General features: G+C 59.1%; 5 protein-coding genes across 11 annotated transcripts; 1 reads left to right on the plus strand and 4 right to left on the minus strand.

The window, feature by feature from the left end:
- Nucleotides 1–1255: 1255 nt before the first annotated feature.
- On the plus strand, nt 1256–53328 carry FRMD5 (FERM domain containing 5). Of its 2 annotated transcripts, XM_058033370.1 has the most exons (15): nt 1256–1408; nt 37669–37773; nt 38402–38444; nt 38861–38939; nt 40730–40827; nt 41288–41411; nt 42099–42186; nt 45618–45706; nt 45854–45917; nt 46467–46558; nt 47513–47587; nt 48364–48432; nt 48575–48681; nt 51327–51667; nt 51847–53328. In XM_058033370.1, exons 1-15 carry the CDS (start codon nt 1307–1309, stop codon nt 51892–51894), a joined length of 1524 nt encoding a protein of 507 aa, XP_057889353.1. In that variant the 5' UTR covers nt 1256–1306; the 3' UTR covers nt 51895–53328. The 2 variants fall into 2 exon arrangements, with proteins under 2 accessions (XP_057889353.1, XP_057889352.1); XM_058033369.1 differs by having other exon boundaries at nt 51327–53328.
- Nucleotides 53329–54418: 1090 nt separating this feature from the next.
- Nucleotides 54419–62090, minus strand: WDR76 (WD repeat domain 76). The gene is made up of 14 exons (XM_058033371.1): nt 62016–62090; nt 61344–61824; nt 60991–61238; nt 60477–60569; nt 60032–60087; nt 59468–59588; nt 58662–58763; nt 58532–58575; nt 58279–58432; nt 57439–57591; nt 56637–56851; nt 56095–56250; nt 55222–55275; nt 54419–54806 (listed from the first exon to the last, which is right to left on the minus strand). Exons 1-14 carry the CDS (start codon nt 62082–62084, stop codon nt 54554–54556), a joined length of 2199 nt encoding a protein of 732 aa, XP_057889354.1. The 5' UTR covers nt 62085–62090; the 3' UTR covers nt 54419–54553.
- Nucleotides 62091–62906: 816 nt separating this feature from the next.
- Nucleotides 62907–77415, minus strand: BLM (BLM RecQ like helicase). 2 transcript variants are annotated; one of them, XM_058033598.1, is made up of 20 exons: nt 77298–77415; nt 75484–75652; nt 74962–75074; nt 74480–74612; nt 72903–73591; nt 72032–72208; nt 71596–71714; nt 70836–70949; nt 70016–70114; nt 69780–69928; nt 69377–69483; nt 68461–68621; nt 67788–67983; nt 66824–67014; nt 66135–66282; nt 65604–65803; nt 64802–64994; nt 64539–64661; nt 64027–64228; nt 62907–63232 (listed from the first exon to the last, which is right to left on the minus strand). In XM_058033598.1, the coding sequence occupies exons 4-20, from the start codon at nt 74572–74574 to the stop codon at nt 63049–63051; spliced, it is 3147 nt and encodes a 1048-aa protein (XP_057889581.1). In that variant the 5' UTR covers nt 74575–74612; nt 74962–75074; nt 75484–75652; nt 77298–77415; the 3' UTR covers nt 62907–63048. The 2 variants fall into 2 exon arrangements, with proteins under 2 accessions (XP_057889581.1, XP_057889580.1); XM_058033597.1 differs by lacking the exon at nt 77298–77415 and having other exon boundaries at nt 75484–76759.
- A 1518-nt stretch (nt 77416–78933) lies between these two features.
- CTSH (cathepsin H) lies at nt 78934–85428 on the minus strand. Its single transcript, XM_058033201.1, has 12 exons — nt 85356–85428; nt 85194–85225; nt 85020–85125; nt 84858–84928; nt 84279–84383; nt 83935–84021; nt 83329–83384; nt 82232–82313; nt 82081–82149; nt 81592–81698; nt 80472–80597; nt 78934–79695 (listed from the first exon to the last, which is right to left on the minus strand). The coding sequence occupies exons 1-12, from the start codon at nt 85426–85428 to the stop codon at nt 79620–79622; spliced, it is 990 nt and encodes a 329-aa protein (XP_057889184.1). The 3' UTR covers nt 78934–79619.
- Nucleotides 85429–85671: 243 nt separating this feature from the next.
- Nucleotides 85672–116424, minus strand: RASGRF1 (Ras protein specific guanine nucleotide releasing factor 1). Of its 5 annotated transcripts, none has more exons than XM_058033200.1 (28): nt 116083–116424; nt 107782–107888; nt 106841–106988; nt 103742–103834; nt 102794–103047; nt 101817–101896; nt 101249–101442; nt 99958–100067; nt 99236–99354; nt 98144–98157; nt 97880–98026; nt 97039–97102; nt 96649–96785; nt 96312–96394; nt 95444–95653; nt 94737–95107; nt 94305–94430; nt 94027–94197; nt 93655–93767; nt 92892–93004; nt 92313–92373; nt 90529–90632; nt 90085–90169; nt 89061–89258; nt 88235–88314; nt 87462–87579; nt 87142–87210; nt 85672–86714 (listed from the first exon to the last, which is right to left on the minus strand). In XM_058033200.1, the coding sequence occupies exons 1-28, from the start codon at nt 116356–116358 to the stop codon at nt 86622–86624; spliced, it is 3738 nt and encodes a 1245-aa protein (XP_057889183.1). In that variant the 5' UTR covers nt 116359–116424; the 3' UTR covers nt 85672–86621. The 5 variants fall into 5 exon arrangements, with proteins under 5 accessions (XP_057889183.1, XP_057889180.1, XP_057889181.1 ...); XM_058033197.1 differs by having other exon boundaries at nt 95444–95692; XM_058033198.1 differs by lacking the exon at nt 98144–98157 and adding an exon at nt 98703–98716 and having other exon boundaries at nt 95444–95692.
- Between the last annotated feature and the right edge of the window lie 15355 nt (nt 116425–131779).

Here is a 131779-nt window from a genome sequence, read left to right on the forward strand (position 1 = left end):
ACACTGCCCTGCAGGCAGCAGTGACCTGGGAGGGCTGCTGGGAGCAGCTGGGGAAGGTGAGGGGTTTGGCTCTGGCTGGGAGTGCAGGGAAGAGGCAAAGCTGGGGCACAGGAGTGTGGGGAGAGGCTCACAGCTGTGGTCCGTGGAGGCTGGTGCTCCTGGGGGAGACTGGGAGCTGCCCTGCAGCCTGGGAATGCAGCAGGAGGACAAAGGTGGTGCTCGAGGCAAAGGGGAGCTGAGCCAGGAAGGCGCAGAGGGAGCAGGGCCTGTGGTGCAGGGAGAGCTTAACAAGGGTTCTCACTGTGGCCCGTTTGATCTGGGTGTTTGTGGGTGCTGTGGGGAGCACTGCTGAACCTCTCCGTGGGGCCCTGGGGAGTGTGACGCCCAGGCAGGGGCACGGCTGGGGACACAGGATGCCCATCCTCCCTGGGTGATGCTGATGCTGCCACCAGGTATTGACTGCTCCAGGACAGCACCAGCTGCTTCCCAGCAGCACTGATGGCTCTTGGAGTCCATTTTGTCTAAAAGCCAGAGATTTAAAGGTTCCCTTCCATGACAAATGAGCACCAAGGGACAAGCTCACGTCCTGGGGGCCACGTTGGCACTTTGGCTGGCTCTGCTGGAAGGACCAGGGCAGCTGCCAGCCCTCCAAGGGGATTCCAACCGAGTAATGAAATTGGGCTCTGACAGGAGAGCTGGGCACAGGTTGGTCCTTTGTCGGGGACCGGCTGGGTCACGCCCAGTCCCCTGCTGTCCTTGGGGAGCCCCTGGGGCAGCCCCTGCCCCTCCGCCCGGGGCTCTGGGCTGCGGGTACCCCCTGCCCCGTGCCCGACCCCGCTGGCCATCGCGGCAACGCTCGGTGCCACCGCGCTGGGGGCACCCCGCTCCGTCCCGACCCGCTGCCCCGCGGCGGGGGAGCCCTCGGTGGGCGCCAGGCTGCGGGCAGCGGTGCGGAGCCCCCGGGGCCGCGTTCCCCCCGCGCGGGGCTCCGGCGGAGGCGGCGGGGCCGCGCCGCCCGTGCCGCATTGGTTTGCGGCGGAGCCCGTCACGGCCGCCGCGCCGAGATTGGCCCCGCAGCGGCGCCGGGCGACCCCCGGGCCCGGCCCGCTCCGCCCGCCGAGCGCCGCGGCCCGGGCAGGGCACGGGCACCGCGCTCCGCTCGCTCCCTCCGCGCCGCCCGCAGCGGGGGCCGGGCCGGGCCGGGCCGAGCCGGGCGGGGGGCGCGGCCACAGCCCCGCCCCGCGCCGCCCCGCAGCGCGATGTGAGCCCGGGCTCGGCAGCGCCCGCCGCCCCGCGCCCCGGGAAGATGCTGAGCAGGTGGATGAGTGGCAGCAGCAGGAACCTGGACCGCGAGTACAACTGCACCGTGCGGCTGCTGGACGACAGCGAGTACACCTGCACCATCCAGGTCAGCCCCGGCGCCGGCGCCGCCACCGCGCCCGCGCTGCCCCCGCAGCCGCCGCCGCCGCCGCCGGCCCCGGCAGACAAAAGGAGCGGAGCGGAGCGGAGCGGAGCGGCGGGGGCGGCCGGTGCTGCCCCGCGCCGCCAACAAAGGCGCCCCCCCGCTCCCGCCGCCCGCCTCCCCCCGGCCCTCGGCGGCCACCGGAGCCGCGGCTGCCGGCGGCGGGAGAGCCCCGGGGCTGAGCCCCAACGCACGGGCAGCGGTGCGGGGATGGCGCGGAGAGCCGCCCGCTGCCCCCGGCGCGGGGATGCCCGCAGCACCGGAGCGGAGAGGGGCAGGGGCAGCCCGGCACGGCCGCCCCGGGGCCGGGGAGCCGCGGCCGTGCCCGCCGAGCCGCTCGGGGCGAGCCCTCCGTGCCGGGCGCGGGGGCTGCGCGCAGCGCGGGGAGGACGTGGGTGCCGAGCGGAGTACGGGGGATGCAGCGGGGCAGGGATGCTGCGGGGCAGGGATGCAGCGGGGCACGGATGCAGCGGGGCTGGGATGCAGCGGGGCAGGGATGCAGCGGGGCACGGATGCTGCGGGGCAGGGATGCAGCGGGGCACGGATGCTGCGGGGCACGGATGCTGCGGGGCACGGATGCGCGGGGTGCTGCTGCCGGCGGGGGGAACAGACCCTGCCGGCCCCGCCGCGGCCGGGGGCCCGCTCTGCCTCCCCCGTTAGCGCCCGGCTCGCCGTGATGAGCGCTCGGGTTTTGTAATCGTCCGGAGCGGCGGGGACGGGCGCACATCCGCGCCCCCGTGCCGGGAGGGACCGGGACAGGGACAAGGACCGGGACCCGTGGTCGGGGCCGTCGCCCCCTCAGCCGGTCGGTCTCCCTGTGCTGCCAGGGCTGCGAGATTTGTGTCGTATTGCTGAAAACTAGGGAAATGCACTCCCGGGCTCCGCTGGAGCGAGTCCGGTACCGGGACCGTGTGACCGGGGGCTGAGAGAGGCGTCCCTGGCTCCGGCTGCTCCTGCGCTCCGCTCCTGCCGTCAGCATCATCCTCGCAAGGGAGCTCACGAAAACCTGAGCGGAGCCGCACGCGCGGGGATTGCTGCTGGAGGCGGCTGGCCCCGGCCCAGCCCGTGGGCGATGGAAAATTCGGGGCAGAGTTTTGAGTAAAGGTGACTCAACGCGTCAATGGCAACGGCTCCCCCCGCCCAGCCTCGGGGGCCCCCAGCTCTCCCCGGCCTGTGATGCCAAGGAGGGGCGAACATCCTTTCATTTCCAGGCACCAACCTGCTCCTGGTGATAATGCCAAAGGACGGTTACCAAGGGTGCTGCAGGCTGTGACAGGCACCGTCATTTTGGCTTAAGGAGCCTAAAATCGATAAATAGGGTGATTTGTGCAAATACCACTGAAGAATGGTGGTAGTGCTGCCGGTCCCCGACCACCTCCCCCGCCGAGGTTGTAAAGTGTGACCCAGTAAACGGCTGGAGCAGCAGCCCAGTTTATTTTGCATAAGCCAAACTAATTCGTCTCTCAGAGGTTGTTTTTAATACTAATGAAACGGGGAACTGTAGTTTGGGAGAGAAAGTGTGGGCAGAGCAGTTCAGAAAAATCTGGATTTTCTGCCCTTAAGACAATTTGACAAGGTGTCGTCATTTCGCATGTCAGTTTTTTTTTAAGGAGAAAATATGACTCGGTCCCATATTCCGGTTTATTTTACGTGTAGCATAGTAAACAGGGATTCCTGGCATTTAGCATGCGCGACCTGAGGGATGGAGAATTTGCTCCTGCTACCCTGACAAGCAAGGTTACCCCACTTAAATGTTTGCTCTCGCTCGCTTTCGTGCTGCCTTATGAGCCAAGTATTTATAGTCCATGCGAAATTAGGGAGAACATAGCAGGAATGTGTAATGTCTCGCAAGTGAGGAGCCGTCACCGCGCAGGCTGCGAGCGCTGAATGAGTTTTGAAGGTCATTCCCTCACGAGCACGGAGATTTCACATCTCGCCCGGATCCACGGTGTCTCCTCACCCCGGCTGGTTCTGCGCCTGTTGGATGGAATTTATGTCTTTCTATTTTTGCTGGGATCCGGGGAACCTGGCCGGAGCGGCTCTCGGCAGTGCCGGGTGCGTCTGGGGCTGGAGTTTGTGCCTGTGCCTGCTCTGCTGCTGTGCCCGCGTGTCCTCCCTGGCAGCAGGGATGGGGAGGGCTCGCTGCCCTCCTGGAGCCTGGCCTGTCTGCTGGGCAGGAGGGAGCAGCGCTGCAGGCAGGGCTGCTTTTGGAGAAGGTTTATTTACATTTCTGATAATGGCACCGGTTAAATCTGTCATGAAATTAACCTCTGGCTGTGCCTGATGAAGGTGTGTGAGTAGGGGTTTGCTGCTGCCAGATAATACCTGAGCGCTCTGCTTCTAAATAAAGCCTTTTTTTATTTGATTTTCCAAGGTTTGCTTTGTTCATATTCCCATGCAGAACGAGCAGCTCATTGTCTGAGCTGGGATGAATCCTTCCTCTTTTTTTCCCCCGAATTTTCACTCCTGAACAGCCCATCCAAGCAGGCAGAGGAGCCTGGAGGACTCATCCCTGCAGCTGTTGGGGGGACAGAGATGCCACGGGCACAGTGAGTGGGGCGCCATGAGTTGGGATAGCAGGGTTGGCACCTCCATGAACCTTTTGTCATGAGGTTTTTTGGTGAATTTCAGTGTTTGCTGGTTTGGGGAAGCTGCTGTCACAGCATCTGTCAGGGTTGGTCCGTGTCTGCCAGCAGCAGGGCCGGGCCCTCAGGGACTCACAGCAGCTGCCTGAGCAGGGAGATGTTGGGCTCCTGCCTGGGAAGAGCTGATGTCTGACAGTGCCACAGGGCCCCTCCTCAGGCAGCAGAGGGGTGATTTGTGCGTGGGGCCCATCAGGTGTGGGAAGGCAGCGATGCCATCCCTGCCCCGTGCCCTGGCAGGTGCTGGCTGCCACCTGTGGGCGTGGGCACCCTGCTCACGGGTGTTGCTGTCCCCAGACGTGTCCCCGAGGAGAGGGGGCTCCCAGAGAGGGGCAGCCATTCCTGAAGGCGTCTGGCTGGTCTCCCTGGTGAGGGGCCGGCGCAGCCGAGTGTTTAATTGGAGTTTCACCCTCGTGCTCCGCGGTGCAGGCTGCTGGCCAGGCTCCTCGGCATGAAAAGGGCTCTGAGACTCCCAGCAAGGCTGTGGTTTGCTGTCAGTGAGTTGCTTGTCTGAGGAAATGTTTTAAATTCTTCGCTGTGGTGTCAGTGGTGGCATAAAAGGCTCGAAATAATTAATGATTTGCCGTTGCTCGATGCATCAAGCGTTTTCCTGAAAAGACAGTGGTGTTTTGTTTCAAACCCCAGTAGAACGACAGGAACGCGGAGATGTGAGAAAATAAATACATGGTTTCTTAGATGCAGAATGTAAGAACTTTCTTGCCCGAGATTGGGAAGAAATGAAAGCGAGCTCCTGGCTGCACTGTGGGACAAACCCCCTGCTCGCCACTTGGAGCACGGAGTTCTTTGGGAGCCCTGACAGGATCATTAATATCAGGCAGCAGCACAAAGGGGAGCTGGGGGTTTGTGGCAGTGAAGGTTATTTGTTCATTATCTTTTTATCTGCTGAGAGTTTCCAATTGCCTTTCCCGGGAAGTGGGTTAGGAGACCGCAGCTTCTGCAGGGGCGGCTCTGCCCGGAGCCCCGAGCACAGGGGGACAGCTGAGGGGATAGGGCCACAGCCAGGGCTCTGCGCCCAGCTGGCTGTCTGTCTGTCTGTCTGTCTGTCCCAGAGCCCTCCCTGCCCTCCACAGCTGGAGCCCGAGTGCGGGGACAGGGACCGGGGCCAAAGCCGCTGACAGAAATGCGGCGTGTGGTGGGCTGGGGGTCCTGGGCTGGGGATCCCTGGCTGGGGATTCCAGGCTGAGAGTCCCTGGCTGAGGGTCTCAGGATGAGGGTCCCAAGCTGAGGGTCCCGGGCTGGGGGTCTCAGGATGAGGGTCCCTGGGCTGGGGGTCCCTGGCTGAGAGTCCTGGGCTGAGGGTCCCAGGCTGGGGGTCCCAAGCTGAGGGTTCGAGGCTGAGGGCCAGCACCAGGATGGGTGCCCCGAGCATCCCCTGCTCTCCTGATCCTCCAGAGCCCCCGAGCAGCCCCAGCACAGAGCAGGGAGGGACCCCCAGGCTGGGGCAGCGGGCACGGGGTGCTCGGGCCTGCGGCTCCCAGGGAGGGTGAAGGCGTCAGCACGGCGTTGCTGCTGGCTGCTCAAAGCCATGTTTTTATTCATAGGAAGCGTGTTTGCAGCAGAAAGCCGTCGCTGTGGCTCAGCTGTGGCTCTGTGAGTGGTGCTGGCGGGGCAGCTCCTTTGCCCCTGGCTCCAGCATTTGCATACACTCGGTTTTGCAGGCTCGGGAGGGAACTGCCTGAAATGCACAATGAGTTTGAAGGGAAAGCAGCAGAAGCTGCTGAGATGAAAGAAGCATTTCATCTCCTTTTCGTCTCCAATTTATGTCCAAAAGATACAGAAGGCAGCTGAGGAAAACATCCACTAAATGTCCACTGAAAATGAGGGACAATATTCACCCACAATTCAGTGGGAGCAAAACCCCAAGTTGTTTTGCAGACGCGTGGAAAACATTTCTGTTGTTGCTCTTTCCCTGTGAGCCGAAATGTCTGTTTTCTGTTCACTTTTCATACCTGTTTTACAACGTTACCTGCTGTGAACCCGCCGGCTATTCCCCTCTCAGGAGCCAATTTCCTGACAGAACTACTTTGCTTATCACTTTCCCGTGGAAGATGCTGAGGGCAAATATAGACACAGAGGCAGATAGAGATGTAGATGTCCACACGCACAGAGGTGCCACTGCAGAGGGATGTGCGGCACAGCACCAGCAGAAAGGGATTTGCTCCCTCTGTCGTGTCAGGATTAGGTAATGTGCAGCAGGAGGCTTTTGCTGAGGCGTCTGGGGAATGCTGAGAGTGCCGTGAGCAGCCCGCTTATTTCTGGTTTTTGAGCCAGCCTGGGAGCCCGGCGGGGCCGTGGGGATGATGTTGGTGGCCACGCGCTGGCAGTGCCAGGACTCACTCCGTGCTGGGTGTGCCCTGCACAGCCCAGGGGCACTGGCAGCCCCTGAGAGCCCTCTGTGACCTGGCACAGTGCTGGCACCTCCGAGCTGGCTGCTCTGGGGGCGTGTGTGGGGGGGACAGGGACGGTGGGGATGAGACCCTCCCGAGGTGCCACCAGGGCGGTGGGCAGGCCCTGCTGGAGGTGCCCCCCGCCTGTGGAAACTCCCCCCAGCCATGCAGGGGTGGGGGCCCTGCAGCGTGGGTGGCATCACGGGATCCTGGAGTGCTGTGGGCAGGGAGGGACCCCAAATCCCATCAGTGCCACCCCTGCCATGGCAGGGACACCTCACGCTGTCCCCAGCCCCAGGGTCCAGCCTGGCCTGGGCACTTCCAGGGCTCCAGGGGCAGCTTCTCTGGGCATCTGTGCCCGGGTTTTGCCCCTTGGCTCGGGGGGTGGCTCCTTGATGGGCCCTTGCTGTTCCAGGATGGCTTGTGCTCATTTTTGTCTCGAGTCATGTGCCACTGAGAACGCCGGGAAGGAGCCAGACCAGGGTTTGCTGTGGGGAAGTGCTGGGGTTTATTTGCCATCAGTTCTGTGAGAGCAGACAATCCCTCCTTAGCCTGGGGTCAGGCTGGGGACTGTGGCAGAGCCCTGAATGCTGCCACTGCCATCAGCCACTTGTTAGTGGGCAGAAAACCCAATTATTGTTTGGTTACAGCAAGCTCTGGACTTGTTTCCGCAAATAAGGAGGTTTCAGGTCAAATTCTTCTCTTTGAAATGTTTCCAGGGTAAATGATTCCAGCAGTAGGGGAGCACTGATGATCTGGAATTGCTGTGAGGCTGGTGTGTCTGCAGGGACTGTGGCTCCTGCACAGCACAGGAGATGGCAGCAGGTTCTGATGGACACTGGGCTGCCCTGGGCCACAGTTTGTCATGCCAGGGCTGGGGCTGGCTGCAAGGGATCACTCAATCACAGAATCATTAAATGCTTTGGGTTGGAAGGGACCTGAAAGCTCATCTTGTTCCAAGCCCTTGCCATGGGCTGGGACATCTCCCACTAGAGCAGGTGGCTCCAAGGGTTGGGCTAAGTACCCTCCTCTGACAGGGTCAGTGGTTACTGAGTTTTGGCTATTCCTACTTCAGAACTCAGGAGAATAAATCCTATCCTGATTTGTGGGCTCTCCCCTTGTATTGCCATCAGTGCTGCACCCACTGTGGCATTTGGTCCCTCCGTAAAATCTGATTTATGTGGCACCTTTGTCACCACAAGAGGCGTCTCCCTTGTGCTCAGCCCACGCCAGCGGAGCTCTGCCAGCTGCTGCCCAGCCCCAGCACAAAGGCAGACACACTGCCTGGTCACAGAGGCAGGAGCACATTCTGGAGCGTTTCTGGGGCTGCCACCAGAGGCAGGAACACACAGTGACACAGTGCAGCGTTTCTGGGGTCACAGAGGCAGGAATCCACTCTGGAGCGTTTCTGGGCTGCCATCCCTGGTCACAGAGGCAGGAACACACAGTGACACAGTGCAGCGTTTCGGGGCTCACAGATGCAGGAACACACAGTGCAGCGTTTTGGGGCTCACAGGGACAGGAACACACAGTGCAGCGTTTCTGGGGTCAGCAGATGCAGGAACACACAGTGCAGCGTTTCTGGGCTGCCATCCCTGGTCACAGAGGCAGGGACACACAGTGCAGCGTTTCTGGGGTCAGCAGATGCAGGAACACACAGTGCAGCGTTTCGGGGATGCCATCCCTGATCACAGAGGCAGGGACACACAGTGCAGCGTTTCGGGGCTCACAGGGACAGGAACACACAGTGCAGCGTTTCGGGGATGCCATCCCTGGTCACAGAGGCAGGAACACACAGTGCAGCGTTTCGGGGCTGCCAGGCAGCAGCAGCAGCACCTGGGGCGGGCAGGCTCCGTGCCCAGGGCAGGAGCAGCAGGAGCAGCTCGGCCCTGCAGAGCCCTGCGCTGCCACAGCTCCTCTGCTCCGTGAGGAAGAGGAGCGTGAAGGGCAGCGGGCCGGGAGCACGCGAGCTCCGTGAGGGAACCCCGTGTTCGCTGGGGCTCAGGGACACCAAATGTGTGTGTCACCGTGCTGGGCTGGGCCCTGGGCAGGGACGGGCACAGGGAACGTCCCCCCCGAGCTCCGTCAGCGTGTGCAGCACGGGCACTCCTGGCAAACAGAAATAAAAACTGAAAATGAGATGAAACCGTATGAAATGCGTCACCCAGCAGCGTGTGTGTGCCTGCATGGTTTGTGTCAGGGTGCCACGGGGTGCTGGGGCAGAGATGCGCCCGCTCTTCTGCCCAGATCCTGGAGACCGGCTCCTTTCTCCCCAAAATAAATCCTTTGGAAGGGTGTTTCCTTCCAGAGGGCAGGGATAGGTGAGATATTGGGCAGGAATTTTCCCTGGGAGGTTGCTGTGAATGGAAACAGCTCTGTGCAGCCTGCAAACCTCCCTGTTCTTTGTCATGTGCCTCGTGCTGGGACAATGGAGAGGTTGGGGAGCTCCTCCTGGGGAGGTGCAGGCATTGCTGGCTCTGATGGTTTTATCAGGATAATTTTGCCATGATAATTTTACCATCCTTTCTTAGGCTGTTTGAGCTGGGAGCCTTCCTCCATTCCCCCAGTCCCACCACAGCCAAGCCAAGGCTGGGTCACATTCTCCTGTCCTGGCAGTGCCAGGTCTCTGCACTGGGCAGCTCACTGGAAACTCAGGGCTCACACATGTTTTAACCTTTATTTTAATCTTACACATATTTCAATCACATATTTTAATCTTTCCTACCTCACAAAGCACACGAGCCCTGGGCTGCTGAGCAGGGACAAACCCTTGGGCTGGCTCAGGGGGGATGCAGGTGGGCCTGGCAGGTACTGGTGTCTCACCACGCAGTCCAGGTGGTTTTTCTCCACGTTGATTAACAGCAGCTTGCACAGCCAGCAAGGCCCCAGCTCATTAATGTGTGATGTCAGGATCTGATCAATGCTGCAGCCCAAAATAGAATATTTTGGCTGCATAATGGCTGTTGCCAAAGACGTTGATTCTAGTGGCATATCTGTCACATCGATGAGGGGCTTGTGTTTTTCAGAGGGTTTACAGCGGCTGTTTCGTGCTGGCTCTCACCCTGGAACACAGGCTGGGGTCCCAAAGGAAATATCCATCCAGCTGCCTGTGGGGGATTTTTCTTTAATAAAAAAATGACAGAAATTGAGTCAGCCATTCTGGAGCTGGAAAGAGGCTTTAAGAATACATGGATCAGGTAGCAATTGCAGCCATCCCTTATACACTTAACTCATGGAATGGGCAGTGTTTTGGGACTGGGGGGAAAAAGCTGGAATCCAATAGACTTATGTTTGGAAAATAATAAATTTGCTGAGCAGGTAGTTTTCACGAATCGATCTAGTTCTCATTAGCCTTGCACTGTACAGTTTGCTGACTAATATTTCTGGCTTGCAAGTAAAAATGGCTTTCCAAAGGAAATGTGGACTGAGAACAGAGTGTTTTTGGGACCTGAAAGCCTGGAGCTCCTGGGGAAGGGAAGGGAAGAGCTGTGGGGCAGCAGAGGAGAGGCTGGGCTGCAGCGGGGCAGCAGAGGGCACGGAGGTGTGGAGGGCACCGGGGCCATTCCTGCCGTGCCAGCCCGTGCTCCTCCACCCGCACAGGGACACTGGGGCCCCCTGGCACTGTGGCACTGAGCCTTGGCTCTGGCCCTCGCCCTGGTCCTGTCAGAGCTCCCTCCTGTCCAGAGCTCTCCTGGGCCAAGATCCTGCTGAGATCTCGCTGATCCTGGGCTCCTTCTCACCATTCAGGCTCTTCTCCTAACCCCAAGCGGACTTTTCTCCCTGTGGCCATTGTCACTGCTGTCCCTCCTTTCTCCCCAGCATTTATTGCCTGTGTGGTCTCAGGCTGGCCCTGTTCCCGTGTGCAGGTTGGTACAAACCCCAAAGCAGCAGGGGATGATTCCCCAGCCTGCTGAGACTCCTGGAGCACATGATGGGGCTTTTGTCTGCCCGTGATTTCTGCTTTGCTGACAGATTTCTGCACTTCCAGGCCGAATCTGCACATCCAGGCAGGAGCAAACCCCTCCGTGGAGCCCCAGCTCCACGCCTGGGCATTGTTCTGGGCAGGAGCAAGGTGCTGACACAAAATTGATCCAGTGGGGCAATAATGGAGCTGTGCCATCCCCAGGGTGTGCTCTGGGGGTGCTGGGCTCTCAGAGCCCCCACAGGAGCTGTGCCATCCCCACTCCCATTCCCAGGGTGTGGTCTTGGGGTGCTGGGGACCCACAGGAGCTGTTCCCATCCCCAGGCTGTGCTCTGGGGTGCAGCAGAGGAATTACAGCCCTCTGGCTGCTGCACTCTTCCAGGTGAGCAGCCTGGCAGCGCAGGAGCCTGGCACAGAGCAGGCATGGCAGGGCTGAGTGCTGCTGGCTCCTTTCAGGTGTGCTCGGGAATGAAATCCCTCTGATAAACTGCAGAGGCCCCGCCACAGCCCTCCTGTAAGTGCTGCAATTACCCTGGTCTTTATTTGGACACCAGGGAGCCACAGGGATTGGCATCCTGGCCAAGGGAAGGGCCGAGGGGCACTGGAGCTTGCACAGCGCTAGAACAGACTCACTCAGCCCCTTCAAATATTTATGGCCTTGCAATCCATACACATTCCCAGCGTGTTTGACATCCTCCTGCTCTGCTCCTGCTGCTGGGGAGGCTCTGGGAGCATCTGCCCGGCCATGGGGGTGCCCAGGGGCCATGGGGAGCACGTTTATGGCTGGGATTTGGGAAGAGCCCATGGGATCTGTTCCTGGAGGCTCTGCACAGCAGCCAGGAGCTGCAGCCCAGGGCTGGGATGCAGGATCCCCGTGGATGCAGGGTCACCCTGTGCTCGCCCACACAGCTGGAATTGTGGCAGGATGCCCCAAGGCACCGCTGGACCCGCGGCCAGGCTGGCAGGGGTGTCCCACCCACTCAGAAAGGACAGGAACGGCTTTTTTAGCAATAAAAAAGTCATTTATAGCGAGCCCGTTGCCTTCCTGCCGGAGGGACAGCTCTTGTCAATCTGCCCCGTTTTACTCTGAGGGATAAAAATAGAGGCTGGTTCCAGGCAGCACCGCACATCCTGCGGCCCTAATGAGCTCTTAAGGTAATTACCTCTGGTGGGAAGGGCTGGAGAGGGCGTGCTGGGCTGACAGGGAGCACAGCTGAGAAACGGCTCTGTGCCCTGGCAGAGGGCTGAGGGACCCCTGAGAAACAGCTCTGTGCACCCTCCTTGGTGCCCATCCTCAGCCCATCCTCTCCTTGGAGCCCATCCTGTGCCCATCCTGTGCCCACCCTGTGCCCACCCTGTGCCCACCCTGTGCCCACCCTCTCCCTGGTGCTGGGGCTGCTGGGGCAGGCTGCACCCACCTTTCCCCCCCTGTGTCTTTGCCCTCTCTGTGGTCCATAAATAATCTCTGGGAGCACTGCGTTGCCTCCCTGCTCCATAAATCAATTTGCCCTGTTGCAGAATATCCAGGGTTTGTATGGAATAGGTAAATTGCATCTCCTGCTGTTCCGTCTTCCTAACGAACTCGATACCATCTTAAGAATATAAACCAGGAGAGCGCTTTCGTCTGGCTCAATTTGCCTTTGTGCAGCAGAGGGCTGATCTCCTGAGCTGGGCCTTTCCCCTCTGGTCCTGGGGCTCCTCCTTATCACAGCCTGAAAAGTGTCCCCAAAACTACAGCCAGGTGTGTGCACCTGTACCCAGGTGTGTGTACCTGCAGCCAGGTGTGTGCACCTACAGCCAGGTGTGTGCCCCTGTACCCAGGTGTGTGCACCTACAGCCAGGTGTGTGCACCTGCAGCCAGGTATTTACCTGAACCCAGGTGTGCCCCTGCAGCCAGGCACTGCTGCTCTCAAGGTGAAGAAAAGGGAAGTTTATTTTCTGACTCCAAAATTTATTGATTTCCAAGAGTGACAGTGGATCGGAGGGTGACAGTGCCACCTCTCCAATGTCACTGCACAAACCAACAGCCCATCAAATTTCTCCTCCTCCATAAAAGAATGCAAAACAATAAGTTATTTACAGAAAGCGTGTGAGAAAGTTCACTACAAGAATGCCAACATCAGAAGGGTTAGAAAATCTTAAATGATCAGGGTGACAGTGTGCAATGGCAGTGCCAGGGGTGCAGGTGCACCAGAGCCTGGTGTCCCTGTGCTGTGGGACCTGGGATCTGTGTTCCCTCTGCCCGTTCCACACACGGGTCTGAGCCCCTTCGTGGTTTTGGTAGGACAAATAACACATCAGAGTGTTCATTTGGGGTTAAAATAATCAGAGAATCATGGAATGGCTGGAGTTGGGAGGGTCCTTGAAGCTCACCCCATCCCACCCGTGCCATGGCAGGGACACCTTCCACCATCCCACGTTGCTCCTGGTTCAGCCTGGCCTGGGGCACGGCCGGGGATGGAAGGGGCAGCCACAAACCTGTGCAGCCACAAGCCTGTGCTACAAACCAGTGTGCACACAGACCCGTGCCAGTTGCACAGCTTTCCCTGGGCCCACAGGTGTCCCAGAGGTTTAATTCCATGTGTGTTCCTGCAGCTCTCCTGGAGCATCCCTTTCCTTTAGCAGGGCTGCACTAATCCCTGGTGAAACCCACTGGGATGTGAGTAACTGGAACAGACAGGCAGAACCTTTCCTGCACTCAGCTGGAGACAGGGAAACTTGTGCACGCACAGGGTGTGATCCCTGACATGGTCTGGTTACACACACAGGGTGTGGTCCCTGACATGATCCTGGTTACACACACAGGGTGTGATCCCTGACATGATCCTGGTTACACACACACAGGGTGTGATCCCTGACATGATCCTGGTTACACGCACACAGGGTGTGATCCCTGACATGATCCTGGTTACACACACACAGGGTGTGATCCCTGACATGATCCTGGTTACACACACACAGGGTGTGATCCCTGACATGATCCTGGTTACACACACAGGGTGTGGTCCCTGACATGATCCTGGTTACACACACAGGGTGTGGTCCCTGACATGATCCTGGTTACACACACAGGGTGTGATCCCTGACATGATCCTGGTTACACACACACAGGGTGTGATCCCTGACATGATCCTGGTTACACACACAGGGTGTGATCCCTGACATGATCCCTGTGGCACCCCCAGTGTGGTCCCTGACATGATCCTGGTTACACACACAGGGTGTGATCCCTGACATGATCCTGGTTACACACACACAGGGTGTGATCCCTGACATGATCCTGGTTACACACACAGGGTGTGATCCCTGACATGATCCTGGTTACACACACACACAGGGTGTGATCCCTGACATGGTCTGGTTACACGCACAGGGTGTGATCCCTGACATGATCCTGGCTGCACGCACAGGGTGTGATCCCTGACATGATCCTGGTTACACACACAGGGTGTGATCCCTGACATGATCCCTGTCACCCCCAGTGTGATCCCAGACCTGCTCCCTGGGTGTTGCACACCTGGAGCTCCATCCCTGCCCTCTCTGGCTGCCTTCAGAGGGGCAGCATGAGACGAGGAGCTCACACAGCAGCAACTTCTCCATCACCGGCAGCAGCTTGGATCATTAGGCCTGAAATAGTTTTAATTGGATGCAGAACTTGCAAGAGATTTTTTTGTGCAGTTCCTCATCCACCACCAGGCGTGAGAGCAGGGGAGAGGGGAGAGGCCCTGCTTGGCTTCAGGTGCCTCTGGATCGGGGGCTGTTGGGTCTGTCTCAGCACCAAACTGGGTTTAAGATGGAGAGATAAATATTTTCTTTGCCTTGGCATGGATTACCCCCCTGGGAAAGCCCAGAGTGGTTGATTGAAGTCCTCGACAGGAATTCTCCAGCTCATTGCAGTGACAAGCTGCTGACTCCTGCTGCCGTGGGTGGGGATGTGGGGAGGAGCACCCCCAGCTCCGTGGGTGCTTTGGGGGCCAGAATGCAGTTAACCATTCTGTGTGCCCATTAAAAACGAGGTGCTTGTCAGTGCAAATGGGTGCTGGGTCTGTGCCCCTCGCCCACACGGGCTTTCCAAGCGATGTGGACAGCAACAACACATGGGCTCCTCCAAACGAGCCAGGAATTAATCACACTGAGGTGATTCAGTGCAGCCACTGCGCAGAGAGGCGAGCTGAAACATAAACATCAAAAATTCAGATTAAATAGAGAGCCCTGGTGGCATTTGCAGCCCATTCCCATCCCCTGGCTGAGGAGAGGCAGGAGGAGGCTGCAGAATTCCTGGGGATTACAGCAGGACAGGGAATTCCTCTGGGGATGGTTGGCTGCCAGCACAGGAGTAACCAGGGCGTGTTTTAAAACGTGGACAGAAGAGTCCCAGAGGGCACCAGAGATTTAACTGTGTTTGAGGAGGATTCAGGTGCACAAACAGCCCTTGGTATTTGCTCCATGGTCTGAATTCCTTGCTGAGATTGGATGGTGGTTATAGAGCCCTGGAAGGGTTTGGGTTGGAAGGGATTTAAATCCCACCCAGTGCCATGGCAGGGACCCTTCCCCTGTCCCAGGTGCTCCAAGCTCCGCCCTGGGCACTGCCAGGGATCCAGAGCAGCCCCAGCTGTGCCAGGGCTGCCCACCCTGCCAGGGCAGGATCCATGTCCTGACACAGGCACAGGTACAGGCAGTGCCCTGCAAGGTGGAACCGAGGTGCTCTGTGCCGTGTGAGGTTTGGAGCTGTGCAGGGAGGGAGCCAGGAGTGATTCCAGAGGGGCACAGGGGCTGCAGGAGGGGCAGGAGGGCTGGGCTGGCACAGAGACAGGCTGGAGCTGCTGGCACAGGAGCGGGCATGCAGTGCCAGGCTGAGCGTGGTGCCAGCCCCAGCCCTGCCCTCGGTGCCAGGCCCTCTCTGTGGGCGCGTGGCGAGCGGCTTTCGAGGAATCGCTGCCACACCTGCAGTGCCACACCTGCAGTGCCACACCTGCAGTGCCACACCTGCAGTGCCACACCTGCGCTGCCACACCTGCAGTGTCACACCTGTGCTCCCACACCTGTGCTGCCACACCTGCGCTGCCACACCTGCAGTGTCACACCTGCAGTGCCACACCTGTGCTGCCACACCTGCAGTGCCACACCTGCAGTGCCACACCTGCAGTGCCACACCTGTGCTGCCACACCTGCAGTGCCACACCTGCAGTGCCGCACCTGCACAAGGGACAGTGCCCGGTGTGGCAATGGTGCCATTTGTCCCCAAGAGCCCCAGTGCCCCCAGCCAGCCCTGCCAGCCTGCCCTGCCCTCGGGAGGGCTCTGTCTGTGCTGCTGCATGCCCAGCCTGCCTGGGCACTGGGGTGTGAGGGTGTTCACAGGAGTCCTTGGGCTGGGGAAGAGACGAGCATCTGACTCCATGTTTCAGAATAAATTTATTCTCATTAGATTTATTATTTTATGATCTATATTACATTAAAGTTATACTAAAAGAGTAGAAGAAAAGGCTTCATCAGAAGGCTAAGAAGGCTAAGAACAGAATAGCAAAGAGTGATAACAAAGGTTTGTGTCGCAGACAGAGTCCAAGCCAGCTGACTGTGATTGGTCATTAATTGCAAACAGCCAATCCCAGATGCACCTGTTGCATCCCACAGCAGCAGATAACCATTGTTTGCATTCTGCTCCTGAGGCCTCCCAGCTTCTCAGGAGGAGAAAGCCCAAGGAAAGGATCTCCATGAGCGATGCCTGTGCCACGGGGGGAGCTGGGGTCCCCTGGCACTGGGAGCAAGGCCGGGCTCAGGCAGCTGTGCAGCTGCAGAGCTGCTGCTGACGTCGCTGTCCCGCACCATGAGCTCAATGCTTAACGAGATGCTTCAATAATTAACGCACGCTGCTCTGGGGCTGAGTGCCTCGGGGATGGGCACTGCTGGCACGGGGAGGCAGGGATTGTTCTGCTCCAGGAGGGACCCGAGGGGGCACAGAGCCCTGGCAGAGCTCACCAAGGGAGCCAAGGCTGCTCCTCCACGGGAGTGCCCCTGCTGCCAGGCCCCCGTGCCACGGAGCCCTGCAGGGGCTGTGCCAGGCCCTGCCCTGCTGCGGGATGAGGGCTGGCACTGCTGGGCAGCTCCCCAGGCTGTTTGTCCCCATGTAAGCCAGACCCCTTCATGCACTGGGGCCGGGGTTTGCTGTGCGAGCTGTCACCACAGCTGGGCTGGCAGCTGATCCCAAAAACAGGGCAGAAACAGGGCAAAAACAGGGCAAAAACAGCGACCACATCCAGAAAGTTACAGATGGCCTGGGTGGGGAGTGCTGGAGAGAGGAGCTGCTCCCTGCTGGCGTCCAGCTGCAGAGAGCTCCGGGCTCCCAGCACAGCTCCGAGCACAGCCTGTCCTGCCCGGGATGGGCATGGAGGCACCTCGGGAGGGGGCACCCCTGGGGGCACGGAATGGCACTCGGGGCATGGAGGGAATGGGGAGCACCACAGGACTCAGGGAAGAGAAGCTAAAGGGGCTTCGCAAACCAGGCCAGCAAAGGGAAATGATGTGGGTAAATGGAAATGGGGGTCTGGGTTCGCAGGGTCCCATTGCTGGGGATGAGGGTGGTGAGTGTGTGGAGAAGAAGGAGAAGGAGGAGGAAGCATTCCTGGGTTTGCATGCTGGACCCCGTCCCAGTGCCCCGGGGTGCTGGACGTGAGCAGGCTCTGCTCAGCTGCCAAGCAGCAGTGCCAGCCCCCAGGCCAGGCCGGGCTGCTGTGAGCCCAGATCAGAGCAGGAGGGCCCTTCAGCTGCTTTATTTTCCTAGGATTAGTAATCACCATCTTCATTATGAAATACTAACACTCACAAAATAAAAACTCCCAAGGCTGGGCTCCTCCGTGCCAATCCCATCGGTGCCAGTGCTCCCGGCTGGCAGCTCCTGCAGAGCCTTATCTCCAGGAGCAATCGTTACACAATCCTCATTCTCATGCTGCAAACGGCTCCTGTGGAACCCGCACTTCAAAGCAGACCCAGAAACAGCCAAGTTTCTGTTCAGAATCCAGGATGTTCGGGGAGGATCGGGATTTAGGCTTTGCAAGCTGCTCCGGACGGCAGGTTGGGCTCCATCCTGAGCATGGCAGGCGCCTCTTGTGTTTGTGAGGGGAGAGGAATGTGAAAATCCTTTAGTGACCCATCAGGTGCAGGGGATTAACCAGGAGTGAAGGTGAATGGTGTGGAACAAGTGAGCAAAGAGTCTCCATTCTGCTGCCTGGGCAGTGGGGAGGAGCTGGGCTGGCAGAGTGGGTACTGGAGTGGGATGCGAGATTGGGGTATAGGAGTGGGATTCTGGAGTGGGTACTGAGCAGGATGCTGGGGCAGGATGCTGGAGTGGGATTCTGGAGTGGGATTTCAGAGCAGGATGCTGGAGCGGGATGCTGGATTGAGATACTGGATTTTGGAGTATCTGGATTTTGGGATTTTGGAGTGGGCACTGGAGCAGGATGCGGGAGCGGGATGCTGGATTGAGATACTGGAGTGGGTACTGGAGCAGGTTGCTGGAGCAGGATGCGGGAGTGGGATTCTGGAGTGGGATTTCAGAGCAGGATGCTGGAGCAGGATGCTGGAGCAGGATACTGGAGCAGGATTTCAGAGCAGGATGCTGGAGCAGGATGCTGGAGTGGGAAGAGCACTCCCTTTGTGTCTCTCTGCCCGCATTCCTCCCTCCAATGCCCAGAGGGCTGTCCCAGGGCCAGAGAGCCCCACAGCTGAGATCCGTGGGAGGCTGCAGGGTGCAGTGGTGCCGTGCCAGGGGGAGGCTTTGCCAGGCTGCCCCAGGGCTGCCCAGGGCTGTGCCTCAGGAGGTGTCTCCGTGCTCCAGCACCCACCCTGCATCACCCTGCTGTAAGGAGCTGCTCCCCCAGTGCATGCACAGACTGATTTGGCTCTGTCTCCCGGGAATGAACGGGGAATGAGGCTGTGGCTCGTGACCCTGCTGGCTCCTGAGCTGCTGGGAGGCCGCTGTGGCTCGGCCAGGGTGACCACATCGTTATCCCTGCCGTGCCATTAGCCCTGATGGGAGGGAATGGCTCTGTAGCTTCCCATTAGAGCTAATGGGCATCGGCAGAGTGCCTGGCTGGCACAGGGAAGCTGTGCCTGGCACGGGGAAGCCGTGCCCAGCACACAGAGGCCGTGCCATGCCGTGCTGTGCCGTGCCGTGCCGTGCCATGGGGAGCAGGAGCAGGGATAGCCCTGCAGGGACCTGCCACACGTGGGCAGGGGTTGATCCCCACTGAGGGGGATGAGGAAGGGACACAGATTCCCTGAGATGCAGCTCCTGGGCAGTGGGGCTGCACCAGACCCTGCAGGAATGGGTCACAGCCATCAGATCCCCACAGTGACCACAACCATTCCAGAATTGTCAAAGCAGCTTTTCATTTCGGGGATCCATGACAGAAGAGCCAAGCCCACAGGTCCTGCCAGGCCTGTAATCTTCACACCAGCATCAGCACCTCAGCTGCTGGATTAACCTTTGTTTCCTGCTTGTCCCTGAGCAGCAGGCAGGGATGCAGTGCAAGCACAAAATACAGCTACCTGCTCTCTTTTCCTCCAAAATTCAGCATTTTTGATGAAGCAGGAGCCCAATCAAGGTCAGCCTTGACTGGTTTTAGCAAAATAATTTCCTTCAGATTTGGATGAGGCTCAGAATTTTGGAATTGCACAGTGGATCCAACATAAGTACTAATGATTTGATGTGTGCTCCCTGGCAGAGGGTGTGCTTAGGTGGGATACTGGGAAGAAATTGTTCCTTGTGAGGGGGGTAAGGCCCTGGCACAGGTGCCCAGAGCAGCTGTGGCTATCCCTGGCAGTGTCCAAAGCCCGGCTTTGGATGAGACTTGGAGCAGCTTGGGATGGTGAGAGGTGGGGTGGGAGCTCAGGGCTGGGATGAGAGGGGCTTTGAGGCCCCTTCCAACCCAAATCTGTGGATACTCAGTCTCCATCATTTCTTCTGTTGCCCAGTGGGGCTGGTGAGGTGAGCAGGGCTGAGGGCATTGGCAGGGTGAGCCTGGCTGTGTTGCTGGCACAGCAGCCCATGCCCAGCCGGGCAGATCTCCCGGGCACGGCTGCGGACAATGCCCACGGTGTGCCCGCCACAAAGGGGCTGTTCTTGCCCAGAGCACACCTGGGCACTCGGTTCAGCTCCTCCTGCACCCAGACAGCGGCAGGGCACCCTTCCCTCGGGCTGGAATTCCCTCAGCTGCCTGGGGCTGTGCTGAGCTCACACCCGGGGGCTCAAACCCTCTAAACCCCACCGCGTGCTGGTGGCTTTCCCACCATTGCACGTGTAATGACAGCAATTAACAAAACCTTTCCATGGTAAAGCCACCACTGTTCCCTCCCTGAGCCCCTCGTGGCCCAGCCCATCCCCAGCACAGGGAGCTGGGCTGGTGTCCCACAGCTGCTTCTCCTGCTTGGTCATTCTGCTCAGGAGCTCGGCACCGCAGCCTTTGACAGTCTCCATCTTTATGGCTTATTTCATGTTTTGAAAGATTTATTTGAATAAATTGCCAGATGAAATACTGCTTTCAGCTGGCTGACCTGCTGGGCTGCTGTAGCCTCCCAGCAGTGCCATCAGGGAAAATTCCAGCCTCAGAAGTTCTCCCGGTGTAAACGAATTGCCTCGGAGGTGTTTTGATGCAGAGCTGTATTAAGCAGAAAGGGGGTTTAGTGACGGTGCTTGTTGGTTAAAGAAGAAAAGAGAACTTCTGTGTGTGTTTGAAGGGCCGGGTTGTTTGCCGTGGCTGGCACGGGCCCCTCAGGGATGGGGAGCTGGGAATGCTGAGCAGGGATGGCACTCAATGGAAACTGCATGGAAACCAGGGCTGCTGCCTGGCTCCTGTGCCGGGAGAGTCACACTGCAGTGTGTCATGGCTGGGATGGGGAGCTGCTCTGAACACGATGAAATCTGACAGAACAAGAGGACGCAGCCTGAGGCTGTGCCAGGGGAGATCCAGGAGGAATTTCTTCCTGGAGAGGGCAGCTCTGCCCTGGCAGAGGGGCAAACCCCAGATTTGGGAGCAGCTGGGCTGCACAGAGGGCGAGAGGCTGCAGAGCTGGGCCTGGCAGCCCCTGCTCCCTGCGGGTGTGGATGGCTGATCCCTCATCCTCAGGGATGCAGCAGCCTCCGGGGTCTAAAGCGGCAGCACAGAGACCTCAGCTCAGCCAGGACGGGGTGGCAGGGAGGGAAGGGGGTGAAAGCGCCTCCAGGTCAGCAGCAGCACAGACCTGAGGATGCTTTCACCCCAGTTCGCTCCCTCCCATCTCCCCACGCACTGGGAGATGCTGTGAGCGCAGATCTGCAGGGAAAAGTGACACAGGGAAAAATGACACAGGGAAAATGGACATGGAGAAAATGGACATGGGGAAAATGGACATGGGGAAAACTGACCCAGGGAAAACTGACACCCATCCAGGAACAGCTTCCTCCTCTGAACAGGGCTGGGCACCTTCCCCGCTGCACGGTGACAGTTGTGCTCCTGCCCAAGCACTGAAGACAAGGCCCTGGCCACGTCCATCCAACAGAATGAGCTCTGGAACAGCCCAGGACCACAGCAAACACCATCCAGTGTTGCTGCTGTGCTCAGACACTCAGAGCTGCCCAAGTGCTGCTGAATCCTCACCTTTGCCTGCGTGGGGCTGTTCTGGGCTCCCAGGCACCTTGGAGCTCCCTGGTGTCACGGCAGATTTCAGCAGCTGTAGGAGCACAGGGATGCTGAGGGGACAAGGGATTGGATTCCCTGGAGCCAGACCTTGCTGGGGAAAGGTTTCCTTCTATGCAGGAAATAATTTAACAGCTCGGTAATAATATCAAGGTGTTTCACAGAATCACGGGATTGTTTCTGTGGGAATAGACCTCCAAGATCATTGAGCCCAACCCTCTGTAAGCAGGAAGGCAATTCCAGGCTTTACTCACGTGGCTGTGGCATTACCCTGGGGGGCACTGGGCAGATTTGTGTGCACACACAGCCATGCCCTGTCATCCATCATCATCATCATCATCATCATCCACCTCAGGTGATCCTCCCCCAGACCGCAGCCCTGTGCAGCTCCAGGGCAGCAGGCAGTGCCAGGACAGGGCACAGAGGGCAGGCTGGGGGTGCCCATGGCGTGTCCCACCCTGGCAGGGTGAGGAGCATCCCCGCAGGCACAGCGAGAGCTCCGGGGGCGCCAGTGGCACAAAGTGGGGCAGAAGGTGTGGTTTCAGTGCCCTGTTGTTAATAGTTAATCAGGCTGCCGTGCGTTTCAGGGCGTGTGGGCATGGCAGGGAATTGCCGGCGAAGCAAACCACTCCGCTCGGAGTCGCGTTTCTGGCGCGGCGCCTCCGAGGAAACGCTCTCCAGGAAAACCTGGAGAGCTCAGGGCGGGCACCACGAGGGCCCGGGATAGACGGGATGCCGCCGTCATTAACCGCAGTCCCCGGGATCGGGGCTGTGCAATCCCGGGCATTTGGACAATGGAATCCGTCCCCGATCCGCGGGGCGTGCTCTCCCGTTGCCATGGCAGTGGCATCCTCCAGCGATGCTCCGGCTGCTCCTCAGGCCTGGGCTGGCCCTTTGCATGCGACACCATCGGCCTCGCTGCCACAGGGTCCCCACTCATCCCTGCCGCCTTTCCCACACGGCGGGATCCGGGAGCGGAGCGCCCTGCCCCAAGGCAAACCCATGGAGAGCTGGCTGCGGAGGGAGAATTTACCTGCAAATTGCGTCCTTCGGCTTTGTTTAGAAGTGTGTGCCTGTGGAAATCAGTGGTGGAGAGGGCTGGGTGCCGTGGGCCACCTCCCCAGCTTTTCACCTCTCCCCCTTTGCCAGGTGTGTCACCGCCTGTGCTCATGGAATCCTGGAATGGTCTGGGCTGGAAGGGACTCTAAAGCTCATCCAGTTCCACGAGGGAGCCTCATGGGGGCAGGGACACCTTGCACTGTCCCGGGGTGCTCCAGGTCCAGCCTGGCCCGGGACACTGCCAGGGAAGGGGCAGTGGGTGACAATGGCAGCTCGCTCAGAGTCTGCTGCAGATCAGGACGCTGAGCCCGGCGCCGGGCACAGGGAGGTATCCTGGGTCTGTGCTGTGCCAGGGACCATCCTGGTGGTGCCTGGGCTCCCGGAGCCCTCGCAGGAGCTGGCAGTGCTGCGGAGGCACCCCGGGCTGTGAGCAGAGCTCCTCTCCATGGCACTGCCAGCTGTGGGATCCACCACCCCAGGGCAGTTTATTCCGCCACTTAATCGCTCTTGTTGTTAAAAACTGCATCTTGTTCCTCATCCAGGCGCGGCTGCTGCAGCCCCCGGGGGCTGGCTCTGCGCTGCCTCTCTCCACCTGATTGAAGAGCCCTGTAGCAGCTGATGTTTTCTCTCTGTGAAGGCATTTGGGGATGATGGCCGTGTCACCTCTCACTGCTCTCTGAGGGATGAGAGGCTGAGCTCCTGGCACGCCCTGGCAGGTGTCTGCTCCCATCCCATCCCATCCCCTCCCATCCCATCCCATCCCATCCCATCCCATCCCATCCCATCCCATCCCATCCCATCCCATCCCATCCCATCCCATCCCATCCCATTATCCCATTATCCCATCCCATTATCCCATCCCATCCCATTATCCCATCCCATCCTGCAGATTTCCTGACTGCCTGAGCCCTTTGGTGCCCGAGGGAGCTGCCCAGAGCCTGCCTTGAGCCTTGAATCAATCCCCTTTATTACCTGAGTGCCAGAGCTCAGTGTAAAGCACAACCTGGTGTCAACATTTCCTCTGTGCTGGAGAACAGAGAGGAGCTCACAGACCCAGCTCCTTCAGCACAGCCCACAAAGATTTACCTTCAAACCATGAGGAGAAAATAGCAATGGGGTAAATTGAATAAATGAGGAGTGAAAAAGGGGGGAGAGCATCGTTGCTGTGGGTGCTTCCACAGCAGAAGTGACCTTAAAGCCCATCTCACCCACCCCTTCCATGGGCAGGGACACCTTGGAGCCAGAGCAGGGCTCCAAGCCCCATCCAGCCCACCTGGAGCTCTTCCCTGGGGCAGGGAGGAGGTGCCCTGGGTGCTGGGGGGCTTCTGCAGTCAGCAAGGAGGTGTCAGGGCTGGGAGCAGCACTGTGCATCCAGCCCCTGGGGCCCTGCAGGATTTCTCAGCTCCTTGCTCACCCGATGGGTTTTGGCTGGGGAAATCAGTGGAGGTGAAAATTTAAATGCAAACACGAAGGAAGGCTTTGGAGTGAGCAAATTGGAAACCCAAGGCAGTGGAAGAAGGGGAAGAGGCCGTGACATGAAAGAGATTTTGTGGTCAGAAGCAGCTCAGCCAAAAATGAGCTCGTTGTGGTTTTTTGCCTCAGGACAATTAATGGATGGTTAATTCCCCTGTTTTTGTGGGATTTCTGGGTTACTCTGCCCATGCTGCTCCCTCTGAATCTGATTTTGGGGTTTTGATTTTAGCAGGGCTGCCCTGGCAGGTCTGGGCTGGGGCTGTGCCCGGATCCCTGCGGTGTCCCAGGCCAGGCTGGACAGGGAATAGAGCACCTGGGACAGTGGAGGTGTCCCTGCCCTGGCAGGGGTGGCACTGGGTGGGCTCCAGTGTCCCTTCCCACCCGGCCCAAGCCATCCTGTGATTCTGTGACTGTGACATCCCCGTCCCATCCCACCCCTGGAGCCAAACCCTCCTCTGGGCCTCCTGCTGCCCAGCCTGTCCTGCACCTTCCCCCTGCTTTCCCCTGCCCCTGGGGCATTTTGGGACGGGTGCAGTAAATGATGTCGCTGGTGGGCGCTGCAGGGGCTGAGTTAGTCCTTGCAGGCACCGCTGGAGTCTGAAGGGGCACCATTTCCTCTCAGACGTGTCTCTGTTTCACTCTTGCAGAGGCTGAATAATTCCCTCTGACAGCTTTTTGCTTTTTATAGCAGCAATTAGTCAAAAGGCATTGGTGTGATGAGCGCTGCCCTGGCGCTGCTGCTGCAGGCACGGGCTGGGGAGGGCACTGCTGCAGAGCCGGGGCTGGGACGGGCCGGGGGCGAGCTCTGATGCTAAAATGGGCAAACCTTGGCCCTTTCTCCTGCCGAAATTTGCGCTTGTGCTCCAAGGCACCTGGAGGGATCCGGGACGGCGGCTGGGGCCGGGCTGCCCATCCAGCCTGGAGTGGCTGCTGCACAGAACAACAGAAAGTGCAAAACAGAGGACTAGGAACTGGGATTTCACGAGTTCAGTCGAGGTGGAAGGAGGCAGAGGGATCTGGGGGAGAAACCAGGCGCTCACTGTGGTTTGATCCCAGCTGTGCCCTAAATGCCACCAGGTCTGGTCACGGGGGTGACGTTGGTGTAACGCTGGCGGGACTCAGTGTCACCTCAGCAGCGAGTGTTGGAGGTGTGGGAAGCATTTACTGAGGGAAGGGATGGAGTTTGTGTGTCTGTGTCTCACTGAGGCTCCCAGAGCCACGGGCCTGCTTTATCACACGCTGTGGTAGTGCACGGTGTCATTTGGTGGGGCTCCTTGCCCTGTTCTATTCTAAAGATAAAACTGGAAGTCAGAGTTATCTGGTGGCTTCAAAATAGCAGAGTCTGGGTGGAACTGGCGTGGTCTGTGGCTCTCTGCAGAAAGCCAGGATGGAAATAATCAGCTGAATGCTGCTTGTGCAGCGTGGAGCTCTGGAAGGGGCAGCCACCACAACATTCCCGTACAATATTCCCACACAATACTCCCAGAGACAATATTTCCATACAGTATTCCCATACAACATTTCCATACAATATTCCAGAGACATCATTCCCATACAATACTCCCAGAGACAACATTCCCATGCAACATTCCCATGCAACATTCCCATACAATACTCCCAGAGACAATATTTCCATACAATATTCCCATACAATACTGCCATACAACATTTCCATACAATAATCCAGAGACAGTATTCCCATACAATACTCCCAGAGACAACATTCCCATGCAATATTCCCATGCAACGTTCCCATGTAACATTCCCATGCAATATTCCCATGCAACATTCCCATACAGTATTCCCATATAATGTTCCAGAGAGGTGAAAGGCAGGAGCAGAGCAGGCCCCTGGCTGTCCCCACAGTCCTACAGCTGTGCCACAGAGGGGTTTGAAGCCATGGGGCTGTGGCACCTGGGGACACTTGGGGCTGGTGGTGGCACCTGGGGACGCCTGGGGCTGGTGGTGGCACCTGGGGACGCCTGGGGCTGGTGGTGGCCCTGGCATTGCTGGGGGAGCACTGGGACAGGAGGATCTCAGAGGGCATCTCAAGCATAAACCATTCTGTGATCCCATGTCCAGCCTGGCCTGGAACACTCCAGGAGATGCTGATTAACATTCCAGCTTGGACACTGATTTTTAACCTGCATTTAGTTCACAATTCCAGTTGCTCTGTACCAGTCACCTGGCACCTCCCTGCTCTCTGCCAACTGCACAGCACTGCCTTGGCTTCTTGTGGCTTTTTGCTCAAAACCTTGGGAGCTGGAGCTGTTTTCCCTGTTGAGGATGCCTGTTAAACCACCCAGCATTGCAGCATCCTAATTGTGCTGCAGCCAGCCTTTAATCCTGTTAGCGCGTGTCATGTTGCTCTTGTATCACTCTAATTTTTAATCAAAATGTCATGCCATACCAGGTTAAGTGTCTGCCAGAGTCTAAATCTATTACATTGGCACGGTTGCCTTTATTAACCAATTTTTAAACTCATCAAAAGCTCAAACAGATTTGACAGGGTTCATTTTTCACCAATTTTGGTGCCTGCTCTCTGCTATCAGTGGATCGGGGTCAGAGGATGAGTTTGCCCATGAAGACACTCATCCTTTTTATTTATTGCCAGAATCCTGTTTTCTATCAGATTTTGGAGCCCTTTCCTGTAGAGGTGTAAAATAAAATCAGTTTCTGCATAACCCTGAAGTGCCAAAGTCCCTGTCCCAAAGAAATTCTCATTCAAATGCTCAAACCTGGACTTTGCCAAGAGTTTTGTCTTCCTGAATGCAAATATCTGAATCCTGCCTTTGGATGCTGACTGGGAGCTGGGTCCTTGCTCCACAGGGCAGGGGAAAGCTAATTAGGCACTGACTAATTATTGCAGGTTTGGCCACATTGAGATCCAAAACTGAGAGTGGGATTGGGAGGCAGAGAGGTGTTTATTGTTATTTATTGTTATTTATTGTTATTTATTGTTATTTATTGTTATTTATTGTGATGGAAGGGGTGCCAGTGCTGGGCTCTCCTGTCAGATGAAGCAGATATAAGCCAGGTTTGTGGCTTTTCCTGCAGAACCTGTGGGAAAGCTCCTTCCCCCCATCCAGAGCCTTCCAATCTAGCCGGGCCTAATTCATGATAATTATTTTTCATATTGCTTTTATGTGGCCGTACATTGTCTGAATTCCACAACAATGCAGCAGCAGAGTTTCCAGGCTGGCTCTGGGCTCCCCGAGGCAGCATTTATTAAAACCTCCTTTTGTCCATATTTCATGTTTATTGCTGCCATCTTTAATTAAGGGAGGTAAATATTGCCGAGGGGGGCTGAGGGCCCTTTTTAGCGTGAATAATCAGAAATAATCCGTGGCACAGGATGGTGAGGGAGGGGGAAGGAGCTCCGGGGTGCCCCTGCTGCTCTGGGATGGGGCAGCTGGGCAGGGTCTCTGCCCCAGGGACCGGTGATGTTTACGGTGAGCAATGGGGGAGGAGCTGAATTCAGCTGGAATTGGAATTTTTGCAGATGCACAAAGGACATTGCGGCAGCAGGGGCTGGGCTGGGCTGGGAGCAGGGGGCTGCACAAAGGACATTTCTGCTGGGAGAAGGTGGCTGCCCCTGGGGGCACAGGGAGCAAAGGGATGTCCCAGTGGAACGGCGAGCCCAGCAGTGCCCAGGCTGTCCTGGCAGCGATGGTGATGGGCACTGCTGGCCCTGGCAGTGATGGTGAGGGGCTCTGCTGGCCCTGGCAGTGATGGTGATGGGCACTGCTGGCCCTGGCAGTGATGGTGGTGAGGGGCTCTGCTAACCCTGGCAGTGATGGTGATGGGCACTGCTAGCCCTGGCAGCGATGGTGATGGGCACTGCTCGCCCTGGCAGTGATGGTGATGGGCACTGCTGGCCCTGGCAGTGATGGTGGTGAGGGGCTCTGCTAACCCTGGCAGTGATGGTGATGGGCTCTGCTGGCCCTGGCAGTGATGGTGGTGAGGGGCTCTGCTAACCCTGGCAGTGATGGTGAGGGGCTCTGCTAACCCTGGCAGTGATGGTGGTGAGGGGCTCTGCTAACCCTGGCAGTGATGGTGAGGGGCACTGCTGGCCCTGGCAGTGATGGTGGTGAGGGGCTCTGCTGGCCCTGGCAGTGATGGTGGTGAGGGGCTCTGCTAACCCTGGCAGTGATGGTGGTGGGCACTGCTGGCCCTGGCAGTGATGGTGGTGAGGGGCTCTGCTAACCCTGGCAGTGATGGTGATGGGCTCTGCTGGCCCTGGCAGTGATGGTGATGGGCACTGCTGGCCCTGGCAGTGATGGTGGTGATGGGCACTACTGGCCCTGGCACTGCCCAGGCTGTCCTGGCAGCACTCCTGACTCGCTGAGCAAAGGGAGACTTTTCCTCGGGGACTCATCTTCTGTCAGCCCTGAGATAATCTGATGTGATAGTGCAGGCACGATGACTTCATTACTGTAATTATTTTTATTGCCTCTGCAGGCCTCTGCTTTAAAATAAACTCAGGAGCCAGAGCATTCAGTTCCATCCCAGTGCTGGGGGCAGGCTTGGATGCTCGTGGAGGGCATTTCCAATGTAAATGTTTGCATGGTTCTACCACCTTCACCTCCTTCCTTTCGCTGTACTGAGGGCCTGAGTGCTCAGTTTTGCCCAGGGCACCCAGTTTTGCTGCTCCTTGCCCTCTCCAGGTGCCTGGGTGGGCCCAGGTGCTGCCACACAGGGCACGCCCAAACCAGGGGTTCAGATTGGGGTACAGGGTGGGGAATGTCCCCTGTGGCCCTGCAGGATGGGCAGCACCCGTGGCTGGGTCACCTCAGGCCTGGCACCAGCCCTGGCTTCTCCTGATCCCAGCTGCCCCCCTGGCTCTGCAGGGCTCACCTCAGCTGGGCTCCAGCTCATCCCAGAGCGTCTGTAGGGAATGTTGGGCTCACAGACGGCGGAGCTGGCTCCTCAGAGCGTGCCCTGCTGCAGGGAGCTGCTCTGGGCGCAGGGCAGGAGGAGCTATGGGGTGTGCAGAGTGTGTGAGCGGTGTTTGTGCAGGTGTGTGCAGTGTGTGTGCAGGTGTGCAGTGTGTGTGTGCAGTGTGTGTGTGCAGTGTGTGTGCAGGTGTGCAGTGTGTGTGCAGGTGTGCAGTGTGTGTGTGCAATGTGCAGTGTGTGTGCAGGTGTGCAGGTGTGCAGTGTGTGTGCACGTGTGCCGTGTGTGTGCCGTGTGTGTGCAGGTGTGCAGTGTGTGTGTGCGGGTGTGCAGTGTTTGTGCAGTGTGTGTGTGCAATGTGCAGGTGTGTGCTGTGTGTGTGCAGGTGTGCAGTGTGTGTGTGTGCAGGTGTGCCGTGTGTGTGCAGTGTGTGTGTGTGCAGGTGTGCTCCCTTTGGGATGCTCAGCCCCATCAGCTCAGCCCATGCCCAGCACAGCCTCTGCCCAATATCCCATCCATGCCTGTGCCCTTTCCAGCCTGGCACAGCCCCTGCCCCGTTCCCAGCCCAGCCTGGCACAGCCCCTGCCCTGTTCCCAGCCCAGCCCCTGCCCTGTGCCCAGCCCAGCCTGGCACAGCCCCTGCCCTGTGCCCTTTCCAGGCTGGCATAGCCCCTGCCCTGTGCCCAGCCCAGCCTGGCACAGGCTCGGGGAGCTTAGGGCCCATCTGGGCAGGGAACAGAGGCTTTGCCCATCAACACGAGTAATCCCTGCCTGTAATCCAGGCTGCTCTGCGCTGCTGCCCAGCGGCTCCTGGTGCCAAGGGACAGCCCGTGGGGCTGTGGGGGCGCTGGGCACAGCCCCTGCCCCGCTCTGGGCTCACGGGATGGGGCTGGGGGCTGCCCTGCCCTGCCCTGGGGGCTGCCCTGGCTGGGGGCTGCTGCTGTCAGCGCAGATCTGTCCTGGAACTCAGGCTGTGAGCGAGCTCAGCCGCTCCTGGGCCCCTGGGAGAGCCCTGGGCCGTGATTCTGGGGATTATTTTTATCTCTAAATATGAAATTCTCTCGGAGCAGCATTTAGAGCCGTGTCACTGCCCTGGCTGGGGTGGCTGTCTGGGACACTGACACAGACGGGGAATTCAGACAGTTCCCTCTCATGCCTCTGATTTTAGCGTTGCCAGGAGCTGGTTCTCAGCAGTGATGAAGGAATTTGAGCTGGCTGGGGTCTGTCTGATGAGCTGGCAGAGCTGGTGGCGCTCTGTCCTCTGCAACCCCACATTCTTTCCAGGAGCAGAAACGCTCCAAGGCTTTGGGGCCCTGGAGCACTCCCTGCCTGCCACCCACAGTCTGGGCAGTGGGAATGGTTTGGATTGCGTGTGGAACGGAGCCCAGTGGGAGCTGCGTGTGCTGTGCCCATTGGCAGCATCCCCTGGCTGCCCTGGGGAGAGCAAGGGAGGCTTTGGGGTGAGCCACAGCTGCAGGGCAAGGGCTGAGCCCTGGGATGTGCCCAGGTGGGGCAGAGAGGGCAGGTTTAAACTGAATAGAAAGGGATGGGGATGGGCACGGAGATGGGCATGGGGATGGGCATGGGGATGGGCACGGGCACGGGCATGGGCAGGCGCTGTGCTGGTCAGGGGGCAGCTGCTGCCCTGCAGGGACCCTGCCCTGCCTCGCCCACCACCCTCGCTTTGGGGAGGGGTCACAATGGGCTGCCCGGGCCTCCGGAGCTCCTGGACCTGCTGCCTTTGCCCTGTGTGCCACCGGAGCGTGGCATTGCCCCCGGTTCCTGTGTGTGTGGCAGGGGATGGGTTTGGCACGCGTGTGTGATGTCTACGGGGGCTCTGGTGATGGCTGTCCCTTGGGGACACCCCTGGCTCCGTCCCCTGCCCGGGACACCCCCGGCCCCTCTCCGGGTGCCCGCCCAGCCCCAGCCGCGGTGCTCTGTCAAACACGCTCCCGTGGAGAGGAGCCGCGATCCTTTATTCTGCCGGGTTTGATGTGCAAAGCAAACACGTTAACATCAAGGCAGCTTCCCCGCGGCGCCGGGGATTTGGGATTTGGGATTTGGCTCCTGCTCCGCGTTGGGGGGGCTGCTCCTGGGGAATGGGGGTGCTCAGAGTGATGGAGGGGCTTTTGGGGGCTTTTCTGTGAAAACTGAGCTGAGCAAAGCCCATCCCATGGCCCTGCTGGGGCTGTCCTGGGCTCTCTGCCCCTGCACACCCTGCCCTGCCAGGGCTGCCCATCCTCGGGAAGGACACGGGGCAGCAGGAGTGTGACAGTGCCACAGGGGCCTCAGGGTGAGGGAGGAGACGAGGGTCTGACTCCATGTTTCAGAAGGATGATTTATTATTTTATGGTATATATTACATTAAAACTATACTAAAAGAGTAGGAAAAAAGATTTCATCAGAAGGCTGGCTAAGAATAGAATAGGAAAGAATGATAACAAAAGTCTGTAACTCCGGCTCTCTGTCTGAGCCAGCTGACTGTGATTGGCCATTAATTAGAAATCCCAGATCCACCTGTTGCATTCCACAGCAGCAGATAATCACTGTTTACATTTTGTTCCTGAGGCCTCCCAGCTTCTCAGGAGGAACAATCCTAAGGAAAGGGTTTTTAATGAACAGATATCCGTGGCAGCATTCCGTGCCCAGCGCTGTTGGGTCCGTGCTGCTGCTCAGGGTGTGTCCCATTCATTGGGAGGGTTGTGCTCCCTGCCCCTGTGTCAGCGAGCATCATCCCCACCTGGCCGGGCTCTCCTGGCAATCGCCCCTGTGGCAGGAGCCCTCTCCCTGGCTGCCCCAGCCCAGCGCTGCTGTTAATATTCAGGGAGCAGCGCCGCCTCTCCCAGGACAGAGATCCTGCCGTGGCTGGGCAAATCAGAGTTCATTATCGTGTTAATCTGACTGATTGCGGCCTCCCAGAAGGGTTCCACATATGGTCATTGCTGCAGCGCAGATGAAGCTGCTGTGCCTCGCTCACAGGCTCCAGCTCTGCTCTCGGTGCTCTTTATCCTTGAGGTGCGGTTCTGGGAAATGGAAATGTGAATTACTTTTTAACCTGCACTTAGTTTTGAGTCAGAATTGGGGGTTTGAGCATCTGCCCTTTGTTTGCAGTCAGGTTTTTCCCTTATTTTGTTGTCTTATTTTGGCTCTTTTGGTTTTTCCCTTATTTTGTTGTCTTATTTTGGCTCTGGTTTTAAACGTGAAGCACGAACTGAGCGCCCTGCACAATCTCTTGCAGGGATCCACATCTTTCCTGGGAAATCATTTGGGGCAAGCTGTAACCCTCGGCACTGGCTCTGGTGGAGCCATGGCGTGCAGGGCACCCCTCACATGGGATTGACCTGCTTGACCGACACTGCCGGCCCGGGGCTTCAGTCTGGCAGCTCATACTGAGTTATTCCACTGGCTTTTGTCATTCAGGAACAAGGCTGGGGTTGCTCCAGTGTGGCCTGGGGACCCTGGGGCTCTTTGAGGACCCTGGGGCTCTTTGGGGACAGTTTGAGGACCCTGGGGCTCTTTGGGGACAGTTTGGGGACCCTGGGGCTCTTTGGGGACAGTTTGTTGCAGCAGCTTCGGGACCCTGGGGCTGTTTGGGGACCCTGGGGCTGTTTGGGGACAGTTTGGTGCAGCAGCCTCGGGACCCTGGTGCTGTTTGGGGACCCTGGTGCTGTTTGGGGACCCTGGGGCTGTTTGGGGACAGTTTTGGGACCCTGGGACGGTTTGGGGACAGTTTGGGGCAGCAGCCTCGGGACTCTGGTGCTGTATGGGGACTCTGGTGCTGTTTGGGGGACCCTGGGGCTGTTTGGGGACAGTTTGGGGACAGTTTGTGAGAGCAGCCTTGGGACCCTGGGGCTGTTTGGGGACAGTCTGTGACAGCAGCCTTGGGACCCTGGTGCTGTTTGGGGACCCTGGGGCTGTTTGGGGACAGTTTGGGGACAGTTTGGTGCAGCAGCCTCGGGACTCTGGTGCTGTTTGGGGACCCTGGGGCTGTTTGGGGACAGTCTGTGACAGCAGCCTCCAGACTGAGCCCCTTCCCAGCTCCCCCAGCCCCTCCTGGGCTCCGTTCCTGTCCCAGCCCCCTGGCAAAGCGTTCCAGGTTCCCAGCCCAGGCTGAGGGAACAGAGGTAGGGTAGCCCCAGCAGGCAGGGCTGGCTCCCGAGGAGAGCCATTCATTATTGGCCTCCGAACAATTCACGCCGCCTGAGCCCTGAGCCTTTCACTGCTGATGGCAGGGGAGCGCCAAATTCAACAAGAGCCACATGGAGCCACTCCAGGCTGCACGAATGAAAAAAAAGGGAGTTTGAGTTATTGGAAAAACCAATTTGGCTTTATGGAGAGAGGTTTCCTGTGCCTCTCAATTATAGAGTTATAAATTCTAAGTGTGATTCATAAAAGCTGCGCGGCAGCAGAGTGAAGGTGGCGTGTCATCAGTCACTGGGAGGGAAGGGCTGGAGAATATTCAGAATATTCCCTGCATCCTCTGTGAGTCCGTGCAGGATCCAGGCTGGGGCCAGCCCTGTCCAGCTTCCCTTGGTTGAAACCATAAATCCTTGAGGTGACATTCATCTTCCCTTCTCAAGCTGTTTTTCTCTGTTTTGCTAAGGTGTGAGAGAAGCATATTTCCTTTATATATATCCCAAAGGTATAGTTTCAAGAATACAAGCAATATTCTAAAATTATCCTTCAAAAGGTTATTATTGCAGAGCTCTTTATGGATTAAATACAAGCGAAAAGCAACATCCTTAACACTTTAATTCCAACGCTCCTAAACCAACCAGGGTTAATTGCAAAGAAAGGATAGGTGCAAAGGCCTTTTTCCATGCTTTATTTTCCTCAGTTATGATTAGAATTCGCAACTGTCCCACTGTTGGTCTCCACACATATCACAAATACACCTGTTTGCACCTGACACGAAACACGGCTTTGTATTTCACATGGGCAAGCCCTGGGGAAAGCACAGAGTAAGTTTTGCAAAGCCCCTGGAAAGCTCAAGACAAACCCTCTGCAGGTGCTGTGGGAGCTGTGAAATGCTCCTGGCACAAGTTCCTGATTATTAACGGGTTTAAAAGTGCTCAACTGCTGTCCCACTGCAGACTTTGCTAAATGAGGACATCGGGGGCTGAAATCCCATGATGGAGAGCGTGTGGATCCGTCTGCATAGCCAGCACAAAGGGCTGGAGACCTGCTGGGCATTAAGGGGAGAATCGATAATCTGGGGTTTGAGGCTCCGTGGGGCCCTTCATTAGGAACTTTCCTCCTCAGGAGCTTTACAAACTTCCACGTCCAGCCGCCCAGATAAGTCTGGAAGGCAGAAATTACTGTGTCAGCGAGGAGGAAGGATTAGAGATAACAGGGAATTAATACTGAAATGCATATGCTATAAATATAACAGGATTACACTGGAGTTATGTAAAAGCCCTTTTCCTTCCCCGAGTCTCCTTGGGTGGGCAGGTGGGCAGCCCCCTGAGCTTCTGCCCTCGCCTGGGGCTGCCAGGGCATCTTTCCCTAACAGGACACAGGGGATGGCGTCAAACGGGCAGTGTTCAGTGGGATTTGGGGCAGGGATTGCTCCCTGGCACAGGTGCCCAGAGCAGCTGGGGCTGCCCCTGCATCCCTGGCAGTGCCAGGGCCGGGTTGGACACTGGGGCTGGAGCACCTGGGCAGGGGAAGGTGTCCCTGCCGTGGCTCTGCTCTTTGCAGTGTGTGTTTATTTTGCAGGTTATTGTTTGACTGTTGTTTGGTAGGTTTTGGGGCTTTTTTCCCCCTGCTTTTGGAGTGACACAGACTTGTCTTTGTTATTCAGCTGAGCCAGGTGTGGGTTTATCTCTTTGCTATTTAGCTACTTTTCTGCCAGGTTCCAAACCCCTTCCTCCCACATCCAGCTGCTAACCCCTCCTGTCCCGAGCAGTTTTCCTCCCTTGTATCCCCTGCCCTTGTTCCACCCCCAGTTCTCCCGATTAGACTGGGGAGTGTAACAACAAATAAAGTAACCCAGTTATTCCCTGCCTGCAAATGAATATTCTCAGGCCCATTTTTGCCCATTTCCTCCTCATTCCAGGGCTTAGCAGAGGCTGAGAGCTGTCAGTGAGGACTCGGCCCTGCCTGCAGAGCCAACATTAACTTTGTCTGAGGGATGATAAATCCCGGGCTCCTGCAGCACGGTGCTGAACTTGGAAAATGAAGCATTTAAACCACAATATTGCAGTCAAATTGCTGGTGAAAATCTCTTCATGTTGGCAGTGGAGCTGGAGGGCCTTTGATCTCTCCCAGCTCAGATGTTGCTGCCAAAGAGACTTAAGCCTAAACTTCACTTTGTAAAATAGACTTTTTTTGACACTTTCCTTTAAAAAAATAATCTCCTCCTAAGCTCAGGAAGCAGGGACGAGTGGGCAGCCCACAAGGAGATTTCAAACCCAAATAACGCAGGAAGGAGCCACTTTCAGCTGCTTCCATTGCTTCTGTAAATCCTGGGCTTAATCCCTGGAGCAGCTGGGGGGGAACGTGGCATTTGAGCCTGGGAGCCGGAGTGAAACAGCCCCCAGCCCCTCGTGGGGCAGGCAGGGATCCCCTGGAGCACTTGGAGCTTAAATGGTCCATGGTGTTACACCTGCCATGGCATGGGGTAAATGGTCAGGGGAAAGCTGTGCCTCCCCTCCCTGCAGCCAGGACTTGGGGACAGGGCTCATCCTCGGTCACTGGGGTGGGACTGAAGGCTCCTGCCTGAACTGAGCCCTCTGCTCATTTGCAGATCAGCTGCTATTTTTAAATATCCCTTTTTTTTTTGTTGGTTTGTTTATTTTTCTATCTGGATGACCCTAATTTTGGCTGAGGAGCTTAGGAAAGCAAAGAATGCAAGGTTGCTTTAATCTTCTTAAAGTTTGGCACCCTGCTCCAGGCGCCCTGTGCCAGGGCCTGACCACCAGGGAACAGTTCCTAATTGCCAATATTGCACCTGTCCCTGCCCCGTGGCAGTGGGCAGCCTTTCCCCTGGTCTGTCACCGATGCAGTTCGTGATGGAGAGTCCCTCCTGGCTCCCTCGGAGGCACCTCCAGACACTGAGAGCCCTTGGCAGGTGCTGGCACTGGGAGCAGGCCCTGGCGCCAGCCTGGCACGGGGCACCCCAGCGTGTGCCAGCGCCTGCCCGAGGTGTCCCTTCAGCCTGGGCACCCCAAGGGCTGCCCTCAAATGCTGCGGGCAGACAGCAGTCTCATTTTATGGGAACATGTAAAGATCCAAACATGGACTATTTAAGCCGGTGTTATGCAATGGGAGCTCTTTTAAGTCGTGATTTGTAAAGGCAGTTCAGATAATTTCCTGAAAGACATTCTGCTAATGATTAATTTAGAATATGTTTAATTCAAGTTAGAGAGATCAAAGAGGGAGCATTTTCCCTGTAATGCCATGCATGGTTTCACACTTTCACCAGATCCCAGGCACTGGGGGTGTCTGCTTTGTCCTTCCCTGCAATTCCTCTGTGGAGATGGCAGAGGAGAGCATTCTGTGCTGGTTTGGGGCAGGGAAGGGAGAGCAGCCTCGAGCACATCCCTGTGAGTTCTGTTCAGAGGAGGGACGGGATGCTGGGGATGCTGGGGATGTGCAGTCAGCCCCCGGGATGCTGGGGATGCTGGGGATGCTGGGGATGTGCAATCCCCCCTCAGGATGCTGGGGATGTGCAATCCACGCTCCCCTCCCGCGGCACCGGCCCCAGGTGGGGCTGGCACTCCTTCCTTGAGGTCCAGCTGGGAATTGTTATAAATTATCGAATCGTGAGCCAAAACCATCAAAAATTTAGCAAAGATTTAATAATTTGTCTGCGAGACCGAAGTTCGGTCTTCCAAACCACCACAGCCAAAGATCCAGCGTCGAGGCCGGGATCGGAGCCGGGTGAGGTCGGATCTGGCCTCCGGGTGCCAGAGTCTCCCCCTCGGTTCCCGCCCGCTGCTTCTTGCGGCGGGGTTTTATCCCGCAGTTTATTCTGCCCGAGGCAGAGGTGACCGAATGTTCTTTGTGTCTCTTCACAGAATGATTCAGGAGTTTGAGCTCCCGCATCCTGTGCGGGGCTTGGCTGCAGCAGCAGCAGCTCCTGCTCCTTGCAGGGCGTGCGGCCGCTGCCCCGGGCCCTTTTCCCCCCCCCGGTAACGGGGCCCGGCTCCGGGCTGGGGCTGGGTGGGCTCGGTGCTCCCGGGGCCCTTTCCCACCCCCGGTAACGGGGCCCGGCTCCGGGCTGGGTGGGCTCATCCCGCGGGCGCACCGTGCGAGGCGTGGACCCCTCGTTATTTCCAACACAAACGCATTGCTGCGCGGCACCGAGCCCCGGGCACGGGCTCCCGTGGGCTTCCCCCGCCGCAGCGCGCGGCTGCCGATGGCCCGTTTGATGCGATAAGGCGCCCGTTTGATGCGATAAGGCGCCCGTTTGATCCGATAGCGCGGGTGCCGTGTATGTGTCAGCGAGCCGTGCGCTCGGGGAGGCGGGGAGGCAGGCAGGCAGGCAGGCAGGCAGGCGGCGGCTGTCGGGAGCAGCCTTTGATCGGCGGGGATGCGGCGGCTCCGCGCACCGGGGCTGCCGGAGCGGGAGTGAATCACCGGGGGAGCGGGATGGGAGGCGGTGATGGCACAAACCGCGGGCACTGGCACAGCTGCGGCATCTGCAGCCCCCGGCAGAAGGCAGGAGGAGAAGGAGGGGAATTTTGGGGTTGTGGTGGCCAAATCTCTGCACGGAGCGGCCCAGGGCAGAGGGGGCTGAGCACACAAACACACCTTTGTTTGACAGCGGGCTGGGTGTGGAGACAGGTGAGGAGAGGCCGACGCGGAGCAGATCCTGCAGGGGGATAATGCTTGTTATCAGGGCGATAATGCTTGTTATCAGGGCGATGATCTCCCCTACAGCCGGCTCAGGTGTGGAACTGCCTCCCCGGGATGGTATCGGGACATTCCCGCCTGGGCCCGGGGGTTTTCATCGCTTCTTGTGGGGCATGACCGGCTCAGCTGCCCCTCCGGTGGGATGGCAGGAGGGTCCGGAGCCGAAAATGTCCCACCGGGAGCTGTGCGGGGTCTGGGCTGCCCGCGGTGTCACCTCACCAGCTCCGGAGCCCTCGCACCCATCCCCCGGGCTGCCACCGACCCTCTTTGTCCTGCAGAGAGATGCCAAGGGCCAGTACCTGTTCGACCTGCTGTGCCACCACCTGAACCTGCTGGAGAAGGATTACTTCGGCATCCGCTTTGTGGACCCCGACAAGCAAAGGGTGAGAGAGAGAGAGACAGAGAGCCCCCACAGCGGGCAGGGCTGGTGCAGAACGAGCTCCGGGGCCCTCCAGTCCCTCCTTGCCCTTGGAGCCCCGGGGCCGTGCACGGGAATGGCGGTGCGGGCACAGCTGTGGGTAACAGCTGTGGATAGCAGTTATTGATAACTATCGAAACAGCTATTGATAACAGCTATCGATAACAGCTATTGATAACAGCAATCGGTAACAGCTGTGGATAGCAGCTATCGATAACAGCTATGGCTAACAGCTAGGGATAACAGTTATCAATAACAGCTGTGGACAACAGCTATCGATAATACCTATTGATAATAGCTATCGATAACAGCCCGTGCTGCGCTCCTCACAAGGCTCAGGACAGCCGATTGCTGCTCCTGGGGCTCCTCTGCTGTCACAGGGGGCCCCGGTGCTGGGCCAGGAGCTGGCACGGAGCTGTTCCCTCACTGTGGATGGGGCCCTCTGAGCCTCCTGCTGCCCCAGCTCCCTTCCAGAGCCGCTCACCCACACTCGGGGGGCTTTTCTCGCCCGGAGCAGGACCCTCCTCTCCCTCGTCCTGCCCGCCTTGCCGAGTCACGGCTGTCAGGCGCTAATTGCCTTCTTTTCCTTGCAGCACTGGCTGGAGTTCACCAAGTCGGTTGTGAAGCAGATGCGGGGTGAGTGCTGCTGGAGGTCTGGGCAGCCTCTGCTCATTCCACCCTACATTTATTCCCGTTTTCTCGTGCCTGTCCCCTCGGGGGTCAGTTCCCAGCCCCCGGCCAGGAGCAGCTCCCCCAGGAGCTGTTGTGGTGGGTTGGAGCAGGGTTATCCCCACCAGCCCCACAGCCAGCACGGGGCAGCAGCTCCAGGAGAGCGGGACAGGAGGGATGGGGAGAGGGGCTGACACCGGGTGGTGGGCACAGAGCCACTGGCACTTCCCCAGAGCTCTGTCGGGACCCGCCCTCGCCACGGCCCTGCAGCGAGGAGTGCCTGCCCCTCCTTACCTGGGGGAACAGGGCAGGTGGGACCCGGTGTGACGGGGCTGCAGGGGACAGCCCTGGCCGCTGGTGACACGTGTCCCTGCTCTCTGCAGCCCAGCCCCCCTTCACCATGTGCTTCCGAGTCAAGTTCTACCCCACGGACCCCGCGGCGCTGAAGGAGGAGATCACCAGGTGAGGATGGCACTGCCAGGGGCACACGGGTGGGAGCCCTTTGTAGAGCCACTGGGATTTCCCGGTGCTTTGGGATTGTTCCTGCTGAGGGGGAAAAGCACAGGAGTGCCCACCTGAGCTGGTGAGCACCTGGAGCTGCTGTGCCTGGTGGGGAGCCCAGGCTGAGGGTGGGCACAGGGTGCCCAGAGCAGCTGTGGCTGCCCCTGGAGCCCTGGCAGTGCCCAAGGCCAGGCTGGACAGGGCTGGGAGCAGCCTGGGATGGTGGAAGGTGTCCCTGCCATGGCAGGGGTGGGATGGGATGTGATTTAAGGTCCTTTCCAGCCTGAGCCATCCCTGGGCTCTGTGACTAAAGCCCCTGGCTTGGTCTTTGGGTGCAGTCAGTTCCAGACCCACAGTGCAGGCAGAGCACAGCCCCAGCTCGGGCACAATCCCTGCTGCTCAGGCTGCTCCAGTGCAGGGCAGGCACTGTGCCCTGCCCCAGCTCAGTGTCCTTGCCGTGCTGGGCAGGGCTGGAGCGCCTGCAGCCCCCTGGGATCCTGCAGCAGCCAGGCTGGAGCGCCTGCAGCCCCTGGCATCCTGCAGCAGCAGCAGCAGCAGCAGCAGCATGTCCCTGTGACGTGGGCAGCACCGCACTGGGCTGGCAGCACGGCAGGGCTGGCACAGCACAGCACGGCACGGCACAGCCTCTCCTCAGCTCTATCTTTAGGGGCTCTTCGTGCTGCTCTTCCTGCTGGCAGGAAGGGCACCAGGACCCCACGGAGCAGCTCTGGAGACTGAGCTGAGGGTCCTCAGCAGCCCTGGGCACTGGGCACTGCCTGGAGCCTGCAGGGAAGGGCTCTGAGCTGGCACCTTTGGTGGGGAGCCCTGAGAGCCCCCAGGGCCAAAGGGTCCCTCCCACGGCACCCGAGGGGCTGCAGTGCCAGCCAGGGGCATGGCTGCCCAGTGCCAGGGCCAGGCTGAGGGGGTATGGGGAGAAATCCTTCTCTGCCAGGGTGGTGGGGCCCTGCCCGTGCAGGGGTGCAATGCAGAGAAGGATTTCCCCCAGACCCTGGTCTAGCTCTGCCTTCTGCCGCCCGCACAGGTCCAGGGGAGCTGCCCCTGCCTGCTGCCCTCTGAGGTGCGCCTGCAGCTGGAACCTGGGCTTAAATTCACCTTTCCCTGGACTGACCGCACTCTAATAGCAAGATTTCTCTTTAATGTACTTTATCTGTGAAAATTAATGGTTCACCTCATCATAAACTCAGATTTGAGCAATGAGGCGTGACCGAGGACTGCAGAGTGCAAGTCTGGTTATTTAAATTCATTTCTGAGCGCAGCTCCATTTTGGTGCTTCCCTCATGACTTATGTTTTTACCAGCTAAAGGTTTTCCCAAGCGCCACATGACGCAGCCCAAAATGTTACTTAGCTTTAAATTTACTGGAATGTGTAAATTTTTCCGAGATGGTTTGTCCTTTAGCTGGGCCCAGAGACAGGGATGGGGAGCACAGGAGGCAGCGGGCCCTGGGTGGTGCAGCGAGCACGGAGGAGGATGTGGGTGCATACACCGAGACCCAGAAGGACACAGAAAGTTGGGGAAGGAGGAAATCACATTTTGAGGAAGCTGAACACCCAGGGGGAATGCAGCAGGCACTGCTGGGCTCCAGATCAGGAGACCTGGCCAGGGTCAGCCCAGCAGTGCCACGTTGGGCTGCTGGGAGAGAGCGGGTGCCTGGGGGCAGGTATTCCATGTCCAGATGGGCTGTTTGGTAATCTGAAGTGTGCCTAACGACGGGCTCTCCCCTGTGCCCAGGTACCTGGTGTTCCTGCAGATCAAGCGGGATCTGTACCACGGCCGGCTGCTGTGCAAGACGTCGGACGCGGCGCTGCTGGCTGCCTACATCCTGCAGGGTGAGGCTCTGGGGCTGCAGGACTGCCTTGTCCTGCCTTGTCCTGCCAGGCCCTGCCAGCATCCTGCACTGGCAGCAGCTCCCTGACCTGCCCTGACCGGGGCACCCACCTGGCCTGGGCTGGGCTGGGTGGGGATGGGTGCTGGGCGCTCACCTGTCAGGCCACACCTGCACGGGCTGTCCCCAAGAGCAGCCCTGGGCTCATCCAGCCCCTGGGCTCCTGCCTGCCCTCCTGCCTGCTCCTGCAGCTTGAGCAATTCATGAATTTGGGATGGTGACCCTCTGCTGCCGGGTGACAGCCACACAAACAGCAAAATGAATGGGATGCAGTTAAACCTGGCAAAGGATGCCTCCAGTGGGGAGCAGAGGGGTGGGAGGGCGTTCCTGGCGGGGATGGGGATGGGGATGCACGCTGTGCTCTGGTCCTGCCGCTCTCGCCCACTGGATCTGTCTGCCACCAGCTGAGATCGGGGACTACGACCCGGGGAAGCACCCAGAGGGCTACAGCTCCAAGTTCCAGTTCTTCCCCAAGCACTCGGAGAAGCTGGAGAGGAAAATCGCAGAGATCCACAAGTCAGAGCTGAGGTAGGGGAGCTGCGGGGTCAGCGGCACCCAGAGCACCTCTGTGCCCCTTTGGGATTGTCACTCGTGTGTCACATCCAGCTGGGACCTGCTCCTGCCTCAGCCAGAATGGGGACAGGGACCCCTCACAAACCCTGCTGCCCTCACCCCTCTCCAGGGACGTGAGGTGTACAGACCATCAGCCATCCCCATTATCCCATGGCTCTGCTGATGCCTCTGCAGCTGTGTCCTGAGGGGTTCCCAGGGAGGGAGGTGGGTTTATCTTCCCAAAAACCCACCAGAGCTGTGTCCTGAAGGGTTCCCAGGGAGGGAGGTGGGTTTAAGTTCCCATAAAACCCACCAGAGCTGTGTCCTGAGGGGTTCCCAGGGAGGGAGGTGGGTTTATCTTCCCAAAAACCCACCAGAGCTGTGTCCTGACGTGCCAGGGCTGCTGCCCTCTGCCACCAAGCTCCCCGCAGTGTTTGTGCTGCAAGCAGGGAATCCATCCCCGAGTTTGGCGGCTGCCTTTTGACCTTGCCTGGGCTGCCAGCTCAGCGCGGCTGCTGTGGACGCAGCTGGCAGAGAGGCTGGGCCAGGCTGATCCTGTGAAAATGCAGAGGGAGCGTGCTGTGGCGATGCTCCCTCGCTACCAGAGCGCCCGCCCTGCCTCTCACCGCCCTGCCTGCCATGGAATGTCCTTTTCCCCTGCAGTGGGCAGACACCGGCCACTTCGGAGCTGAACTTCCTCAGGAAAGCCCAGACTCTGGAGACCTACGGGGTCGACCCACACCCGTGCAAGGTAAAGCAGCTCCTGAACCCCTTCCTGAGGCTGTTGCTGGGCTTGGGCTCCTCTCTCGCGACCGCTGAGGGGCTGGGCACTGTCCCCAGTGCGTTTGCCACCCACCAGCAGCTCTGGGGCTGTGCCCAGGGGCCGTGCTGGGGCCATCAGCCCTGCTCAGCCTCAGCCCATCCCTGGCCAGGGTGGGAGCACGAGGGACAGGGGGTGAGTGCTCTGGAACCCCCAGGGCAGCTCCAGGAGAGTGTTTCCAGCACACACAGCCGTGGCAGGGTGGTCGATGCCCTCTGCAGAAGCAGGAATGGAGGCAAGAACGAGGTCAGGGACGTGGCTGAGGAGCCAGCAGGCACTAATCTGGCTGGGACAGCCCATCCCTCTGCCCTGCCCAGCCCACAATCCAGTTTGCTGCTGGAAATGCTCTTTATTGACTGAGGATGTGGCTCTCTGCTCCCTGGTAATCCCATCACATGCAGATGGACGTGGGATACAGAGCAAACAGAAAATTCTGCGCTGGGCTCTTCCCTGGGGCTTTTCCCTGGATTGTGCCACATAAACACACATTTGCAGTAAATTGGGGGGGGTTTCCCTGTTTATGGGCAGTTTCTGAGTACCCAAGAGGTTGCTTTGCTCTGAATTCCCTCTGAAGCACTGGTCCTGCCAGCAGCCACCCACCTGTGACCTTTGCTGCTAGATCAAGTAATTGCCATCCTTTACTTCAAGAACCTTTTGAACATATTTGAGCTACGCTAATTAATGTTCCTATGAGGACAAACATACACTCCTGTATGTCTATCAGCAGAATTTGCCTAATTCATCAAGAGCTGCTGTTAATGTGCTTAAAGGACCTGGAAACCAAAGCTAAATGAAGCTAAATTCCTCTGTTCTCTTTTGCCCAGTGGACAAGTTTGGATGAGGGGTTTTTCCCTCAGCAGCCATCCTCAGTTCAGTGTCCCTTGACTCAATCCTGTCTGAGGTTTTCATGGTACTCTCATCGTAGATTTCTCCCCCGAAAAACAAACACAGAGGAAGATCTTCCTCTCTTAAGCAGGGCTGACTGAGTCCTGGGCTGTCCTTGGCGCTTGTTTTGTATGTAAATCCCTGTAGGAATGTGGGATTTGTGTGTTTGTGTGTGAGAGAATAGCAGGGGTCCCTCTGTTTCTCTGTTTCTTGTGATGGACAGAGCTTCTGGCCTGGCCAAAGAGAACCATGGAATGGTTTTGCTTGGGAAAGCCCTCAGAGGCCACAGAATGCAGCCATCCCCCAAAGCCACCGCTATCCGTGTCCCTGAGTGCCACATCCACACATCTTTTTGAGCCCATGTGGGGGCCTGTGCCCATCTGACACCCCCAGGAGGATAAACCCTTCTGCCAAGGCTCTGCTTCCTTCCCTGGAGCTTTTCCCACATTTGGGGGTGAGCCCAAGCCCTTTGGGCAGCCAGGCCTGAGCTGGGGCTGGCTGGGGCACAGGCACTCAGGAATGTCCCCGCTGTGCCAGGCTGGCATGTCCCCGCTGTGCCAGCTGGGCATGAGTTTGGGCTGCCCCCTGGGTGTGCAGGTGTGGGGCTGAGGCTCAGCACTCTCTGCCTTCCTTTGGCCATTCAGCCCTGCCAGCTGAGATGGATTTTGCTCCTGAGCACCCTCAAAAGCCCTCTGGGATCTGCTGGCCAAACCCCCCGGGATGGATCCAGCAGTGCTGCTGACCCACAGCTTCTGGGGGTGTCACAGCCCAGCCTGTCCCTGTGCCCCTCCCTGGGAGTCCCTGCCACTGGGCTGAGGGCTGGCACTGACTGCTGGCTTTGGACTGGCACTGGGACTGGGCTAAGGGCTGGCACTGATTGCTGGCTTTGGACTGGGACTGGGCTGAGGGCTGGCACTGATTGCTGGCTTTGGACTGGCACTGGGACTGGGCTGAGGGCTGGCACTGATTGCTGGCTTGGGACTGGCACTGGGACTGGGCTGAGGGCTGGCACTGATTGCTGGCTTGGGACTGGCACTGGGACTGGGCTGAGGGCTGGCACTGATTGCTGCCTTTGGACTGGGCTGAGGGCTGGCACTGATTGCTGGCTTTGGACTGGGACTGGGCTGAGGGCTGGCACTGATTGCTGGCTTTGGACTGGCACTGGGCTAAGGGCTGGCACTGATTGCTGGCTTTGGACTGGCACTGGGACTGGGCTAAGGGCTGGCACTGATTGCTGGCTTGGGACTGGGCTAAGGGCTGGCACTGATTGCTGGCTTGGGACTGGGACTGGGCTGAGGGCTGGCACGGATTGCTGGCTTTGGACTGGCACTGGGCTGAAGGCTGGCACTGATTGCTGGCTTGGGACTGGCACTGGGACTGGGCTGAGGGCTGGCACTGATTGCTGGCTTTGGACTGGCACTGGGCTAAGGGCTGGCTCTGATTGCTGGCTTTGGACTGGGCTGAGGGCTGGCACTGATTGCTGCCTTTGGACTGGCACTGGGCTGAGGGCTGGCATTGATTGCTGGCTTTGGACTGGGACTGGGCTGAGGGCTGGCACTGATTGCTGGCTTTGGACTGGGACTGGGCTAAGGGCTGGCACTGATTGCTGGCTTGGGACTGGCTCGGTGCCACCTGGGCACTGGCTGGGCAGGGCTCCCAGGGAGCCGAGTACAGCTGGGGGTTATCGTGTTCTGGGCTAATTGCTATATATAATATATATATATTTAGGACTTGGACGTCAGCGATCCTTGTGAGTCCCTTCCGACACGGGATATTCTGTGATAATATAAAAAATAACAAAATTAGACTATATATATTATAGTAATTATAGATACCGAATAAATAGCATATATCTATATAATAATTATATATACTTATATATAATAATTAGATATAGTTACAATATATATAGATATATAAACATGGACATTAATTGCATCAATTATAACATGCTATTATATTAATAGCAGGAATTCTATAAATGTCAATATGACATTTAATGTAGACAATTGCGGATAACTGTGACTCGGGATATTCTGTGATAATATGAATAAATAACCATATTAAACTATAAATATGGTAGCAATTATATGTACCAAATAAATAGCATATATCTACATAATAATTATATGTATCTACCCAGAGTAATATAGTTACAATATATATATACATAAATAGATACATATACATATATATGTATATAAATATATAATATATAAAATATAAAATATCTATGAATAAAAAATAATTATGTTATATAATATATATGAAAATACACACTAATTGCACCAATTATAACATGATACTATATTAATAGCAGGGATTCTATAAATGCCAACATGACATTTAACGTAGACAATCACAGATAGCGGTGGCGCCCAGGGCAGTGCAGCGCCCGGCTGTGGGGCAGAGGGGACGGTGGTGTGCCAGCTGTGCTGGTGGCAGCAGCTGCTCGAGCCCTGGCTGTTGCCTTGCAGGACGTGTCCGGCAACGCCGCCTTCCTGGCCTTCACCCCCTTCGGCTTCGTCGTGCTGCAGGGCAACAAGAGGGTGCACTTCATCAAGTGGTGAGTTCACTTCCCCAGGTGGTGAGCTCATTTCCCCGGGTGGTGAGCTCGCTCCCAGTGTGAGTTCACTTCCTCAGGCTCTGGGGGTGCTGGTGGGCTCCGGGCTGGGCTGGCACAGCTCCCACCTGCCTGTCCTTGTCCCTCCAGGAACGAGGTGACCAAGATGAAATTCGAGGGGAAGACTTTCTATCTGTACGTAAGCCAGAAGGAGGTGAGTGCTGCCCCTCCCCAGGACACCCTGGGCACGGTGGGCTCTCCAGAATGGGACAGCAGCACCCCCTGGCCCTGCAGGGCAGGGACGTGGGGACAGCAGCTGCAGCCCTGTGCCCCTGCTGGGGTCAGCTCCTGCTGCTGCTGCTGCCCCAGTGTGGGCACTGGAGCCCACAGCCCCCTGGCCAGGCCACGCAGGGCCCCTCAGCTCCGGGCCGTGCCCTCCCTCGGGTTATTCCCGAGGTGCTCCTTCATTGCCACCATCCCTCATTCAGCCAGAGCTCCTCTGGCTGGGGTTGGCTCCACAGGAGCAGGAATCTTTACTCTCCCCCGTGTTTCTGGCTGTTCCCAAAGGCTGGGAGCAGAGTGGGCACATCTGCCCATCCCTCACGCCAGGCGCTGCACCAGGCTGATCCCTGCACCCCAAGTGGCTCCAGAGCAGGATCTGTCCGTGCCAGTGCCACTCCCCAGCTCTGTCTGCTCCACTCTTTGTCTGTGGGATGAGCACCACTCCCTGCTCTCCCCCTGACTCCCTGTCTGTCCCCTTTAGGAGAAGAAAATTGTTCTCACCTATTTTGCCCCGACACCAGAAGCCTGCAAACACCTCTGGAAGTGTGGGATCGAGAACCAGGCTTTCTACAAGTACGTGCTGCTTGCTTTGTGGGGTGTGCTGCAGCCCCGTGGGTTGGTGCCCACTGTGGGCTCCATCCAGGCACCAGGGTTGGTCACAGGTCGTGTGGCACCTTGTCCCAATGGTCACTCACTGCCCCTTGGCCCAGTGGTCACTCACTGGCCGTGTGGCACCCTGTCCCAGTGGCCCTGGCAGAGCCACCAAAAGCCCTGGTGCCCTGATGGGCTCTCTGCCCTCCTTTCCCAGCCCCTCTGTGCTCATCCCTCCCCAGCAAACTCCCATCAGGAAATTATAACTAATTATCTGGGACGAAGCTGGGAATGCCAAGCAGCAGCATCCTGTTGATGCCATCCTTAACCCAGGCCACTTTGTGCCTGGTAATGAGTTTTATTTTAATCAGCAAGCTGCGAGACAGAGCATGCGATGCATTCCCACCGGGAATTCTGCAATCAGCAGCTGCAATCAGCAGGTTTCACTCCTCATTACATGAACATGAAATGAAATTGCAATATTGCTTTACAAATCTCTCTGTGATTAATGGTGGCAGTGGATCGCTGCTGGCTCCTGCACCCTGCTGCTGGACCCTGGGCTGGCCTGAGGGGCTGCTGGGCACTGCTGGGGAGAGGGAGCAGCTCCTGTGGGATGGGGAGATGGGATGGTCCCTGTGGGCAGGCTCACCCACCCTGGTGAGGGCCCACCTGCCCAGGTGGGGCCGAGTCTGTCACCCTGCAGGTCCCAGGCCATGGGGGGCTTTCAGATCCTGGAGAGTGCCAGTCCCTGCTGTGGGTGTCACTGCTGGCCCCAGAGTGCCACGGGTGCACATGGGTGTCACTGCTGGCCTTGCAGAGTGCCAGTCCCTGCTGTGGGTGTCACTGCTGGCCCCAGACAGTGCCAGTCCCTGCACATGGGTGTTCAATGCTCCCAGAGCTCAGCAGGTCTCTCACAGAGCTCCTGGGCTGTTGCAGGTTGGAGAAGTCGAGCCAGGTGAGGACGGTGTCCAGCAGCAACCTGTTCTTCAAGGGGAGCCGCTTCCGCTACAGGTAAATCCTGGTGAGGTAAATCCTGGCACAGGTAAATCCCAGCACAAGGTGAATCCTGGCACAGGGAATTTCTGGCGCAGGTGAATCCTGGTGCAGGGAATTTCTGGTGCAGGTAAATCCCGGCACAGGTAAATCCTGGCACAGGTAAATCCTGGCAGGAGCAGATGCTGGGTGTGCTGCTGTGTGCTCCTTCGGGAGCAGCTTGGGGCTGCAGTGCCCCAGGGACATCTCAGGGTCTTCCAGAGACCCCCCATTGCAGCACTGACCCCACCAGGCCACCTCTGCCACTGTCTCTGTGTGACAGAGGCCACCCCTGAGCCCAGGTCACAGGAGAGGGTTTGGAGGGACAGGAGTGGAGGATGGGAGGGTTGAGAACAAGGAGGTGTGAAACAAATCACCACTATCCCTAAATTCCTGTGCTGAGCTGCTGGAGTGAGAGCTTGGACTGGGTGCATCCTGTCTGCAGGATGGGACACCCCAGTGTGTCCCCTCACCCAGGTGCACAGGGCTGGCACCCTCCTCGCTGGCATCGCAGGACCTGGCTGCCCGTGTTGTGTCCATCCCAGCTGAGGGGAGGTGACCCCTGGTGTCCAGTTCGCCATGCCAGAGGAAACAGCAAAATATGGAGGCAGAGGTGCCAGCCCAGCCTTCCCCACCGCTGCCATTCCCCTGAGAAAACATTTCTGCTTTCCCTGGGGCTGTGTGGGGAGGGGCCCGGGCCGTGCCCGGGGTGCTGTGCTCCTCTCCTCACTCCGCTGCTCTTCACCCACCTGCAGCGGCCGCGTCGCCAAGGAGGTGATGGAGTCCAGCGCCAAGATCAAGAGGGAGCCCCCCGAGATCCACCGGTGAGAGCCTGGTGGGAGCCCGGGCTGGGAGCGTGGCCAGGGCACTGCCGTGTGCCCAGGCTGGCAGCGTGGCCAGGGCACTGCCGCGTGCCCGCAGCGCTGGCTCTGTCCTGGCACTGACCCTGTCCCCTGCCGTCCCCAGGGCCGGGCTGGTGCCCAGCAGGAGCTGCCCCTCCATCACACACGGCCCCAGGCTGAGCAGCGTGCCCCGCACCCGGCGGAGAGCCGTCCACATCTCCATCATGGAAGGTAGGACACGGGGCAGCCCTGCCCGGCATGCTGGGCACGGGGACACACGGACAGGGGCACACGGACAGGAGTGCATGGACAGGGCGCATGGACAGGGGCACACGGACAGGGGCACACGGACAGGGGCACACAGGGGCACACAGACAGGGGCACAGGGACACAGTGTGCACAGAAACACAGGTACACAGATGCATGTACACACAATGTGCACGAGGATACACACACGTGCACACACACACAAGTGCACAATGTCCAGCTGAGGCTGCAGCCCTGGCAGCTTGCTGTCAGCAAAGCCAGTGTTCCACCAGGCTGGAGCAGGGAGGCTGCTCCTGCCCGTGCTGGGGCTGTGTCAGAGGAGGATGCACTGGGAGGAAGGTGTGGCTGTGTTACCTGCTGGTGGTGGCTGTGTTACCTGCTGGTGACAGCAGTCTCCAGCTCCCAGTGACTTGGCTGCTCCCTGCCCCTGGATGGGGCATTCCCTGCCCCAGCACAGCCACCCCGATCCTGGTCCTGGTCCCGGAACGCAGCCAGGGACAGGGACTGTCTGCCCCGTGGGCAGGATTTCATTCCAGCAAGGGATCCCTGGGTCGTGGCCGTGCCAGTTCTGGGGATGGACGCAGACGGGGTCACCTCTGCCACCCAGCTCCATGTGACAGCCTGTGCCCCAGATGCCGCTGGGAAGCAGCCAGTGCATTCAATCACCTCCCACCATAAATCACCCCGGGCTGGTTCCACCCCTTTGCTTCTCCTCACTCTCACCTCAGCTGGGTCCCGTGGGAATGCGGGTGCCCAAAATAGTGCTGAGCCCAGGCAGGGCCGGCGCAGTGCCGCTCCCAGAGCCGTCCCCACGGTCCCGGTGTCCCTGTGCCACCATGGTGAAGTGCCTGGTGAGGATCAGGACGCGGGTCAGTGTGCACCTGTGGCTCATCAACCACTGCTGCCGCGCCGTGCGGGTGCGGGTGCTGGCGCTGGGGCCGCGGCTGCTGTCCCGGGCCCTGGGCATCCTGCCCCTGCTGCCCGCTGCCCCCGGGCACGGCGATCCCTGCGGCCCTGGGCACCCACCTGAGCCAGGTAACGCCGCGCCGCGGGCTCGGGGGCTCCTGGGGCTCCACGGGGTTCCATGGTCTTGGTGCCGTGGTCAGCTGGGGAGCTGGTGGGGGCAGGAACGTGGGGCGCAGGGTATGCGTGGCAGGGAGTGGGCCGGGGCCTCCTGGACTCCGGTTTGTTGTTGTTGTTACCACAGAGCAGCTCTGGTGGTGGGGCTGGACTCGGATTTCCAGGATTTTCCAGCTTCTGCTGCCAGTCCCATGGGAGCAGGTGGCAGGAGGGTTTGGGTCTGGGGCCCAGCCCTGCTGTCACCGTGCTGATGGGCAGTGGCTCCCCCTCAGGGGCTGTCCCCCGTGTCGGGGACACAGTGGGTGCCGTGGGGAGCGTTCCCATGAGAGGGGAGGGCGCAGAGCTGGCAGGGTGAGAGCACGTTCTCCCCTCACTGCCCGGGAGCACAGCGTTGCTGTGGCACTCACCCGGGCAGCGCTCACGAAGGAGAGGCTGCAAATCCCCGGGAATGCGGCCGGATGAGCTCCGGGTGTTCCCCCTCACCCTCTGGCAGCCAGGCCGTGGTGACAGCATGTCGAGGTGCTTTAGTGCACCGTGCTCTTCCCGGTGACAGCTCCAGCCCTGTCCCTCTCCAGCCGCCCACGGGGTGGCCCTGGGGACCAGCTGGTCCCCACCATGACCTTCAGACACCCTCCCTGGAGCTGGGGCCCCTGCAATGGCAGAGTTCCTTCCTGCCAGAACTACCTGAAACAAGTCCCTTATGTGTGTGGTTTCTCGCAATTTGGCCATTTGGAGGAGATGTTGGTAGGGGCAGGAGTTCCTTGGCACAAAGGACCAAAGCTCAGCCTGGTACAGGGCTGGAAGCAGGCACAGGGGCTGGCACAGAGCTCCTGCCACGGCTCCTGCCTGGGTGTGAGCGATGTAAAACATTTGGGTTTTGGTTTGTGGTGAGCTCAGAGCAGCCTGTGTGTGCTGCAGGGGCTCCTGCTTGTGATGGGGACACCTCCCCTGTGTGCTGGGGGACACCCACTCCCAGCAGCCCAGCACGACCTCTGTTCATGCAGCTCTCACCCGGGGCTCTCATCACTGCCACCCTTCCCTGCCCCATCCCACGATGGCTGAGCCCCCAGCCCGTTCCTGTCTGTGTCACCTGTCCCGGGCAGGTGCCCGTGGTGCCACAGTGCCACGGCTGGCAGTGCCAGCGGCAGAGGGGCCCCAAGCACTGTGGGCAGCTGCAGGGGGACTGTCACTGTCACTGTCACCTCAGGGCAGCTACAGCCCACACGTGCATGTGATTGCCTGTGGAACAGCCTGGACCCTGCTGCGGTCCCGGCTGGCAGCCAGGGGCTGGTGGTGCCAGTGACAAACGAGGCGGGTGTCGAGGCGTCACCACCGCAGTCACAGGTCGCGTTGAAGGGGCCGCAGGTCCCGAAGGGCCAACAATAACCACAACGAGCAGCAGCAAGCCAGGGCAGCCGCCGCGCTCTGTCCCGGGGGCACACCGCTGTGGGGCAGCGAGGGCAGCTCCCGGCCGTGGAGAGGAACCCCTGCGCCCCGCTGAGCGTCCCTCGCCCTCCCTGTCTCCCCAGGCCTGGAGTCGCTCCGTGACAGCGCCCACTCGACCCCGGTGCGCTCGGCTTCCCACGGCGACGCCTTCGCGGGCCCGGGGCGCAGCGGCCGCGCCGAGAGCAGCGAGCGGGTGGCCGTGATCGCGGACGAGAGCTACAGCCCCGCCGACAGCGTGCTGCCCACGCCCGTGGCCGAGCACAGCCTGGAGCTGATGCTGCTGTCGCGCCAGGCCAACGGCGCCCCGTGCAGCATCGAGGAGGAGAAGGAGTCGGAGGCGGGCACGCCGGCGGCAGAGGCGGAGGGCGAGCTGCGGGCGCTGTGCCCGGGCGCCGCCGGCCTGGGGCCCGCGCAGGCCCAACAGGTGAATAAGTTTCTTTTAAGTGTCCTCCGTTTGCTCCTTGTGACAGTTGGACTCCTCTTTGTTTTGCTCCTCCTCCTGATCGTCCTTACCGAGTCCGACCTTGACACTGCCTTTTTCCGTGATATCCGCCAGACCCCAGAGTTCGAGCAGTTCCATTACCAATACTTTTGTCCCCTCAGGCGATGGTTTGCCTGCAAGCTCCGCGCCGTGGTAAACCTGCTCATTGACACCTGAAGGCAGGAGCCGCCGCGGGGGCCTGGACCTGCCGCCGGCACTCACTAACCCTCCCCTCCCGACCCGGGCCCGGCCGGCCGAGGAGGCGGCTTTCCGGGAGGAAGAGGAGGGTGGGCGCAGCCCCCGGAGCCCCCTCCTCCCCGTGCTCCCAGCCCCGGAGCCCGCACGGCACCTCCCGTCCCGACCCCACGCTCACGACTGGGGAAGCACCGAGCAGAGGGGAATTCTTTGCTCTGCCAGCCCGGCCGGGGCTGGCGGGGCCGTTCCGCAGGAGCTTTAGCAATGGTGCTACTGAGGTTTCATTTAACACTCGTGTACTGTTTCGGTATTCAATCCGCACTGTGCCCGCCGCCCCCGCCCTCCACGAAGCGCTTGGCAGAGCCCTCCCTGCCCACCGGAGCCTCCCAGGAGGTGCCCGAGCTCTCGGGGCGCCCCGCGCCCTCTCCCCGCAGCGCAGCGCAGCGCAGCCATCCGGAGCCCTCGCCCTGCTGCGGACTCGGCCCTTCGCCACTCTTTCAGGCCTTGAAGCATCGGTGCTCCCGAGGGCAGGGGAGCATGGAAGCCAGGGGACGCAAACCTGGCGTGGAGCTGAAGTGACTGTGTCAGATTTATTGGGATGACCTTTACCCTCCGCCAGTTGTACCTGTTTTGTAAAAAAACCAAGCAAAAAGAACAAAACAAAAAAACAAAAAAACAAAAAAAAAAAAAAAAAAAAAAAAGAGAGACATTTCAAGGTCTATTTTAACAAGGAAATGCTATTTTGTTATCAGATCTAATCCAGTCTTTTTTTACTTTACGGACGGGGTGACCGTGGGTGCCGGTACCGAGCGGTTCCCTGTGAGCAATGGTTTAAGAGCAAATGCCGGGAGCCCAAGGCCGGCCGAGCCCTGCTGGGTTTGGGACACAGAAGGAGCTCTGCTTTTGGGACTCTTCCCAAGAGGACACGAGTTCAGAAGCGCAGGTGACACTGAAGAAGCCAACGGACACCTTTAGCCCCGACCATCGTTGATTGCAAGTCAATAAACCCAACTCATCGTGAGGACCCCCGGACTGGAGCAGCAGCCCATCCACAGGGAGCAATAACAGCCAGTTCTGGTTAGGTTGGGGTGACAAGTTGGACACATCAGCAAAAAAAAAAAAAAAAAAAAAAAAAAAAAAAAAAAAAAAAAAAAAAAAAAGAAGGGTAGAAACAGCTGAGCAAGTTTAATTTCATCTCAGGGAGAGATTTTTCCGTAAGCTGGGGCCATAACTGCAGTTTTACAAAGCCTGATGTCCGTGTTGTCTTTGAGCATCCAGCAGCCACCGCCGGGCGGGACGGTGACCTTGGGCCACTCCTTGTCACTGCAATAAGGGGAGAGGTCCCGTGGGGGGCACAGTCCCCCTGCCCGGGTCACAGCCTGCTCACAGCACGAGGCCCGGGGAGGGTGGGGCCCGGGGAAGTTCCAGGAGCCCCGGGGAAGGCTCCAGGAGGCGGAGGAGCAGTATTTTTACATGATAATCCTGTTTTATGCAACATAGCAGAATTAACTCTTAGTGTAGTGTTCCTACCTCAGCCCATAGCGCTGATGTTTCTATGCAGTTGTGCTCGTCCCGACGCTGACGTTTTTTACCCCGGGGTAACGCTGCAGTGTCGTCCTTCCTCCTCCTCCTCCTCCTCTCCTCACTGCAATGTTCTGTGTGACGTGTGACAGCACAGCTCCATCCTTTTCGGACACGTCCTCCGAGCCCCAGCTGGGCCCCTCCACCTTGGCTTTCCTCGGGTGACGCTCTGTGCCAGCCCCAGGTCACCTCTGCTGTTGTCCCCCAGCGTTTTACTGCAGAACCACGAGAACTGGTGATTTTCCGTTGTACGTTTCTCCCGTCGGTCCCAGATCCCGTCGTGTGTTTCAGGCCCTGTTAGTTCTGCCCGTCTTTCTATCAAAATGTTGTTTCCATAGGTTCTGAGAGCAGAAACCCATGAATCTCGTCCTAGCATACTGCATCTTTCAGCAGTAGACAGTAAAATACCTGAAAATGTGAATTTCTTAGTTTTCATAAAGAAAACCTAGAGATTAACCTTTCATGTGCCAAATACTGTAAGTTACATTCTTTTTTCCTTCAAAATGTACCTTTTTCTACATATCCAATACCTTAGTTAGCATAAAATCATTGGTGCCATGAAAAGTATTTTTAAATTTAAATAAATATTTAAATATCATGAAAAGCAGAGTTGGGATGAGCTTTGTTCAGCGATTCTGATTTTTCTTATGAAAACGGCTCAAAGTGTGAGAAATTTGGTCTTTTAGCAGCTTCTCACTGAAGTGAGAGTTCCAGAGCTGCAGGTGAGTCCCTCGCACGTCTCTGCACTCCAGGAGCACAATTTCACAAATTCACCCGGGAGTTTTGGACCCCACACCACAAGGAAGGCACTGAGGGGCTGCAGAATGTCCAGGGAAGGGGCTGGAACCCCAGGAGTGGCTGAGGGAGCTGGGGGCTCAAGGGCCACTTTTATTTCCATGGAAGACAGGGGTGCCAAAGGCAGTTTAAACTATTTATTTTAAGACTTTCAAAGTACATTTCTGTCCTGAGAAACAACAGTCAGCTTTGGAACTGCTTAATACAGAATGAACAAAGTCAGTGCAGGGAGGCAAAAAATAAAGACCTAAGGCACTTCTATTTGAACACGTGGAGGCGGCCACTGGAGTTGCCTCCCACCAGGATGCTCTGGCTGGGGTGCACGACGTTGATGGAGCACACGGAGCCGAGGCAGTCCACGTTGTAGAAGGAGTGCAGCAACTTCCCGGTGTCCTGGAACACCTCGATCTGCCTGGGCTGTGCCATGCTGCCCACCACGAAGCAGTGCTCCTGCTTGGGGTCCCAGATGGCCCTGAAGCGGGTCAGCCAGCGGCCTGTGTTGTTGTTGTGCCTGCAGGGCAAGAGGAACGTTACTCCTTGTGAATACAGCATTTAAAATCATCATTTATGTCCCATCTGCTCCCTTGCCTTCTAAACCTTCAGCACTCACACTGCTGTGCTCAGATCCCTGCAGCAGATCCCTGTCCTGGGATGGGCAGGATGGGGCAATACCAGAATGATTTGGGCTGGGAGAGACCATAGAGATGACCCAGCGCCACCCCTGCCATGGGCAGGTACACCTTCCTCTATCCCAGGGTGCTCCAAGCCCTGTTCAGCCTGGCCTGGGACACTGCCAGGGGTCAATTCCTTCCCCAAATCCCACCCATCCCTGCCCTGTGGCAGCGGGAGCCACTCCCTGTGTCCTGTCCCTCCGGGCCCACAGGAGCAGCCACGGCGCTGCCCTGGCCCAGGTGTGCTGTCCTTACCTGATGGAGCTGAGCAGTGTGACAGTGGATGACAAGGACGTGGTGTCGTAGACCCTGGGCACAGAAGAGCACATTAACACCAAGAACCTGTGCTAGAAAGGCAGCCCTTCCCTCACAGAGCTCCAGCTCCTGGGGCCCAGGAGTGTGCACAGCCAGCCAGCCTGGCCACGGGCACCAGCACCCCAGCTGGAGCCATCCCAGCTGGAACCACTGCATGTGCTCAGAACTGGACCTGCAGCCCACCTGGCTGGCAGCTCTGCCGGAGGGGCTGCAGGGCCCAAAGGCCAGCCCAGCATCCCACCTGCTCCTCCACCTCATGAACCTGCGGGTCTCACGCCCCGGGGCAAAAACTGCCCGGCCCACACTAAATCAGGTAATCATCTAAATTACAGCCACAAAGTAACCAGGAGAAAAAGAACCTCTAACACAAGCAACTCACAGCAGCTTAAATGATGAAATGGTAGGCTATTTACAGAAGAGCTGATATCATCATTATTTCAAGTACCAGCTACAAAGAAATTTCATTTCTGAGCATTTTGTGTTTGTGTTCACCAGCCAGGTTTTGGCTGGCTGTTTTTGTGGGCTTTCATTTTGTTTGTTTTTAAAGATAACAAGTACCTGTATGTTTTTACTTTTAAATATCCTGAGGGAAAACGAGAATTAGGAAAAAAAACAACCAAAGCAAAAATTCATTAAAAACTACATTAAAAATGTTAATGCAAGTAAATCATTATCATTTTTTTAAAGTGATAAAGACAGAAGCTGCTCAGTGATGGGTCATGTGGAGAAGTAATAATAGTAATAATAATAATGACAATAAATGACCCAAACAGTTGGTATTTTCCATGAGGATTCTTCCTTCCACAGCCTTACCTCAGTCGGTCATCAGCACACACTGTCACCACCCTGCTGCCAGTGACAGGTGAGAAATAGGCCGAGGCCACACTTTTGGTGTGTCCTGCCAGAGAGCTCAGGGGCTTGTTCTCCTTGGTGTTCCGAAGGTACCGAACATCAAAAACACAAACATTCCTGCAAGGTACCACAAACACTTCAGTAATTTTCCTTCATTCACCAAAAAAGCTCCAGAGCAGGGCAGGCTGTGTAGGAGTGGGTTCAGAGCTTCAATATCCACTCAAATGGTGGCTCTGAGGGATTTTGGAAGCACCAAAACCACCCTCCCCAACCAGCCCTCCACAGTCCCTCTGTGCCAAAACCCACCAGGGCCCATCTGATTCCCATTTGATCTGGGAAATCAAACCAAATCCCACCTTAAATCCTGCTAAGGACTGAAAAGTTGTTTTCTAAAAGGACCAAGACAGCTCTGACTGTAAATGGAGGCTGAGCAACTCCTCAGCCCCAGCTGTCCCCAGCACAGAGAGCACTGAAAATCCAGCCTGTTCAGGCTGGGTACGTACAGGGAGCCAGCAGCCAGGAAATACTGTTTGTTCACAGGGTGCACGTGGACTGTCCGTGTCTTCCTGAAGCCAATGTCCACAGAGAGCTCTGGGGACACCCCCGGCGTCCGTCTGTCCACAACAGCCACGGGCCCGTCCCAGCAACTCACTATGGCAGTGCAGGCGTTCTCTTCCAGGAAGTCAAAGCAGGAGAAGTCTTCCTCACTCCTGCAGATCTGAGCCCAGGGAAGGTTAAATGTCACCAGAACTAAAGGGAACAGGCAGTTGTTCCAACACCCAAACACTCCCTGGGCTGTGGGTTCCATCCTTTCCCTCTTTAACTCACTAAAAACCAAGCAGCCCATGTGACAGCTTCATCCAGCTGTGCAGGTAACCCTTCTGTGAAACAAGGATGCTTTCCACAGGGGAAATAATTAGGAAATAATTAACCACTCAAACCAGACCAGCGACAGCACACTCCAAATTCCCTGTCAGAGCTCCTACAAGGCACTATCACCTCTGTGTTCCAGCAATCAAAGCGCTGCTGGCCTTGAGCACACACTGAGCAAGGATTAAGGATATCTTTCCCTTCTCCAGTGCTCCAAAAGCTTTTAATCATGTGCAGAAATGTAAACTTGGAAAGTGGGAGAACGCAGGCTGTCTCTGGGTTTTGGTGAGGAGGAAACATCTCCCTATTTATGTGATGTTAATTAAATGTTGATCCATATGTCCTTGTGGAACTAGAACCTGAACTTTCCTGTTAATAAAACAGCCAAAGAATGAGTTGGTACAAGCAGACCCAACCTTCCCAGCAGCGCCTCACCTCATCAAAGACAGCCCTGGTGACATCGCCACAGCGCAGCGTGTCATTGCTGAGGGACAGCAGGTGAGCAGGGTTGCAGGGGGAGAAGTGCATGCAGCTGACATGGAAGTTGTGAGGGATGAAGGTGTGGGCTCCTTCCTCCGTCCCGCAGCTCTGCAAAACGACAGATCCCACAGACACGGGTGCTGATCACTGCAGTTATCTCTGTTAATGACTACAACTCTTAGAGCCAAATCTCTGGCGTTTGAATGTTTTTTGGAGGAGGCAGAGGGTGCTGGGTGAGAGGAGACAACAGCACAGGCGATATGAACAGCGAGACTGCTTCTGGTCCCTAATTATGGAAAGCTACAACTTCCTGCTGCAATTAGTGCCACTGTAGGCACCACCAGCCCTGGGCCTGGACAGCAGCACTGGCACACCCGCACAGCTGGTTTCTGCTACCACATCAAAATATGGACACACTGGGCTACTGAGAGCTCAGGCTGAATTAGCGACCCAAACTGCATGAACACGGGATCTCCTGTGTCTTCTCTTCTAACTTTTGCATCATTTTGTTATCTTAAAAGAAACTGAACAGGTCATTTTGGACCAAGTTCTGGTTCAACCCACAAAGATGATTCTGCTTTCAAACTTCAGAAAAATCCAAGGGAGAGCAAAAGGGAAAGCCGCTCTGGCAACTCTGACAATCACTCTTGACAACCACCGAGGATTATCCCTAAGAATGGAAAAAAACCTAGAACACTCTCAAGAGCCTGACAAAATGCCACCCCAGGCTGTGCCCCACCTGCAGCTGTCCTGAACCACACACCTGTTCAGGTGAGGAGCACATGAAGCACTCACCACATTCCAGAGGCCAACGTGCCCCCACTTGTCTCCAGCTGCCACAAGGATGGTGCTCTCGGAAGGGTGGATGGCCATGGAACACACCCGGGACTTCACCACCTTCCTGATGTTCTCCTCTCTCAGCACCATGCTGCTCAGGCTCTCCTGGTACCTGGAAAACCAAAATGACAACCATCACCAAAACATTCATTAGGGAAGGAAGGAAGGGGGGCCAGACAATCCCCAGTTTTGGCGGCTGTTTTCACATTACCTCTTTATGTCAGGTGTGTCCCGCTCAGCATCTTCTGCTTTCATCTACACACAGAAAGGAGATATCTAATCAAAATCAGAGCCCAAGTGAAATTACATTATTCAAAAATAATAAATAAAACCAGTAATACCTCACTTATCCTCATCCACGTGCTCAGTAAGGCCTCTGTCCATTTACTGCTCTCTGTCTGGTACTCTGGAACCATGGGCAAAGGTCCGCCTGGAACCTGAGGCTGGGAGGACATTGGCAATTTTTGTAACTCAAACCAACTAAACCACAAACAAGGTGAATTGGTACGTTCCCCACCAGACATTCTGAGAACACACCTACACTAGGACAGGAAATAAACAGTAAAAACAGAAGGTGAGATCATAACCTTATTAAAAAATAAAGAGAATTTCACTGGCAGCACAGAACAACTGCCTCCCTGGATTTCTTCCTCTCCTGATACTGCAGCAAGACCTTTACTACAGATTCAAATCTATTCTACAGCTCCATGGAAGATTTAAATTCCCATTTCTCAGAACAGCATGCCTTTTACTTGTTGCTCAATCACTGCTCCAAAGAGATGGTAAATATTACCCAGGAAAATAAAACCAGTTCAGAAGTTACACCGAAATAAAAACTAGAGTAATAAACCTTTGGATTTAAGGCTGCTCAGCTCCACGGGCTGTTGATGTGGAACATTCTACATCAGGACCCTTCTGCGGATCCCAACTGCACCATGCCATCAGCCTGGGCCACAGAGCACTGCCTGGCTCACGGTGAGACCACGGCACCTGCTCAGGGTGACAGAACTGAGCCTTCCTTCCCGTCCCTGTGTCACAGCTCCCAAACGCCTCAGTGCAGTGCCCAGTGCCAACCATCAGTGTCACCAGCGGTGGCTTCAGAAAGCTGCTGTGCACCCACCCCTCCTGCAGCCCCTCCCCAGCTCACATATTCCTCTGCCTCTGGCCGGGCAAACGTGTCCAGCAAGGGAACGTCCAGCGGCGGCTCCCTGAGCAGGCGCATGGATCGCCGCCGCGCCGGCTCATCCTCCGCCTTCTTAGGCTTGGCCCTGCAACAACCACAGCATCTCAGGCACAGAGCAGAGCTGGGGACAGACCCACGGGCACAGCTGGCGGACACCAGCCCCTCCTGGCCCTGCTCTTCCGTCCATGACACTGAGACAAACCACGAGCACTCTGCACTGCACAGCAGGTGCCGCCCCTGCTTCCCCGGGATGCATCCCTTCCCAGCTCTCCTCATTCCTTACCCACACAGCCATTCCCACCTTCTCCCATCACACAGCTGACTGCTTACTTGGGCTTCAGCTCATTTTCTGCTCCACCTGGCACTGTTCTGGCATGGCCAATGTCTTCTCCTCCACATTTACTGGTTACCCTCTCCCTGGCACCTTGTCCACGCCCTCTCTTTTTTTCCCCCTCACCTTTTCCCAATATTTTTTTTCCTCCCACAATGAAGAATCAAGGATATAAATCTCATCTACTGGTACTGTACCTTTTAGTGACCCGAGATTGCCTTTTAGTGGTAAGTTGGTTAAGCCTTGCAGCTGACTTAAAGAGAAAAAAAGAGACTAATTATACATAATGAGCATAAAGCATTAACCAGTATAAAATACAATTATCTCACGGCAGTGATAAACTTACTGCCATTATTTATAATAATAAGAAAGGAACTGTGGTTGCCCCATCCCTGTAAGTGTTCCAGGCCAGGTTTGGGGTTTGGAGCACCCTAGTCTATGGAAGGTGTCCCTGCCCGCAGCTGGAGGTGGAATGAGAAGGGCTTTAAGGTCCTTTCCAAACATTCCAGGATTCTGTGATTTTCATGGCTTTCCTCATATACAGCTGCCCCAGTGAGGAAAGGGTTTCACACCAGTACGGATGACAGTGCAATTATGACACTTGGAAAGAGTATTTTGATGCTATTTAGACCAAATACAAACCTCATGCAGCTTTAGAGCAGCAAAGAATTTAGCATTTTCTGTGATGTTCTTTAGTCTTTTCCTTTCATAGGCTGATAGGTGGGAGTGTCCATCCTACAGAACGAGAAGACAGTCACTCTTCATCATACAGTTACATGGCTGCAAGAGTGGTCCCGGGCTCAGAGAAGTGAGTCCTGAACTGATTAAATTATTTTTAACAAATGTAGTAACAAATGTAAGACCATACAAATTGGGGTGGTCACGTATCAACAACAAAACTGTCCATACGGGTCCAGTTTGCTTTACAAAACTTACTCTGGCATAAACTCTATGAAGTGAACCGTAACAAAACTTTTAATAATGAAAGCAATAATGAAGAGACTCAATAAAGAATTTAAAACTTCAGTGAAAGGGTAAAATGAAGTGGGACACTGCTAGCCAGAGGTTAAAAAGGGGGAATAAAACCCACTTACAGAAGAAAAACACTTAAAAGCTTTATTTCTGTAAATATAATAACCGGGGGCCGGGCACTCACCGGAGCCGCGTCTCCCCCGTCGCTGCCGTCGCTGTCCACATCCCGCAGCCCGTCCTGGCCGCGGGCAGCCGAGCTGGGCCCGGGCGGGGAGCCGGGGGCGGCTCCGGGGCCGCTCTCGGGCTCCCGGCACAGCCTCTTGCGGGCCGGGGAGCGGGCCCTCCGCAGCCGCTTCTGGGGCCAGGCCGCCGCGGGCAGCGGCGTCAGCACCACCCGCAGCTGCCGGCCCAGGCCCGCGGCCGCGCTCGGCCCCAGCTCGGCGGGACCCGCCGGGGGCGACTCCTGAGGGGAAGACTCCTGAGGGGAAGACTCCTGAGGGGAAGACTCCTGAGGGGAAGACTCCTGAGGGGGCGAACGGGGCTCGGCGGGGCCCGCCGGGGGCGGCTCCTGCGGGGGCGAACGGGGCTCGGCGGGACCCTCCGGGAGGGACTCCTGCGGAGGCGAACGGGGCTCGGCGGGACCCTCCGGGAGGGACTCCTGCGGGGGCGAACGGGGCTCGGCGGGACCCTCCGGGAGGGACTCCTGAGGGGGCGAACGAGGCTCGGCGGGGCCCGCCGGGGGCGGCTCCTGCGGGGGCGAACGAGGCTCGGAAGGGCCCGCCGGGGGCGGCTCCTGCGGGGGCGAACGGGGCTCGGTGGGACCCTCCGGGAGGGACTCCTGCGGGGGCGAACGGGGCTCGCAAGGGCCCGCCGGGGGCGACTCCTGATGGGGCGAACGCGGCTCGGCGGGGCCCGGAGAGGACGACTCCTGATGGGGTGAACAGGGCTCGACGGGGCCCGGAGGGGAGGACTCCTGATGGGGGGAACGGAGCTCGGCAGGGCCCGGCGAGGAGGACTCCTGCAGAGACGAACGGGAGTCGGCGGGGACCCGCGGGCGGACCCCCGGCACCGGCGGGCCCTGAACCCGGCCCGCCCCGCTCCTCACCTCCCCCGCTTTCTCCCCTCACAGCCCAGCTCCTCTCGTGTCCCCTCTCCCGGCAGCCCCCGGTCCCCTCCCATGCCAGCGCCTCTCCTCCCGCGTTCCCGGACCTGCAGCTGCTGCCGGCGGTGCGCTGCCGGCTCCTCGGGCTGCCGCGGCCCGGGCTGGGACAGCGCCATGGCGCGCGCGGGGCGGAGCGGCGCTTCCCGCCCGCGCAGGGCCGGCCGGGCCCGCCCTCAGCGCCCTCAGCGCCGGCACCGCCCGGCTCCCGCTGGGCACGGAGCGCTGGGCAGTGCGAAATTCCTCCCTGTGGAATGAGGGCGGGCAGGCCCTGGCACAGCGTGCCCAGAGGAGCTGGGACTGCCCCTGGAGCCCTGGCAGTGCCCAAGGCCAGGTTGCACACTGGGGCTGGGAGCAGCCTGGGACAGTGGAAGGTGTCCCTGCCGTGGCAGGGATGAGCTTTAGGGTCCCTCCCAAGCCCAGGCGTGCGGACTCGGTGCCCAGGCAGAGCGGATGCAATGCTGGGCTCCAGGCACGCAGGGGCGGCCCGTCCTGCCCTGCCCTGCCCGGGGCACAGCAGCCCTCACACCCACACCGCCGTGCCCGGCCAAGGGCAGGCCCGCGCCCTGCGCCACGGCACCGACAAGATCTTGGCTAAAAAAGAAAGCAGTAACTGAAAAAACGCACACCCAGGGCAGGGTTAGACACTCCCAGTTCCAGGATGTGGGGAATCAAATAGATAACTTAAAACCATTCATTACCTTTCTCCTTCCCAACCTGTTCTTTCCAGAGGAGCAGCCCAGCTCCCAGCTCCGGAGCACTGAGACAGGAGCAAACGAGGATAGAGGCAGCCGCAGCCTTGGGGACATGCAGCCCCCAGCATCTGTGGTCATGATCATGTCCCTGAGGGGGCTGTACAGCAGCAGAACAGGCAGGAGTCACCAGCAGGGGAGAGTTTCTAGAACCACTCACAAGCAGAAAGGCCCAAATAAACTGACAAGTTAAAAAATACTTATTTAATGTGAGCTTTTGTACTCAACAAATACACAAGTCCCAAAAGGTTTAGCAGCAGCAAACGAAACAAAAATTTAATAAACAGTGATTCCATCTTCAGGAAATTCATCCAGTAATTGCATTTCCCAGCTAAAATATGGAATACGAAGGCTGAAGGAAGCTCCTGGATTTGGGTTTGGGCAGTGCCATCATGGCCAACTTCCCAGCAGCTCCCTGTGTGCCACCAACGCTGTAGGACCCAGAGCTGGCACCGGAGGAGGCTGAAGCCTTCGAACTGGGCAGCTTCTTGGTCCTTCTGTACCTGCTGTAGCCACTGCAAAAATCAGAGAAGGCGTGTGTGAGACACCTGTGGCACCTGCCCTGGCCCCTGCTCACACAGGCACCACCACTGCATTTTCTGGAGGACTACACACTCATTTTGTGATTTTTTTTTTTTTAACACACATGGCTGCAAAACGACCTCTGAAATGCAAACAGTACAGCTGTTGCTCTGGGATGTACCCAAGGGTCAGCAGCAACCACAAGTCACACTTCCAAGGCAGCAGAGCTAATGACAGATATTCCAGTAGATGGGAAAGTGCCAAGGGTGGGACAAAACCTGCTGGGCTGGGAAAACCATTTGCTACAAAAAACAGGGAGCAGAATTATGAGAATTCGGGGACGGAAGGGGAAATCCTTGGGAAGTGGGAGATCTGCCTGAGAAGCTCAAGACCAACCAACAGCAGATGCAGGTGTTGCTTTGCATGATACAATCAGAAGGAGAATCTGAATTAACAAGGGGCTGAAGTTCAAATATTCCATCAAGTGTTCAAAGTTTTAAGACCTGTTTGTGATTTCAAGCAAGGAACCTGGTGAGCTGCTAATGCTAGCTATGGCAGAACACTGAAATGGAGTGTTCCCTGCTTAGCCTGCAACAGTCAAGTGTGAGGACAACTGTTAAATATCCTTCCTCACCAGCTTTCAAAAGCAAACATGCAGAAAAGCAGAGCGGAGCAGCTCTGACCAGGCACCTGGATAATTTTAATACCATTATTTAAGCCCATGCAGTGGGGTAACTGCAGTTCTGGGACCATCACTGTGCAGAGAGAAGTGACCCCAGGCACGTACCCTCTGGGGTGGAACTGCTGGCTGCCACCACCACCCGTCCTTTTCCTCTTGGAGTCCCTGGACGTGGGCGCCCGCTTCCTCTTCCTCCTCTGGTTTGTGTTATTGCCAAAATAGCTGGAGGTTGTGCCTGCATCCTCTGCTTCCCCATCGCTCCCCAGCGAGCCCGTGCTCCCCGTGTCCCCGCCCGGGCGGGCGGCATCTTCTACACAGGCAGGGAGGGAAAACCAACTCAGTCAGGGAGCACCCAGGCCAGTCAGGACACTCTGCTGGTGTCAGAACATCTGTCCTGGCCGTTCCTCACCTCCTCTGCACTGCCCCACCCCCGAATTTATCTCTAGTGGGAAGGCAGAAAGACTTGGGTGTGTTCCGAAAGTGATTGCTCCCTTTTGGAATTATTGAACTGCAAAAATTAGTTATTTGTGATTAAATCATGGTAATTTTTGAATCAACCATCTGCTAGAGGAGGAGAGAAAGGCACTGAACAGAAGTACACATTGAGGTACAAAGCACACCTGGGATGGAGCATTCTGAGTACTTATCCATCACTTTAATTATTTCTGCACCATACTTCTCCAGTTTGTCTTCTGTGACACCATCGATCTGCAGCAACACCTCCACATCTGAGGACAAGGTTTCTGCAGCACAAAAGTAACCCTCAGACATGTCAAACAAATAACTTTTTATAAAGATACCTCTTTATAAAGAAGGAAATAAATTCCTTTCCATGCCCTTCCATGCAGAAGCCCCAAAGGACTTCTGAGAAACCTGGCCTTACCTGCTATTTTCTTTAGGGTGGAAGTACTGAAGATATTGAAGTAATGCACGTCAAAGACTTTGCCCAGGGTTTTGCAGGTGTCTGTAAGTTCACCGAGGCACTGTTTCACCATCTCTTCCCGCTGGGACATCTTTGCCATGGAAGCCCTTTGCCTTCTGATGGCACTGGCACTCTCTGTCTCATGGAACTCCACCTGTTAAAATGAGCCATCTGTAACTGCTACCAGGGAGTTCCTGCACACCCTGACTGATAACACAGGGACACAGCACAGGAAACTGAGATATCCTCTGATGGACCAAAAAAAGCTGTTCACCCAGCATACATTTTTAAAGTAAGTTTTTACAGGTTACTCAGCCCCACCCCAGTTTCCTCAACAAAGGGCTGGAAGAGTTTAGAGAGAAGGAAAACCTCCAAGAGCCCAGTTCCCAGCTGGCTTCAAACAGAGGTCACTGGGGTAATGCTCAGGGCTCTGTCCTCCTCCAAACACAGCAGAGGAGGTGTTGCCTCAAGAAACCTGGGACTGTTCCACGACCTTCATGAAGTGCCTATTCCACCAGATCCCACCAATGACTAGGAAAAAATAGAGTAGAAAACAAAGAAGGGAGTGCTGGTTCTTCTTCTTTCTCTTCTTAGTCATCTTTCTGTGGAGGTCAGAACTTTCCTTCACTGTCCAGCAGGAATTAGATGGGTGGGGAAGAAGAGAAAGATTTAGACCTCTCCAAGCCTCTCAAACTCACTTTTTGCCCCACAATATTATTACTGAAATACTGGGCTAGGAATCACACGTGTTGGATTTACACACCTGGAGTGACCCATCCAACACAGCCTGAGCTCTCTCTCCCAGAATGACATATGCCACTGCCTGGTCATTAGCTGTGATGTACAAATCCTCATCCAGGATCTTGTCCAGGACCAGTTTTCTGAACAGCCTCTCAGCATTGTGCCTGGAATAGGCAGCTCCCTTCCCAAATATTCCAGACTGAATCTTGGCACTCGTTGAACCTGTGCAACAGAAAGCATAGGATGAGCCTGTACTCACAAAGCCCATGTACACGCATTTACAGATGTGTGGGAGATTCCCAAGGCAGTCTGTTCACATTCAAAAAAGCCTTTAAACACTGGAAAACCAATATTATCACTATAGCAACCTGAAATGGATTAAATCCTCAGTTTCATTTATTTTGGATCACTTACCACCAAGAGATTCCTGGGAAAATTAACTTTGCGAAATACACGTTTTTTTTAAACACCTGCTGGCACTGCACAACCCTCTTGATTCCTGGTCAGGGATTTGTGCAGCAGGTCATTGAGGAGTTTCTGGGAGAACACTCACCTAGGAAAATGTCCACCATCATGTTGAGGGTGTACCTGCCAGAGCCTGGGTTCCTGCTGCCGTTCACCCGCCCCGCCTGCGCGCAGTGCTCGCGCACAAACCGCACGATGCTCTTCACATCCTCGGTCACATTCCGTGATTTATAATCCTGTGAAGTCACATCCCATCAGGACATGCCATTACGTGTTCCTGCCCTAATCCAGGCTGTTACTGACAACCTCAGTTTCCATGATTGAGCTTTTCTCAGCTGTGAATTGAGTTTGCTCCAAATAAAGAAACCGTGACTTCCTAGTTAGAAACCTTCAGTGATACAGTCACAGAGATTCTGGATGTGATAACACAAAACCAGTCCAACTGACTGTATATAATCCTCCCAGGGTTATTTGTGTAGAGTGAGGTGCAAGATTGCTGGGTAAATACTGGCAATCAAGGTAAATCATTTGGGAAGCATTCCTGTAATTATCCTGCTGCGCTCTAGAACATTAGAATGAGACTAAATAGGCATTATCCTCATCAAATTTGGTTCCAATCACAGCTGTATAAGGAAATGTTTCAAACACAGAGCTGAGACACAATATCCACAGGTACAAAACTGATCAGGATCCCTTCCCTGTCGTGTAACCGCTTATAGATGCAACTAAATACAAATTCAGTTTAACACCACTAGAAATAAAACCTTTGGGGTTTACCTTCTTTCTACTGCAGTTGTCACAAATCACCTCTGGGTGATCTTTGCAGAAGGTGGGGTTGAAGTTGGTCTCCCCGAAGTAGGCGAGCAGCTGTACGCGGCGGCACTCGACCACGTTCTCGCAGTAGTGCACCATGCTGTACAGGTTGTTGAAGTGGGTCTGCCTCGTGTGGCTGTTCCCATCCTTCTCCACTGAAACACAGCAGATTCAGTGGTGTTTGTTAAAGCTGCACCTCTGCCCTTTCATGGAATGCGAATAAAAACTGGCTTTGCTTAAAAAACCTTTAAGTTTTAAGTGCTTTAAGTGCTTTAAGTGACTAAAGTGAAACCTTTGTTTAAAACGCAATATTGGCTTTGCTCAAGAAAAGATGAGTGGGTTAGTACAGAACAGATGTAGGACAGATTTTATCTCTCAAGTTTTAGAGAACTGGAGAAGGAAAATAAGGCTAGAATGACAAAAATCAAGAGAAGGGTAAGCATGACAGCATGAGAGAAAGTGGCCTCAAGTTGTGTCAGGAGAGATTTAGATAAGATATCAAGAACAGTTTCTACATAGAAAGGGTAGCAAAGCCCTGGCACAGGATGCCCTAAATGGAGTCAGTATGTTTGGAAGTGCTCAAAAAGTATCTGGATGTGTCACTTGAGGACATGTTTTAGTGGTGAACAGGGGGGGTGGAGCTGGTCTGACAGTTGGATTTGATGATATTAAAGGTTTTTCCACCCTTAACAATTCCATGATTCTGTGAAGCAAAATGGTTTTAACTAAAATTAAGTACAAGTGACAAAAATCCTGCTCCTGGCACCTGAATGAAAACCATCCAGGTAAGGATTCCCAGTTCTTCCCTCCCTGCAATACTGAACTATCCATGGCATTTGTAAAAGGAAAGTAACACAGGCTAAACTGAGACCAGCAACAACAATGTGATGCTGTAATGTCATCTCCAAGTCCCCAGAGGAGAACTCACTCAGGATGAGCCTTCTCAGCCTGGTGACATCACTGTAGCTGTAGAAGAGCAGGCAGTGGGACATCTCTCCATCCCTGCCAGCTCTGCCAGACTCCTGGTAGTAGCCCTCGATGGATTTGGGAAGGGACGCGTGGATAACGTAGCGCACGTCGGGCTTGTCGATGCCCATTCCAAAGGCAATTGTTGCACATATCACCTGGGAAGGAGATCATAATGCTCTAGACACACATTATGGAAATCACTCCTGCAGCACTGCACGGAAAGCAGACCTTTCCATGAGGGACCTGGATTGGCAAACCTGGAGGACTCAGAATTTCAGCTGTAACAGTGCAGAACAAGCACAAAACAGCAACAACCTCCCCTCCTGTTGGAGGAGCCACTCCAGACACAGGAAAAGCCAAACCCCAGGCTCTGCACAGCAGTGTGCCAGGAGCTGTTTCTGAAGCCCTGCCCTGCTCAGGTCCTCCCTGTTGGAGTAGCACACCTCGGTGCAGTGCCACAACCTTTCAATCACAGAATTCCCAGTGGAAGGTGGGAGCTGTGGCCCAGCAGGTCTGCTGGGATCAGCTATTCAATACTGCATTCGGTGATAACAACTTCCCTATTATTTCCCAGGCCAAGAGGGATAAAAGTGCCCGGATTTTCTTCCCTTTTCCTCCCAATTTTTCTTCACCTGGCATCCCTCCTGATTAACCCACTTCTGCTGCACCAGATCCCTGTTGGAATCGGTGAGGCCGGCGTGGTAGGCCAGGGCAGCCAGCCCCTCCTTCTGCAGGATGGCTGCTGTGGTGTCACACTCGTGCCGGGAAAGGCAATAGATTATCCCAGAGTCATCTGCAAAGAGATGGGAAAAGAAATCTGAACTACAGTACAGTTTTAGTTGCTTTCCCTGCTCAGCCTGCCAAGCAGACACCGACCTCTCCCCAGAGGAATAAAGATAAGAGTAAAGATATAACTGCTTCACTATAGAACTTATTTTATTAGTACAGATAGTCTTGACAGTCTTTCCTACACAGTCTTTTTGGGCTTTTGATGAAGTTGAATGAAGAAATGTTTTCCTCATCAGTATTTCACAATCTCAGGATTTAGCATATGTGAACGAAACCTATATAATTCAAGAGTTAGAAAAGTCCAGTAAATGCTCTCTCTGAGGGTACAGCATGGGACAAGCTCTGAGGGAGCTTGGTGTAATCCAGTTCCAGCAGCAGGAGCTGCAGGACTCCAAAGTGAGCCTAGAAAGATCGGAATCTCTGAAGATAGCTTCAAGGGGAATTACAGATAAGCAGACCAATGCAATTAAACAATTAAGACATTGGGTGACCTTTATTCTGTGAAGACATGATCCTAAAAGCTCTGGCAGGCTCCAGAAGGGTCATTCAAGAGCATCACCATAATTGACTTTTCCATCTTAACTTAAATTCTCAACTTTAGAATGCACAAAAATCTGATTCCCATTTTCAGTAACATCACTTTACCCCCATCTTGCTTTTCTGGTAAATATATCACTATTATAGCATTATAAAAGCTTTTACTGCCTTGAGAAGTGGTTCATGAAAAGGCCTGTGGGCATCATGCTGCTGAATACTCACGGGGGTGATATTTTTTAATCCATTCCAAGCAATCCATCGCCACCTTCTTTGGCTTCTTGGGCAACACATCATATTTCAAGTTATGCCTGTTGAAGCTCATTGTAAACCTGAAATGTGACAGTTCATGGTGCTCGTCAGCCTTATGGATACAGCTATGTTGTGTTAAACAGCTTCCTTCATCATGCAAGGAGGGACTTGGTGAGTTTTTTGCTTCTTATGTTAATATTTTAAATCTACCTCCTATTAAATTCCATGCATGCATTTAATTTAATTTAATTTCATCAGATACAGCCACGTAAGGATTTTAGATGGACCTGTGAGGCTTTTTTTACTTCACTAAGTTTTCCACTCAGAAATTGTGTGGCACACACAAAGGGTTCCAGAAGCCTGCTGAGCAACTCACACTTGTGGCTTGAGCATCTCGAGCTGGTTGAGGATGTCCTTCTGCACGCGGGGGTTGGCGGTGGCAGTCAGGGCCATCATGGGCACGGAGCGGAACTTCCTGCGCAGCGTGTTCAGCCGCTTGTAGTCCTGGCGGAAGTCGTGGCCCCACTGGGTGGAAAACACAATTTCAGTGCAACTCAGCACAGCGCTCCAGCTGAGTCCTCTGGCATTCCTGAAAACAAGGGGAGGTTTTACCTGGCTGACACAGTGAGCCTCGTCAATGACAAAACGTGCCAGGAGTTGCCTGTCGTAGAGGTTCTCCAGGGCAGACATCAGGCGGCTGCTGGCACACACCTGGGACACGCCACCAGTGGCAATGGAAAGCAAAATACCTGGGCTACAAGTGTCAGCTGGGCTGGCTGAGAGCACACAAAGCACTGTCCTGCGCTGCAGAATCACCCTGCACTGCCCAGCTGAGTGCTCAAGGCACAGAGATGATCCCAGCCAGCTGCTGTGGGAATTCCCACCAGGTTCTGGGATCACCCACCCCAAGGCCCCTTATTCTGAGGAAATTTCAGTAAATTTAAATTACTTATGTCAGGAAACAGGTAAAAATAATGCTGAAGAGAAAAACACAATTAGCACACTAACCAGCTCCCTCTTACAAAGCTTTTGTGCAATAACATATTTTTAAGGAGGCATATAATGGCAGCCCAAGGTAAGCTCTGACAATTCCCTATCACCCTGACAATGCTGCATTTTCCCTGTATCACCCTATTCAGAGCAGTCTGGATTTAGTAGCTACAGGACAGTGATTAACACTAATGTGCATCAAGATAGATTGAAACAGCTGGGCATGGGAGCTTGTTGCAGGAATTTACATTTTACAGACATACTCAGTTCTTATTCTTGGCTAATTACTGACTGAAATTAGCAACATCCATATAGATTCCTAATGAGTTACCCAAAACCTAGCATTTTTTCCCCAGAAGCCTACTCTGAGTGCAGATTTTCAGCACCTCACATCTCCCCCTTGTAGCCCCTATGGTTTTACAACTGAAGATGAAGTACAGACCTTCTCAGGGGTGACATACAGCAGCTTTATCACAGGGTCTTTCTTTGACAACTGCATGTAGATTTTTGAGGCATCAGCATCTGTTCTGTCACCAGTCAGGTATGTTGCAGCAATCTATATTAAAAAAAATTTATAAATACATATATTGAGCTTTATTACATGCAAAACAGAACCTCCAAATGAAGAAGCTCCCAACCTCTCATTACAAACCATTTCCTAAGCAGTCAGCCTTGGGAACACACATTTGGAACACACATCTGAGCAGCCTGGGCCAGGGGAAGGTGTCCCTGCCCATGGTGAGGGGTGAAACAAGGTGAACTTTAAGATCCCTTCCAACCCAAGCCATCCTGGGATCCTGTGATCTCCTGCACATGCATTTCTGCCCTGTATATCATGTTTGCAAAGACGTTTGGCACCTCCAGAATCCCCCCAGCTCAGGAGCCCCTGGGGCTCATTCCCACTGCAGGGCCAGGCTGCTCCTGTGTAGGCGAGTGATCACAAATCTCAGAACCAGCCCCTGCTCTGCAAAACGCAGCTGCAACACCCAACACCAGGAGCAGCAATAAATCCAGCGGTCACACTGCCAAGATATTCGAGTTCATCCAATTTAGCTGTTCCCAGGCAACTTCCCGTGCCGTTCACAGTGTCCACCTAATCTATTTATGCAGTCTATATCCGGGAGACACAAGATTTGCTGTAAAATTTCAGATTTCTAATCCAGTTACCTGCAGCTTCACTCAATAAAGCTGCTGGAACTTACATCTAAAGTCTTGAGCTTCTGAACCTGATCGATGATGAGCGACCTGAGCGGGGAAATAACGATGGTGACCCCGGCAGAGACACAGGCTGGTAACTGGTAGCACAGGCTCTTCCCACCTCCTGTGAGGATGAGACAACACAGCAAGGGTTGGCTATCGAGAAAAGGGATGGACACCTACTCCTTATTTCCCATTTTACAGCACCTCTGGAAACAGCACATTTCGACCAATGCCTGCCACTAAGTGACACCTGTAGGATAAGGAAGAGTTACTGTGTGAATTACTAAGGAAAGCAGAAATTCAATCCCCTCACTCAAAATACCCCAGTGCAACAATAGTCCTGAAATCCTACAGTCACAGAATTCCAGCAGCTCAAAGGCACGGAGGAAAAGCTTGTCCCAAAGCTTGCAAAAGGAGCTGCAGGTTGGTACCCTGTACCTGTGGGCATGAGGATGAAACAATCCTCCCCCAGCAGAGCAGCATTGATGGCCTCCAGCTGGTTTGTCCGGAAACAGTGCAACCCAAACTTCTTGTGGAATATATTCATCATTTCTGCAGAATGGGGAAATTTCATGCCCCTGAAACGCTCCAGTGCAGGGTTATGAACCACTGGATCTGGAAGACAAAAAAATGTAATTAGAGCAAGTTATGACATGAAGTTACAGAAGGAATTGTTCCCTGTGAGGGTGGCCAGGCCCTGGCACAGGGTGCCCGGAGCAGCTGGGGCTGCCCCTGGATCCCTGGCAGTGCCCAAGGCCAGGCTGGACAGGCTTGGAGCACCCTGGGATAGTGGAAGCTGTCCCTGCCATGGCAGGGGTGGCACTGGATGGGTTTTAAGGTCTCGTCCACCCCAAACCATTCTGTGACTCTGATTTTCACCTCCCCTTTTGCCAGCTTGTCCCTACATTAACCTGAAATGACACTGACCAACCCTGGGCCCTGAAGGGACTGAGTTTGCTTCCACAAACCCATTCTGGAACATCTTGCAGTGAAAACCATTGTACAGCTTTGAATCAAAAGCTGCAGAATCATTATTTAACTAAAACATAGAAATACCCTCATTTCCAATTTTAGCAGCTTCATCTTCCAGCAGCCTGAAACCAGCACAGGAAGGGAATATTCAAGATTAGCATCATTTAGAGGAAAAAAAACCCCAAGATGACTTTGCAAAAAAGGAACCAAAAGAAACTTCCACAGAAACAAAAGGCATGGATGTGATCTGTAGTAGTTACTTGGTATTAGATTCAAAAAGAAATAAATAAGAATTTAAAACTGGAAAACCCCAATAACCCTCGGGAGTGCAGTTCACCTGGATGGTTCTTTGCTGCCATGGGGAGGGCTGGCTTTGGAGCAGCAGGAGTGGAGCCCACAGCCGACCCTTTGGCCCTGGACATGATCTTGGACAGGAGGGACCGGGCAGGCGGCGCCTGCGGGCAGGGCGGGCACGGCGGCGTGGGTGGCACCGCGGGGGCGGGCACGGGCACCGCGCTGTCCCAGTCCTCCTCCTCCAGGTCATCGATGTCAAACGCATCCAGCTCCAGATCGTCGGTGCCCAGGCTGTGCCCTGCAGCGGGGGCTGTGCTCTGGGCTCTCGGGGCCGTGCTGGTCAGGGGCTGCACCCCGCTCCTCGGCCCAGGACTGCTGTCGCAGGACTGCAGGCTCAGCCTGAGGGAAGCTCCCTCCCTGGCACCTGCCCTGGCACCAGGCAGCTCTGCAGGGCCCGGGCAGGGCCCCTCCTCAGCACCCTGCCTTGAAGCACAAGAGCTGTCCAGGGTTTGGTTGGCTTTGGCAGAAGAGCTGCTGGAATGAACAGAAAGCACCGACGGGAGGTTTGTGGATTTGGGGGAGTTTCTGTCAGAACTGAAGCTCCAGCTTGGGCCAGAGCCTGCACCAGGACACACACGAGGGCTCTGCTCCATGGGAGACTTCCAGCTTCTAGGAACAGTGGTGTTGATGCCATTCTGTTTCAAACTGACAGAACTAGCCAGCAGTTTTCTCCTGGGAGAGACAGCAAGGGAAGGAGGAATGAAAAAAACATATATTTAGTCACAAGCGATAATTTACCAAGTTCTACAACATTCATTAAACAGTTTTGTCTCACTGCTATTAAACATATAACATATGGTTCTGAGTCACCCTGTTTGAAAATGATTTCAAACAAATCTAGGGAAGAGAAAATACCACCAGAAGAAACTAATGACAAAACTGTGATATCATCTCTACAGACACAATATAAAATAATTTTTAAAAGCAAGGAACAGATCCAGGCAAGGTAGAATATAAAAAATAAATCCTTAAGAAGCAAAACCTAAAGTTAAATGTATGCCTGAACTAAATCATGTTTTTAGGTACTTTCTAAAGACTATGTCTGACTACAGCAATGAGAAATAAAACAAGTTGTTGTACTGAGAACATTTACAGAAGCTCAATGATTCCAGTCCAGGAAGAATCTAACCAAAATCCCAAATCCCAATACTTTGTCCATGCATTGTGCCTCAGGTGAGGCAGCAGACAGAGCAGCAGGTTGTGGCAGCAATAATTCTACTGGAAGATGACACATTCAGGGGTATTAAGAGAAATCCCCATCCCTGCAGTCAGCGAGGAAGGCGACAACACTGAGCTGAATGCCATGGCAGGAGAACTGAGGAGGACACATGGCAGGTTACAGCACATCCCCTGTGGGTGCAGAAGCACCTGGTGCCAGGCAGCTCCTCAGGCTGCCCGTGGAGCTGGTTCCTCCCTCTGGCAGCACACGGGGACCCCAACGCTTGCAGCACTTTGGGGTACTCTGTTCCCAGCTTCCCAAAGCCCTCCGGGCTCGTTCTCCAGAGTGCTGGGGACACCTGCAGGCAGCTCCCTGCTCCACACGGAGCTGCTCGCGCCTACCTGAGGTCCCGGTGCTGCAGCAGGGCGCGGGCACAGCGCAGGGCCTGCAGCTCCTGCAGGGGGATGGCATCCACCAGCTCGCAGATGGCCTCCATGACCGCCAGCAGCCGCGGCGCCACCGGCACGGCCTCACCTGCCACGGGGAGGGAGCTCAGCACAGGCATTTCCATCACAACGGGTGCCCACGGGATACCACCCTCCAGAGGACAGTGATTGCAGTCTATCAGTCTGAACAATTTACTTCCAACATACTTTGAGTCCATGTGCACAAAGAAACTGTTTCTGTGTGCAGGAACTCCATGAATCTACATATTTTTGCCCTTGTCTTTCATTATCTGTCTATAATCCAACCATTTATGTCAACTCTCCATCTACAGATGTTCATTCTCCATCTGTTAATGTTCTTGGATTACACAGGATAATAAAGAGTTACAAACTATCCCCAAAATCAGAGATATGAATTTCCAAAGCATTTTGTGTACCTGAATCTCCTGCATTGGCATCACCAGGATGTGCTGAGGGAACTTTCTCCTGCCTGGCCTCGGAGCTGCCAGGTGTGCACCTTCCTCCAGTGGGAGAGTCTCTGAAAACGCTGCTAACACCAAAAGGAAAAGCCACGAAAATACACATCTCTGTAAACTGGGGCACTTCCACAGAACAGTGGGATTTAAGATGTGTGAAAATGATGAATTCCTGAAGGCCCAGGCAGAACCCAAGAGCTGAGCAGTCACTCATCCTGGGTGCCAACATGTGGAATTTTCTCCCATCCCACTACAGAAGTCACTCTGCTTTTGTTTGAAGTGAAAGCCAGCTAAAACTAATTTTATCAGCCATAAAATTAGTATTTGATAAAGCATGAATTGCAGCCGCCAGCCATCAACCTGGCAAGCAGCAAAGAGACAGAGCTCAATCTGTGGCTCGTTAACAAGCAGGAGTTTGGGCTGGTTTTGGTACTTTTGTGCTCCTGCACCAGACAGATGGTTTCAGCAGCGAGCTCTGGTTACCTGGCACTCTGTGCAGAGGGGGAGAAGGGCGGCAGCTCCTCCTCCTCAGGGGAGGGAGGGATGATGTCCGGGTCATCCTCCTCGATGTCAGCACCTGCCCACGGCCAGGCGGCCTCATCCAGTGCTGGGGAGCTGCTCCCAGCCCGCTGTGGCTCCTGGCCCCCCTCAGCTGCAGGAGAAGGGCATTGGTACTGCTGGGCAGCACTGCACACTGAGTCAGCCTGCCACAGACAGAGGGGAAAGCAGCAGCCAGATTCCAAAACACTCGTTTGATCCAGCTTCTGACTTCCAGAGGATAAAACCTGCTGCTCCCTTGTCTCCCCAGTAAAACAGACAGACAAATCCCCACAAACCCTCATTGAAGTGGGAAAGTGATACAAATAAACCTACAGTCACCTGTCCCTGGCAGAAGTGAAACACTGAAGAGATCTATTTTTCTGCAATACTTTCCTATAAAAATGATTTATATAAAAACCTGTTTCTATTAAAAGCTCCTATTATATGAAATCCTAGCCTTAAAAGAGTGCAGACTCATTAGCTGGCACAATCCCTGTACTGGAACTGGAAGGTAAATGTATATGTATTGTGTCTTAAAAGACAAATCCTACAAAGAGAGGTCAATATCATTAACTTATTGAAATTAACTTCACAGAGAAAGGAAAAGACAAGAAAATATTAAAAACAGAAATGCAGTTCACAAATGTTTTCACCACTCAGTGTAAGGGCAGCATCCCAGAACATTCTTTGATGTTTTCAGTGGCATAAACATGTTAATTTCCCAAATAAAGGTCCAAAGTTTCAAAACACAGGAGGTAAGGAATCTAAAATAAAGCAGTTCTGTGGGACAGAGCTGCCAAAGCAATGACAGGCAGGAATTTTGTGATCGTAACTGAGAGTTGGAGTTCTTTTGTGTTTATACTTGTGTTAAAAATGGAGAGCAACCACTTTTTCTGGTTTATTTCATTCAGGTCTGTTCAGGTCTCTTCTGCATGAAATTTCTGAGTGTTTTTCTCTCCATAGCATCCCTATAGATTATCGATCATTTCAGGAATGCCATACATTTGTAACTGCAGCACACGAGCAGCTGCTGCTCCTGCACGGGCAGGACGCTGCCCCGCTTCCAGGCTGGGGGTACCGAGCACACAGCACCCCGTGACTCCTGAGCAGCCACGCCAAGCCAAGCCCCGGGGTGCACACCCAGCGGTTCCTCCAGCCCGGTGCCCGCACACCCAGCTGTTCCTCCAGCCCGGTACCCGCACACCCAGCTGTTCCTCCAGCCCGGTACCCGCACACCCAGCTGTTCCTCCAGCCCGGTACCCGCACACCCAACAGTTCCTCCAGCCCAGTGCCTGCACACCCAGCTGTTCTTCCAGCCCGGTACCCGCACACCCAGCGGTTCCTCCAGCCCGGTACCCGCACACCCAGCTGTTCCTCCAGCCCGGTGCCCGCACACCCAGCTGTTCCTCCAGCCCGGTACCCGCACACCCAGCTGTTCTTCCAGCCCAGTGCCTGCACACCCAGCTGTTCCTCCAGCCCGGTGCCCGCACACCCAGCTGTTCTTCCAGCCCGGTACCCGCACACCCAGCTGTTCTTCCAGCCCGGTACCCGCACACCCAGCTGTTCCTCCAGCCCGGTACCCGCACACCCAGCTGTTCCTCCAGCCCAGTGCCTGCACACCCAGCTGTTCCTCCAGCACAGTGCCCACACACCCAGCGGTTCCTCCAGCCCGGTACCCGCACACCCAGCTGTTCCTCCAGCCCGGTGCCCGCACACCCAGCGGTTCCTCCAGCCCGGTACCTGCGCACAGCCCTTACCTGGGCGAGCCCCGGCGCTGCCCGCATCCCGGCGGGGCTCAGCAGCATCCCGCTCCCCGCAGGCGGGCCCCGCAGCCGAGTCCTCCAGGCAGATCACGGAGCGCTGCGAGCAGGGCCGCGGCTCGGCCTCCGCCGCTGCCTCCCCGCCGCCGCCGGGCCCCGGGGTCCCGGGAGAGCCGCGCGGGGCCGGGCCGGGGCCGGGCCGCGGGGGCTCCTTAACGGGGGCTCGCAGCCCCTTGGGGGACACCAGCGGCGGCCGACAGAACTTCTTTTCGATTCCCGACAGGTCGAAGTCATCGATGTCATCCCACTCATCGCCGATGGTGATAACGGGGCCCGCAGCGGAGCCGGGGCCGGGGCCGGGAGCGGAGCCGGCCTTCCCGGCGGGAGCGGGCCCGGCTTTCCCGGCAGGAGCGGCGCTGGCCGGCCCGGCCGCGGGAGCCGCGGGGGAGGCACAGGCCGGAACACAGCCCCGCGGCGGCGCCTTGGCGTGCGGCGGAGCCGAGGCGGGCAGGGCCAGCGAGATGTTCACGTCCTTGTCCCTCAGCACGGCGGCGGCGCCGAGGCCCCGCGGCGCCTTCTTGAAGGTGAAGCCCCTGCAAGGAGAGGAGCCCCGGTGACTCCCCGGCCGCGGCGGCCGCCCCGCCCCGCCGCCCCGGGCCCCGGTACTCACGGCGGGCGGTCCCGCGCCGGCGGCGGCGCGGCGCGCAGGGCCCCGCGGGCCGAGTGCCGCTGCAGCTGCTCCCGCAGGTTGTTCTGCGGCACGGCCGCCATCGCGGCACCGCCCCGCCGCCAGGGGGCGCCCGCCGCGGCCTCCCGCCCGCGCTTCGCATTCGCCGCCAAAACCGCCCCCGGCTCCTCATTGGCCGGAGGCGACGGGACGGAAGTGACGCACGGCGGCGGGGAGCATGGCGGCGGAAATGGAAGTGTTTCCGGAAATGGCGGCGCCGCCCTCAGGCCCGGCCCGCTCCCTCCCGGCTCGGACCCGCCTTGGACCCGCCTCAGCCCCGCTCCCTCCCGCCTTGGACCCGCCTCAGCCCCGCCTTAGTCCCGCTCCCTCCCGGCGCGGACTCGCCTTGGACCCGCCTCAGCCCCGCTCCCTCCCGGCTCGGACCCGCCTTGGACCCGCCTTGGACCCGCCTTAGCCCCGCTCCCTCCCGCCTTGGACCCGCCTTAGCCCCGCTCCCTCCCGGCTCGGACCCACCTTGGGCCCGCCTCAGCCCCGCTCCCTCCCGGCTCGGACCCGCCTTGGGCCCGCCTCAGCCCCGCTCCCTCCCGGCTCGGACCCGCCTTGGGCCCGCCTCAGCCCCGCTCCCTCCCGGCTCGGACCCGCCTTGGGCCCGCCTTAGCCCCGCTCCCTCCCGGCTCGGACCCGCCTTGGGCCCGCCTCAGCCCCGCTCCCTCCCGGCTCGGACCCGCCTTGGGCCCGCCTTAGCCCCGCTCCCTCCCGGCTCGGACCCGCCTTAGCCCCGCTCCCTCCCGGCGCGGACCCGCCTCAGCCCCGCTCCCTCCCGCCTTGGACCCGCCTCAGCCCCGCTCCCTCCCGGCGCGGACCCGCCTCAGCCCCGCACGGCCTTGGCCCGCGCCGGGAGGCCGGAGCCCCTCAGCCCCCCGCTCAGAGCTCACAGCACAGCGCTCGGGTGACGAGGCAGCTTTATTGTCAGTGAGAGATTTCATTGTGAAACAACATAGACGTGCCCCTGCTCATACGCGGCTTCATTTCCTCGGCACCGAGGTTCTGGGCTCTTCGCTGGTGGGTTAAAGAAAAATCACCCGTTTCTTCTCTATGTGCATCAAAATACCCTGGTTTTTAATACAAAATATAGCAAGCATTTCATCAAAATTGGTAAAAGTGTACAAATCACAGCACTCATTCATCCTTCCTATAAAGAACAGGGAAATTGCCTTCAAGGAAAATTTTAAAATCCCTACAATTTACACCTGGTGATTGCAGGAAAGCCACCCGAGGGGCTGGGGGAACTCTGTGTGCCCTCAATCTGTTCCTGTGGGGTTTCCCTGCACCCTGGCGGGCCCTGCTGCCCGCGGGGTGGATGGAGGCACACCTGGGCACACCTGGGCACGGCAGGAGGAGGGAACCTGGCAGGGACAGGGCAGGCTCAGCTCGGGCTGCTGCTGCAGGAGAACCCGGCTGCTGTGTGTGACAGCCAGGCTGCCTGCAGGTGACACTCCAGCAGGTGACACTGCCAGCAGGTGATACTGCCAGCAGGCAGGCCTGGCACCGGTTCTGCCCCTCTGGTGCCAGCCTCAGCCCTGGAGCACATCAGGCACTGCAGCCCCGTGCCCCGGGCCAGCCTGCCCCTGCTACACCCGAGGAACGGGGTAGGAGGCACAGGCAGCCAGCCCACACATGTTCTTGCCTCGCTCGATAAGGAAATACCTGAAAGAGACAGAAATGGCTGTGAGTGAGCGTTCCCTCCTGTGGCAGGTGAGCGTGGGCAGGCCCTGGCACAGGTGCCCAGAGCTGCTGTGGCTGCCCCTGCTCCCTGGCCAGGCTGGATGGCGTTGGGAGTACCCAGGGCAGTGGCAGGTGTCCCTGCCATGGCAGGGGTGGCACTGGACAGGCTGTGAGGTCCCTTCCCCCTCAGCTCTCCAGGCAATGCCATCCCCTGCCCCTTACACCCTGAATGAACCAGAATTTGCATCTCACTCCCAAGAATCCCACTGGTGAAGCTGGGATCTCACTCCTGGCACAAGCTGCTCTCACTGGCTGTGTGACCAGCGGGGAGAAGCCACGGAACCAGCAGCTCTGGCAGCCTGGCTGAGCCCTGGGCACTATGAGGAACCAGCAGCTCTGGCAGCCTGGCTGTGCCCTGGGCACTGTGGGGAACCAGCGGCTCTGGCAGCCTGGCTGTGCCCTAGGCACTATGAGGAACCAGCAGCTCTGGCAGCCTGGCTGTGCCCTGGGCACTGTGGGGAACCAGTGGCTCTGGCAGCCTGGCTGAGCCCTGGGCACCTCAGCAGCTCCACTGGGCCAAGGCTGTGCTGGGCAGGGAGCCCAGGCCAGGCTTGGTGAGCCGTGCCACCGCCCAGCCTGGCACCATTGCCCGCGCCCTCCCAGCTGCCAGAGCTCAGTGCAGGGCTCAGGGCGGGCAGGGGCTGAGGCGGGTGCCACCCCAGCAGGCAGGGTGCGTGCCCAGCTGCAGGCAGCCTTACCCCTGCATGCCCCAGAGGCGGCCCCAGGAGTTCTTGACGATCCAGTAGGGAGTGCCGTCCTCCTCCCCGTAGCCCACGGCCAGCACGGCGTGGTTCACCTTGTCAGGGGTGTGCTCGCAGCGGGGGCTGCGGGGAGACAACAGGGGGGCTCTGAGCAGCAGCCTGCAATCGGCCAGGGACTGCTCAGGCAGCAGTGCTGGCCACACTGCACACACAGCTGGGCATGCTGTGTTTTGCATAGGAACAGCAAACTCTTGGGTCTAAATATGTGTTTCCTCTAAATTTTCAACCTTTAAACTACACTTGTTGAAAGCTGCTGCCTGTGGTGTGAAACAAGACAGCTCATGCTACATGCTCCCATCTCAAGAGCATCTATTTTTAAACATTTTCAAACTGCATCACAGGAAAAGATCAATAATCCACCTCAGATTTTCTTTTCTTTTTTGATCTGTTAACAGCTGCTCTGTGCTGAAAGCACTGGAGCATCAATTATTCCATGCACTCTGACTTCAAATCCACCTTATACTGTAAATCCACAGGATAACTGCTGCTGGTGTGCTCCTCTGACCATGTCCCTGTCCTCCCAGCTCACACCTGCCCAGGGCTGGCACTGAGCTGTGGCATCACTGGCTCTTGGCCCAGCAAAGCCTCTGGAATCACCACCCGCTCCTCCCTGAGAGCCCCCTGGGGCAGATCCCCCAGGCTCAGCCTCTCCCTCGCACTTTCCCTGCAGTTCTGCGTGACTGAGGGTTCATTACTCCCAAATATTTTTCTGTTTCTCCAAACACACACTTTCCCCTGCTGGGACAGCCCCAGCCCCGTGGGGAGCTGCAGAGTCCCCCAAGCTGCCCGACTCGCTGACCTTCATTCCACCACAACCTGGTCTCCAGGCTGGACAGGTTCCTAGCCTGTAGCCCTCCTCCCTGTGCTGCACCCTCATCCCCTCAGGGACCAGTACATCAAGGCTCTCTTTACTCTTTTTTTCCCTATTTTCTACTTAAAAGAAGTGTGAGAACGCAGTGCAGTGTTCCTGCATGCAGCAGGATAAACAGGGATGCACGTGACTCCAGCCCTACACGCTCCCCTTGCCCTCGCCTCACCAAACGAGGGTCACACTCACTTGGAATACACTCCTTTCCTGTAGTGCATGAAGTCACTCGTCACCTCAAAGGCAAAGCTCACTGGGTTGTGCTTCCCCACAGCCTCCACCATGCCGTCCTCGTCATACTGCAAGAGAGGATCCGGGGTCATCATCTCATCATCCTCATCATCTCCTGGCTGTGCTGGCCAGGGCACGGGGCATGGATAACCCTGCTGTCCTGCAGGACAAGCAATCCAGTGCTGAGCTGTAACAGGAGAACCGGGACTCTGTGCCAGCCTGGAGGGGCACCCCAGGGAAGCAGGCAGGAACCCAGGGCCTGTGTTTTGGCTCCAGCACCTCCTTGGTGCCACTTCCAGAAGGTGTGCAGGACAGCAGGAGTGTGCCCTGCAGCTCTGTCTCTCCAGGAGCACACAGGCTGCAGCTGTGAGCCCAGCACACCTTGGGCACCCCAGTTCCTCCCCTTGGCACAGCCCTGGCAGTCTGGAATGTCAGCCCTCGGGGCCTCACCTGTGTGATATTGATCACGTCCTTGACAAAGGCGATGGCTTTCTCGGGCTGGAACTTGCAGGTGCCGTTCTGTGGGGACAGAGAGGCGCTGTGGGGGCTGTGCCAGCCCTGCTGTGCCCCCACGGTGGTGGCCGGGGCCATGCTGCAGTACCTTGGCCCGGTAGGGGTAGCTGTCCTCCCCCATGAGCCCCTTGTTGTACAGGATGTACTCGAAGGCTTGGCTGGGCAGGCCCCTGCAAGACAACAGGGCTCCGTTAGGATGCTAACAGCTAATTAGGATGGTAATGATGAACTCCTAATGCTGCAGCCTCTGCAGAGCAAAGCCATCGACATTCCCCACTGTGCAGCCCAATCCCACCAGCCAGGGAGGGGCAGTGTCTATCCCAGAGCCTCAGAAACTCCAGTCTGTGCCTGCAGCACCTCCCTGCCTGGACTGCCTGGCATGGTCATTCTCCAGCTGCCAGATCCCTGGAGAGCACCAGGAGCCCTGAGGGTGTGAGGCCAGCTGCCCACACAGCACTAGCCTCACATACTGAATGAAAGGTGTGTTTTGGTGCCCTCTGCCCAGCCTGGCTGGGGGACATTGAGACACCCACAGCTCCAGCAAGCAGCTGCTCCCTTCCCTGGCCACCTTCCAGAAGCACATCTCAGGAGGGAAGAAAAGAGAGATGATCAGAGAGCGCCGATGTGGAAACGCCTAAGGAGGAGTCACAAGAGAGATAAAAAGCACCAAGAGTGGCTTTGCTCAGCTCTGAGCGTCCATCTAGGACCGCTTATCTCACAGAAAACAGAAACTGTCAGAAAGCTCTACTCTCTGCCTTCTCTAGCAAGGCCAGGAGGAACTTCCCAAAGAGGAAGTTAAAGTTTCTGTGGGTTCCTCAGGGTGCCAAGAGACGCGCGAGACTCGGGGCAGAACAACAGCCAGAAGTCCCCTTGCTGTCCCAGGGCCCACCAGAGCCCAGCCTCCAGCTGCTGTGTGAAAACACCTCAGATAAAAACCAACAAAAGAGGAACAGCAGAGGTTGGGAAATGCTGGAGGATTTAGTGAAACATCCTAACCTCTACAGAGGGTGAAATTAAAACAAGCAACCAAATCCAAAGTTGCTTCCCCTGACACATTGCAGCCGTGGGAAGACAAAAGCCATTCCGTAATGTGGAAGGAGCCTGACAGTAGATCTGGAGGAAGGCTGTCCATCACAGGATGTAAGAGCCTCTAATTTTTGCTCTTTCTGACCCTCTGTGACTTACCCACTGCAGCCGTGGTTGTTGAAGGCCTGGGCGCAATCAACCAACTGCTGCTCTGCCTGCAGAGAAGGGTTTTGAGTCAGTGCTTGACAGTTTTGAGTCAGTGATTGTCCCACACCTGTGCTCAGAGCTAGTGACTCAAAAAGCACCTGCACAGCAGGAACTGAGAGCTGGTTTATCCGTGCAGCTGGCTGCAACCACCACCACAGCACTGCTCTACCCCTGGGAGTCCCCTGGAAATGGCTCCATGTCCCAGGGAGGCAGACAAGGAACACCTGGAGCAGCAGCCTGGGGTGCCCTGGCTGCCAGAGGCATTCCTCCTCACGCCTGCCAGGAATCCATCCCCCCCAGAAGCACTGGCTGAGATCTTTTCCAAAGGTCAGGTTTGTTTTTAACACGCCCAGCCCTCAGTTATTCTGCTAAGTTGTGTAAGCAGCTACTGTCTTTCTAGTTCTTCAGGAATATAAATCCTCCGGGAGCTGAAAAACCAACATGTCCCAATGTGCTGCCTGCAGTGAGGCTGGCAGGCAGGGCCAGGCACAGCTTCTGTCCCCACACCTCTGGCTGCATCCTGCTCCCCAAAGGGCTCTGAGCCAGAACACCTCTCACCAGAGAGAGCAGCTTTCCCGTGGCAATGGCAATAGCAGACTCCAAACAGCCCGTGGTGGAAAAGGTCCAGCAGCTCCCACAGGGACCCTACACGAGGAACAGGAGAGGAACTGCTCCAGGAGGTGCTGCAGGCTCACCAGCCTCCCCAAAACACGGGCAGGGGGGCATGGCAGCAGTGCAGAGCCTGCACTCCGTGCTGGCAGCTGGGCCTGGCCTTCAGCTCAGCCCCAGGCATGGCACAGCTCTGGGGGAGCTCCCCTGGCACAGGCACCCAGCCCTGCTCCTCGGGCATGGCGCCTGCCCGCAGCCATCAGCCCCCTCTGGCCGTGTCACACACCCCTCACCTGGTTTTTCACGGGTGTCACGAAATTCCCCTTCTTCCTCCAGTCGATGGAGTCGGGATGTGGCCCAGAGCTGCGCAGGAGGTTCCCCTTGGTGGCTGAGCAGTTCTGCAGGTGGGGCAGGAGGGCTGTGGTGTGCCACCAGGCCAGTGGGGCACGACAGCCACCCTGCCCGGGTGACCAGCCCACACACAGGCCACTGCAGCAGGGAGCTCTGCCAGCCTGCACCCCTGCCAGCCTGCACCCCTACAGCCCTGGCTGCAGTGCCCCGGCTGCTCAGGGAGCTGCCAGCAGAACAGACAGCTGGGCTGGAGTCAGGGCCGAGGCACTGAAAGCCATGAAGGTGGGGAACAGGGCTCACCTGGCTCTTGCCCTGGTGCTGGGGGCACAGGATGTGACCTGAGCACAGGGGACTGCAGGCAGCACAGCGAGGGGTGCTGGCCCTGCAGTGGGCGTGGGTCATGCAGAACCCCCTCATGGGGATGCAGGTCACGCAGAACCCCTCACAGGGGTGCAGATCACTACAGAACCCTCTCACAGGTGCACTGGACCCCCTCCTTCTCTTACCCAGCCAGCATTTACCTGCGGCTCGCTCCACAGGTAGAGCTTTTTGAACTCCGCGAAGGTCAGATCCGAGAACTGGTTGAGGCCCACTAGAGGGAGGAAAAAGGGGACACTGTGCTCAGCGATGGGTGCTGCCCAGGGCCGGCCGCGGCCGGGCGGGCTCGGGGCTCGGGCTCCTACTCTGGAAGCTGTGGTTGCCGGCGTTGTGCTCCTCCACGCGCCGTTTGTTGCCCAGGAAGATGCGCAGCCGCCGCGGGTACTCCTCGGGGCCGTAGCGCCGCTCGTTCTGCGGGGAACCGGCACGTCAGGGCCCCGAACCCGGCCCGGCTCGGCCCGGCCCGGCCCCGAGCTCACCTGCAGCATCCAGGCCTTGAACAGCTGCTCCTCTGCGGGAGAGAACGGGCCCGTCAGCGGCACCGCCACGGCTCTGCCGCACCGGGGGCCGGCCCGAGCCGAGCCGAGCCGAGCCGGGCCGAGCGTGCCAAGCCGCCTCCTGCCCTCCCGGTGCCCCCGTACCTTCGGCCGAGGGCTCCCAGGCGGCGGCGGCGGCCAACAGCGCGGCCGCGCTCAGCAGTGCGGGCCAGCCCATGGCCGAACCGCGCCGGGCCGAACCGGGACGGGCGGGACGCAGCGGAGCCGAACCGCGCCGAGCCGAGCCGAGCGCGGCCGAATCGGGTCGAGCCGCTGCCAGGGGGCGGGACAAGGGGCGGGACATTGGGTGGGCGTGGCACCGGCCCTGGGCGGGGCACTGGGCGGGGCACCGGCTCTGGGCGTGGCCTGCGGCCCGGCGGGTCCGGCGTTATCCCGCCCGTAAAACTATCACAAACCCCGGTTCACCCTGAGATAGAATAGATTTATTAGCAAGAGGTAATCAGGAAACATATATTTTTACAAAAAAAATGGAAATATCTTTTTTTTTCCCAAACAAGCTGTAAGTTGAAATAGTTTTAGGGCTTGAAAGAGAATTCCCATACCACGAGGTATTGCTTACAGCAAGTGTTGTGTGAGTGGAGCATGCCTGCCACTGCCGGGGAACCGTGTCAGGGACTGTACAATGTAAAAAACCCAGGTACTATTCACAGAATAAGCACTACATTACTATATCCTGCTAGCGGGTGGTTAGCCAGGATTACAGTAGATGTAATAAAAACACTCGTCATCTCTAACTCTACGTCATGGTACTCAGAGTGGGCACAAGGGCACGAATCTACAGCATATCAACAGGAGCCGGATGCAGCGAGGAGAGGAGAGGCGAGGGGATGCTTCCATCTTCCCAGCTTCGGGGGCACCAGGGCAGCAGCCAGGGCCCCCCGTGCCCGGCCAGCACCAGGGCGGCACACACACAGAGGGCAGCTCACACCGAGGGACAACCTTTAATGCGCTCCCTTCTGCCACCTTACAGAGTTGGGATGTAACCGCCAGCACTGCCCGAGGGAGAGCTGCTCTGTGCCGCCCCAGAGCCCCGCGGGGACACGGAGCTCACCTGCCCCAGGGGGACTCGCCTGCCCCAGGTGGACTCACCTGCCCCACAGGGACCCACCTGCCCGACCACCAGCCCCCCAAGAGGAACAAATGACAAAAGTAACATCATGGAAAAGAGCCCGGGACTCCAGCGAAGTGTCGGCGCGTTAAACCGAGACGGGGCGGGGAATCCTACACGAGCGCGGCGGGGCCGGGCCGGGCCGGGCCGGGCCGGGGGAAGCACGGACGGGGGTCGCTCCAGGGCGCCCGTGGAGCGGGGCTATGTACAGGGGTACAGCGAGAGTCCGGCGGCCGCGCCGCTCACGAAGGCAGCTTGGGCTCTATCCGCAGAGAAGCTTCGTACAGGGACTCCTCGTCCATCACGCCCGACTGGTCCAGCAGGTACTGCGTCACCTGGGGACGGAGCGGGCCGTGAGGGCACAGCCCGACAGCGGGGGCACCAGCCCTGCCGCAGCGGAGGGTGAGAGCCGCCAGCCCGTCTCGGGTGGGGCCAGCACGGGCAGAGGGGCGGCTGCTGCTGGCAGGGGACGCTGCTCCCTGCGCAGGGCGGGCTGCCCCCACACCGCCTCTCCTCAGCGTGTCCGGGTGCCCCCCTGAGCACCCCGGGGCTGTCCATCGATGCTGCCCTCTGCAGCAACGTCTCTGCTGCAGCTGCCTGGGGCCCGCGGGGGAGCCTGCTGAGCCCCCACAGCCTCCCTCCATCCCCCGATCCCCCCGACAGACTCCAGCAGGGAGCTGCCAGCTTAGAAGGCTTAGATGCTGTGATGGAAGAGGGAGATGAGGGGCAGAGCCTGCCCGAGGCTCTGGGACAGGGCTGTACCTTGGGCTGGTGCTCGATCTTGTAGGAGGTTTGCTGGAACTGGCGGATCTCCCTTATGATGTGTGAGATCTGTACAGGGGTAAAACACAGGAGGCGCTCATGGCTCAGCCATCCCCCAGAGAACCCGTCCCAGTGCCCAGGAGGGCAGGGGCACCCAGCACAGCACAATGCAGATGCCTTTTGTCCCTTCCAGACACTGGGAACAGCCCCAGGTGTGTGCAGGGGACACGTGTGGCCTCCTGGTGCTGTGCAGGTGGAGGCTGAGGGCACACAGACCTGGCCACAGCCACGTCACCCCAGCCCAGCCCTGGAGCACTCACCATCCTCATTTTGGAGAAGTTCACCAGGCCATCCTCGGTGTAGTTGGGGGTGCCCTCTTCGATGAAGGCCAGGTCCGTCAGGTACATGCCCAGGTAGGGGACACACGGGGGGTCACAACTTCAGGAGTGCACCGGAAAGGAATGAGGAGCAAAACTCCCTCACTTTGGAGCTTGGGGCAGGGCAGGGGAGAAGGGGACAGCTCTGCAGTTATGCAGCAGAGGTGGAAGGGTTCTCTCTGATATAGGAGGGCTCTCCCAGGGAAGGCTCCTGGTGTCCTGGGCCTCATCCCCACCAGCACAGCAGGACAGGCAGGAGCCGTGGCTGCGCCCCTCACAAAGCCATGGGATACAGGAGATGGGCTGGGGCAGCTTAGACAGCACAGAGGGTCAGGAAGACCTTTAGAAGCTCCCATGGGCAACCTGGTCTAGTGGAAGGGGGCCCTGCCCACAGAGAGGAATGGAACAGGATGAGCTTTAAGGTCCCTTCCAACCTAAACCATTCTGGGATTTGATGATTCTGTGACAGTGATGGGGAAAATTGTTGTCTGGTGCCTGGCAGTGATTTTCCTCTTTGCAGTCCCTTTTATTCCCATCTTTCCCCATGCTGCCCAAAGGAGCAGCTCAGTCCTGGGGATCGCTGCCAGGCACTGTGCTGGCTCCACAGGGCAGCCTTCAGTCAGGCTCTGAGTGATCCTGGGAGCAGAGCTCAGCTCCCCCCGCCCTGCAGGCCCCAGAGCAGCCCTGGGGCAGGAGGAGAAGCACCACTCACTCACTTTTTCAGTGCCTCCCTCAGGTTCTTGAACCTGCCCTCCGACGACACCAGCTTCTGGAGCTTATCAATCAGAGCCTTGGTCTGCAAGAAACCAGAGTGCTGCTGGCAGGGCCCCTGGGAGACCCCCCGCTCCCTGTGGCTGGGGGGCAGCCTGCAGAGCCACGGGGGCACTTCCAGCCCACCCCAGCAGCTGTTCCTGCACCTCCGCAGTGCAGCGTGCCCTGGCTGTCACACCTGGCTGCAGGTGAGCAGGCTGTGCACTCACTGCCTCCCCTGCTCCCACCTCTGCCCTCGCCTGTTTTCATTCACAGGTTTCTCATTTTATAGCAAAAACGACTGCTCCTGGCTGCTGGGAGCCCACAGTGGTGCCAGCTCAGAGAGGTTTAACTGCACCTCTGCCTTGCAGGTGGGGACAATGTCTTCTCACAGGTAATTAGTGACGAGACAAGGGGAGAGGAGTTGTGTCAGGAGACGTTTAGATTTAATACTAGGAAAATTTCGTAATGGCTGCCCAGCCCTGGCACAGCTGCCCCGGGCAGTGGTGGAGTCAGTGGAGGGATTTAACAGCTACGTGGATGTGGCACTTGGGGCCAGGGGTTAGTGGTGGTCTTGGCAGTGCTGAAGAAACAGCTGGACTTGCACAGTCTCAGAGAGCTTTTCTAACCCAAACAGTCCTGTGATTCCATGAATAACCCGACTCCAAGGCAGGCTCTGCCTGTCCACCCAGCACCTCCCTCCTGAGAACAACCTGAAACCCCTTTCCCCATTTCCTAACTCCTGCCCCAACGCCCCGCAGCAAGCCCAGCTCCCCGGCAGGGCCGGCCTACCTGCTTGGAGACCTTGAGCCACGTTTTCTTGAGGCGGAAGATGGCACTGCGGTTGAGGGAGGAGGTGATCTCCAGCACGGCGTTGTAGTTGTGCAGGCAGCGGCAGATGTCGGCCACCGCCACCCACTTCTCGATGGCGCTGGCGCGCGCCGCGATGTCCTCGTTGCGGATGATCTCCGAGGCGATCAGGTTGCTGACCTTGGGGAGACACAGCCCCAGCCCGGCCCTCAGCGTGGCTCTGGGCTCCCCAGCCCGGCCCTCAGCGTGGCTCTGGGCACCCCAGCCCGGCCCTCAGCGTGGCTCTGGGCACCCCATCCCAGCCCGGCCCTCAGCGTGGCTCTGGGCACCCCAGCCTGGCCCTCAGCGTGGCTCTGGGCACCCCAGCCCAGCCCGGCCCTCAGCATGGCTCTGGGCTCCCCAGCCCAGCCCTCAGCGTGGCTCTGGGCACCCCATCCCAGCCCTCAGCGTGGCTCTGGGCACCCCATCCCAGCCCTCAGCATGGCTCTGGGCACCCCAGCCTGGCCCTCAGCGTGGCTCTGGGCACCCCACCCCATCCCGGCCCTCAGCGTGGCTCTGGGCACCCCACCCCATCCCGGCCCTCAGCGTGGCTCTGGGCACCCCAGCCCAGCCCTCAGCGTGGCTCTGGGCACCCCAGCCCGGCCCTCAGCGTGGCTCTGGGCACCCCAGCCCGGCCCTCAGCGTGGCTCTGGGCACCCCAGCCCTCAGTGTGGCTCTGGGCACCCCAGCCCTCAGCAGGGTGAGATCTCCCCGTGCTGCTGCAGCCCCACCAGCAGCACAGCAGCTGCACCAGGACTGGCTCCCCCTGCACTGGCTGCCCGTGGGGCACGCAGGGCCATGGGGCAGGTGTAGCATTGCGTGTTCAGGCAGGCAGGCCCATGGGGCAGGGACAGCCTGTGGGACAGGCAGGGCCATGGGGCAGGTGACCCTCCCTCACCCAGCCCTGGGCAGGGGGCTGAGCTGCCTCCCCCGTGCCCACCCGCCTGTGCCCTGCAGCTGCACCTACATCATTGAAGTGCTTTGTGTTCTTCATGATGTATGGAGTCCTCTCGTTCTTCTCCAGCTTCATCCAGCCTTGCCCAAAGAATTCCCTGCAAACCACAGTGCTCAGGTCAACTTTCATTCCCCAGTTTTGTGGGATGTCCAAGCCCTGCAAGCTCCACTGCATCCGCACAGGATGGAGATCCCGGGGTCTGCCCCACACTGCTGGAAAGGAACCTTGGATGTGGCTGGAGGTGTGCTGGTTGTGGGAGGGTGTCCCTGAGCCGATTACCTTGGGACATCCCACAAAAGCAGAGAAGCCACAGAGCTCCAAATCTGCCCTTGAGCCAAGGCTGGGCTACTGGCAAAGCCCAGGAAGGCTCTGGACTCTCTGGGGTCAGCCCAGCCAGGCTGCCCATGGCGCCCTCCGTGACCAGAGCCGCCTTTCCTGACCCACAGGATCACTCACTCATAGGGGATCTTCTTGAAGACCAGGTGGTCCAGCAGCGTCAGCTGTTCTGCGATCTCCAGGGCTGAATGGTTCTCAAAGGGCTCTGCTTTGACCCCCTCGGCCTGTGGGACAGAGAACAGTGGGGCTCAGCAGGCAGGAGAGCAGTGAGGATCCCTCACACCATGGACACGGACCCAGAGCCAAGCCAGGCTGCCAGGCCAAAGGCTTTCCCCAGCAGAGCTGGGTGTGATGCTCCAGAGGCACCCCAGCCCACACTGTGCTCCTGCCAGCCTCGAGAACCCTGGGGGTTTAATCATGCAGCCTTTGGCTGTTTAATTAGCAGAGCAGCCAGGGATCCCAGCTGGAGCACAGCTGCTCCTGCCCAGGAGGGCACGGTGGGCCTGCCAAGGGATTTGCAGGAAAGCAGGGGAGCAGGGATGGGCCTGTCCCACTGCCTGCTCTGGCCAAGCAGCACTGCAGGGCTCAGAGTGCCCCCACACGGAGCCAAGGCCTGAGGTTCCGACTGCATGGAGCCACTGGTGACTGTCCTAAACCATCACAGAGACATGGTCACTGAGACCAGTCCTTGGGCACAGCTCAGGGCCACCCAACATCCCCCACAACACCGCCACAAACAGGGCTTGGATGGGGCTGGTGCCACTCCGGCAGCACCACCAGGGGCTGGTGCCACCAGGGACTGGTGCACTCCCTGCAACACCACCAGGGGCTGGTGCCACCAGGGGCTGGTGCCACTCCTGCAGCACCACCAGGGACTGGTGCCACCAGGGGCTGGTGCATTCCCTGCAACACCACCAGGGGCTGGTGCCACTCCCTGCGACAGCTCCACCCTGCTGCCTTCAGGGAGAAGATCAGCCACCAAACACAACAAACCCCAGCGGCATCCCGCCCAAATAAACCCCAAACTGCCCTGGTGACACAGGAGAACCCCCAAGGATCAACACACACACACACAAGGGCACAGCACAGGGCAAGAGCCCCTCGCACAACCCCTTGGGACAGGGCTTGGGAAAGCTCCAGCAAACAACGCAGCCCCCTGCTCGTGATGTGCACCCCAAATCCCAGGGCACCCTCACATGCCAGCACCCTTGGACTGCAGGTGCTGCTGCCCAGCCTGAGGGGCAGGGCAAAGCCTCAGGGCTCTTATGTCCTCTCCTCCTCAGAGGAAGTTTCCAGAACACGCAGCTATGGGAACAGCTCAGACAAAGCCCAGGAGGGAGTGCCCCTTCCAGAAGGCACCAGCAGAGCCAGGGGACAGAGTCATGGGTGTTTCAGGTGCTCCAGGCCGGTTTCAAGTGGCTCTTGTGTTCTTCTGGGAACAGGTTTGGTTGGGTTTTTTCAGTGCAGAAGGGCAGCAAGCACTCTGCAGCCGCCCTGGGGGCTCTAAATCCATGCACATTCCCAGGGCTCCTGTTCAGGGAGCAGCAGTGATGCTGGCTGAGCCAGAGCCCCTCACTTGGAACTGGAACGGCTTTGGGGGCACGATGGGAGCCCCTGGGGCACAGGCAGCAGCAGGCAGGTGTCTCTGTGCCCTCTGCAGCCATTCTGCTGACTGCAGGGGGAATGATGTGCCTGTGGGCTGGCTGGTGCTGCCTCTGCCCTAGCAGATCCAGCTGTGCTCACAGCTGGCCCCTCCCAGAAAGCCTTTCCTGCTGTGCAGCTGCACCCCTGGCACTGCCCCTGGGGCTGGCTCTGCCCTGAGTGAGCACCAGCACCTTTGGCTGCTCCCCTTCCACCACCCCAAGGCACCAGGGCAGGCAGGGAGAGAAGGAAGGAGCATTCACCATCTGCACCACCTCCTCCAGGGTTATCTGGTTGTCTCCTGGATCCTCCTGCGTCAAGGTCCTGTGGCACAGAAAGAGAGGATTACTGCAGCTGGGAGAGCAGCAGACCCACACAGCTCCACAGGACAGCACAGCCCTGAGGAACACTCAGCCTGTGTGTCAGGAGACCCCCTCGGTGCCATTCCTCATTTTACAGAGAAAAACACTCCTTAGCCGTGGCCAGTGTCCCCACAAGCGTCAGCCCTGCTGCAAGACAAGAGTCGTGCCCTCAGTGAGGGGTGGGCACAGCCTGAGTGCCAGCACAGCCCGGCCCAGCACAGCCTGGGAGCCACGGTGCCACACCAGCACCGGGCAGCAGCAGGGCTGGCACCCTCTGGGCTCAGCACTGAACCTCAGCAGGGCACCAAGGGGCTCACACCCCCCCTGCCCTGCGGCTGAGCACCGCCCAGCCTCCTCCTCACCTTCCTCCCTGGCTGCTCCCAGCCCCTGCTGAGCCTGCTGTGCTCCCGGGGGAGAGCAGGAGCAGCCAGCAGCTGGCAGTGCCAGGGCAAGCCTGGCACAAAACCTGCAGCCCCTCACCTGATGATGTTGGCAGCTGCCTTCCTCTCCTGCGTCAGGAGCTCGGGGTCGTGGATCACCTCCTCCAGGAAGCCAATCACCCGGAACTTCAGCTCCTCGTTGGTCTCAAAGTCCTGCCAAGGCCAGCACAGCCTGGGGTTACTGTGCTGGAGTGACCCTGATCCAGCAGAGCTGCTTCCTTTCCGGCTGGGCAAGGGGCTGCCTCCTCCAGCACAATCCCAGCACGGGAGGGCAGCAGGCTCGCTCAGTCCCATTGCATCAGCATCCCCAGCCTGGGAGAGCTGTGTGCTCCCAGTGACAACCAGTATGGCACTGGGCCACTGCCCCGTCACCAGCGCAGGAGGGACAGCACAGCAGGGACAGCTCCCAGTGCCCTGACCCCATCCTGGGCATCCCAACAGGCACCAAACCCAGAGACTCCCTTTGCTCTGCACCAGCCAGGGGTGCCCTGACCCCATCCTGGGCATCCCAACAGGCACCAAACCCAGAGACTCTCCTTGCCCTGCACCCCTGACCCCATCCTGGGCATCCCAACAGGCACCAAACCCAGACTCCCCCTGCTCTGCACCAGCCAGGGGTGCTGGCAGGCCCAGCTCCCCTCCCCTGCACCCCAGCTGTGCAAACCCTGATGTGCCCCCTGTTCCCTGCCCCAGCCCCCTGCCCCTCACCATCTGCCCTGCCCCATCAGGCCCTCAGTGCCAGGCTGCCCTCTCAGCAGTGCTGGCTGAGCTGCCCAGCACGCGGGGAAGGCGGCGCTGCCCACCTGGGAGTGCTTGGACACCCAGTGCCGCAGCACGTTCAGCACGCGGTTGGTGGCGGCTCTGCGGATCACAAACTCCTTGTCCCCGTTCCGCTGGTCCGTCGGGAACCCTGAAACTGCCAGGAGCCCTCAGCGCAGCACAGCCCCTCGGGAAGGGCTCACAGCCCCTCTGGGGCTGCCAGAGGAGCACCCCCTTCCCTGAGCTGCTGTGTCAGCAGGCAGGGGGACACCTGAGGACCTGCACAGCCCTTGGGCAGTGCCATGCCCAGAGCCCAGGGCACAGCTGGAGCAGGCTCTGGGGGCTTTGGGGGCTCTGGGCTCCCCCAGCCCACAGTGTGCCTGCAGGGTGGCAGTGGGTGCCCCTGGGGCAGGTACCTGCGCTGGCCAGGGACATCCTGCGGTACTTCTCCTTGGTGGGGGTGCCCTCGTTGGCCCCTGCCGTGGCGATGGCGAAGGCGGAGGTGGCAGACAGGGCGCTGCGGGTGCTGTCCAGGTCCCGGCAGGACGTCATCACCATGCCATTGTTGTAGGAAAACAGCGAGAAATCTGCGGGAGAGGAAACCCAGCACCCCTGTGGGCACCGCTGCTGCCAGACAGGGCCCCACATGTGCCAGCCCCCCGAGACACGGGCATCCCCAGACCTCACTCGTTACCTGATGAATTTTTGCACTTGACGGACTTGGGAGTCGTTGGAGATTTTGTTGGGGAAGCTTCAGCTTCTGCCTCATCGCTGTGGTTGGGATCTGTGTCCGACTCTTCCCTGACAGACACCTCTGAGCCTGGGAGGACAGGGAACCCCTTTACACCCGCTGCACACAAACACAGCCACCTTTTAGTTCTTCCCCATTTTCCTCAAGTCTGCCCCATTCCAGCTGGCGACAAAGCTACCATGTGTGGGAAAGGTACAGAGCTCTGCCGTTTCTGTGGGATACTTTGGAACAGGTTTTTTCCTTGAGGTGGAGGGATTTGGGTGGATTTTTTTGCTTTGTTATTAAAAATTACTGAGTTTTCAGGAGGCAGGAGCTCTCTGTGCATGCACCTAAACCAGCCCCTGTGTGCCAGAGCCCAAACCCACAGGGACTCACTCTGCTTGCCCGGCAGGGACTCCTCTTGCTTCTCCGCGGCCGCTTCTCCCTCGTCGGGGATCTTGTTGGGATAGGCACTGGACACGTAGAGCTTGTTGATGTCCAGCGTGGTCTTGCTGAAGGGGGCCATGGAGGAGTAGACGCCGGCGTAGCCGTTGGAGGAGCAGCTGAGCGCGGCCAGGTCGAGCGCCTTGCCGCCGGTGATGATGGGGATGTTGAGGGACAGCTTCCTGCGCCGGCTGGGCGACGACGACTTGCTCAGCGACAGCGGCGGCGGCGACGAGAACTTGCGGTTGGCCCGGGGCGACTTGGGGGGCTCCCCGTAGAGCAGCTTGTTGTTCTGGCTGTTTGCAAACAGCAGCTCCAGCGACCTGGCAGGGACACAGACGGGCTGAGATGGCACCTGCCAGGAGGTCATAGGGAACCCCCCATGGCACTGGGACGCCAGGGTGCACAGCAGCAGAGCCAACGTGAGCCCCTCCACCCTGTGGGCAGCACTGGGACACCAGGGCGTCCCTCCAGGCACAGCAGCAGAGCCAGTGTGAGCCCCATCACCCTGTGGGCAGCTCCTGGCCTTCCCAGGAGCGGGGACACCCACAGAGCTTGGATTCATCTCCCTCCCCTGTTTGGGGGTAGCTCAGCTCACGGGGCACAGTGACGGTCCCAGCGTGGCAGCAGGGACAGGACAGGTCCCCCCGCAGCCTCACCGTGCAGGGATGGCACTGATGGGCTTCTTGTAGATGGTGATGAGCTTGTCGAGCACGACGAGGGCGGTGGTGAAGACGCGGTAGGAGTGCAGGAAGGTGTTGAGGAAGTCGATGCTCAGGAAGCGCAGGTCCGTCAGCCTCTCCAGCAGCCGCTCCACGCTGGCATAGCGGATCTGCAGGACCTTGCAGGAATTCATCGTTTTACTGAACCTAATGTCAACATCATCACAATACAAGCTGGCATCAGACCTGCAGAGAAACGAGATTTCTGTGGCTCCAGCCTGGAACGAAACCAAGAGACCATGGGAAGCAGTGCAGGAGGGAGCCCTGTTCCTATGGGTGTCCCCATGGGAAGCAGGGGTGGGAGTGCTCCTAGGGGAAAACCCAGGGACCCACACCCTGGAATGGGCTCCTGGAATGGTGGAGGGCTCAGCAGGCAGAGGGATGTGGATGGGCCATCCCCAGGTGCACACAAGCCAAGCCCCCTCCCCTGTGTGGCAGCAGGGAATGGGGCAGGAACACCCCGTGCTGCCCCGTCCCCCCAGCTGGGAACAGCCCCCCGAGTCCCACACATGTCCCAGCACAGCCTTTGCACCCCAGGACCTACAGGCAGGACAGCCTCCTTGCCCCTCCCTTCTGGCACTTTTACCCCCTCTTTACCGTTGTTATTTTTCCCTGAACTCTCCCCCTTGGCATTCCCACCTCCCCAGCAGGCACAAATCCCTCAGCAGCCAATTAACGCTGCTAATCACCACACTGGGACAGCCCACGGAGCACACGGGTGAGGTCCCAGGGGGTCCCAGTGCTCCCGAGGCTCCTGGCAGCGTTGGGCTGCCCCAGGAGCCGTGTCCTGGCCCTGCACACTCACTTGATCATCTGGGGCACGGTGACCTTGGAGTTCTCCTCGAAGGCGTTCATCATCAGCCCGTTGCAGCGGATGTTGTCCACGCACTGGAGAGACACGGGCAGCAGGTGGAGGAGCTCAGGGTTTGGCTTTCCCCAGAGCAGTGCCATCCCTGCTCCCTGCAGGTCCCCACACCCCAGGGGCACCAGGAAAGCTCCAGGGTGCAAACCCAGGCTCAGGGTGGGCAGTGGGGCCACGGGCACACAGCAAACCCGGTGGTACCCGCGTGCCCCAACCCAGCAGGGACCCCGTGGCAGCTCCTCGTGCTGAGAGCTCCACAGCCCTCCCTGCTGGGTCCTACCTGGCTGATGTCACTGGTCCATGCAGCCTTCTCCTGCCTGGATGAGGCCACCAGGATAACGGTGAAAGATGAGGAATCCTTCGGCTCCACCACGATTTTGAAGTCAAGGTGGTCAATGTCTTGTCCTGATGTTTTGGCTTTGGAACAGAAAAAGCCCACACAGTGATTGGGAAAGCCTTTCCCATCCCCTCTCTCCCAGCCAGCTTTCAAGGAAGGTTTATTCAGGTTTTTGTGGGTTGTTGGCTACCCCAGGTCGGTCTAAGTATGGGTCTGCTTGGTTCACAGTAATTAATTAATCTAATTAAACCTCAATCATGGATTCCTCGACTCTACTGGCACCTGGATGTGACCCCCTGCCCAAGCACACCCAGCCAGCTCCCCAGCACCCACCGTCCTCGTCGGTGCTCTCGGGCTCCTCCACCAGCGTGCAGTCGATGAGGGAGATGACCCCGTTCTGCAGGCACAAAGGGGGCTCAGCCCTGCCAGCCTGGGGCTGGGCATCCCCAGCACAGCCCCACCAGGCCGGGAGTCAGGGTCCAGCAGTGGGGACCCCCCCAGGGTTCCTCTGTGCTTGTCCCCCACCCCAGGGCTGGGGACAGGTCAGTGTCCCCAGGGGACAGCCCAGGGGAGAGGACACACACACAGCCCTGCTTGCACTGGGAAAAAGATCTGTGCCTGCTGGGATCTCTGGGCTTTCCTTGTCAAATTGATCAACTAAATCGTTTATAAAATATTTAATAGGAGCTTTAAATTTAATTTTCCCAAAGTCTGTTGTTGCAATTATCAGCTCTTTGCCACGGACTGTAATTCTTCAAACTGATAATTTAATGCCAGTAACAAGCAATTTCTGTAAGATTCTTGCTCAATTAACTGCCAAACTTCCCCAAATAAACACGGGAACGCAGGGAGCAACCAGAGGAGCTGGGAGTGCTACAGACAGCCCGGGCTGTGATTCCAGCTTCTTCCAGAACAGACTGTCAACATTCCTCTGCAAGCCAGGGTGAATTCTTTTATCAAGATCGTGTAGTTTCTCATCCCTCCCATGACTCAGCTCCGACAAGGACCACGTGAAATAAATCCAGGTGGGCGCAGGCTCCCAGCCCAGCATCCCTGGGGCTGTGCCAGGGGAGGCCAAGGTGGTCCCGGACCCCTGTGTCACTAGCTGGGGCCACAGCAGGGCCACCCTGTGTCCCCCCACGGGCAGGGAGCAGCAGCAGCCCCAGCCGCTCACCTTGGTGAGGTGCAGCTTGCCCCCGGAGCCGCGGGTGCAGATGATGAGGTGCTTGGAGAAGAGGAAGCACTGGCGCTCGCCCTCCTTGCGGAGCGACAGCGAGCCCAGCCGGCCCCGCGTGATCTTCCCTTTCTCCGACATGGGCACCTGGATGAGGGAGCCTGCGGGGACACGGCGTCAGCCCCGCATGGCACAGCACAGCCCCCGTGTGCCCCATCCCCAGCCCCAGCCCCGCGTGATCTTCCCTTTCTCCGACATGGGCACCTGGATCAGGGAGCCTGCGGGGACACGGTGTCAGCCCCGCATGGCACAGCCCCTGTGTGCCCCCCAGCTGCCCCAGCCCCAGTGTGATCTTCCCTTTCTCCGACATGGGCACCTGGATGAGGGACCCTGCGGGGACACGGTGTCAGCCCCGCATGGCACAGCACAGCCCCCGTGTGCCCCAGCCCCAGCCCCAGTGTGATCTTCCCTTTCTCCGACATGGGCACCTGGATGAGGGACCCTGCGGGGACACGGTGTCAGCCCCGCATGGCACAGCACAGCCCCTGTGTGCCCCAGCCCTAGCCCCGTGTGATCTTCCCTTTCTCCGACATGGGCACCTGGATGAGGGAGCCTGCGGGGACACGGTGTCAGCCCCGCATGGCACAGCCCCTGTGTGCCCCCCAGCTGCCCCAGCCCCAGTGTGATCTTCCCTTTCTCCGACATGGGCACCTGGATGAGGGACCCTGTGGGGACATGGTGTCAGCCCCGCATGGCACAGCACAGCCCCCGTGTGCCCCATCCCCAGCCCCAGTGTGATCTTCCCTTTCTCCGACATGGGCACCTGGATCAGGGAGCCTGCGGGGACACGGTGTCAGCCCCGCATGGCACAGCCCCAGTGTGCCCCCCAGCTGCCCCCAGCCCCAGTGTGATCTTCCCTTTCTCCGACATGGGCACCTGGATGAGGGAGCCTGCGGGGACACGGTGTCAGCCCCGCATGGCACGGCACAGCCCCTGTGTGCCCCAGGGCTGCCCCCAGCCCCCCAGCAGCCGGGGGGCACCAGGCATGGCCAGCCCACCCTGCACCCCCAGCCCAGGGTGCTGCTCTGGGCCCAGAGCTCAGCGTGGTGATGTACCTCCCCAGCGGGGCACCAGCAACAGCCAAGGTGCACCTCCCGTGCCCTGATGGGGAAAGCGCGAGGTCAAAACTGCCCAAAAGTGCCACAACTCCCCGAACTGATGTGCCTCTGAGCAGTGAAAATGCATAACTGAGTTGTATTTTTAAATATCACAGGCCACCAGGGCACACAGGGCAGGGCCAGGGCCGTGGGGCTCACGTTCACCACAGAGGGGAGGGACGCTGGCGCTGACACAGACCTTGTCTGACGAAGGTCTGGCTGGTGTCCAGCAGGATCTCACAGCCCTCGATGATCATCCTCTCTATTGCCAGGTTTTTCCGAATGTTTTCAGTCTCACTCACTTCATCGTGCATTATCCTGAAGGATGGAGAGGAGAAAATCAGAGCTGGGCTGGGATCTGCACAAGTTTTCCCTTTGGACACATGGTGGGGCTGCAGCAGGTAAAACCAAAACTGAAGGAATGTCAAGGCAATTGCAGCAGGATCACCCAGAGTGAGCCAGGAGCTCCAGAGGTGACCTGTACGTCTGCCCAGGCTGTGCCTCCAGGCTGATAAATACTGAAATGGGAGTGCTTGGAAATCACAAAATTCACATTCAGGGCAGACAGACTCCCCCCTCACCAGCCCCCTCTGAGGAGTGGGAAAAGGGATGGAAACTCTTTACAGGACTTAGAGTGGGCAGGTGGGTTTGGCACCGACATCCAGAGCACTCCAGAACTGTCCACGGTCCAGGGAGGAAGAGGATAAAAAGCAGGGAATTCTGGCCAATTGTGGCCAATATGTGGAGATCTCAGGGGCAGCCGGTGCCTTCCCAGCCCTGAGCAGAGGACAGAACCAGACACTCACACCATCCCAGCCCTCCAAAGCCCTCATTCCATCCTCCAGGAGCCCAGGAAAACCCTGCCCCTGGCCAGAGCAGCCAGCAGCCATCCACACGCAGGGACGGATCAGCAGCTCTCACCTGGACAGCTCCTCCAGCTTGGACTTGGCGTAATCCAGGCTGTTCCTCTCCACGTGCTCGTGGGGCGTGTGGGCCAGCAGCTCGTGCAGGGTCAGGATGTACCTGGGGATCTGCAGCACGAGGGACAGAGCTGAGGCCAGTGGGGCACAGGGGACAGCAGGGCCCACCCTGGGCTGCTCCTGCCGTGCCTGGGGACACCCCGGCCTGAGTGCTTAAAGCTCCAAAGCTTCTTGTGCCAAAGCTGAATGAAGAGGGGGCACAACTGGGGCCGTGCCCAGGACCCTGCTGGTCCCAGTCCCAGTCCCAGAGGATAACTGGGGAGGCAGCAGCACCCAGAGTCCCCCCACAGAGATGGCCCAAGCAGGCCCAGGAGCCGTGTGGGACCACCAGGGTGCAGCCCCAGGGCAGCCTCACCTGGGCTCTGCCTCCACCATACAGTGCCAGCTGTGGGCATGGGGTGAGCACTGCCAGCTCTGGGCACGGGGTGAGCACTGCCAGCCGTGGGCACAGGGTGAGCACTGCCAGCCGTGGGCATGGGTGGGCACTGCCAGCCGTGGGCATGGGGTGAGCACTGCCAGCTGTGGGCATGGGTGAGCACTGCCAGCCGTGGGCATGGGGTGAGCACTGCCAGCTGTGGGCACAGGGTGTGCACTGCCAGCTGTGGGCATGGGGTGAGCACTGCCAGCCGTGGGCATGGGGTGAGCACTGCCAGCTGTGGGCACAGGGTGAGCACTGCCAGCTGTGGGCATGGGTGGGCACTGCCAGCTGTGGGCACGGGGTGAGCACTGCCAGCCGTGGGCATGGGGTGAGCACTGCCAGCTGTGGGCATGGGTGAGCACTGCCAGCCATGGGCATGAGTGTGCACTGCCAGCTGTGGGCATGGGTGGGCACTGCCAGCCGTGAGCATGGGGTACGCACTGCCAGCCGTGGGCATGAGTGTGCACTGCCAGCCGTGGGCATGGGGTGTGCACTGCCAGCCGTTGGCATGGGGTGTGCACTGCCAGCTGTGGGCATGAGTGTGCACTGCCAGCCGTGAGCATGGGGTACGCACTGCCAGCTGTGGGCACAGGGTGAGCACTGCCAGCTGTGGGCATGGGGTGTGCACTGCCAGCTGTGGGCATGGGTGAGCACTGCCAGCTGTGGGCATGGGGTGTGCACTGCCAGCTGTGGGCATGGGGTGAGCACTGCCAGCCGTGGGCACGGGGTGTGCACTGCCAGCCGTGGGCATGGGTGGGCACTGCCCATCCCACCTCCCCAGCCCCCCAGGGCCAGCCCTGGCCGCAGGGCTCACCTGGAACATGGGGTAGGTGAGGAAGGTCTCCAGGGTCCTCTCCTCGCAGTCGGGCTTGGCCTCGTAGTGCTTGAGCAGCTTGTCGAAGTCGCGGTTCTGCTTGCAGTGCGCCAGGATCTGCAGGCTGTACTGGTGGTTCCGCACAAACTCCTGGTAGATGTTCAGCATGGGCAGCAGGATGTCAAACAGGTCGGCTGCAGGCAGAGCAGGGGCGTGGGTGGGTGGGCTGCTGCAGCCCCTCCTGGGACCCAGAGCAGCCCCGGGGTGGCCTGCTCCTTGTGCCCCCCAGCCCTGCTGAGCTCAGGAGGGTCTGATGGGAGCCAGCAATGCTCTCCAGCACCAGCCCCCCTGTGCACACTCCAGCCACACCTCCCATCAGAACCAGGAACACCAGAGTTTGGTCGCTCTGCGGTTGGTACTCTGTGGCTGTGTACTCCTGGCTCATGACCAAGCCAGGACATGGTGTGCAGTGTTCTGCTGCTCGTTAGCAAATTCCTGTGAAGCTGCAGAAGGAGAAGGAGCAGCAGGAGGGTGAGGAGGAGGATGAGGAGGGGGCAGCAGCACTCACCCAGCACCAGCGTGGGCCAGCTGGAGATCCGCGCCTTCAGGCCTTGGTAGAAAATTTGGTGCAAAAACATGATTGTTTCACTGGAAGAGGAACCAAGAGAGGACTCAGCCAGACCAAGAACAGATAGGTGTACAGTGAGTAAGAGGTAAATAAGGAGGAATTAGACAAATTCCCCAGCCCAGGGGGAGCAGGGAGCCCTTGTGCTGACTGGGGACAGCTGCTCGAGGCAGTGCAGAGGGTGCCTGGGGGCTCGGGGGGAATGATGGAGCTGCAGACTCCAGCACCAGGGAATGGTGGAGTGCAGACCCCCAGCACCAGGGAATGGTGGAGCTGCAGACTCCAGCACCAGGGAATGGTGGAGCTGCAGACTCCAGCACCAGGGAATGATGGAGCTGCAGACTCCAGCACCAGGGAATGGTGGAGTGCAGACCCCCAGCACCAGGGAATGGTGGAGCCACAGACCCCCAGCACCAGGGAATGGTGGAGTGCAGACTCCAGCACCAGGGAATGGTGGAGCCACAGACCCCCAGCACCAGGGAATGGTGGAGTGCAGACTCCAGCACCAGGGAATGGTGGAGCCACAGACTCCCAGCACCAGGGAATGGTGGAGCCACAGACTCCCAGCACCAGGGAATGGTGGAGCTGCAGACTCCCAGCACCAGGGAATGGTGGAGTGCAGACTCCCAGCACCAGGGAATGGTGCAGCTGCAGACTCCCAGCACCAGGGAATGGTGGAGTGCAGACTCCAGCACCAGGGAATGGTGGAACCACAGACTGCCAGCACCAGGGAATGGTGGAGCTGTAGACTCCAGCACCAGGGAATGGTGGAGCTGCAGACTCCAGCACCAGGGAATGGTGGAGCTGTAGACTCCAGCACCAGGGAATGGTGGAGTGCAGACTCCAGCACCAGGGAGGGCAGTGGTTGTGCAGAGCTGCTGGGACACCACAGAGCTCCCGGAGCCCAGGACAGAGCTCACCTGTTGAGGAAGATGCTGCTGACATCGTCGTGGGTGATGGGCGGCTTCTTGGAGCTGGCGGCCATGCGCAGGGGCCGCAGGAAGTTGTTGACCAGGATGTGGAGCTGCTGCACGTACTCGGCCTCGGCCTCCAGCATGCTGAACACCACCTGGTTCCTCTTGCGCATGCTGTCGGCGTGGGGGGACCTGATGTAGTCCTGGATGATGGTCTTCCACTTCCTGCGGCACAGCCAGCCCCGCAGGAAGCTCTGCACCTGGGGGAGCAGGGCTGGGGCTTAGGGACGGGGCTGGGGCCAGGCAGGGACCCTCACTCAACACAATGAGGTCCCAGGCTCTGTACCCAGGCGTGTGTGCTGCTGCCTCTTCCCAGTGCTGCTCTGGGCCCTCCAGGCTGGGGATCCAACAGCTCATCCAAACTCCCGGCACAGGCTGCCCACACAGCTGTGCCTGCCCCATCCCTGACATGGTCAGGGGAAGGTTGGATGGGGCTTGGTGCAGCCTGGGGACAGTGAAAGGTGTGCCTTCCACAGGGAGCATAAGATGATGAGGTTTCAGATCCCTTCCTGGTGTAGCTGGGCACCTGCAGCACGTCCTGCTCTGTACCCAGGGCTCCCACCCCAGCACAGGGGGTGCCTGGGGCTGTTGCTCCCTGGGGAATGCTGCCAGGTGATGATGGCTTTTCTTGGCCACAATAAAAGCAGTGACAGACATGGGAGCAGAACTCAGAGGGGCTGGAGGTGCAGGAGCCAGCACTGGCTGGGAAGCCTCGTGCTCCCAGCAATGCTGGGAGTGCCCTGCCAACAGATGGGCTCCCGCCTGGGCAGAACACGTTTTCCTCCTAAACCCTGCTGACAGCAGCACTGGCTCAGACACCTCCTCCAGCCCCCGGGGCCCACGTCTGCCGTGCCTGCTGGGCCCCCAGTGCCAGCCCTCGCCACCACCACCCACCTTCTTGATCTTCTTGATGTCACTGTCGTCGTCGCTGGGCGCGCTGCTCTGGCTGGCCTGGATGCGCTCGTGGTCCTTGAGCAGGGACGCGATCTGCAGGCACAGGGGTGGGTGAGCAGGGGCCCTGCACTGCCCGGGGCTGGGGGCATCCCAGGGTATCCCAGGGGCTGGGGGCTTCCCAGGGGCCCTGCACTGCCCAGGGCTGGGGGCATCCCAGGGTATCCCAGGGGCTGGGGGCATCCCAGGGGCCCTGCACTGCCCGGGGCTGGGGGCATCCCAGGGTATCCCAGGGGCTGGGGGCATCCCAGGGGCCCTGCACTGCCCGGGGCTGGGGGCATCCCAGGGTATCCCAGGGGCTGGGGGCTTCCCAGGGGCCCTGCACTGCCCGGGGCTGGGGGCATCCCGGGGTATCCCAGGGGCTGAGCACATCCCAGGAGCCCTGCACTGCCCGGGGCTGGGGGCATCCCGGGCTATCCCAGGGGCTGGGGGCATCCCGGGCTATCCCAGGGGCTGGGGGCATCCCAGGGTATCCCAGTAGCCGAGGGCATTCCAGGGGTGTCCCAGGGGCTGAGGGCATCCCGGGCTGCCCCTGTGCCAGGGAGCAGCGTGAGCCTCTGGGTTAATGACAGACACAGGCACACCTTGTGCTGGGTCTGTCCTAATGGCCATCACACACTCACAGAGCCACCGAGTGCTTCAGGCTGGAAAAGCCCTCTGAGATCATCAAGCCCACCCGGTCACAACAGTGCCACTAACCCAGAAATGTCCCCAAGTGCCACGTGCACACGGCTTTTAAACCTCTCCGGGGTGGGGACCCAATTGGTGGATGAAGCAGGTGAGGAAAGGTGACAGAGCTGTCCGGGCTGCTCGAGCTGTCACCAGCTCCTCAGTACCCCTGAACCCTGCCAGGACCAGCACCTGGGAATCCTCATGGGTGCCCAATCCAAACCCCATCCCTGCCTCCCAAAAAACCCTTCACAGCAACTCAGCAAACACAGCTTGGGGAGAAAATGGCAGAAAAATCCAATGAGCATTTGGAGCCCGAGATGTGCAGGCGGGCAGCAGCCCCCAGGCGCTCCCTCCCATGTGGGATCAGAGCCACCAGCTCCCGGGTTTGCTTCCACTGTTTCTCCCTGTGCTTTCTCTCCCTCCTCTGCTCATCGCCTGTCCCGGCCCCCACGGCCAAAACCACTTGGAAAGTGACAGGAAAAGGCAAGAAACAGCACATGTGCCATCCAGAACGTGGGAAATTGGGAAAATGTGATCTGGGTTTGGATTTTGAAGGAAACAACTTGGAAAGACTGTTTTCCTGGGGGGAAGGGGGAAGATGTCCCATTTTGGACAGAAAGGAGGAAAAAGGTGGAGTTTGGACTGGTGGAAAAAGCAGAAATACACCAGAACTGGTGGCCACAGGCTCATGGTCACTGATCCAGCTTCCACACATCTGCTTCACCCCATTTCATTATATGGATCTGATGTTAGAGGAGATTTTAGAGCTTGTTGCACACCCCAACACATGGTCAGGGATTGACCTGCACATTTGAACCCAAAAATTGAAATTTTTACGAAAAGCCCACCATCAGGGCAGATGAAACCTCACTGCCTCCTCAGATGCCCCTTCTGGGGCGATGTTGGGGTTCTGAGAGATCTGGGGTCGAGGTCCCAGCCCTGCCAGCCCAGTCCTGGCTGCCTCCACCCCACGGCTGGTTCCCAATGCCGTGCCTGGCACGAGGAGAGCCCGGCAGAGCACAGGGTGCCCCCCACTCGCTGTGCCCACTGCCCACCCACTGCGGCAGGGCCAGCGCCCACCCCGGGCACAGCCCAGGCAGGGAGGGGGCACAGTGCTGCAGGCGGAGTCAGGCAGCAGGGGATGGCCAGGGATGGGGATGCCCACTGCCAGCACCCCTCTGCCAGGGGCACCTGACAGCCCCCCGAGCACTCGGGGCTCTGCCCCGCGCTCAGGAGCGTCACCCCCGCTGCCGGGCATCTCCTGAGCCTCCTCCTCCTCCGGATGCCTCAGGGACACGCGTGTCCCTGCTGAGTCATCTGCGCACCTCGCTGCTGCCGTCTGCCTTTCCTGGCCCCGTGTCACCCTTCCCAGCCCGAGCCCGACGGAGGAATCGCTGCGGAGCTCTGGGGCGGGCGGCGGGCAGGGGCTGACCCCGCAGGGAGCACGGGGAGCACCGCGATCCCGGGATGGGGGAGCGCCCGGTGCCCTCTGCAGGGAGCACAGCGATATCGGGGAGCGCCCGGTGCCCTCTGCAGGGAGCACAGCGATATCGGGGAGCGCCCGGTGCCATCTGCAGGGAGCACAGAGATATCGGGGAGCGCCCGGTGCCCTCTGCAGGGAGCACAGCGATTTCGGGGAGCGCCCGGTGCCCTCTGCAGGGAGCACCGCGATCCCGGGATGGGGGAGCGCCCGGTGCCCTCTGCAGGGAGCACAGAGATATCGGGGAGCGCCCGGTGCCCTCTGCAGGGAGCACAGCGATATCGGGGAGCGCCCGGTGCCCTCTGCAGGGAGCACAGCGATATCGGGGAGCGCCCGGTGCCCTCTGCAGGGAGCACAGCGATATCGGGGAGCGCCCGGTGCCCTCTGCAGGGAGCGCCCGGTGCCCTCTGCAGGGAGCACCGCGATCCCGGGATGGGGGAGCGCCCGGTGCCCTCTGCAGGGAGCACAGCGATATCGGGGAGCGCCCGGTGCCCTCTCCCCGAGGGGACACGGACAGAGAGGGCACGGTGGGACAGGGAGGTTTGGGGATCCCTTCCAACCCCTTCTGGCATTCCGGGACACAGTCCCTGCTGTCCCCTCCCGCCAGAGGCAGTGCCCGGCTCCCCAGCCCGCTCCCAGTGCTCCTGGCTGAGCGAACCCCTCCACGTCCCGGCAGCTTCCAGGGCTCCTCCCGAGCCCCCCGTGCTGGGGAATACACAGCCACAGCCCCTCGCTGCACCCCTCCTGCCAGGGAAATCCCCAAGGGAGGCACGGCCAGCGCCGTGTCGCTAAAAGCAGCAGAACCCGGGCGGTGACACCCCTGCCCACGCGGGGATGGCACCCGTCCCCACGGTCACCCCGGGGCGCCAGAGCATCCGCGGGCGCTTCACCTCGGCCTTGAGGCGCTCGATCTCGATCTCCCCGTCCTCGATCTGCTGCCGGAGTTGCTTGGCAACAGTCTTCTCGGTCTCCACGATCTGCAGGAGATGGAGGTACTTCTGCATCAGCGCCTCGTGCTCCGTCGCCAGGTTCCTGTAGCTGCAGAGACGCGGCCGTGAGCATCCCTGCCCCGAGGAGGGGGCTTTGGGATCCCCCTGCTCCCCCTGCTCACGGCCCCCGGGGCAGCTCCTGCGGCTGCGAGTGCTGCTGCTCCCGAAGGGCCCCGTGGGCCGGGCGTGGGCTCCCGCAAGGGGCACGCAGACAGGGCAGAGCAAACGGCAATGAAACCGCAGGAGTCACAAAGGACCCCAAACACCCGCGGCCAAACCTCTGCAACCGGCCGTGTTCCAGGAGTTTAAGAAGGACACGTGTGGCACAAGCTTCTATAAGGCCCTGCTCCTGGCAAGGGCTGCAGGGATGGCGTTTGTTTGTCCCATTCCCTGCTCCTGGCCTGGCCTCAGGGATGGTGTTTGTTGGTGTTTCTCCCATTCCCTGCAAACACCTCCCACCTGCTCCCACACCTCATTTCCTTCCCCAGAGGCAGCTGCACTGCGCTGGCTCCTCACTGCTCTCCTTGGCATCTGGGCTGTGCCAGCACTGCCAGGGCACAGACAGGAGCCTGGACAATCCCTGTCCCCCCCAGGTTTGCCATCCCTTCCCCACTGGCTTTCAGCCTGAGGGTGAGTCCCTCTGGCTGCAGGCTGGGACGGGCAGTGCCAGCGTGCCAGGGAGTCTGGTGCCATGGCACCGGGATGGGAACACCTGAGCACAGCCCCCGCTCAGCATCAGGGGGGCAGAAGTGTCCTGCTCTGCCTGCTGGCAGTGCCCAGCTCGCCCTGCTCCCCAGGCACCCTCAGCACGGCTTCGCCTCACCCTCACCCACGGGGCACACCTGGCGTGAGCTATGGCTGCCACCCACTCGTCGCAGTCCTTGGCATCCTCCGTGCGCAGCTCCAGCGTCTTCTGGTTCTCATGGTTGAAGTTCACCGTGAAGTAGTGCTGTGGGGGGAGCACAGGGGGCACGGTCACAGTGACAAACTGCACTGGGGGCATGGTCACACCCTGCGCTGGGGGCACAGTGACAACCCACAGGGGACACGGTCACAGTGACAAACTGCACTGAGGGCACAGTCACACCCTGCATTGGGGTCACAGTGACAACCCACAGGGGGCACGGTCACAGTGACACCCTGCACAGGGGACACGGTCACACCCTGCATTGGGGTCACAGTGACACCCTGCACAGGGGACACGGTCACACCCCGCACAGGGCTGGCAGAAAGCGTTTCCAGACCCACCTGATTTCCTGACCCACCCCAGGCTGTGTCATTGAAAAGAAACAGCTTTGATGTTTATTTTATCCCAAAATGCAGCTTCGGGAACACCAGGAGCCCAGCCACGATGTGCCCTCAGCACAGCCATGCCACTGGTGAGGAAAATCAGAGGGGAAATCCTGCTGGGCAAAGCCCCAGCTGCAGGAAAATCCACCAAGCCCACCCGAGGCCAGGGCGCTGCAGTCCTGAGCCTGTGGCCACCCACTGCTCGCCTGGGGAGCGGGCAGAGGAGCAGGGATGCTGAGCTGCACCTGCACCCCACACCGCAGTTAATGCTGGCCCCAGAGGGATTTTCCATCCCCAGCTGCCCTGGCTGCGCTCCCTGCTGCAGCCCGGCCGTGTGGCACGGAGCCCCCGGAGCCCCCGGAGCCCCCCGAGCCCCCCGGAGCACAGCCGGGTCCCCGCGTCCCCTCCCCGGCTCGGGGGAAGGTGGCCGCGGTGCGGGGCTATTTTTAGGCTCCCTTGACATTTGCCGTGTTTGTGCCGATTGTGTGCGGTGCCGCCGCCGCCGGGTTTGTGCCGCTGCTCTGCTTCCCCGCAGTCTCCAAGGAAACAGGTACCACGCTGCAGTGCCGGATGCTGCCCGGAATAACTGGGCTAAACCGAGCCCGCTGGAACGAGCTCATCCTGACATCATCTGCTGGCCTTCACCAGGGACCTGGATTCACGGGTAAAACCTGCCTCAAACCCAGGAGCACGGCTGGGCAGCCCCCGTGTGTGCCGTGGAAACACCCGTGGGCACCACCATGCCCTTCCCCTCCTGTCCCCAGCAGGCCCAGGGGTGCTGGGCACAAGGACCCCCAGAGGGCACAGCAGGATGGTGGGGAGACAGGGCACAGACAGAGCCAGCAGCCCCAGCCCGTGCCTATCCAGGGCTCTGGGCTCAGGGGCACCCTCGGAGCTCACCCAGCCCCTGCAGGTCCAGCAGAGGAGGAGAGGGGGCCAAGAGCCCACGCTGCCCATGGGCACAGCAGGGCCTTCCTCCAGAAACAGCTTTCACCTTTGGGCAGCAGCTGCAGGGCCCTGGGGAATGCAGCTCCTTCACTCCTGCCACGGGTCCTCCGAGTGCAGCATCCTTTCCTGCTGCTCCTGTGGCCCAGCTTTTACCTTACAGAGCCATGCCCAACGTCAAACACCGCCATCCATCACACACCCCGGTGTCAGACACCACCACCCACTGCCCACCCCTTCCACTGCCATGCTCAGGTGCCCAGAGCTCTGCGGCTGCCTGCAGGACACCTCTGGGGCTGCAGCAGCTCCCCAGCCTTGGCATCCCACCCCCTTCCCCTCCGTCCCACTCCCAAAGGCTTTTACTGGCAAAGACACAGCTCCCAGGGAAAACTCACCAAAAACCTGAGATCCCCATAGGGAGGGTTCTGTACCCCAGCCCTACACCCACCTGACATCCCTTCCCTTGCAGCTGCAGCTGGGGAGGGTGGGAGCCCCAGGGCAGGGCCCATGGGAGGGTGGGAGCCCCAGGGCAGGGCTGGGGAGGGTGTGAGCCCCAGGGCAGGGCTGGGGAGGGTGGGAGCCCCAGGGAGAGCCCATGGGAGGGTGGGAGCCCCAGGGCAGAGCCCATGGGAGGGTGGGAGCCCCAGGGCAGGGCCCATGGGAGGGTGGGAGCCCCCAGGGCAGAGCCCATGGAGGGTGGGAGGCCCAGGGCAGGGCTGGGGAGGGTGGGAGCCCCAGGGCAGGGCCCATGGGAGGGTGGGAGCCCCAGGGCAGGGCTGGGGAGGGTGGGAGCCCCAGGGCAGGGCTGGGGAGGGTGGGAGCCCCAGGGCAGGGCTGGGGAGGGTGGGAGCCCCAGGGCAGAGCTGGGGAGGGTGGGAGCCCCAGGGCAGGGCCCATGGGAGGGTGGGAGCCCCAGGGCAGGGCCCATGGGAGGGTGGGAGCCCCAGGGCAGGGCTGGGGAGGGTGGGAGCCCCCAGGGCAGGGCTGGGGAGGGTGGGAGCCCCAGGGCAGAGCCCATGGGAGGGTGGGAGCCCCAGGGCAGGGCTGGGGAGGGTGGGAGCCCCAGGGCAGGGCTGGGGAGGGTGGGAGCCCCAGGGCAGGGCTGTGGCCAGGGCACTGCTCTGTCCCAGGCTGGGAGCCCAGCCCGGCTCCTGCCAGCACACACCCCCTCCATCTGCTGCTCCCGTTGATCCCCACACAATTCCCAGGAAGTGCAGCGTGCTGGGAAGGAGGATGTTATTTTATATTTGAATAATAGAACTCCCACCACCTTTTATCTCCGCCTAAACGACGATCCCTCTCTGCCATGGCAGTGACACACGGCACCAACAGCCCGGGAGCGCGTCCTGGCACTCGCTGCCCCCTGAGCCTCGGACCCACGGACGGGCCAGCCCAGGACCAGCCACTGTGCTGGGAGTACCAGTGTGAGCCCCCAGCCCCAGCATGGCATCCCCAGGGCAGTTTGTGCTGCCCACTTTGCTTCTCCTTGCACCTGGTTTCTGTTCATTTATCCCCTCAACAACCCCAGCCCTGGGACCGGACCCCTCTCATCCCACCCCCTGGCTCTGCTCTCCAGAATGAGCACATTTGGCTCCTGGAGGATCCCTCTTGTGGGGTTCTCCATCCTCCCGTTTCCATGGTGCCCGCACAGCCCCCGGGCTGTGGCCGTGTGTCCGTGTGTCCGTCTGGCCCCGCCGGACACACAGCCCCTGGAACCACCCCTGGGGATGCCCAGCTACCCAGACCTCACGGATTTCACAGCAATTCACAGCAATTCTGCCCCAAACAATGCTGGGGGAGCGTTCCAGGTCACCAAGGGAAAGATGAGAGCATCTCCGGGGGCACCCACAGCCCCGTGACCCCAGCAGGTGACAGTCACCCGGCTCCCCAGGCCACCCCAGCCCTGTTCCCAAGGTCCCTGGTGTGCAGGAAGGCTCCAAAATAAACTCAAATAAGCTTTAAAGCGACACATTATTTCCAAAGCAGAGAATCAGACTCTCACAGAATTTTTTAGAATTTGCAGAAGGGCATTCTCCAGCCTGAAGAACCCACCAGAGCCCTTGGGTGGCTGTGGCTGGGGCTGGGCGCTCTCCCAGCGCCCCCACAATGGTCAGTGCATGTGTGACCACGGGAGAGGCACCCCAGCAACAGCAGAGCAGGGACTGCCCCCCTGTCCCGGCTTTGTGGTGCCATCTCTGGGGCTCTGCCCACAGGGATGCCCCAGCACCCCGGGAGCTGCCCGCCCTGCGGAGCCACGGCCGCCTGCTCGTGAAGCTGATGGTTATTCCAGCTGACACAAAGGGCAAGAGGAGGAGAATTTTCCTGCTCTGGATGGATGAGTCTAAAAATCCACAGCCAGCCATGGCAGCTTTTAACATCCCTGACCTACATACCATGTGCTCTGGGAAAACAGGACCTCAGAGTTGGATGCTCCAGCAGCTCATTTCCGTGCTGACAATAAGGAAAAATATCCCAGAGGCTGCAATTTCCCCTCTTTGTTTCACTACGGGCTGTCAGGATATTTGGAAATGGATACTAGAGGTGAGCATCACCCTTGTGGAGCAGGCTCAGAGTCATGCACAGAAATATTTGTAAAAGAATTAAAATAAATCAATTTTCCCCCTGATTTTATCCGGTGATGCTGGCAGGCAGGCATGGCTGGGACCAACACCGTGAACATCCCCTCACTCAGAAACCCCCACACGGCACCACTCATTACACTAATTAATTAAAAACCCAGTGTCACCCCCACACTGAGGAACAGTTCAGGTTTAAGTCCACAAATTATGATTTACAGTCTCGGAATATCAGATTGCCTGGAACGACATTCAGGTAGCAGAATTGTCACTGGCCCGGATGGCTGACGCTGACGGAGCTGCAGCCACGCTGGCACCTGGGGATGCAGAGCGTGGAGCACCAGTCCTGAAGCTGGGAACAGCCTGGGCACTGCCCAGCTCAGGGTGCCCACGGTGACCTGCCCTGCCCAGCTCAGAATGCCCATGGTGCCCTGCCCAGCTCAGGGTGCCCACAGTGCCTTGCCCTGCTCAGGATGCCCACGGTGCCTTGCCCTGCTCAGGATGCCCACGGTGGCCTGCCCAGCTCAGGATGCCCACAGTGGCCTGCCCAGCTCAGGATGCCCACGGTGCCTTGCCCTGCTCAGGATGCCCACGGTGGCCTGCCCAGCTCAGGATGCCCACAGTGGCCTGCCCAGCTCAGGATGCCCACAGTGCCTTGCCCTACTCAGGATGCCCACGGTGCCCTGCCCAGCCCTGCCCCACTGACGGGGTCTGGCCCCCGAGCACCCTGCAGGGCTCTCCTGGGGTACCCGGGAGCCCCGTGCAGGGCTGGGCATGGCTGGGCCCCACTGCTGCACCCCTCAGAGCTGCCCAGGCCCTGGCACTGCAGGAACGGCTCCAGCAGGGCTGGGACTGGGACAGCTGGGCTGGCAGGGGCTGCTGCACGGCCTCAGGGCACCCAGATATCCCAGACTGATGGGAATGGGGGCCACAGCACAGGCTGAACTCGGTGCTCCGTGGCCCCATCCCTGGAAAAGACTCTGGAGAGGGGAGGGAAATCCCATCCATGGGCAGTGGGAGCTCAGGAGCAGCCCCAGCCGGGGACACAGCCCAGTCCTGGGCCTGACTCGGCTCCACGCTGGCTCTGACTGAGGGCTCCTGCCCAGGACAGCGCGGGGCACTGGGAAATGGCCCTGGACACCAGGCCAGGCTGCCCGGGCACTGTGCGGTGCCCGTCCCTGGAGCTGCCCAAAGCTGTGTGTGGGTGCAGCCCCGGGGGCACGAGCAGGGCTCTGCAGGGCAATGGCTGGCTCAGGGGCTCAGGGGGCTTGCCCAGCCCCAGTGATGCTGGAGTGTAAATCCAGCCCCAGGCTGGATCCTGGGAGCAAACCCAGCCGTGATTGCTGCTGCCCAGCTGGCAGAGCAGAGCCCTCACCCCACACGGGGGCATCTCTGGCCTTGGTGGGATCAGCTCTGCACCCTGCACCTGCTCAGCTCCTCCACCAGGACCTCACCTGGGCCGTGCCCTCCCACCTGGGGACCCTCATCCTGCCCAGGGAGGGGACAGTGACCCATGAGAGCACATCCCAACACCTCAGGGGCCGGGGGCAGCAGGGCTGGGGTCAGACACCACAGCAGGGAAAGGGGGCTCGCTCCAGCCCGGCTCCCCCAGCACTGCTGGCACTGCTGGCACTGCTGGCACTGCTGCCCTGAGCAGCCAGATCACAGCTCCCCATCCCAACCCCATGGACCCTTCCCAGGCCACAGCCTGACCTCACCCAGCAGGAAATTATCTTCCCCATCCAACTGGCTGGAAGGAAAATCCATTTCTGGAAAAACAGAACAAAGTTTCCAGAGGCAGCAAATTCCTCTTTGGTGCTCCAGTTTTCCACATGTCTTTGCTCCCCCATTCTCACATATACCAATGCTAAAATTCACTGTGTTCCAGGGAAAAAATCCCCCCAAAGCAAAACATTAGTACATTAAAAGGGAGGGGGTTGAAAGCTGCATCTCCTGAAGTTCCTCCTTTGCAGGGACCTGGGAACCTGTCAGGCTGCACTCCAGCCAGGAAGGAATGCAGAGCTGGAGCTCCTGTGCTGCAAGGAGCAGTGTCCTCAGAGCCGGAATGCACGGATAGATAAATACCACAGCACACGGCTAATTGGGAACACGGGCAGTGCTGGAAATTTCCTCAGCACCTTCCCCAGAGGCTGCTGGCTCTCAGGTGAGCCTGAGCCGAGGCTCTCCTGGCGTGGGGGCACGGGCCCTGCCCGAGCACGGCCCTGCGGACCTGCACCATCAATATTCGCCGCTTATCTCTTCCCCGGGCCGTCAATTAGCCTGCAGAGCAGCGGGCACCCAGCGCTGGGGCTGGCAGTGCCTCCGCTTTGGCCCAAGGAATTCCACAGCATTCCAGGCCGGGCGCTGAACCGCGGCAAATCCACGAGAGGCAGGGGATGTGTGTGCCACGGCAGGAGCTCCCTGTGCCAGCAGCCCCTCACTCACAGCGGGCACCAACACTCCGGGTGCATCTGGAGCTGGAGAGGGGATGTGCCAGCCGCCCCCAATGGGGTTTGAGGGTGCAAACACCGGGATGCAGGGCATCTGGAGCTGGAGAGGGGATGTGCCAGCCTCCCCATGGTGTCTGAGGGTGCAAACCCCTCCTGCACAAACACCGGGACGCAGAGCCTGGATTCGCAGCTGGATTCCAGCCTGGCAGGAGGGCTGATGGCAGCCTGGCTGCTGAACTTCATGGAGGCTGAGCTGGGAGCACACAGCGTCTGTTCTGAAGGGACAGCAGTGACAGCCACGGCAGTGTGACCCCTGCCACTGCAGATGCCCCTCGCTGCCACAGCCCCCGAGGTGCTGCTCCCCACAGCTGGGCTGAAAGGAGCCCGGCCGGGCAAAACCCACAGCATTTTCCTGTTGGCAAGGGAATATTCTGTGCTCCAAGCCAGGCGGGAGGGATGTGCCAGGGAGCAGTGGTGCCGCATGCCTGGCTCTCTGGGCAGGGTTTCCAGGTGCCGGAACAGCCAGAATCAGGGGCTGGTTTCCTCCCCGGCTGTCCGTGCCCCGCGGTGCCGGGGGTGCCCCGGGCCCATCCTGCAGTCTCCGGCAGCACTCCCGGCGCTCCCGAGCCCGCCGGGCAGAATTATGCAAGCCCTGCAGAGCCGGACCCGAACGCTCGGTGCCTGCCCGGGATGGGGGTCCGGGACCCCCCGCTGCCCCACGGAGGGGCCCCGGTGCCGCTGTGCCGCCCGCAGGGCACCCGGCCGCGCCGCACGCACCGCCAGGCGGTCACAGGGTGACTCCAGCCGGCTCCCGTCCCCGCTGCTGGGACCGGGGGTGGCTCTGGAGGCGACGCAGGGGATTTGCCCCCGCAGCTGGAATCCGGCCCCTCGCCCCCTGCCGGGCACCATCCCCTCTCTCCCGGCCGCTGCGGCGCACCCCAGCTCCAGCCAAGCGCCCCGAAAACACGCCAGGGGCTGCCAGCGTCCCTGCCGGGCTGCTCCGGGATGCCCTGCCCGGCCGGGAAAGGCACAGCCGGTGCGAGAAACCCGCCCGGGCCCGCCGGGGGCTGCGGCGCTCACGGCGGGGACCGCAGCAGCCCCGGGGCCGGGGGACGCCCGGATGGCCCCGGCTCTCCCAAGGTGTGCCCGCGCTGACCGCCCGCGGCCATCAGCGGGGCCAAAGGACGCTGGAGCCAGCACGGGCGGCTCGGGGACCCGCGCTGTGCCTTTCCCCGCCAGGGATGGGGATGCAGGGCAAACCGCACACGTGGCGAGCGGAGCAGGGTGAAATCCGCCTGGAAACAAGGCCTGAGCTGCCCCCGCCGAGCAGCGCGCACCCACCGCAGGCTGCTCGCACCGCCGGGCCGGGGGCGGCCCGCACACCGCGGGGCACGGAGGGGGCACGGAGGGGGCGCGGAGGGGCACACGGGGGCTGGCGAGCAGCGGGGCCGCGCACCGGGGCCGCCCCACGGGAGCTCTGCCGTGCCCCCGCCCCAGACCCCGAACCCCAGACCCCGAACCCCAGACCCCGAACCCGCCGGGCCGGGGGGGACGCGCGGGGGGCGCGGGGCTCTGCAGCGCCCAGCGCGGCCGCTGGGAGGCGCCCCGCAGCCCCGCGCTAATTACCGGCGGTTAATTGGACGGGAGGGGGAGCGGGGGTGCCCCGGGCAGAGCCCGACACCCCCACAGCGAGCCCGCCCGCTGCTCCGGCACTGCAGCCCGGGGGATCGTCCCCTTCCCCCGCATGGACCGGCCCCTTCCTCGCCTCCCCATCGCGGTCACGCGTGGCGCCGGTCACGGGCGCCGCAAGCTCCGGGGGCGAGGGACCCGGACCCCCGCGGGGCACCCTCCCTCCCCCTCCGCGGGACCCCCGCGTCCCCACCTGCTTCTCCAGGGAGTCCTTGGCCGAGAGGGGCGGCTTGGGGGAGGGCGCGCGGTCGCAGACGCAGCCCTCGAGCAGGTAGAGCCCCGAGGGCCGGGAGCTGGAGTCGGTCTCGAAGTAGAAGAGCATGTTCTGGAGCAGCGCGAACCACTTGGTGTGCCATTTCGTGTTGTCGGCGCTCCGCTTGCTCAGGTATCCGCGCCGGGCCCCGTCCTTCTTCGCCAGCAGCCCCAGGTGGGCGACGTGCCCGTCATTGAGCCGCATCCCCTTCTGCATCCTGCCGGCTCCGCGCTCACATGGCCCCCGCCGCGGGCGGGGCCGCGCCGAGCCACCCCCGCCGCCCCCGCAGAGCCCGCGGGCCCCGCAGCATCAGCGGCCCCCGCTGCCCCCGGGGAGCCGCCGGGCGCTCATCCCGCGGCCCGGCTGTGCCGCCGAGCCCCGGCTGTGCCGCCGAGCCCGCTCCCGCTCCCGGTCCCGGTCCCGCACCCGCCGCGCCGAACCGCGCACGGGCGGGGCGAGTGACGGCGGTGGCACCGGGGACCGTCAGCGCCGAGCGGAGCCGAGCGGAGCCGAGCCGAGCGGAGCCGAGCCGAGCCGAGCGGAGCCGAGCCGAGCCGAGCGGAGCCGAGCCGAGCGGAGCGGAGCCGAGCGGAGCCGAGCCGAGCGGAGCCGCGGCCCTCCTTCGCTGCCGCTCTCCCGAGCCTCCCTCCCTGCCGCCGGCTGCGGGGGTGGTCGCGCCGCGCTGCGCTCGCCGGGGCCGCCCCCGGGCCGCGGGATGCCGGGGCCGCCGCCAGCACCGTCACCGGCAGCTCCGCACCGCCAGGGATCCCCGCACCGAGAGAGCCCCGGGCTGAGAGGGACCCCCAGGCACAGCCAGAGCTGAGACAGCTCCAGATACACAGAACCCCGAGAGCAAGGGGGATCCCTGGGCACGAGAGACCCCAGGAAGAGCCAGAGCCTTGGCCGGGAGGGACCCCAGACCAGATGGGCGCCCTGGGGAGGTGAATCCCAGGCCAAGAGGGACCCTTGGGCAGGGGAGGACCTCGAGAGAAGTGGCATCAGCAGGCAGAGCACAGGGACCAGTTTCTCCATTTATTTCTGTTTGTCTCACTCCTGATCCCTCTTCTCCATCCTGCCTTGTGTGCTCTGCCGAGCAGGGCGAAACTGAGAAGCGTGGGCCCTGGAGAGCTGGCCCTGGCTGCAGCTGAAGCCCGTGCAGGGAGGGAGTGCCCTGGTGCCCCTGTGCCCCAGGGCCCTGCCCTGCCAGGAGCGCCGGGTCAGCCGGATAACACAGCCGTGGCACCGAGGGTGGCACCTGCAATGTGGCGCCTCAGCCCTGCAGCAGGGCCAGCCCCGAGCCGAGCCCCGCGTGTGACAGAGCCCCACAGACAGGGGACAGCGGGCCAGCCCCGGTCACTGGCTCCATTTCTGTGAGAACGCCGGCGGAGCTCCGGGGAGCCCGCTGAGGTCACCGGTTGCCATGGGAACGGGAGGGAACAGGCTGGAATTGGGCAGGGTGCTGGCACTGCCAGGGTGGAGCTGCCCGGCCTGGGTGCTGCTGGAAGAGTGCCCACCGCCGCCCCGGGGACACGGCCCGAGGGGAGGCTGCTGTCACCGGGGCAGTGCCAGAGCAGCGGGGCCGGGGCCATGCACTGCCCCGACCCTGCCCCTCAGCCCCGACCCTGCCCCTCATGCTCCCCTTCTGCCCCTGGGTCTGTGCCAGAGCGGGGCTGGGGCCATGCACTGCCCCGACCCTGCCCCTCAGCCCCGACCCTGCCCCTCATGCTCCCCTCCTGCCCCTGAGTCTGTGCCAGAGCAGAGCTGGAGCCATCCACTGCCCCCACCCTGCCTCTCAGCCTCCCCTCCTGCCCCTGTGCCCAGCTGCAGGCGGATTTGCAGCTCCAGGGCGTTCCCAGCAGCACGGCCACCTCCCCTCCATGGCCAGGCCTCTCTCCCTTGCCGTTCTCCAGCCCCATCAGGGAGGTCCCACATCCCCTTTGGCTGCTGCAGCCCCTGCCTGGGCTGAGAGGGGGCTCAGCACAAAGCAGAACTGCCTCCTGTGCCAAAGCTGCCACCTATGAACAGTGGCACAGAAAGAGACCCTTTGTGGCAGCCTGCAAAGTCCTGGATGCAATAACAGCTGGGCAGCTGGCATTAATAACAATAATTGTATAATTATTGTATGGAAGGGAGCTGCCGAGCCCTCTGAGCAGACACAGGGATGTGCCTGGAGGGGCAGGGGCTGGGGTGTACCTGGGCACGAGCAGTGCCCGGGACAGCCCCGGTGTGCCCAGAGCTCAGGGGGTGAGGGTCCCGCTGCCCCAGGACAGCAGCACTGCAGCACTGGGGGCAGGCGGCCTTGGGCTGGGCTGGGGTGGGTGCCAGGCCCAGCCTCTGCACTCCCCAACAGCGCTGGGCTCACTTCAGATCCCTCTGGGAGACACAGAGGGTGACGGAAACATCACCGAGAGCTTCCAAGGCTCAGGCCGTGGAAAGTTTGATTCCTGGCACCAAGGGAGGGGTGTTTCCTGTGGGTGACAGGCATCCACCAGGGGAGGGCTTTGCAGGGTGACCCTCCCGGCCCAGCAGCCCAGAGAAGCGTTCCTCACGCCTCTGAGGGCCACAGGGCCAGCCTCGGCGCGCTGCCCATGGCACAGGGAGCTTGCCCACAGCACCGATTGCCAGGGTTTCCAGGTGCTTTAACTGCTGTGGTTTCTTTGCTCCTCACAGAGCGTTAAACAAATCTGGAAGTGGCTCTTGTGGGCTCCCATCGCATGCACACCCTGCACAGGACCTGCAGCAGCTCCCGAGGGTGCAGCCGGCACGGGACAGCAAGGGGAGGCTGCATCCCATCCCTGGGGTCCCACCGGCGCTGGGCAGGCTCGGTGCCACTGCCCGCAGTGCTGTGGGCACGGGGATGTTCATCCGAGGGCTCCTCACCGCTCAAGGGCTCATTGGGGCAATTCATCACCAGCCCCACACCCCGTGTGCCAGCAGCTCTCCCTCGCTCCCGAGCCTTGGGGAGGGCTCTGACAGCGCTCCGAGCTCCTGCCCGGGGTGCCAGCTCCTCTCCGAGGGATGGAGGGCAATGGAACGGATGGAATTGCCTCCCCACGCTTCAGCGGGGCTGGCTGGGGGCCCTGCAGGGACAGCCAGGGGCTCAGCAGCCCCAGGGGCACAGCCCTGCCTTGGCTGGCACTGCGGGGACCCTGCCAGTCTCAGGGAGCCCCTGCACACTGCCCTGGCCTGATGGGCATCTCTCCCTCCCTTGGGCTGCCTGTGCCTGGGGCTCTCTGAGGGGTCTGTGCATCCCAGCTGCATGGGGCAAACAGGTATTTTGGGTATTTTGGGCACTGCTGTGTTGTGCAGGCCCTCAGAAGGCGCTGTAGCCAGGAGAAGGTTCTGTAGCCCTGTGATGCTGCACTCTGCAGGCCGAGGTCCCTGCTGTCACACCTGGGTTTGCCACCTGACAGCAGAACAGCACTGAGCCCCCCGGGTGCCAAGGATTTGGGATTTTGAAGGTGTTTGCTGTCCCTACAGGTACAAGGTGTCACCAGGACAGCCATCCCCATCCCGTGTCTGGCTGCCTCACCTGGCTCCAGGCTGGGCACACGTGGAAGGTGCAGGTGGCAGGGCTGGGTCACCTTGGACCATCTGTGCTGGGCTGGACACACCGTGTCCGAGCAGGTGATCCCCAGGGCCACCAGGACTGGCCTGGGGGAGCAAGGCCAGCACTGCCACTGCTGCCAGCACCCCTGGGAGCAGCCCTGCTGGGCTCTTGCACACCAAAGTCCGTCACTAATTAAGGATTTAATATCCAAATCTCTGGAACTGACCCATCCCTTGCTGCCACCATGGAATTCCTTCTCCCTGTCTCTCCCCCAGGCAGGTGGGAGCACAGCAAGACACTCGGGTACCTGCTGTGAGGGGGTGGCCCAGGAGCTGCAGGAGCCACAGGAAATATTGCTGTATTTCTGGGGGCTGAAGCAGGCCCCAGATGCAGCTGACAGTCACACACCCCGTGTCACAGCAGCAGCGCAGGGTCGCTCGCCAAACCAGCTCCTGCCCCACTTGCCGCAGGCAGAGGCTCCCGGTGAGTCCCAGCAGGAGCTGCTTGCAGGGCACTGGGATTATCCTCCCCAAGGGCACGGTGGGGAGCCCAGGGCCGGCCACACCCCTGGACACCAGCACAGGCCATCCTGCCCCAGCAAGGACAGGCCCAGGAGCCCCTGTGCCCGCCAGGAGCCACCTGTGGCTGCGTCAGTAAATGGGCACAAACACGGGCAGGGAACGGCGAGCTCCAGAGCCCCAGCACAGGGACCCCAGCCCTCCTCTGGAGCCCTGCAAACAAGGGAAGGGAAGAAGGTGCTGAGGTCTGGCAGCCGTGGCCGGGCTCCTCATTACCGTGGGATTTGCTGTAACAGATTCCCGTCAGTCACAGGAGAGTGATGGGTTTATTTTTAAACAGATTAAGCATCTGCTGCTGACAGAGCACATCTCAGCACTGCCCGGGCAGCGAGCAGTGCCCGTGGGGAAAAGGCAGTGGGAAAACCCAGGGGAGGCAGTGGCTGAGCTTGGCTGGCTCAGAAATGTGCTGTGAGATCCTTTGGAGCCAGATGTGAGTGTCCCATCAGGGCTCAGTGGCACTGGGACCTCGGGGCTGGCACTGCCATGGCTGCAGCTGCCGGGCACTGAGGATGTTTTCCTGTCCCTTATAGAAACACATAAAACATTTGCTAGTTCAGGGAGACTCTTCTGGATAAGGCAAGTGAATCAGCAGCGACTGATCCTCCTGCTCTCTCTGGACAGAGGCAGGCTGGGGGCGAGGGAGCTGATGGCATCACTGGAGGCTCAGCAGGAGTGAGCCTGCAGCATTGGGGCAGCAGAGGATCAGCCACAGCCCCGTTCAGGTGTCCTCATGGCCCAGAATTGGCAGGGAACGCTTAGGAGACGGTTTGTTATGGTTTGTTGGGTTCCCATTCCCGGGCACGGGCCCTCTCCAGTGCCCCCATGCAGCTCCCAGGGAGATGGAGGATTTTTCCTGTGTTTCTGCTGGATCCATCCTTCACTAAAAATAAAGCTGACTTTCCTGCAGCGGGTAAAACCAGTGATGAAAATCCCCATGAATACTTCATCGGGCTGCCTGCCTGCCTTCCCATGGATTTTCTGTCGCCAGGAGAGCGTTTCCAGCAGCCGTTGGTGCCTGGAAACCAGGACTGGGGGGAATCCAAATCAATCACGGCTGAAAGAGGGAATTTTCTGCTAAAGCCGACTGCTCCCGGTGACATTATCCATGTAAGAGCTCTGGCAGTGCTGCAGGGAGGGTTTTACCCCAGGACAGAATGCGGGGCTCAGGAACCAGGGCTGGGGCACCCCAGCACTTTGAGGATGTGCTGGGGATGCAGCACGAGGAAAAGCAGCAAGAGGATGAAAATTTGGCAGGGAAGCTCCCGCTCCGAGGGCACAGGAAGCTGCTGGAGCTGCAGGGACACCTGAGGCTGTGCTGACAAGGAAGGTTTGGAGGCGATGCTGCCGCAGGGGTCAGCAGCTCTCCCCTCCTGGAAGCTGCTCCCGGTGGTCCCAGCCCAGGGACCCGCTGGAGCCCGTCCCGTGCCTGTCCCATCTCCTGGGCTTTCCCACCTCACCCCATGCTGGGGACACCCAGCACGGCAGGAAGAGGTTCCCCGAAAACAAGGCCTGAAGACCAACATCCTCATCGCCTCGTGTCTGCCTGAGCAGACACTGAATCATCCCAAGCTGGCATTTAAAATAGCAGCATTCCTGTTTTTAGCAGGAGCGTTGCTCAGCCCTAGGAGGAGGAGCAGGCTCTGGGGGATCTGCTCGCTGTGCACGGCCGGGCACGATGGAGGCACCGAGGGGTTTGCCCGGGGGTGCCCGAGGGCTTCGCCGCACCCTCGGCCCCGCTCGGCCCCGCCGCTCCAGCCCTGCCGCTCGCTGGTGTCACCGGTGTCACCCGGGGCCCTGTCCCAGCTCGGTGTCACCCGGGGCCCTGTCCCGGCTCGGTGGCACCTGGGGCCCTGTCCTGGCTCAGTGTCACCCAGCACCCTGTCCCTGCTCGGGCCCTGTCCCAGCTCAGTGTCACCCTGGGCCGTGTCCCCGCTCGGTGGCACCCGGGGCCCTGTCCTGGCTCAGTGTCACCCAGCACCCTGTCCCTGCTCGGGCCCTGTCCCAGCTCAGTGTCACCCTGGGCCCTGTCCCCACTTGGGCCGTGTCCCCGCTCGGTGGCACCCTGGGCCCTGTCCCTGCTCGGTGTCACCTGGGGCTCTGTCCCCGCTCGGTGGCACCCTGGGGCCTGTCCTGGCTCAATGGCACCCCAGCGCCCTGTCTCCGCTCGGGCCATGTCCCAGCTCAGTGTCACCCTGGGCCGTGTCCCAGCTCGGTGGCACCCTGGGGCCTGTCCCCACTCGGTGGCACCCGCGGCTCTGTGCCACTGCCGCAGGACAGGTACGGCTCAGCTCGTCCTGCCTGACCCAGTTAGCACTCGGCAGCGAGATGCGGCTCTGGGAGAGCAGAGCTGCTCAAATCCATCAGAGCCAGCGGCATTCTCCCTCCCTGCTTCCCTCCTGCAGGATCCCACCTCACCTCCCGCCGTGCCAGGGATGGGCTGGGGGTCCTGCCTCGGTCCTGGGACCCCTCCTGCTCTCAGGCTCCGTCCCGAGGCACAGCACACAGAGCCTGAGCTGCTCTCCGTGCCCAGGCCAGATCCTCCCCAGCCCGGCCGCCCTTGTCCCGCACACACACAGGGCTGTGTTAGCTCCCATCCTCGGGGATGCCAGGTTTGCCATTCCTGCCAAGGGATGCCTTCCTGCGCCCTGCTGCCGGGCAGCCTTGTGTCACAGAATCACAGGATGGATGTGTGAGAACGCCCTGAAGGCCATCCCACCCCTGCCATGGGCACGGACACCTTCTGCTATTCCAGGTTGCTCCAAGCCCTGTCCAGCCTGGGTTTGAACAGTTGTGGGATGGGGCAGCCACAGCCTCCCTGAGCAGCCTGTGCCAGTGTCTCACCAACCTCCCTGGGAAATGCTCCTTCCTCACATCTCACCTAAACTGACCTGTTTCCAGGTTCCTGCCTTCAGGACTCTCCAAACCACAGCACACGTTCACACAAGCCAGGCTCTTGCACAACCTGGCTCACCCCACCGGTGTTTATGTAACCCAGGAGCCTCAGCAGCAGTGACCTGCTTCCCTCCAGCCTGCTTATCACAACCCCCAAACGGGACAGCAGTGGGTGCCAGCTCAGGACAGGTGCTGGCATCCCCTGGAGCCCGTCCCACTGCCCCAGCACGTTGGACATGCCCAGCACGGGCACCCCTGGCAGCACACACAGCACAGAGCTCACCTGGCCCCAGGCAGGCTGTGCAGAGCTCACCTCCAACAGGAATCCTGGTGCTCCGTGCCCAGCTGGAGCTGCAGAGGGAGATTCCCCTGGGAATGCCCAGCTCTTGGCCCAGGTGGTGCCAGTGCAGCAGCATCGCCCGCCCACAAACACATCCCAGGACCCACAGAGCCCACTGCATGCCCTGGGCAGCGTTTGCCCTTTTATGCCTGAAAATGACCCAGAAACACCCCCAGCCGTGCTGCCTGTGCCTGGTGAATTGCCTCTCATGCACCTGGGAGTCCATTGCTAATGAGGGCTGATGAGAGCTAATGAGCCCTCAGCTCACCCCAGCTTGGAGCTGCTGTGCCCACTGATCCCATCCCGGGGTTTCCCACTGCTCCATCAGCCTCAGCAGAGCTGGCAGGAGCTGTCCCAGCCCCGGGAGGAGAAACCCAGGCAAAGTGCCCGGAGGGGAGGCAGCAGCAGGGCAGGGGGCTGGAAAGGGTCAGGGTCTGCACTGCCCCCTCCGCTGCACCCTCTGCTGCATCCTCCTGCATCCTTCTGCATGGCTGCCTCCTGCTGCATGCCTCCCACAGCCCTTCACTGCGCTCCTCCCCCTGCTCCTTCCTGCCTCTCTCCTCTGTCCCAGGCTGAACCCAGAGAGGAGAATTCCTTCTGTGCCAGCAGGGAGGGCTGGGGCAGCCGGGGTCCCCAGCTGACCGCTCTGAAGGGAGGGGACAAACCCCCGTCCCCTCAGACGGGGGCTCTGGGGAGCAGAAGGGGAGCATGAACAGGGGACAGCATCCTCCTGCCCATGGCTGCACCTCAGGGATTGCTGCTCAGTTCAGGAATTAATCCTGAAAAGCCAAACATCAAACAATCCCTTAAAATCCCACTTTCCTGGTGGTTTTGTGTTGAGAACAGTGACACAATGACTGCAGCCCTGGTATCCAAGAGCTCCCCAGAGCCTGGCACCACATGCACAAGCCAGATTTCTGCTGTTCCACAGCCAATTTTATCATTACAGCAGAATTTTTTTTTTTTTTCCTGAGCTGGTGTGTTCATAATGGTGTGAAACCAGAAAAAGCAGGAATTCTTTCACTGAGGAACAGCAGGAAAAATACAATGCAAAGGCCTAGGTTTTGCCTGGCAGTGGAATGAGGGAGTTTCAAATGTCAAACCTGCTGAGCTTTGCTGCAGCTGAAGGAGCCCTTCCAAGCCGTCAGAGGTGTCACTGTGTTGGATTCAGGCTCTCTGTTCCAACTGACTTCAGAAAATGGCAAAAACACGCCTTTAAGCCCCAGCCGTTGGCAGCGTTGGCTGCACAAATAAATACGCTTGTCATCGCTTGATTTTTTTCCCATTTTCCAAGTTAAAAATGTTCCGGAAGCCAAATGCCACCAGTTGGACCCATCCCTGGGTGTGCACACAACCAGCAGGGACACAGGGCCGGGCCCAGGGCTGGGGCAGGTGGAAATCCAACCTCAGCATCCCTGCACTTCGGGTAGCTAAAACGCAGTATAGCAAAAAGGGAGGTTTCTTAAAAACCCAACACACGAATCTGCCAACAGTGAAGGAAATCAGATATCCACTGGGAAGGTAAGGCTGGGACAAGGGCAGCTGGAGGGGTGGTCAGTGTTAGCAGCAGGGGTGGCAGCACCTGCAGTGCCAGAATGTGCCTGTGAGGGATCACAGAATCACAGAATAGTGGAACCACAGAATCACAGAATAATGGAATCACAGAACCACAGAATCACAGAATAATGGAATCACAGAATCACAGAATAATGGAATCACAGAATCACAGAATAATAGAATCATGGAATCACAGAATAATGGAATCACAGAATCACAGAACCACAGAATCACAGCGTCACAGAACCACAGAATCACAGAACCACAGAATAACAAGTTTGGAAGAGACCTCTGAGATCATCGAGTCCAACCTATGCCCTAGCACCTCAACCAGACAATAGCATCAAGTTCCGTGCCCAGTCTTTTTTTTAAACACATCCAGAGATGGTGATTCCACCCCCTCCCTGGGAAGAGCATTCCAGTACTTTATTATTCTTTCTGTGAATTTTTTTCCCTAATATCCACCCTATCTCTTCCGTGCCGTGGCCGGAGGCTGTGTCCTCTGCTTCTGTCAGTGCTGCCGGTGGGACAGACTGACCCCACCTGCACACACCTGCCTTGGGGAAGGTGCAGCCAGCCCCAGCGGGAGGAAAGGAGGGACCCTGGCCAGGGCAGGATGAACTGCCTGGAGGGTGGGAGCCCCTCTCGGGCAGGGGCAGCTCGGCATGGCACGGGCACACCTGCGGGCACACCTGCGGGCACACCCGGGCCATGCTCAGCCCGCCCAGAGCAGGGTCTGGGGGCTCAGCGTGCCTCTCCCAAAATTCCAAAAATGGAATTTCCCCCCAAAAATATCTCAGGGGAAACTGAGGCACGGGGGTCCCCAAAATTGGAATTTCGGGTGCCTCCCCACGCAGAGCAGCGCTCTGGGATCCCGGGCCGTGCCACAGCCGATCGGGAGTGCCAGGACACGGCAGCGCCGGGGCTCGGTGCGGGCTGGGGAGGGGCACATCCCGGCCCCGGGCTGCCGCGGGCAGCTGTTGGCACGCTGTCAGGGCCGGCAGCACCGCTGCACCTGCAGGGCACGTCAGGCGTCGGAGCTGCTCGTTCCGGGGATGGATCGGGAGGCAGCAGCCGTGTCCGCGGCGAGCAGCGTGTGATGTGGGCCGTGAAGTGGAGGCAATTACAGCTCATGATTTGACAAAGCTGCTCCTGCTCCGGCGCTTGCACGGAGCTCCCTCAGCCCGGGCAGGGTCACTGTGGAGCGATGGGTGAGGAACCAGCTGGAAATCCATCCCTGCTCCATCCTTACTCCATCCCTGCTCCATCCTTATTCTGTCCCTGTTCCGTCCCTGCTCCATCCCTGCCCCATCCTTATTCCATCCCTGCTCCATCCTTATTCCGTCCCTGCTCCATCCCTGCTCCATCCCTGCCCCATCCTTACTCCATCCCTGCTCCCTCCCTGCTCCATCCTTATTCCATCCCTGCTCCAACCCTGCTCCATCCCTACTCCATCCCTGCTCCATCTCTGCTCCATCTCTGCCCCATCCCTGCTCCATCCTTACTCCATCCCTGATCCATCCTTCCTCCATCCCTCCTCCATCTCTGCTCCATCTCTGCCCCATCCCCGCTCCATCCTTACTCCATCCCTGCCCCATCCCTGCCCCATCCTTACTCCATCCCTGCCCCATCCCTGCTCCATCCTTACTCCATCCCTGCCCCATCCCTGCCCCATCCTTACTCCATCCCTGCTCCATCCCTGCTCCATCCTTACTCCATCCCTGCTCCATCCCTGCTCCATCCCTGCTCCATCCTTACTCCATCCCTGCTCCATCTCTGCCCCATCCCTGCCCCATCCCTGCTCCATCCCTGCCCCATCCCTGCCCCATCCCTACTCCATCCCTGCTCCCTCCCTGCTCCATCCTTACTCCATCCCTACTCCATCCCTGCTCCATCCCTACTCCATCCCTGCTCCATCCCTGCTCCTCCCCAGTTCCTAACGTCAGCAGCGAATATAAAACAGCAGCAACAACAACCTCCAGTCTGTGATCTCATTTGCAGCCCTCAGTGACAGCACTGAATGAGCCAAAAAAGGGAAAGTGGTTTTAATTAAAACTATTGCTGGAAGAGAATTGTGATTAACTGATGTCATGCGTTAAAATTACAAATCCTGGGAGCAGAAGTGACAGATAAAATAGCACAAATTGGTTACAAATCCATTTGCTTCAAAAAAAAAAAAAAAAAACCAAAACCAAAACAGCTGGAAACAGGCACATGGTTTATTATTACAGATTAATTATCTGTGGGGGATCATGCAGAGGTGCCAGCTGAGATGCCAGCCGTGTCCGTGCCCTCTGTGCCCTCATGGCGCTGGCAGTGCAGGGCCCGTGTGCCCTGCAGGTGAGGGGCCGGGGGCTGCCCGGCTGCCCCAGGGGATGGGGTCTGCCCACGGCTGCTCGGGGGGCACAGGGCACCCCAAGGGACAGCACGGGGTGGCACCACCGCCGCAGCGCGGGGAGGCTGCCCCGTGGAGCTGCAGTGTTTGCCCACACCACGCCGCGTTTCTATTTTTTGTCATTCCCCTCGTTTGACACATTCTGGTGATGTTTCCATCCCGGTTGCCATGGTGACTCGCGGCTGCTCCGAGCCTCCTTCTCTCCCAGGTGCTGGCACAGGAGTCACCAAGGCCCCGCCGTGCTCCCGGCAGCCTGGGGGCAGGAATGGCTTTTCTCCTGCAGCTGCCCCAGCCTGTCCATCCCCAGGCTCCAGCATTAATGCTTGAGAAGTTCCAGCGAATCCCAGATTGGTTTGGGTCGAGGGGACCTTAAATCCCACCCAGTGCCACCCTGCCACTGCCCCGGGTGCTGCAAACCCCAATGTCCAGCCTGTCCTGGGGCACTGCCAGGGACCCAGAGCAGCCCCAGCTGCCCTGCTGTGGATGGAAACTCACGCCATGTGTCTGAGCAAGGGCTGCAGCCAAACCCTGAGCAATGCTGCTGGGACAGTGCCCGGGCTGCCAGGCCAGGACTGTCCCTGATCTGACAGGATCACACACTGAGGAGTGCAGGGACACTTTGGAGCAGTCCCTGGCAGCCCAGCCCTGCAGGCAGAGCTGCTTGCCCACTGCCAGCCCCACTGCCATCCTCACTGCCAGCCCCACTGCCAGCCCCACTGCCATCCTCACTGCCAGCCCCACTGCCATCCTCACTGCCAGGCCCACTGCCATCCCCACTGCCAGCCCCACTGCCATCCTCACTGCCAGCCCCACTGCCATCCTCACTGCCAGGCCCACTGCCAGCCCCACTGCCATCTTCATTGCCATCCTCACTGCCATCCCCACTGCCAGCCCCACTGCCAGCCCACTGCCATCCTCACTGCCAGCCCCACTGCCATCCTCACTGCCATCCTCACTGCCAGGCCCACTGCCAGCCCCACTGCCATCTTCATTGCCATCCTCACTGCCATCCTCACTGCCATCCCCACTGCCATCCCCACTGCCAGCCCCACTGCCAGCCCCACTGCCATTCCCACTGCCATCCTCACTGCCATTCCCACTGCCATCCTCACTGCCATCCTCACTGCCAGCCCCACTGCCATCCTCACTGCCATCCTCACTGCCATCCTCACTGCCATCTTCATTGCCATCCTCACTGCCATCCCCACTGCCATCCCCACTGCCAGCCCACTGCCAGCCCCACTGCCATCCTCACTGCCATCCTCACTGCCATCCTCACTGCCAGCCCCACTGCCATCCTCACTGCCATCCTCACTGCCAGCCCCACTGCCAGCCCCACTGCCATCCTCACTGCCAGGCCCACTGCCAGCCCCACTGCCAGCCCCACTGCCAGCCCCACTGCCAGCCCCACTGCCATCCTCACTGCCAGCCCCACTGCCATCCTCACTGCCAGGCCCACTGCCAGCCCCACTGCCAGCCCCACTGCCAGCCCCACTGCCATCCTCACTGCCATCCTCACTGCCAGCCCCACTGCCATCTTCATTGCCATCCTCACTGCCATCCTCACTGCCATCCCCACTGCCAGCCCACTGCCAGCCCCACTGCCATCCTCACTGCCATCCTCACTGCCATCCTCACTGCCAGCCCCACTGCCAGCCTCACTGCCATCCTCACTGCCAACCCCACTGCCAGCCCACTGCCAGCCTCACTGCCATCCCCACTGCCATCCTCACTGCCATCCTCACTGCCATCCCCACTGCCATCCTCACTGCCATCCTCACTGCCATCCCCACTGCCAGCCTCACTGCCATCCCCACTGCCATCCTCACTGCCAGCCCCACTGCCAGCCTCACTGCCAGCCTCACTGCCAGCCCACTGCCAGCCCCACTGCCATCTTCATTGCCATCCTCACTGCCAGCCCCACTGCCATCCTCACTGCCAGCCCCACTGCCAGCCCCACTGCCATCCTCACTGCCATCCTCACTGCCATTCCCACTGCCATTCCCACTGCCAGCCCACTCCCCAGCATCCCCTGGAGATGCTCCTGAGGCTGGGCATGAGCAGCCCTGACCCAGATGAGCCCAGCAGACCCATCCCTCATCCCCTGCCCCGCAGTGCAGGCAGGGCCCACCCTCGCTCTCTGCAGAGCAGCTGTGGCAGCAGCAGCAGCCCCGCGGTCAGGGAGCGCTTGTGCCCTCGGTTCAGCGCTTTTGGGGCTGCAAGGAGCCGCCGGAGCCCGGAGCAGAGAGCGGTGCCGGCCCTGTCCCGGAGCTCTGAGCTCGGGCAGGGAGCGGTGCCGGCCCCGGCCCCGGACGCGGGAGGGCAGCCGGGCACCGCGCAGGGGCCGCGCCCGAGCCCCGCCACCCCGTGTGCCCGGGGGCTGGCACCGCCCTGGGGCTGGCACCGCCCTGGGGCTGGCACCGCCCGGGGACTGGCACTGCCCGGGGGCTGGACCCACCCGTGGACTGGAACCCACCCGGGGATTGACACCGCCCGGGGACTGGCACCGCCTGGGGACTGGCACCCACCCGGGGACTGGAACCCACCCGAGGGCTGGCACCGCCCGGGGACAGAACCCACCCGGGGACTGGCACCGCCCGGGGGCTGGCACCGCCCGGGGACAGAACCCACCCGGGCACCGGCTCGGGCTGGCGGCGATTCCGGCTGGCCGAGCACATTGTGGTGCAGATTACAGCGATGTTCCCAGGAAGATGGGCTGTCACATCTCATCTCATTCTGCATTCCGGCTGCGCTCTCTGCGCGCCCTGCCCGGCCATGGCAGCACGCAGGGTGCTAGCAGTGCCCGGGCTGTGGAAAGAGTCAATGCAGCCCTGGCTGGGGCACCACGGGGGCACCCCAGAGCCACTGCCATGCTCACGGTGCCACCAAAGTCCCCACGGGGCTCGGGGTCCCACCAAAGCCGCTGCAGCACTCGTGGGGCCAGCGCCCGGGCTGGGCAGGAGCTGCCCCTGTCCCAGGAGCTCAGCAACAGCAAAAGGAGGGACAAGGTTTTCCAAAAGAGAAGGTGAATGTGTGCTGGAGGTGCCAGGGCAGGAGAAGAGCATTCAGGGCACAGGCACACTGTGCACTGCTCCCCAAATATCCATGGGCTGGCGGAGCACAGGAGAGCTGGAGAGCGACTGTTCACAAGGGCCTGGAGTGCCAGGACATGGGCAATGGCTTCCCCTGCCAGAGGGCAGGGTTAGATAGGGTTTTGGGAAGGAATTCCTGGCTGTGAGGGTGATGAGGCCCTGGCACAGGGTGCCCAGAGCAGCTGTGGCTGCCCCTGTATCCCTGGTAGTGCCCAGGGTCAGGTTGGACAGGGCTTGGAGCAGCCTGGGACAGTGGGAGGTGTCCATGGCAGGGGTGGGATGAAATGGCTTTAAGGCCCTTTCCAGCCCAAACCGTGCTGAGATTCAGAGATTTATTCACCTGCACAATTGTACACAATCCAGGGACAATGACAGGGCTCTATCAGTTCTTTGCCCTTTTGCCCAAAACAGAACACTGCTGATCCACTAAATACTCCCTCTCACCATCTAGATCAGCCGATTCTGAAACAGGTCTTCAATCAGAATCTTTCTGCCCATCCATTTACAAACTTGCCTGGCACACACGGATTCTTGCAGCAACCCAAACATCTGGCTGGTCCCATGTCACTCCCAGGACATTTCCCCACCCTCCTCAGCCCTCCCTCAGCCATGGAACTGCCAGCGCAGGTGGAGCAGGGAGAGAAATGGATGCACCTCCCCGCTCTGCTCCCAGAACAATTCCGGGATTCATCCTTCCCTGGCTGGCTGTGCTCATGAATAAACACCGCCGCTAACAGCCCTTTACCTCGGCCCCAGGGAGGCATTTCTGCAATTTCTTGCTAGAATCCCTCTAAACGCATCGCTTCCCGGATCCCCCGCGGAGATGTTTGCACCAGCAGGAGCTGCGGATGTCAGCAGCGGATCGGTTCCGATCCCACCTCGCTCACCTTCCCTTCCCTTCCCTTCCCTTCCCTTCCCTTCCCTTCCCTTCCCTTCCCTTCCCTTCCCTTCCCTTCCCTTCCCTTCCCTTCCCTTCCCTTCCCTTCCCTTCCCTTCCCTTCCCTTCCCTTCCCTTCCCTTCCCTTCCCTTCCCTTCCCTTCCCTTCCCTTCCCTTCCCTTCCCTTCCCTTCCCTTCCCTTCCCTTCCCTTCCCTTCCCTTCCCTTCCCTTCCCTTCCCTTCCCTTCCCTTCCCTCGCCCCGGCCGGCGCGGGCACCAGCTGCGCTGCAGCCTGCCCAACGCGGCTCCGGCCCCGCTGCCAGCCCCAGCCTGCCACAGCAGAGGGCGAGGGGAC

The sequence above is a fragment of the Melospiza georgiana genome, chromosome 13 (genome assembly GCF_028018845.1).
Source record: "Melospiza georgiana isolate bMelGeo1 chromosome 13, bMelGeo1.pri, whole genome shotgun sequence".
NCBI classification, from domain to species: Eukaryota; Metazoa; Chordata; class Aves; order Passeriformes; family Passerellidae; genus Melospiza; species Melospiza georgiana.

What these genes read in the sequence shown, in the direction of transcription:
- FRMD5 (XM_058033369.1), top strand. Translation starts at nt 1,307, where the DNA reads ATGCTGAGCAGGTGGATGAGTGGCAGCAGCAGGAACCTGGACCGCGAG. An exon ending in AGGGTGCACTTCATCAAGTG is followed by an intron (nt 45,707 to 45,853) that starts GTGAGTTCACTT and finishes TTGTCCCTCCAG; the next exon opens with GAACGAGGTGACCAAGATGA. An exon ending in TGTACGTAAGCCAGAAGGAG is followed by an intron (nt 45,918 to 46,466) that starts GTGAGTGCTGCC and finishes TGTCCCCTTTAG; the next exon opens with GAGAAGAAAATTGTTCTCAC.
- WDR76 (XM_058033371.1), bottom strand. Translation starts at nt 62,084, where the DNA reads ATGGCGCTGTCCCAGCCCGGGCCGCGGCAGCCCGAGGAGCCGGCAGCG. An exon ending in GGCGGGCCCCGCCGAGCCCC is followed by an intron (nt 61,239 to 61,343) that starts GTTCGCCCCCTC and finishes CCGCCGAGCTGG; the next exon opens with GGCCGAGCGCGGCCGCGGGC. An exon ending in ACGGGGGAGACGCGGCTCCG is followed by an intron (nt 60,570 to 60,990) that starts GTGAGTGCCCGG and finishes CTCGTTCTGTAG; the next exon opens with GATGGACACTCCCACCTATC.
- BLM (XM_058033597.1), bottom strand. Translation starts at nt 75,842, where the DNA reads ATGAGGGTTTGTGGGGATTTGTCTGTCTGTTTTACTGGGGAGACAAGG. An exon ending in CCCTCTGCACAGAGTGCCAG is followed by an intron (nt 75,075 to 75,483) that starts GTAACCAGAGCT and finishes TTTTGGTGTTAG; the next exon opens with CAGCGTTTTCAGAGACTCTC. An exon ending in AGAAGCTCAAGACTTTAGAT is followed by an intron (nt 70,950 to 71,595) that starts GTAAGTTCCAGC and finishes TTTTTAATATAG; the next exon opens with ATTGCTGCAACATACCTGAC.
- CTSH (XM_058033201.1), bottom strand. Translation starts at nt 85,428, where the DNA reads ATGGGCTGGCCCGCACTGCTGAGCGCGGCCGCGCTGTTGGCCGCCGCC. An exon ending in CGGGAAAGCTGCTCTCTCTG is followed by an intron (nt 83,385 to 83,934) that starts GTGAGAGGTGTT and finishes CCTTCTCTGCAG; the next exon opens with GCAGAGCAGCAGTTGGTTGA. An exon ending in GCTACCCCTACCGGGCCAAG is followed by an intron (nt 82,150 to 82,231) that starts GTACTGCAGCAT and finishes CTGTCCCCACAG; the next exon opens with AACGGCACCTGCAAGTTCCA.
- RASGRF1 (XM_058033197.1), bottom strand. Translation starts at nt 116,358, where the DNA reads ATGCAGAAGGGGATGCGGCTCAATGACGGGCACGTCGCCCACCTGGGG. An exon ending in ACCGTGCCCCAGATGATCAA is followed by an intron (nt 95,693 to 96,311) that starts GTGAGTGTGCAG and finishes GTTTCTCTGCAG; the next exon opens with GTCTGATGCCAGCTTGTATT. An exon ending in CAAGTGCAAAAATTCATCAG is followed by an intron (nt 94,198 to 94,304) that starts GTAACGAGTGAG and finishes CCTCTCCCGCAG; the next exon opens with ATTTCTCGCTGTTTTCCTAC.